The 134,673-nt window shown below is 56.9% G+C and overlaps 5 protein-coding genes across 15 annotated transcripts; 4 read left to right on the plus strand and 1 right to left on the minus strand.

Annotated features, from left to right (window-relative positions):
* Window positions 1–2,093: 2,093 nt before the first annotated feature.
* On the plus strand, window positions 2,094–12,735 carry RABEP2 (rabaptin, RAB GTPase binding effector protein 2). Of its 3 annotated transcripts, XM_039536835.1 has the most exons (14): window positions 2,094–2,204; window positions 2,835–3,095; window positions 5,172–5,320; window positions 7,037–7,156; window positions 7,313–7,657; window positions 7,832–7,948; window positions 8,292–8,390; window positions 8,566–8,697; window positions 9,905–10,094; window positions 10,265–10,276; window positions 10,371–10,426; window positions 10,664–10,762; window positions 11,832–11,948; window positions 12,083–12,735. In XM_039536835.1, exons 1-14 carry the CDS (start codon window positions 2,198–2,200, stop codon window positions 12,182–12,184), a joined length of 1,806 nt encoding a protein of 601 aa, XP_039392769.1. In that variant the 5' UTR covers window positions 2,094–2,197; the 3' UTR covers window positions 12,185–12,735. The 3 variants fall into 3 exon arrangements, with proteins under 3 accessions (XP_039392769.1, XP_039392770.1, XP_039392771.1); XM_039536836.1 differs by lacking the exon at window positions 11,832–11,948; XM_039536837.1 differs by lacking the exon at window positions 7,037–7,156.
* A 2,085-nt stretch (window positions 12,736–14,820) lies between these two features.
* TUFM (Tu translation elongation factor, mitochondrial) lies at window positions 14,821–36,078 on the plus strand. The gene is made up of 11 exons (XM_039536839.1): window positions 14,821–14,969; window positions 25,630–25,676; window positions 26,719–26,881; window positions 27,263–27,429; window positions 29,079–29,183; window positions 34,344–34,508; window positions 34,583–34,715; window positions 34,814–34,918; window positions 35,028–35,179; window positions 35,266–35,385; window positions 35,545–36,078. Exons 1-11 carry the CDS (start codon window positions 14,921–14,923, stop codon window positions 35,713–35,715), a joined length of 1,377 nt encoding a protein of 458 aa, XP_039392773.1. The 5' UTR covers window positions 14,821–14,920; the 3' UTR covers window positions 35,716–36,078.
* Window positions 36,079–36,251: 173 nt separating this feature from the next.
* ATXN2L (ataxin 2 like) lies at window positions 36,252–49,643 on the minus strand. 7 transcript variants are annotated; one of them, XM_039536822.1, is made up of 23 exons: window positions 49,486–49,643; window positions 48,242–48,278; window positions 46,634–46,690; window positions 45,549–45,620; window positions 44,493–44,643; window positions 44,273–44,397; window positions 44,023–44,114; window positions 42,446–42,646; window positions 42,192–42,367; window positions 41,910–42,014; window positions 41,494–41,691; window positions 41,258–41,347; window positions 40,912–40,979; window positions 40,544–40,824; window positions 40,107–40,176; window positions 39,848–39,994; window positions 39,397–39,469; window positions 38,899–39,086; window positions 38,523–38,652; window positions 38,320–38,441; window positions 38,011–38,220; window positions 37,738–37,927; window positions 36,252–37,198 (listed from the first exon to the last, which is right to left on the minus strand). In XM_039536822.1, the coding sequence occupies exons 1-23, from the start codon at window positions 49,623–49,625 to the stop codon at window positions 37,128–37,130; spliced, it is 2,994 nt and encodes a 997-aa protein (XP_039392756.1). In that variant the 5' UTR covers window positions 49,626–49,643; the 3' UTR covers window positions 36,252–37,127. The 7 variants fall into 7 exon arrangements, with proteins under 7 accessions (XP_039392756.1, XP_039392759.1, XP_039392758.1 ...); XM_039536825.1 differs by having other exon boundaries at window positions 36,252–37,203; XM_039536824.1 differs by lacking the exon at window positions 49,486–49,643 and adding an exon at window positions 49,135–49,187.
* On the plus strand, window positions 48,970–79,186 carry SH2B1 (SH2B adaptor protein 1). 2 transcript variants are annotated; one of them, XM_039536834.1, is made up of 10 exons: window positions 48,970–49,218; window positions 66,756–67,720; window positions 70,271–70,372; window positions 70,879–70,970; window positions 71,227–71,333; window positions 74,287–74,493; window positions 75,746–75,963; window positions 76,070–76,241; window positions 77,187–77,283; window positions 77,611–79,186. In XM_039536834.1, exons 2-10 carry the CDS (start codon window positions 66,854–66,856, stop codon window positions 77,627–77,629), a joined length of 1,881 nt encoding a protein of 626 aa, XP_039392768.1. In that variant the 5' UTR covers window positions 48,970–49,218; window positions 66,756–66,853; the 3' UTR covers window positions 77,630–79,186. The 2 variants fall into 2 exon arrangements, with proteins under 2 accessions (XP_039392768.1, XP_039392767.1); XM_039536833.1 differs by lacking the exon at window positions 48,970–49,218 and adding an exon at window positions 60,177–60,350.
* Window positions 79,187–90,351: 11,165 nt separating this feature from the next.
* On the plus strand, window positions 90,352–125,220 carry ATP2A1 (ATPase sarcoplasmic/endoplasmic reticulum Ca2+ transporting 1). Of its 2 annotated transcripts, XM_039538067.1 has the most exons (23): window positions 90,352–90,689; window positions 92,671–92,688; window positions 93,292–93,374; window positions 101,479–101,583; window positions 101,937–102,075; window positions 103,657–103,737; window positions 104,264–104,349; window positions 106,222–106,519; window positions 106,746–106,912; window positions 107,011–107,099; window positions 108,774–108,876; window positions 114,034–114,165; window positions 114,490–114,615; window positions 115,210–115,428; window positions 116,142–116,477; window positions 116,667–116,887; window positions 120,103–120,305; window positions 120,386–120,471; window positions 121,058–121,191; window positions 121,269–121,386; window positions 121,603–121,720; window positions 123,070–123,111; window positions 124,660–125,220. In XM_039538067.1, exons 1-22 carry the CDS (start codon window positions 90,572–90,574, stop codon window positions 123,072–123,074), a joined length of 2,985 nt encoding a protein of 994 aa, XP_039394001.1. In that variant the 5' UTR covers window positions 90,352–90,571; the 3' UTR covers window positions 123,075–123,111; window positions 124,660–125,220. The 2 variants fall into 2 exon arrangements, with proteins under 2 accessions (XP_039394001.1, XP_039394000.1); XM_039538066.1 differs by lacking the exon at window positions 123,070–123,111.
* The last annotated feature ends 9,453 nt before the right edge of the window (window positions 125,221–134,673 follow it).

Here is a 134,673-nt window from a genome sequence, read left to right on the forward strand (position 1 = left end):
TGTGACAAAGTGGCTTTTTCCTCCCTATGTTATACATGAGCCTATGTGAGTCTTACTATTTTGCATGAATGCTGTGTGTGCCTCAGTTTCCCTGTGTGCTGCACCAATACCTCGGTGGTGGGAATAGGGGTGTGTGACTTTTGCTGAGACCCTTGGGGGCAGGTGAGGTTGCTCCAGCTGCCTGTACATAAGTGATGGACAGTGCTCTTCATAACCTGAGACCCAGGAGGGGATGCCAGCAGGTGACACTTTGCCCGGGAAGCGAGACAAAGACCAGAGGAGGGGCAATGGGGGTGTCAGGGGCCAGGCAGCTGGAAGTCAGTCATTTTCTGCTGGCTTGGGGCTCAGGGGGAGGTCCAGGACCCTGGCTCTGGGCTCCCCTCCCTATATGATGGACTTTACTGAATGTTCCTGATGTTTGTGCTAACAAGCTCTGTCCTATGCTGTGTTCCTGTCAACTAATAACCCGTTCATGTCACACACTGTCTGAGAGTCCTGACTGGCTGCAGAGTTGGGGTGCAGGGCTCTCTGGCTTCCCCAGGAGCCCTGCCTGGGTGGACTCGCTGTGGGAAGCGCATAGTGTGGAAGGGGATGCTGAATGTGCCGAGGTCAGACCCAGGAAGCCAAAGCCATGTAGGCTTCTTACCCTGGTGACTCCTGACTGGCTTCATTCGAAGCAGTTCCAGAGCATTGGTCCTGTGACTCTGTACTCAGTTGCCAGGGGGATGCAGTTGCCAAGGGCAGATGCCAGAGGTGGTTACCAGGGAGATTTAGTTGTCCAAAGTGGTTGCTGGGGTTGGTAGCTAGGGAGAAGCAGTTGACTGGTGTGGTTGCAGAGAGGAATTGTGGTTATGAGGGAGAGGCAGTTGCCAGGGGGGTTGCCAGGGAGAGGCTGTTGCCAGGGCTGGTTGTTGGGGGGATGCATTTGCCACGGTGGTAGCTAGGGAGAGGCGGTTGCTGGGGTGGTTGCCAGGGAGAGGCTGTTGCCAGGGCTGGGCTGGTTGCGGGGGGGGTCGCCAGGGAGAGGTGGTTGCCAGGGGGTTGCCAGGGAGAGGCGGTTGCCAGGGTGGTAGCTAGGGAGAGGCGGTTGCTGGAGTGGTTGCCAGGGAGAGGCCATTGCCAGGACTGGTTGCCGGGGGGATGCAGTTGCTGGGGGGTTGCCAGGGAGGGGGCAAATTGCCCCATTTCCCCCCCCCCCCGCGCCCCAGGCAGCCCTGGTCAGGGCTCGTTGCCAGGGGGATGTGGTTCCCAGGGGGGTTGCCAGGGAGAGGTGGTTGCCGGGGGGTTGCCAGGGAGAGGCCGTTGCCAGGGGGGTTGCCAGGGGGGATGCAGTTGCTGGGGGTTTCCAGGGAGAGGCGGTTACCAGGGTGGTTGCTAGGGAGAGGCGGTTGCTGGAGTGGGTGCCAGGGAGAGGCCATTGCCAGGGCTGGTTGCGGGGGGGAGGCAGTGGCCAGGGGGAATGCGGTTGCCAGAGGGGTTACCAGGGAGAGGCCATTGGCAGGGCTGGTTGCCGGGGGGATGCAGTTGCTGGGGGGTTGCCAGGGAAAGGTGGTTGCCGGGGAGTTGCCAGGAGGGGTTGCCAGGAGAGGCCGTTGCCAAGGCTGGTTGCCAGGAGGGGGTTGCCAGGAGAGGCCGTTGTCAGGGGTTGCCAGGGGATGCAGTTGCTGGGGTTTCCAGGAGAGGCGGTTACCAGGGTGGTAGCTATTGCCAGGGCTGGTTGCTGGGGGGATGCAGTTGCCAGGGGGAATGCGGTTGCCAGAGGGGTTACCAGGGAGAGGCCATTGCCAGGGCTGGTTGCCGGGGGGATGCAGTTGCTGGGGGGGTTGCCAGGGAAAGGGGGTTGCCGGGGGGGTTGCCAGGGGAGGGGGGGTTGCCAGGGAGAGGCCGTTGCCAAGGCTGGTTGCCAGGGGAGGGGGGGTTGCCAGGGAGAGGCCGTTGCCAGGGCTGGTTGCCGGGGGGCGGGGGGGTTGCCCGGTCCTCCTACGCTTGGGCTGGCGGCCCCGCAGACAGACCCCGCCCCGCCCCGCCCCGCCCCTTCGGGTCTCTCCGCTGCCTCCCGAGACCCTTCGGCCTCGCTCGGGCTTTCGGCTCCCTCCGGATACGCTCGGCTCTTTCCGGGACCGCCGGGTGGCCCCGCCCCCAGCTGGCCCCGAACGCGGAAGTGCGGAGCCTGCAGCGGGGGAGCCGCGAGCGGAGCATGGAGGGTGCGGGGGGCAGTGACCCTGGGGGAGGGGCACAGGGTGCGGGGGGGGAGAGGTACAGGGGGGGTGACCCATAGGGGAGGGGCACAGGGTGCGGGGGGGGCAGTGACCCCCGGGGGAGGGGCCCCGGGTACGGGGGGGGGACCCCCGGGGGAGGGGCACAGGGTGCGGGGAGAGGTACAGGGGTGACCCATAGGGGAGGGGCACAGGGTGCGGGGGCAGTGACCCTGGGAGGGGCACAGGGTGCGGGGGCAGTGACCCCGGGGAGGGGCACAGGGTGCGGGGACCCCGGGGGAGGGGCACAGGGTGCGGGGGAGGACCCTGGGGGAGGGGCACAGGGTGCGGGGAGGACCCTGGGGGAGGGGCACAGGGTGCGGGGAGGGGAGAGGCACAGGGTACGGGGGTGACCCTGGGGAGGAGCACAGGGTGCGGGGGAAGAGGTACGGGGTGACCCATAGGGAGGGGCACAGGGTGCGGGGAAGACCTCGGGAGGGGCACAGGGTGCGGGGGAGGACCCTGGGGAGGAGCACAGGGTGCGGGGAGGGGAGACCCCTGGGGGAGGGGCTCTGGTGCCCCGGGGGAGGGGGTGACACCTGGCAGGTTGGGTCTGTGACCCCCCATCTCTGCCCCCAGAGCCGTGCAGGGCGGACGGGCTGGGTGGGGGGGCCGCAGCCCCCCAGGAGCCCGGCGTGTCGGTGGAGGCGATGGGCACGGAGCAGCCGGACCCCGGGGGGATGATCCAGGCGCTGCAGGAGGAGCTGGCGGCCGCGCTGGCCGAGGTGGAGACGCTGCGAGCTGTGGCCACCGTGAGCGAGGGCACCAAGCAGGAGGCTGTGGCCGCCGTGCGGCGTCAGTGCCAGGAGGAGGTGGCCTCGCTGCAGGCCATCCTCAAAGGTGAGACCCCGCAGCAGCCCCCCCATGCTACCCCGATGCCCCCTGTGCTTCCCCAGTGCCCCCAGACACCCCACGCAGCCCCCCCTGTGCATCCCCAGTGCCCCCAGACACCCCACGCAGCCCCCCTGTGCATCCCCAGTGCCCCAGACACCCCACGCAGCCCCCTGTGCTTCCCCAGTGCCCCCAGACACCCCACGCAGCCCCTGTGCATCCCCAGTGCCCCAGACACCCCACGCAGCCCCCTGTGCTTCCCCAGTGCCCCAGACACCCCACGCAGCCCCCTGTGCATCCCCAGTGCCCCCAGACACCCCACGCAGCCCCTGTGCTTCCCAGTGCCCCAGACACCCCACGCAGCCCCTGTGCTTCCCCAGTGCCCCAGACACCCCACGCAGCCCCCTGTGCATCCCCAGTGCCCCAGACACCCCACGCAGCCCCCCCTGTGCATCCCCAGTGCCCCCAGACACCCCACGCAGCCCCCTGTGCATCCCCAGTGCCCCCAGACACCCCACGCAGCCCCCTGTGCTTCCCCAGTGCCCCAGACACCCCACGCAGCCCCTGTGCATCCCCAGTGCCCCCAGACACCCCACACAGCCCCCGTGCTTCCCGCTGCCCCAGACACCCCACGCAGCCCCTGTGCATCCCCAGTGCCCCAGACACCCCACGCAACCCCCTGTGCTTCCCCAGTGCCCCAGACACCCCACGCAGCCCCTGTGCATCCCCAGTGCCCCAGACACCCCACGCAGCCCCCTGTGCATCCCCAGTGCCCCCAGACACCCCACACAGCCCCGTGCTTCCCGCTGCCCCAGACACCCCACACAGCCCCCCGTGCTTCCCCGCTGCCCCCAGACACCCCACGCAGCCCCCTGTGCATCCCCAGTGCCCCAGACACCCCACGCAGCCCCGTGCTTCCCGCTGCCCCAGACACCCCACGCAGCCCCCCCTGTGCATCCCCAGTGCCCCCAGACACCCCACGCAACCCCTGTGCTTCCCCAGTGCCCCCAGACACCCCACGCAGCCCCCTGTGCATCCGCAGTGCCCCAGACACCCCACGCAGCCCCTGTGCTTCCCGCTGCCCCAGACACCCCACGCAGCCCCCTGTGCATCCCCAGTGCCCCAGACACCCCACGCAACCCCCGTGCTTCCCGCTGCCCCAGACACCCCACGCAGCCCCGTGCATCCCCAGTGCCCCCAGACACCCCACGCAGCCCCTGTGCATCCCCAGTGCCCCAGACACCCCACGCAACCTCCCGTGCTTCCCCAGTGCCTCCAGACACCCCACGCAGCCCCGTGCTTCCCGCTGCCCCAGACACCCCACGCAGCCCCCGTGCTTCCCGCCGCCCCAGACACCCCACGCAGCCCCTGTGCTTCCCCAGTGCCCCAGACACCCCACGCAGCCCCTGTGCATCCCCAGTGCCCCCAGACACCCCACGCAGCCCCCGTGCTTCCCGCCGCCCCATACATACACCCGCCATGCCTACTGCCACTCCCCACACACCCCCGTACTCCTACTGTTGTCTTCCCAGGCCACCTGCTTCCGTTCCGGTACCACGGCCCCCAGCCACCTGGTACCGCCCCATACGCACCTCTGTACGCCTGCCACAGCCCCATACGCACCCTCGTATGTCTGCCACGGCTCTCAGCTGCCCGCCATGGCCCCATACGCACCCTCGTACACCTGCCACTGTCCCATCTGCACCCCTATATGCCTACCGCCATTCCACACGCCCGCCATACTCCTACTGCCATCCCCAGTCTGCCCACACGCCCATCCCACAACCTCCATCCCCCATCTGCTACCAGCCCGATACAGACCCCACGCACAGCCCCCTTACATCCTAGGACACCACCCTACACCCCCTGTGTGCCCCACTTCCCCGGTGCCCGTCACGGAGGATGTATGCCAGATGAGCTGGACGCGAGCTGCCAGTGTCCGGAGAAGCCAGACGCCCTCCTGTCTGCGAGTGTCTGTGCTGCCCCAGCCTGGGGATGGGTCTCTGCTCCCAGAGGTCCGGGGTGTTTGCTGGGTGGGACCCGATGCTCTCGTCCCCCTCACGGTGGCCTCTGCTGCTTCTCCAGAAACCATCAGCAGCTATGAGGCACGCCTGGAGGCCCTGCAGCAGGAGCAGCACGGTGGGGGCTCATGGGGGGGCCGGGAGCTGAGCCGCCTGCAGCAGCAGCAGACGCAGGGAAACCCCCTGGACTCGCTGGAGCGGCAGATGGAGAAGGTGAGACAGGGGGAGGATGGGCCCCTGGGGGTGGGAGGGGCCCTTGAGGGGTGTTGGGGACCCCAGGTTGGTCCTCGGGCCCAGGAGACCTCTGAGTGGGTGCTAAGGGTGAGGGGTGGGTGCGTCCTGGGTGGGGGACACTGGGCACGGGGGGGCTGGAGAAGATAGATATGGGGGGCTGTGGGGTCCCCAACTCTTGCCAGCCCTGCTCCCCAGACCAAGCAAGACTCTGAGTGGGTGCAGGGTGGGGGGCGGGGCATGCAGAGGGGGTAGGTGGAGGGCCCTGTGGGTGCAGAGTAGGGGCTGGAGGCTGAGGGGGTTGGGGCTGTGGGTGGAGGTCTGTGGGTCCCTGGCACATGTTGTCTCTGTCCAAGATCTTTTTGGTGAGTGGGAATTAGCTGTTATCACTCAGGAAAGGGATCTTGGCGTCACTGTGGATAGTTCTCTGAAAACATCCACTCAGTGTGCAGTGGCGTCAAAAAAGCGAACAGAACACTGGGCATCATTAGGAAATGTTAGATAATATCCCATCGCCCCTCTATAAATCCATGGTGCGCCCACATCTCGACTCCTGCGTGCAGATGTGGTCGCCCCGTCTCAGAACAGAGACGGGGACGGGACAGCTTCTGTCCGAGGCGAGATTCCAAAGATGGGGACTGTTCAGCTTGGAAGAGACAACTGAGGGGGCATGTGACACAAGGAGCAGGGGTCACCTAATGACATTAACCGGCAGCAGGTTCACATCAAACAATAGGAAATATTTCTTCATATAACGCAGTCAGCCTGTGGAACTCGTTGCCAGGGGATGTCATGAAGGTCAAAAATATTACTGGCTTCAGAAAAGGATTATAGCAGAACCTCCAAGTTATGGGAGTGGAGGTTGGTCGTCACTCTGAACCAAACGTTATGGTTCTTTCAGAATTTACAACTGAACCTTGACTTAACACAGCTTTGCAGCTTTACTGTGCAGAAGAAAAATGCTGCTTTAAGGAGCTTAATTTAAATGAAACAAACACAGAATTTTCCCTACCTGGTCAGACCTTGGTTTAAACTTTCCCTGTGTGTTTAGCGGTGTACGTTTAACACCGCACTGTGCGGGATTTGCTTGTGCCTGACTCTGTGTTTCCGGTTCCAAAGGAGGGGTGTGGTTAGTTTGTAACTCTGGGGTTTGTAACTCTGCCGTTCTGCTGTAACCGAGTTCCTGGAGGGTAGGTCCATCGATGGCAATTAGCCAGGATGGGCAGGGACGCAACCCCATGCTCCGGGTGTTCCTAAACCTCTGACTGCCAGGAGCTGGGACTGAACAACAGGGGATGGACCCTCCATAATTGCCCTCTTCTGTTCGCTCCCTCTGGGGCACCTGGCAGTGGCCACTGTCCGCAAACAGGACACTGGGCTAGATGGACCTTTGTCTCTGCCCAAGTGTGGCCGTTCCCATGTTCTCATGCCTCAGGACTCCGAGCGCCTGTGGGTGAAAGGTGGGGGGTGCTGGGCATTGGGGGATGCAGAGTGGGGTGATTGGGTGCTATGGGTCGGGGGCAGGGGTTGTGGTGGGGGAACTGGGGGTCCCTGGGTCAGCCTGTCCCCGCCCAGGCGCAGGAGGACTCCGAGCGGCTGTGGCTGAAGGGTGGGGGTTGCTGGGCATTGAGGGGTGCAGAGGAGGTGCTGGGGGGCAGGGGGTGCTGGGGGTCCCTGGCTCAGCCTGTCCCCGCCCAGGCGCAGGAGGACTCCGAGCGGCTGCGCAGCATCGTGCTGCCTATGGAGGAGGAGATCGCCCAGCTCAAGAGCAAACTCTCCCGGGCCGAGGGGCTGATCCAGGGGCTGCGGGGGCCTGAGGTGAGACCCGGAGGAGGGGAACCGTGTGGGGGGGAGCAGGGTGGCGGAGAGCCGGGCCATGCAGGAGGGAGGGAAGGGATGCCCGATGTGGATGGACTGGGGCGGTTCTGACTGCGTGGCGGGGCTCACTCTGCCCTGTGACTCCTTCCCCCCCAGGGCTCGCTCGTCGGCTCGTCGGAGTCTCTGCTGTCTGACGCGGAGGCTCCCAGCCGGATGCCCCCTGCCCACCCTGGGGGAGAGGGGGATGAAGGCTCCGGACTGGAGGGCGAGGAGGAGCCGGGAGGGGGCCTGGCCTTCGCCCGCGGCTGCGACAGCGTCTCCATCATCTCCATCGCCAGCTCCAGCGCTGGTTCCCCCCGGCCCCGGCGCCGCCCCAGCCTGGAGCACGAGGACACAGCCTCCCTGCTGTCCACCGGCACCCTTGTGCCCGAGAGCATCTACCTGCCGCCCCCCGGCTTCCAGCTGGTGCCTGATGGGGAGTGGGCGCAACTGCAGCAGGAGGTGAGATGGGAGTGGGGGAGCTGTGGGCAGGGTGGGGCCGGGAGGTGGGAGTGGGCTCGCGGGGGAGCAGGGAGGCTGGGGTTGTGGGAGATGGGAGGATGCTGTGCAGGGTTGCTGGAGCTGGGGTGGGGGATGTGGCCGGGACAGGGTGACCTGTGACCTTGGCCCCCCCAGGCCAGGCGGCACCAGGAGTCCCTGCAGCAGCTGAGCGAGCAGCTGGAGGCGGCGACGCAGGAGAAGCTGGGACTGCAGGAGGCGCTGAGACAGAGCAGTGAGGACTGTGCCAAGCAGGTACCATGGGCAGCTCCCCCTCCTCAAGTTCTGCCTGTGCCCCGCAGCTCCTGCTAGCCCCGCCCTGGCCCCCCCGCCACCCCCAGCTCCACTGGTGCCCCTCACTCCCAACCCGCAGCCCCCTGCCCCCCCACCAGCTCTGCCGGTGCCCCTCACTCCCGTCCCGCAGCCCCCTGCTAGCCCAGCCCTGCCCCCCACAATTCTGCCAGTGCCCCTCACTCCCGACCCGCAGCCCCCTGCCAGCCCAGCCCTGCCCCCAGCTCTGCCGGTGCCCCCAGTGCTGACGTGCAGCCCCTCTCCCTGTGGCCAGGCTGCTTCGTGCTGACGGCTGAGTCTCTCCCAGGTGCTGGTGTTGCTGGATCAGATCCAGAAGTCGGAGCAGCTGCTACAGAACCTGCAGGCGACCGTGTCCCAGACCCAGCACCGGACCCAGGAGCAGATAGTGAGCGGGGAGAGAGCAGGGGGGTGCCCGGCAGGGTGGAAGAAACACAGTGCTGAGGGTGGGTGTGGGGATGGAGGGTGGGCGGCTGGGAGGGGCTGGGATCCATGGTGGGGTGTCACTGGTGAGGGTCGTGGGGGGGAGTCCAATCCCTCTGCTCACCTCCCCCTTCCCCCAGGCCGACCTGGCGTCATCTCACAAGCGACTCAGCTACGAGGTGCAGCGGTTGAGCGAGGAAAATGAGGGGCTGCGGGGCTCGCGGCCCCCCCTGACCCCCACTGAGGAGCCGCCACTGCCGAGCTCTGTGCAGGTACCGCAGGGGCTGAGACCAGACAAGGCTTTGGGGGGGAGGGGGCTCTAGGTCATCTCCCTGACTCTCCTCGGAGAGGTGTGTGGGGTGGGGAAGGGGGTACGCTCCCATGCAAACCTCCAGTCCCTACCAGGACCTGTGGGCACTGGTGGGAATATTGAGGTGTGGGTCACATCCCCCCCCCCCAAGCTGGGGGTGGGATATCAAGGTGTGGGTCTCGCCCTCTCCCCAGGAGCTGTAGGACCTGGGGGTGGGGGGGATTTCAAGGTGTGGGATCCCCCCCCCAGCTGTAGTTGCAGGCGGGGGGAATAACGAGGTGTGGGTCTCCCCCCATCCCCCCCAGGAGCTGTAGTTGCAGGTGGGGGGGATAACGAGGTGTGGGTCTCTCACACACACACCCTGGAGCTGTGGGCATGGGGGCGGGGATATCGAGGTATGGGTCTCACCCCCTGTCACGGAGTCCCCAGGCGATGCTCTGGAGCTGCTCCCCACCAAGCCAGGCAGGACTCTGGGGAGCCTCCTCTCCCTCGGAGCAGCCTGTCTGCAGGGCAAGAAGCTCCCATGGCTTCACCTCCTGGGTCTCTCCTTGGAGCATCCAGCATCCTCTGCCCCTCCGTGTGCTTCCCACAGTGAGTCCGCCCCAGCGGGGTCCTGGGGGGCCACAGGGTCCTGCCCCCCCCCACTTTGCAGTCAGACGTGACTCTCAGCCAGCCGGGGACACAGAGGTTTATTCGGTGACAGGAACATGGTTTATTTAGACTACAGGAACACAGTCCAAACCAGGCAGGAGCAGCACCAGGGTTTCTGGTGCCCTAGGCAGAATTCGGGGGGCAGCATTTTGTGCGCTCCCCACGGGGCGCGCGGGAGCTTCCAGTTCCACTCCCATCGCGCCGCCGGAGAAGGACCCTCCGCCAAAATGCTGGAGGCGACAGCGGCAGTCATTGAGCTGCTCAATTGCCTGCCGCTGTTTTCCGCCGCACGTCGGCTGAGGGTCCTTCTCCGGCGGCGCGACGGGAGTGGAACTGGGAGCTCCCGTGCGCCCCGTGGGGAGCACACAAAATGCCGCCCCCCGAATCCTGGCGCCCTAGGCAACCGCCTAGGGTCGCCTAATGGAAGCGCCGGCCCTGGGTATGGGTCTCCCCCATCGCCCCCAGCAGCAGCAGGTCCTGGCTTTGGGGTACAGCTCTCTCCCACCATCGCCCCCCAGGAGCTGCAGGCCCTGGTGCGCCGGCTGCAGGAGGAGGCTGGGACCCTGCGCCGAGCCAGCGAGCACCATAGCGAGCGGCTGCGCATTGAGATCGTCACGCTGCGTGAGCGGCTGGATGAGGAGGAGGCCGCCCGGGCCCAGCTGCAGGGGGTTCTGGAGGCCCAGCTGGGGGCCCAGCGCGAGGAGAGCCGTAAGGCTGGGGGTGTGGGGACTGTGGGGGGAGGGGAAAGGGGCTGGTGGGGGGCTGGGGAAGTGGGTCGGGCTGGGGGTCTCATGGCAAGTAAAGCACCCCCCCTTGCTGTAACAGTTGTCTCTCTTCTCCCCGCCCCCCGGCTGCGGCTCCATCGCTCCTGCCCACAGAGCTCATGGAGGGTAAGTGGGGACTAGGGGAGGGGGGCGGGTGTGTCTGTCGCTCACCCCCGGCCCTCAAAGTGACTCACCCCCTGCCCCGTCTGTCTCTCCTCAGCCTCCCTGTGCAGCGTCCGGTCGGAGATGGAGCGGCTACAGCAGCAGCTGGGGCAGGTGAGGGGGCTGGTTTTATGGGGAAGTGGGGGGGGGACCTCAGGAATGGGGAGGGGCCTGTTCTGTGTCCCCCAGAAAGTGTGTCTGGTGGGGAGGTCTATGCTGAACTCTTCCCACAGGCAGGACATGCCTTGGGAGGGGTGGGACACTGATCCCCCTTCCCCCCCCCCCCACTGCCCAGGCAGAGCATTGGGGACGGTGGGGTCACACTGGTTTCCCCTTCCCGTCCCCCCAAAGGCAGAGCAGCGGGCGCAGGGGCTGGAGCAGGACGTGCAGCGGCTCCGGGGGGACCTGACCCAGCGCGAGCAGCAGGGCCAGGCCTGGGAACAGGAGAAGGTGAGTGAGCTGAGCCAGCCCCTCCCCTGCACAGCACCACCCCCCGCCCTGGGGTGGGCTCCCCGCTCAGACACCCTTGGTGCCCCTGCATGGCTCTCTGGGGTTCAGGGCACTGGCTATTAGGCCAGTCTGGGCATCTCGCCTGAGAGCCAGCTTAGCCTCTGGCTCTGCGCTGGCCCACTGAGAGCCCCAGTGGCTGGCTCCCGCCTTTCCCGCTCCCGCCAAGCCTGGGACCTTCCCGCTCAGTCCTCGATGGGCACGTGGCCCCTGCCCTGCCTTCCAGCACCCGCTCCGCAGCGCTTCCCCAGGCCAGGGGCTCGCTGGGCCAGCGCGGTCCAGGCACACGTTTCACAGCCAGCCGCCTGCGACTGCCCCAATGACCCACTTGCAGCTGGGTGTGAGATTGAAGGGGAGTCGAATTACACTTTAATCCCTCCACCAGTGCCCCTGGGGGGATGAACCCTTCTGCCCCCAGGACAAAGGGGGGGTGTAAACTGAGCCCCACCCCAGGATCAGAAAAGTCTTACAATATTTCCCACGTTCCTCCTTCTACCCTACACCTCCCCTGAGTGCTCTGCAACCACCCCACCCCCGTGGGGCATGTAAGCAGGGACCCCAACCATGGTTGCAGCTGGTGCTGGTCCCAGGGCTCTCATGGTCTCTCTTTGCCAGGCTGGGCTTGGGAGGGGGTGGTGGTGCAGAGGAGTCAGGGGCTGGTCTCAGGGCTGTGACAGTCTCTCCCCCAGGCCAGGATGGGGGGAAGGGAGTTGCAGAGGAGTGGGGGAGGGGTGGGCTGGTCCCAGGGCTGTGACACACTCCCCCAGGCTGGGCTGGAGGAGGGGTGCACAGAAGTGGGGAGAGGGGGTGCAGAGGAGGGGGCTGATCCCTGGGCTGTGACAGTCTCTCCCCCAGGCCGGGATGCAGGGAGGAGAGCTGCAGAGGAATGGGGAGATGTGGGGGGGCTGGTCCCAGGGCTGTGACACACTCCCCCAGGCTGGGCTGGAGGGGGGGGGTGCAGAGGAGTCTGGGGAGGGGGCTGGTCCCAGGGCTGTGACAGTCTCTCCCCCAGGCCAGGCTGGAGGCAGCGCTGTCTGAGCAGCGGGGGAAGCTGCAGCGGTTGCAGGCGGAGCTGGACACCAGTGAGCAGGTGCAGAGAGACTTTGTCCGCCTCTCACAGACACTGCAGGTACCGGCTGGGGGGTGTCTTTGAGCAGGTGCCGTCTGTCATGGGGGAGCTGCGCCCTATGGGGGGTGGAGGGGGGTGTCTCTGTGGCCCAGGATCTCGGGAGGTCTCTCTCTCACTCCTCTCTCGTCCCTCAGGTGCAGCTGGAGAGGATCCGCCAGGCCCCCTCTCTGGAGCAGGTGCGCAGCATTGTGGATGGGACGCGGCTGAAGGATGTAGCAGAGCTCAAGGAGCCCTGAGAGGCTGGGACAGCAAGGGACCCTCCCCCCCAGGGGGGCATGGATGCCGCCTGCCGTCCCCCTGTGCGGGCACAGACTCTAACCCCCTTCCCCTCCCCACCAGGGGGCCCTTGGACACTGGCCAGGCTCTGAGTGGCCATCCTCTACTAACCCGCCTCCCCAGGCACCTGTGGGGGATTGGGGTCAGCCTGGGGAGACAGGTCCCAGCCCCTCTCTGCGCCCCCCTGCCCGCCGCTCAGGGATGGTGCCCCCCACCTGCACACTAACCAAAGATGCAGCTGCTGTCCACCCCCCCCTCCACACACACACACAAGAGCGAGGCCTATGGGGGAGGGAGTCATGGCATGGCCCCAGCTCTGGCTCCCACAACAGGAAACAGTCTGTTACTGACAGTTACTAACACTGAGGAGGGATTTGGGCTCCCAGCTCCGGCTTGGTGTCCATCCTCCATTCCCCCTCCCCCAGGATCCTTCCCCCCACAATGGGTGGGAAGGGGCTGGGCCAAGCAGGGCCCGCCCCCTGACACTAACACTCCACCAGCCTGCCTTTGTGTGGAGGGTCCACAGGGGGCAGGGTTAATAAAGGTGACTTTGTGACCATACTCGTCTGCGTCTGTCTGCTTTAACGCTAAACTGCTGCTGCTTTCTCCATGTCAGCTGCCCTGGGCAACAGGGGGCTTAAGTGGGACAATGGTGTGAGACTGTCCCAGGCAGTACAGGCGAAGATGTAAGGCCTGGAACCCCCCGCACGTCTGCCAGCCTCACCTATTCTAAAATCAGGAGTCCCACCCTGTAAAATGACATTGGTTCTTTTTCTTTGCTGTAGCTTTTCTCCCCTGCTGCCTCAGCTGGAACCAGGTGCTGGGTTTTAAATGAGAGCTGAGATCCTCCTGCAGCCAGGGCTTCAAGATACGCACTAGTGCCCTGAGCAGGGGAAGCTTTGCACAGTGCTGCGCCGCTGCATGCGGTGTCTGGTTCCTGCGGCTGGGCAAGCCTGCCCCACGTCCAGCGAGCGTCCAGCTCCCGGCCTGGGGAGCTCAGCCGGGGACAGCCCCAGCCCCGCCCCAGCCTCGCTGGTTGTAGGGGCCCTGCCCCCGCCCGGGGCTGCCCCGGTGACACCAGCCCCCCAGTTCTGGGGCTCACAGCCCCAGCCTCGCTGGTGGTAGGGGCCCTGCCCCCGCCCGGGGCTGCCCTGGTGACACCAGCCCCCCAGTTCTGGGGCTCACAGCCCCAGCCTCGCTGGTGGTAGGGGCCCTGCCCCCGCCCGGGGCTGCCCCAGGTGACACCAGCCCCCCAGTTCTGGGGCTCACAGCCCCAGCCTCGCTGGTGGTAGGGGCCCTGCCCCCGCCCGGGGCTGCCCCAGGTGACACCAGCCCCCCAGTTCTGGGGCTCACAGCCCCAGCCTCGCTGGTTGTAGGGGCCCTGCCCCCGCCCGGGGCTGCCCCGGTGACACCAGCCCCCCAGTTCTGGGGCTCACAGCCCCAGCCTCGCTGGTTATAGGGGCCCTGCCCCCGCCCGGGGCTGCCCCCGGTGACACCAGCCCCCCAGTTCTGGGGCTCACAGCCAGGGGCGGCTCTACAAAGTAGGCTGTCCCAAGCAGCGCGGAGCGCTGCGCCGCCCTTCCCCAGTCCCGCGGCGGGTCCCCTATTCCCGCGGCTCTGGCATCCTGGGGAGGGCGGCATTTGGCTCCGGTTGAGCTCCCGCCGGCATGCCTGCGGGAGCTCAACCGGAGCCGCGGGAAGACGGGACCCGCCGCAGGCATGCCGGCGGGAGGTCCAGCGGAGCCAAATGACGCCCTCCCCAGGATGCCGCCCCAAGCGGGCGCTTGGCCCGCTGGTGCCTAGAGCCGCCCCTGCTCACAGCCCCAGCCTCGCTGGTGGTAGGGGCTCTGCCCCCGCCCCCGCCCGGGGCTGCCCTGGTGACACCAGCCCCCCAGTTCTGGGGCTCACAGCCCCAGCCTCGCTGGTGGTAGGGGCCCTGCCCCCGCCCGGGGCTGCCCCGGTGACACCAGCCCCCCAGTTCTGGGGCTCACAGGGACCCACACCAGGGTCCCTCTGGCTGTGCTGGCCCCGTGGGTCCCTGCTGGGCGCCGAGCGACGGGGCCACCTGGGGCCGAGGGGAGCGACCCCCCCCCCCCCCCCGGACGGAGGGAAACGCGGGTGGGTTCAGGCCCAGGGTCTCCCAGCACCTGGGACCGGCCCCGGCCCCGCCCCCAGCTGAGCGGCCCCTCAGTCCTCCAGGGCCATAGAGTCTAACCTGGGGTAGGGGTAGAGCTGCCGCCTTTCCATCGAGTCCGCAGGGGAAGCGTCTACCTTTGCCATAGAGTCCCCGCGGGGAGCTAGAGCGGCTCTGCCCGAGCCCTGACCCCGCAACCATAGAGTCTCCAACTGGCTAGCGAGGCTCGGCAGAGACCGTCAGCGGGCGGGGCGCCTCCCCGGGCGCCATAGAGCCCCTGCTCCCGTGCCGAGTGACGCTTGGCGGAGGATAGAGCGGCTCCAGTAGCGCCATAGAGTCTCCCTGAGCCGGGGGCTAGAGAGGCGCCTCCGGTACAATAGCATCTCCCCCTGGTCGTAGATAGAGCGGCTCCCGGTACACCATAGAGTTCTTACGAGGTGCTAGAGCGGCTGCGCCACATTTCCGGTGTGCTCGCGATTCGCTGGCGGAAGCGGCTAGTTCCCCCTTCATTCATTGGCTCTGGCGCCCGCCGCGTGTGCGTCACTTCCGGTCAGGTTGAAAGATGGCGGCGCACGCGATGCTGGTCCGCGGGGGACGGAGCGGGGCTGCCGGTCAGTGACCGGGGGGCAGGAAGGACCTGGGGGAAGTTACAGGAAGTCGGGGGGGGGTCGGAAGGAGGTTGGGGGTCTCGGGGTGGGGTAGGTTGGGGAGCAGGAAGGGGTTTGGGGGTCTCTGGGGTGGGGGCAGGAAGTTGGGGTGTCGGGGGTAGGCTGGGGGTCCTGGGGTGGGGGTAGGTTGGGCAGGAGCGGGAGGTTGGGGGTCTCTGGGAGGTGGGGGTAGGTTGGGGAGCAGGAAGGAGATGGGGTCTCTGGGAGGTGGGGTTTGGTGTTGGCAGGAAGGAGGTGGGGGTCTCTGGGAGGTGGGGGTAGGTTGGGGAGGTGGGGTGGGGGTAGGTGGGGCAGGAAGGAGATGGGGGTCTCTGGGAGGTGGGGGTAGGTTTGGCAGGAGCGGAGGTTGGGGGTCTCTGGGAGGTGGGGGTAGGTTGGGGAGCAGGAAGGAGGTGGGGTCTCTGGGAGGTGGGGGCAGGAAGGATGTGGGGTCTCTGGGAGGTGGGGGTAGGTGGGGTTGGAAGGATGTGGGGGTAGGTTGGGCAGGAGCGGGAGGTTGGGGGTCTCTGGGAGGTGGGGGTAGGTTGGGCAGGAGCGGGAGGTTGGGGTCTCTGGGAGGTGGGGGTAGGTTGGGCAGGAGCGGGAGGTTGGGGGTCTCTGGGAGGTGGGGGTAGGTTGAGCAGGAGCGGGAGGTGGGGGTCTCTGGGAGGTGGGGGTAGGTTGGGGAGCAGGAAGGAGGTGGGGGGGTCTCTGGGAGGTGGGGGCAGGACGGATGTGGGGGTCTCTGGGAGGTGGGGGGTAGGTAGGGGGGGCTGGACGGAGGTGGGGGGGTAGGTTGGGCAGGAGCGGGAGGTTGGGGGTCTCTGGGAGGTGGGGGTAGGTTGGGCTGGAGGGGGTGGTTGGGGGTCTCTGGGTGGTGGGGGGTAGGGTGGGCAGGAGCGGGAGGTTGGGTGTCTCAGGGAGGTGGGGGGAGGTCTGGCTTTTACAGTGTTTAGGGCTGGAAAGGGCGGCACAGGCCAGGGACCTGCCCCACAATAATCTTAGAGCTGATCTGTTTGAATCCACCAGAACCCTTGATAAATTGTCCCAGTCATTAATTACCATTGGGTAATTGGATGTTCTGAGAGGGGGGAGAAGGGATCCTGGGAGGGGAGGGAAGGCGGGGCGGGGGGGGGATATAGGGGCAGGTTATGTGGTGGATGGAGATTTTGGGGAGGAGCAGGGGTCGAGGGAGAGGTTGTCTGGGACAGGGAGGATCTGGAGGTAGGAGGTGAGTTGTGGAAAGCAGGTGGCTGTGAAGGGGGTTGTGGGGTGTTTGAGGGCTCAGTGACGGTGGAAGGGGGGCTAAGCAGGGAGCTGGGATCCTGAGAGAGAAGGGATGGCTCTGGATCAGGCTAGGAGGGATTGTGTGGCGAGCAGGGGGTGCAGCACACAGGTTATGTTGTAGAGAGGGGTTACACGGTTACGCAGAGGAGGAGGGATCTGGGTTTAGGGGGTTGGTGGTGGGAGGAGGGGGAAGGGATTTGGGGGGTGGCAAGAGTCAGATTGTGGGACAAAAGAGGGGGTTATGGGGTGATCTGGTAGATGGTGCAGGAGAAGGAAGAATTTTGGTGGGGGCAGGGTGGTGATGGCAGGGGGAGCACGGATTCTGAAAGGACAGGGACGGGGTCTGGTTTGTGGGAATGGGGAGCAGAGTAGTCTGGAGGGTGTTGCAGGAAGGGGGGAGAGGAGAACAGGGTGGTTGGGGTTAAGGGGTGATGACCCCTATTGAAGGAGATCCTGAGGAGCATGGCGTGGGGCCTGAAATAGAGGGGGCAAGGCTTTGCAGGATGGAGTGCAGTAGGGTGATGAGGGTTTTGGTGGGAGAATGACTGAGATTGTGGTAGAAACTACTGGGGGCTGCAGCTCTGGGGGGCGGGCTGCCCCAGCGCAGTCAGCAGGAGACACTGGGTGAGATTCTCCACCGGGACTGGGTGGGAGGTTGGATTGGTTGGTCACAGAGTGGGTGCTTCTGGCCTGAACAGCCGAGAGTCTGAATCCATCCGCTCTGTCTCTTGCCCCATTCACCAAGATCCCTCATAACCCTGGCCCTGCCTTCACCCCAGCACTATAAGCCCTGAGCATTTGGGCCAGCAGTGCCAGCACCCACTGATCCGGAAGGGTGCCCCCTGCTCCACCCCACGGAGGGGCGCAGTCCCTGCCCCAACTGGAGCTAGGGCCAGTGAGCCACAAGTATCCCAAGACAATAAATGTGAATCATAGAGATGTGAGGCTGGATGGGACTTCAAGAGGTCATCTAGTCCAGCGCTGGCACTGAGGCAGGGCCAAGTAACCCTAGCCCAACCCCAACTGGGGTTCATAGACTCTAGGACTGGAACGGACCTCAAGAGGTCATCAAGTCCAGTCCCCTTGCCCTCATGGCAGGACCAAATACTGTCTAGACCATCCCGGATAGACATTTATCTAACCTACTCTTAAATATCTCCAGAGATGGAGATTCCACAACCTCCCTAGGCCATTTATTCCAGTGTTTAACCACCCTGACAGTTAGGAACCTTTTCCTAATGTTGTGGTTTAAGCCCATTGCTTCTTGTTCTATCCTTAGCCTCTAAGGTGAACAAGTTTTCTCCCTCCTCCTGATGACACCCTTTGAGATACCTGAAAACTGCTATCATGTCCCCTCTCAGTCTTCTCTTTTCCAGACTAAACAAACCCAATTCTTTCAGCCTCCTTCGTAGGTCATGTTCTCAAGACCTTAATCATTCTTGTTGCTCTTCTCTGGACCCTCTCCAATTTCTCCACATCTTTCTTGAAATGCGGTGCCCAGAACTGGACACAATACTCCAGCTGAGGCCTAACCAGCGCAGAGTAGAGCGGGAGAATGACTTCTTGTGTCTTGCTCACAACACACCTGTTAATGCTTCCCAGAATCACGCTTGCTTTTTTTGCAACACGCTGTTGACTCACATTTAGCTTGTGGTCCACTATAACCCCTAGATCCCTTTCTGCCGTACTCCTTCCTAGACAGTCTCTTCCCATTCTGTATGTGTGAAACTGATTGTTCCTTCCTAAGTGGAGCACTTTGCATTTGTCTTTGTTCAACTTCATCCTGTTTACCTCAGACCATTTCTCCAATTTGTCCAGATCATTTTGAATTATGACCCTGTCCTCCAAAGCAGTTGCAATCCCCCCCAGTTTGGTATCATGTGCAAACTTAATAGGCGTACTTTTTATGCCAACATCTAAGTCGTTGATGAAGATATTGAACAGAGCCGGTCCTAAAACAGACCCCTGCGGAACCCCACTTGTTATACCTTTCCAGCAGGATTGGGAACCATTAATCACTACTCTCTGAGTACGGTTATCCAGCCAGTTATGCACCCACCTTATAGTAGCCCCATCTAAATTGTATTTGCCTAGTTTATTGATAAGAATATCATGCGAGACCGTATCAAATGCCTTACTAAAGCCTAGGTATACCACATCCTTCGCTTCTCCCTTATCCACAAGACTTGTTATCCTATCAAAGAAAGCTATCAGATTGGTTTGTCCAGCCTGTTCTCAAAACCCTTCAGAGATGGAGACCCTACAGCATTCCTAGATAACCTGTTCCAGAGCTGAACTAGCCTCCTAGTTAGAAAGTTTTTCCTACTATATCACGTAAAAATCTCCTTTGCCAAGATTGAGCCTTTTACTTCTTGTCCTACCTTCACTGAACACGGATCATTGATCCCCATGAAAGAAAATGTAGAATCAAATGAAGTAAAATCCTAAATGAACCAAACTATACCATAGAATCTCTATGGATAGTATTTCCATGCTCTAATAATAAAGATATAGCAGTAAGGATATATCACTGACCGCCTGACCAGGATGGTCATAGTGACTGTGAAATGCTCAGGGAGATCAGAGAGGCTATTAAAATAAAAATCCTCAATAATAACAGGGGATTTCAGCTATCGCCATATTGACTGGGTACATATCACCTCAAAAAGGGATGCAGAGATAAAGCTTCTTGACACCTTAAATGGCTGCTTCTTGGAGCAGTTAGTCCTGGAACCCACCAGAGGAGAGGCAGTTCTTCATTTAGTCCTAAGTGGAGCACGGGATAAGGTCCAAGAGGTGAATGTAGCTGGACCACCTGGTAATAGTGACTATAATATAATTAAATTTAATGTCCCTGTGGTGGGGAAAACACCACAGCAGCCCAACACTGTAGCATTTAATTTAAAAAAGGGGGGCTACTAAAAAATGAGGATTTAGTTAAACAAATTAAAAGGTACAGTGCCAAAAGTGAAATCCCTGCAAACTGCACGGAAACTTTTTAAAGACACCGTAATAGAGGCTCAACTTAAATGTATACTGTCATGGAGTTCCCGGGCGATGCTCTGGAACTGCTCCCCACCAAGCCAGTCAGGACTCTGGGGAGCCTCCTCTCCCTTGGAGCAGGCTGTCTTTAGGGCAAGAAGCTCACACGGCTTCACCTCCTGGGTCTGACCTTGGAGCATTCAGCATCCTCTGCCCCTCCGTGCGCTTCCCCCAGCGAGTCCCCCAGGCGGGGTCCTGGGGGGGCCACAGGGTCCTGCCCCCCTACTGCACAGTCAGACGTGACTCTCAGCCAGCCAGTGACACAGAGGTTTATTCGATGACAGGAACAGGGTCTAAAACAGAGCTTGTAGGTACCGCGAACCGGACCCCTTGGCCGGGTCCATCCTGGGGGGCAGCGAGGCAGAACCCCACGTCTGCCCTCACTCCCCATCCCCAGCCAGCTCCAGACTGAAACCCCCGCCTTCTCTGCTGAGTTCCTTTCCTGGGCCAGGAGGTCACCTGACCTCTTTGTTTTCCCACACCTTTAGCATCCCCTTGCAGGGGGAAGAGCTCGGGCCATTAGTTGCCAGGAGACAGAGGGTCGGCCAGGAACTGAGGCACCCACACAGCATTCAGAGAAACATAAGAACGGCCGTACCGGGTCAGACCAAAGGTCCATCTAGCCCAGTATCTGTCTACCGACAGTGGCCAATGCCAGGTGCCGCAGAGGGAGTGAACCTAACAGGCAATGATCAAGTGATCTCTCTCCTGCCATCCATCCCATCCTCTGACAAACAGAGGCTAGGGACACCATTCTTACCCATCCTGGCTAATAGCCATTTATGGACTTAGCCACCATGAATTTATCCAGTCCCCTTTTAAACATTGTTATAGTCCTAGCCTTCACAACCTCCTCAGGTAAGGAGTTCCACAAGTTGACTGTGCGCTGCGTGAAGAAGAACTTCCTTTGATTTGTTTTAAACCTGCTGCCTATTAATTTCATTTGGTGACCCCTAGTTCTTGTATTATGGGAATAAGTAAATAACTTTTCCTTATCCACTTTCTCAACATCACTCATGATTTTATATACCTCTATCATATCCCCCCCTTAGTCTTCTCTTTTCCAAGCTGAAGAGTCCTAGCCTCTTTAATCTTTCCTCGTATGGGACCCTCTCCAAACCCCTAATAATTTTAGTTGCCCTTTTCTGAACCTTTTCTAGTGTTAGAATATCTTTTTTTGAGGTGAGGAGACCACATCTGTACACAGTATTCGAGATGTGGGCGTACCATGGATTTATATAAGGGCAATAATATATTCTCAGTTTTATTCTCTATCCCCTTTTTAATGATTCCTAACATCCTGTTTGCTTTTTTGACCGCCTCTGCACACTGCATGGACATCTTCAGAGAACTATCCACGATGACTTCAAGATCTTTTTCCTGACTCGTTGTAGCTAAATTAGCCCCCATCGTGTTGTATGTATAGTTGGGGTTATTTTTTCCAATGTGCATTACTTTACATTTATCCACATTAAATTTCATTTGCCATTTTGTTGCCCAATCACTTAGTTTTGTGAGATCTTTTTGAAGTTCTTCACAATCTGCTTTGGTCTTAACTATCTTGAGTAGTTTAGTATCATCTGCAAACTTTGCCACCTCACTGTTTACCCCTTTCTCCAGATCATTTATGAATAAATTGAATAGGATTGGTCCTAGGACTGACCCTTGGGGAACACCACTAGTTACCCCTCTCCGTTCTGAGAATTTACCATTAATTCCTACCCTTTGTTCCCTGTCCTTTAACCGGTTCTCAATCCATGAAAGGACCTTCCCTTTTATCCCATGGCAGCTTAATTTACGCAAGAGTCTTTGGTGAGGAACCTTGTCAAAGGCTTTCTGGAAATCTAAGTACACTATGTCCACCGGATCCCCCTTGTCCACATGTTTGTTGACCCCTTCAAAGAACTCTAATAGATTAGTAAGACACGATTTCCCTTTACAGAAACCATGTTGACTATTGCTCAACAGTTTGTTTTTCTATGTCTGACAATTTTATTCTTAACTATTGTTTTGACTAATTTGCCCGGTACCAATGTTAGACTTACCGGTCTGTAATTGCCGGGATCACCCCTAGAGCCCTTTTTAAATATTGGCGTTACATTAGCTAACTTCCAGTCATTGGGTACCGAAGCCGATTTAAAGGACAGGTTACAAACCTTAGTTAATAGTTCCGCAACTTCACATTTGAGTTCTTTCAGAACTCTTGGGTGAATGCCATCTGGCCCCGGTGACTTGTTAATGTTGAGTTTATCAATTAATTCCAAAACCTCCTCTAGTGACACTTCAATCTATGACAGTTCCTCAGATTTGTCACCTACAAAAGCCATCTCAGGTTTGGGAATCTCCTTAACATCCTCAGCCGTGAAGACTGAAGCAAAGAATCCATTTATTTAGTTTCTCCGCAATGACTTTATCGTCTTTAAGCGCTCCTTTTGTATTTCGATCGTCAAGGGGCCTCACTGGTTGTTTAGCAGGCTTCCTGCTTCTGATGTACTTAAAAAAACATTTTGTTATTACCTTTGGAGTTTTTGGCTAGCCGTTCTTCAAACTCCTCTTTGGCTTTTCTTATTACACTCTTGCACTTAAGTTGGCAGTGTTTGTGCTCCTTTCTATTTGCCTCACTAGGATTTGACTTCCACTTTTTAAAGGAAGTCTTTTTATCTCTCACTGCTTCTTTTACATGGTTGTTAAGCCACAGTGGCTCTTTTTTAGTTCTTTTACTGTTTTTCTTAATTTGGGGTATACATTGAAGTTGAGCCTCTATTATGGTGTCTTTAAAAAGGGCCCATGCAACTTGCAGGGATTTCACTTTAGTCACTGTACCTTTTAACTTTTGTCTAACTAACCCCCTCATTTTAGTATAGTTCCCCCTTTTGAAATTAAATGCCACAGTGTTGGGCTGTTGGGGTGTTCTTCCCACCACAGGGATGTTGAGTGCTATTGTATTATGGTCACTATTTCCAAGCGGTCCTGCTATGGTTACCTCTTGGACCAGCTCCTGCACTACACTCAGGATTAAATCTAGAGTCGCCTCTCCCCTTGTGGGTTCCCGTACCAGCTGCTCCATGAAGCAGTCATTTAAAGTATCGAGAAATTTTATCTCTGCATTTCGTCCTGAAGTGAAATGTTCCCAGTCAATATGGGGATAATTGAAATCCCCCACTATTATTGGGTTCTTAATTTTGATAGCCTCTCTAATTTCCCTTAGCATTTCATCATCACTATTACTGTCCTAAACATTAAGAAAACATTAAGAACAGTCCCACTTCATCACATATACCCCAAATTGAAAAACATAGTAAGAGAACCAAAAAAGTGCCACCGTGTCTAATTAATAAAGTAAAAAGAAGCAGTGAGAGACAAAAAGGCATCCTTTAAAAAGTGGAAGTTAAATCCTAGTGAGGAAAATAGAAAGGAGCATGAATTCTGGCAAAGGAAGTGTAAAAATATAGTTAGGAAGGGCAAAAAACAATCTGAAGAACAGTTAGCCAAAGATTCAAAAAGTAATAGCAAAAAAAAATTATTTTTTTTTAATTACATCAGAAGCAGGAAGCCTGCTAAACAACCAGTGAGTGCGGCCACTAGACGATCAAGATGCTAAAGGAGCACTCAAGAATGATAAGGCCATTGCAGAGAAACTAAATGAATTCTTTGTATTGGTCTTCACAGTTGAGGATGTGAGGGAGATTCCCAAACCTGAGCCATTCTTTTTAGGTGACAAATCTGAGGAACTGTCACAGATTGAGGTGTCATTAGAGGAAGTTTTTGGAACAAATTGATAAACTAAACAGTAATAAGTCACCAGGACCAGATGGGATTCACCCAAGAGTTCTGAAGGAACTCAAATGTGAAATTGCAGAACTACTAACTGTAGTTTGTAACCTATCATTTAAATCAGCTTCTGTACCAAATGACTGGAGGATAGCTAATGTGATGCCAATTTTTAAAAAGGGTTCCAGAGATGATCCCAGCAATCACTGGCCAGTAAGCCGGACTTCAGTACTGGGCAAACTGGTTGAAACTATAGTAAAGAATAAAATTGTCAGAGACACAGATGAACGTAATTTGTTAGGGAAGAGTCAACGTGGTTTTTGTAAAGGGAAATCATGCCTCACCAATCTACTAGAATTCTTTGAGGGGGTCAACAAGCACGTGGACAAGGGGGATCCAGTGGATATAGTGTATTTAGATTTTCAGAAAGCCCCTCACCAAAGGCGCTTAAGCAAAGTAAGCTGTAATGGGGTAAGAGGGAAGGTCCTGTCATGGATCGGTAACTGGTTAAAAGATAGGAAACAAAGGGTAGGAATAAATGGTCAGTTCTCAGAACGGAGAGAGGTAAATAGTGGTGCCGCCAGGGGTCTGTACTGGGCCCAGTCCTATTTAACATATTCATAAATGATCTGGAAAAACGGGTAAACACCAAGGTGGCAACATTTGCAGGTGATACAAAACTACTCAAGATAGTTAAGTCCCATGTAGACTGCGAAGAGCTACAAAAGGATCCCTCAAAACTGGGTGACTGGGCAACAAAATGGCAGATGAAATTCCATGTTGATAAATGCAAAGTAATGCACATTGGAAAATGTAATCCCAATTATACATATAAAACGATGGGTTCTAAATTAGCTGTTATCACTCATGAGAGAGATCTTGGACTCATAGTGGATAGTTCTCTGAAAACATCCACTCAATGTGAAGCCGCACTCAAAAAAGCAAACAGAATGTTGGGAATCATTAAGAAAGGGATAGATAATAGAACAGAAAATATTATATTGCCTCTGATCCATGGTACGCTCATATCTTGAATACTGCGTGCAGATGTGGTCACCCCATCTCAAAAAAGATATATTAGAATTGGAAAAGGTACAGAAATGGTCAACAAAAATTATTAGGGCTATGGAACGGCTGCTGTATGAGGAGAGATTAATAAGACTGACTTTTTAGCTTGGAAAAGAGACGTCTAAGGGGGGATTAGGATAGAGGTCTATAAAATCATGACTGGTGTGGAGAAAGTAGACAAGGCAGTGTTATTTACCCCTTCTCATAACACAAGAACTAGGGGTCACCAAATGAAATTAATAGGCAGCAGGTTAAAAACGAACAAAAGGAAGTATTTTTTCATACAACACACAGTCAACCTGTGGAACTCTTTGCCAGAGAATGTTGTGAAGTCCAAGACTATAACATGATTCATAAAAAAACTAGATAAGTTCATGGAGGATAGGTCCATTAGTGGCATCCCTAGCCTCTCTTTGCCAGAAGCTGGGAATAGGTGACAAAGGATGGGTCACTTGATGATTACCTGTTCTGTTCATTCCCGCTGGGGCACCTGGCATTGGCCACTGTCGGAAGACAAGCTACTGGGGTAGATGGATCTCTGGTCTGACCCAGTATGTCCGCTCTTATGTTCTTATCCTCTATAACAGCCCATAATCAAGCGGAAGAGTCCCCCCTCCGTCTTCTCTTCTCTACACTAAACAGGCCCAGGTTTTTAACCTTTCTTCACAGGTCAGGTTTTCTAAACCTTTGATCAGTTTTGTTGCTCTTCTGTCGACTCTCCAGTTTGTCCCCATCTCTTCTAAACTCTGGCACCTTGCATTGCACCCAGCACTCCAGCTGAGGCTTCACCGGTGCTGAGGGCGACAACTACCTCCTGTATCTTACATGCAACACACCTATTAATATGCCCCAGACTGAGATCTGCCTTTTCACACCTGGGCACATCACTGACTCATTCAGTGTGTGACCTGCTCTAACCACAGATCCTGACCAGCAGTGCCACTGCCGGCCAGCAAGTCCCCGATTTGTAGCTGCGCCTTGGCTTGTCTTTACTGAATTTCATCTTGTTGATTTCAGTCCAACTCTCCTCTTTCTGGAGGTGGTTTTGTGCTGTGAGGATAATGACTAGCTGTCCATGCTGGTGGTGCTAGATCCCAGCGGAGAGCGGGCCCCTAGTGTGCTGAGGACTGCCTATCCCAAAGAATGTGTAGTCTAGGTAGAGGGAAAGTGAAGTATAGAAAGGAGATGGGGCTTGTTCAACACCAGAGCTGGGGCGTGAACCCAGGAGTCCAGCCCAGGGCCACTCTGCTTCGTGAGCAGGGTGCTGCGCAAAGACAATAGAGACAGTCCCTGCCCCAAAGAGCTTCCGATCCAGGCACAAGTCGAGAAGCACCAGGGACTCCTAATGATCAGACAGGTTGTGGGGGGAGCCTCCAAGCTGAAGGGAGATGGGCGCGGGGGATGGTGGCTGAACAGCGCGACGGGTGATCACAGCTTTTCCCTGTACCTCTTACAGGCCTCCGGGGCTGCCTCTCCAACTACCTGCTGGGCGTCTTGGGGACGGTAAGGAGCTACCTGGATGGGATGGGCTGTGGGGGTAATGGCAGTGACCACACACACGCACTCCCCCAGTGCACTGGGGTGTTTGGGGCCTTGGCCACAGAAGGGGGGAACTGGGGGTGAGGAGGGGTGTTAGGGGCAGTGGGGGAGCTATGTTGGGTGGGTTGGAGTTGTTAGGGAGGTGGGAGGGATGTGGGTAGCAGGGGCGGCTCTAGGCACCAGCGGGCCAAGCGCCCGCTTGGGGCGGCATCCTGGGGAGGGCGTCATTTGGCTCCGGTGGAGCTCCCGCCGGCATGCCTGCGGCAGGTCCACCGGAGCCCGGGACGAGCGGACCTGCCGCAGGCATGCCTGCGGCGGGTCCCGTCTTCCCGCGGCTCCGGTTGAGCTCCCGCAGGCATGACTGCGGCAGGGCCGCTCGTCCCGGGCTCCGGTGGACCTGCCGCAGGCATGCCGGCGGGAGCGCCACCGGAGCCAAATGCCGCCCTCCCCAGGATGCCGGAGCCGCGGGAATAGGGGACCCGCCGCGGGACTGGGGAAGGGCGGCGCAGCGCTCCGCGCTGCTTGGGGCAGCCTACTTTGTAGAGCCGCCCCTGGTGGGTAGGGGGCCATAGGATGGGGTGTGGAGGCTGTGATGGGGGGTCGTAAATGAGGTGGGGGTTGGGAAAGTGGATTGTGGGGAACCCAGCTCTGTGTGTTTTTTGGGGAGGGGTCTTGGAGAACCCTGGTGGGTTGGGTGGCTGGTGAGGTTGGGGGTGGCTATGGGAGCTGTGGTGCATGTCGTGGATGGACAGCGGGGATGGGGGTGGAGCCCTGTGGGGGTGGAGCCCTGTGGGGAGGGATGGGGATGGAGCTGGCAGGGGAATGGGGATGTGGGAGCTTTGGGGGTGGAATCTGGGTGGGGAGGATGAGGGGGTTGGGGGATGGAGCCCAGGTAGGGTCGGTGGAGGGATGGGGATGTGGGGAGTTGTGGTGGGTGAGGTTGATAGGGGAGCTGTGGGGGGAGGTCTTGGGGGATAGACTCATGCCAAGGCTCCCTGTGCCCTAGGTATCCCCGCCCAGCCCGGCCTCCCGCCTCTGCCCCCTCCTGCTGCGCAGCTTCGCTGTCGAGGCCAAGAAAACCTACGTGCGGGACAAGCCCCATGTCAACGTGGGCACCATCGGGCACGTGGACCACGGCAAGACCACGCTGACAGCTGCCATCACCAAAAGTGAGTGGGGGGCCTGGAGCAGAGGGTTGCGCGTCCTGGGGTTCCCTCAGCCCTTGGCCCCATTGATTGGGTCATGGTCGCTGCCAGAGACCCCTGCTGAGCCCAGGCGCTGCCCACAACCCCTGACCAGGAGTCCTGGTGCCGGGTGCTGCACAGCCCCCACGGGACCAACCCCTGCCCCCAAGCGCTGCCCCCAAGCGCTCCCCGGCTAAAGGGGTGAGAGTGGAAACAGGAGCCACGTGGAGGAAGGCCTGGCCCAGGGTCATAGAGAAGGTCACTGGCAGAGATGGGAATTGAACCCAGGAGTCCTGGCTCCCAGCCCACCTCTCCTCCCCAGCTGGTTACTCACCCCCTTTTTCTGCCCCTCCCTCCCCCCCCCAGTCCTAGCTGAGGCTGGAGGTGCCAAGTTCAAGAAGTACGAGGAGATCGACAATGCGCCGGAGGAGAAGGCTCGTGGCATCACCATCAACGCCTCCCATGTGGAGTATGCCACGGCCAACCGGCACTACGCCCACACTGACTGCCCCGGCCACGCCGACTATGTCAAGGTGAGGGAGGGCGGGCGGGGGGGTCCTGCCCCTTTCAGCCTGTGGGTGAGTTGTCGTGGTACCCACATTTCCCAGAATTCTGCTGTCTGAAAGGGCGAAGCCCCCCTTGCCTTCCAGTCCTCGAACGCGCCCCCTTGATCTCATCCTCCGTCCTCACACGCGCACCTCCAAGTGCCCCGCTGTCCTTGCCCACACCCTCCGGTTCCTGCCTCTATCCCTAACCCCACAGCCCTCTGCCTGTCTCTCTGCACCTCGAAACTCACCGCCTCTAACCTGCCCCTCTGTGTGTCCCCACACACACAGCCCTCTGCCTGCCTCTCTGCACCTCTGTACCCCGAAACTCACCCCCTCTAACTTGCCCCTCCGTGTGTCCCCCCAACCCTCTGCCTGTCTCTCTGCACCTCGAAACTCACCGCCTCTAACCTGCCCCTCTGTGTGTCCCACACACACAGCCCTCTGCCTGCCTCTCTGCACTTCCGTACCCCGAAACTCACCCCTCTAACCTGCCCCTCTGTGTGTCCCCCCCAGCCCTCTGCCTGCCTCTCTGCACCTCTGTACCCCGAAACTCACCACCTCTAACCTGCCCTCCGTGTGTCTCCACACACACAGCCCTCTGCCTGCCTCTCTGCACCTCGAAACTCACCGCCTCTAAAAGGTAATAATAAAAGGTAATAATTGGAGATATACCAGTCTCCTAGAACTGGAAGGGACCTTGAAAGGTCATCAAGTCCAGCCCCCTGCCTTCACTAGCAGGACCAATTTTTGCCCCAGATCCCTAAGTGGCCCCCCTCAAGGATTGAACTCACAACCCTGGGTTTAGCAGGCCAATGCTCAAACCACTGAGCTATTCTTCCCCCTCTAACCTGCCCCTCCGTGTGTCCCCACACACACAGCCCTCTGCCTGCCTCACTGCACCTCCGTACCCCCAAACCTGCTCCCTCTATCCCCAAACTCACCCCCTCTAGCCTGTCCCTAGCCTGTCTCTCCTTCTGTCCCCACACAGATTCTGCTTGCCTCTCTGCACCTCTGTACCCCGCAACTCGCCCCCGCTAGCCTGCCCCTCCTTCTGTTCCCAAATGTACTCACCTTTGTCCACCTCTGTGCCCCTCCCTTTGTCCATCCCTCTGTCCCCACACTCACCACCCTCCATCTTCTGTTCCCAAAGATAGACCCCTCCCATCCCTTCCTCTGTGCCCCACACACCCTCAGTTCCTCCACCCAGCCTCTGAGACACGCTCACTCTCACCCCTGCTTCCTCCACCCAGCCCGAGACACCACCACCCTCACCACCGTTCCTCCTTCCAGCCCCGAGACCCCTCCCCTCTACTCCTCCACTTCCTCCTCCCTGCCCCTGAGACCCCCTCCCCCCCATTTCCTCCTCCCGGCCCCGGAGGATCAGTGGGTGGGGAGCAGCGAAGGGCAGGGGAGGAGCAGGGTGTGGGCGGGGGAGCAGCAAAGGGCGTGGGCAGGGATCGGCTGTTCTGTGGGTGGTTTCACTCTTCCTCCTGGGGATTGGGTCTGTGTGTGTCACCCCAACAACTTCACCGCCAAACTCGGTGCAACAATAACACATTCCCGCCCCCCAGTTCTGTTCCCTCCCCAGGCTGTGCTGGCCCCGGCATCTAAGCGCCTCCATCTCTCTCTTCCAGAACATGATCACTGGCACCGCTCCCCTAGACGGCTGCATCCTCGTGGTGGCAGCAACAGACGGGCAGATGCCACAGACCCGAGAGCACTTGCTGCTGGCCAAACAGGTAAGGGGAGGTGATGGGTTCCCCAGGGTGCAACCTGGAACTGGGGTACCACTGAGCTTACCAGCCTGGGCTTCCTCCCTCACTGTGATGCTGGGACGAGCTGTAAACCCCTCCAGGTCCTGCACACACACAGCCAGGGACATACCCAGCTGCAGTTACATGAAGGCTTCTCCTAGCCACTCCTGAACCAACGTTAGAGAGGTTCCAGCCAATCCCCCCACAGCTCCGTAACCTAGGACCCCAGACCTGGACTGTCCTGCCCTGGTGAGAAGCCTGACTGGTGTAAGTTTATTACCCAGTCTTCCACTTCTACCAAGGAAAGCGGGCATGCACCAGGCCTTGCCCCCGAGCAGATTGCCCAAGCACTTCAGCCAAAAGGCGGCGGCGTAGGTAAAATACCAAACAGATGTAGTAGCAACAGACAGATGGATTGTAAGTGATTATCAGTAATAGGTGTTCAGCTCAAAGTTGGTTACCTAAGAAATAAAACACATTTGCAGTCTGAGTTCTGTTAGGGATAGTTCAGTGGTTTGAGCATTGGCCTGCTAAACCCAGGGTTGGAGCTCAGTCCTTGAGGAGGCCGCTTAGGGATCTGGGGCAAAAATCAGTACTTGGTCCTGCTGGTGAAGGCAGGGGGCTGGACTCAATGACCTTCCAAGGTCCCTTCCAGTTCTGTGAGATGGGTATATCTCCATGTATTTATTTAACTAGACAGGATTTGAATCAGGCCGTCTCTCACCCTGGGAGATGGTAGAGTTTCTTAATTCACAGGCTGGGATTCTCCTTTCCAGCCTGAGACCCCCTTCCCAGTTCAGTGTCCCCCAGCCGGGTTTCCAGGTGTTGAGTTGTGGGGGGTGAGGACCAGTGATGATGTCACTTCCCCCTTTTATAGCTTCTTCCAATTGGCTGGAAAGAGCCTTTGCTCTGATTGAGTCAAGCAGCCTCCATTGTGTACCTGCTCTCTCTGAGAGGTCTCCATTGTACACAGTCCCTGGGAGCATGGATTCCCCTTAATGGGCCATCAGCGCTGTCTGGCCCTTCCATTGTTGTATCTGAAAGGCTGGTTGTGGGTGTCTCCCAACCTCACAATATATTTCACTAACACACACACCGCAAAACTTCATAACTTCCCATCCAATGACGGCACCTACAATCCAACAGGATATTAATGTTCAACAGCTCGACTTTTAACGTGATACCTCCCGGTTCCGCGCGCAGGGCCAGGTAGGCAGGCAGAACTGCAGAGTTTCAATGCATGGATGAGACGATGGTGTAAGGAGGAGCGGTTTAGATTTATTAGGAACTGGGGAAACTTTTGGGATGGGGGGAGCCTATACAGGAAGGATGGGCTCCATCTAAAGTTTAAACCAAAATGGAACCAGATTGCTGGCACTTAATGCTCTACAACCTTTTTAATGTTTTTAAACTAAGGGCTGAGGGAAAGCCAACAGGTGCGGAGGAGCACATGGTTCGGACATCCCTTAGGGGAGGATCTATTAATAGAGAATCTCTGTCCTAGTGAGGACAAGAGGATGGAAAATGATAAAATACAGGCAGGGTCTGATCAGAAACAGTCAAATAAAAAAAGAGTCCATTCAGTTACATAGTGTAATGGCAGACAGCTAAAAGGAGACAAGTTTTTAAAGTGATTATATAGCAATGCTAGGAGTCTAAATAATAAGCTGGGTGAACTAGAGTGCCTCGTATTAAATGAGGATATTGATATAACAGGCATCACAGAAACTTGGTGGAATGAGGATAATCAATGGGACACAGTAATACCAGGGTACAAAATATATCGGAAGGACAGAACAGGTCGTGCTGGTGGGGGCGTGGCATTCTATGTGAAAGAAAGCGTAGAATCAAATGAAGTAAAAATCTAAATTAATCAAACTGTATCATAGAATCTCTATGGATAGAAATTCCATGCTCTAATAATAAGAATATAGCGGTGGGGATATATTACCGACCACCTGACCAGGATGGTGATCGTGACTGTGAAATGCTCAGGGAGATTAGAGGGGCTATTAAAATAAAAAACATCAATAAAAATAATAATGGGGGATTTCAGTTATCCCCATATTGACTGGGTACATATCACCTCAGAAAGAGATGCAGAGATAAAGTTTCTTGGCACCTTAAATGACTGCTTCTTGGAGCAGCTGGTCCTGGAATCCACCGGAGGAGGGGCAATTCTTGATTTAGTCCTAAGTGAAGCACAGGATCAGGTCCAAGAGGTGAATGTAGCTGGACCGCTCGGTAATAGTCACCATAATATAATTAAATTTAACATCCCTGTAGCAGAGAAAACACTACAACAGCCCAACACTAGCATTAATTTCAGAAAGGGGAACTACACAAAAATGAGGATTTAGTTAAACAGAAATAAAAAGGTACAGCACCAAAAGTAAAATCTCTGCAAGCTGCATGGAAACTTTTTAAAGACACCGTAATAGAGGCTCAACTTAAATGTATAACCCAAATTAAAAAACATAGTAAGAGAACCTAAAAAGTGCCACTGTGAAAAAGTGGAAGCTACATCCTAGTGAGGAAAATAGAAAGGAGCACTGGCAAAGGAAGTGTAAAAATACAGTTGGGAAGGCCAAAAAAGAATATGAGGAATAGTTAGCCAAAGATGTGAAAAGTAATAGCTTTTTTTTTTAATGTACATCAGAAGCAGGAACCCTGCCAAACAATCAGTGGGGCCACTGGATGATCGAGGTGCTAATGGAGCACTCAAGGACGATAAGGCCATTGTGGAAAAACTAAATGAATTCTTTGCATCGGTCTTCACGGCTGAGGATGTGAGGGAGATTCCCAAACCTGAGCCATTCTTTTTAGGTGACCAATCTGAGGAACTGTCTATAATTGAGGTGTCATTAGAGGAGCTTTTGGAACAAATTGATAAATTAAACAGCAATAAGTCACCAAGACCAGATGGGATTCACCCAGGAGTTCTGAAGGAACTCAAATGTGAAATTGCAGAACTACTCACTGTAGTCTTTAACCTATCATTTAAATCAGCGTTTGTACCAGATAGGGTGACCAGACAGCACGTGTGAAAAATCGGGACAGGGTGGGGGGTAATAGGAGCCCATATAAAAAAAAGCTCCGAATATCGGGACTGTCCTTATAAAATTGGGACATCTGGTCACCCTAGTACCAGATGACTGGAGGAGAGCTAATGTGACGCCAATTTTTAAAAAGGGCTCCAGGGGTGATCCTGGCAATTACAGGCCGATAAGCCTGACTTCAGTACCGGGCAAACTGGTTGAATTGTCAGACATATAAATGAACATAATTTGTTGAGGAAGAGTCAACGTGATTTTAGTAAAGGGAAGTCACGCCTCACCAATCTACTAGAATTCTTTGAGGGGGTCAACAAGCATGTGGACTAAGGGGATCCAGTGGATACAGCAGGGGTAGGCTACCTATGGCACACATGCCGAAGGCGGCACGCAAACTGATTTTAAGTGGCACTCACACTGCCCGGGTGCTGGCCACCGGTCCGGGGGGCTCTGCATTTTAATTTAATTTTAAATGAAGCTTCTTAAACATTTTAAAACCCTTATTTACTTTACATACAACAATAGTTTAGTTATTTATTATAGACTTATAGAAACAGACCTTCTAAAAACGTTAAAATGTATTACTGGGATGCAAAACCTTAAATCAGAGTGAATAAATGAAGATTCAGCACAGCACTTCTGAAAGGTTGCCAATCCCTGGGATATAATGTACTTAAATTTTCAGAAAGCCTTTGACAAGGTCCCTCACCAAAGGCTGTTACGCAGAGTAAGCTGCCACAGGATAAGAGGGAAGGTTCTCTCATGGGTCGGTAACTGGTTAAAAGACAAGAAACAAAGGGTAGGAATAAAGGGTCAGTTTTCAGACAGGAGCAAGGTAAATAGTGGTGTCCCCCAAGGGTCTGTACTGGGCCCAGCCCTATTCAACATACTCATAAATGATCTGGAAAAAGGGGTAAACACCGAGGTGGCAAAATTTGCAGACGATACAAATTACTAAAGATAGATCAGGCCCAGGCAGACTGCGAAGAGCTACAAAAGGATCCCTCAAAACTGGGCAACAAAATGGCAGATGAAATTCCATGTTGATAAATGCAAAGTAATGCACATTGGAAAATGTAATCCCAATTATACATATAAAATGGTGGGGTCTAAATTAGCTGTTATCACGCAAGAAAGAGATCTTGGAATCATAGTGGATAGTTCTCTGAAAACATCCACTCTGTGCAGCGGCAGTCAAAAAAGCGAACAGAATGCTGGTAATAATTAAGAAAGGGATAGATAATAGGACAGAAAATATCATGTTGCCTCTATATAAATCCCTGGTACGCCCACATCTTGAGTACTGTGTGCAGATGTGGTCGCCCCATCTCAAAAAAGATGTATTGGAATTGGAAAAGGTTAGAAAAGGGCAACAAAAATGGTTAGGGGTATGGAACAGCTTCTGTATGAGGAGAGATTAATAAGACTGGGACTTTTCATCTTGGAAAAGAGATGGCTAAGGGGAGACATGATTGAGGTCTATAAAATCATAACTGGTGTTGAGAAAGTAGGTAAGGAAGTGTTGTTTACTGCTTCTCATAACACAAGAACTAGGGGTCACCCAATGAAATTAATGGGCAGCAGGCTTAAAACAAATAAAAGGAAGTATTTCTTCACACACACACGCAGCCATCCTGTGGAACTCCTTGCCAGAGGATGTTATGAAGGCCAAGTCCATAACAGAGTTCAAAAAACAACTAGATACATTCATGGAGGATAGGTCCATCAATGGCTATTAGCCAGGATGGGCAGGGATGGTGGCCGTAGCCTGTTTGCTAGAAGCTGGGAATGGGCGACGGGGTAGATCACTCGGTGATTCCCTGTTCTGTTCATTCCCTCTGGGGCACCTGGCACTGGCCACTGTCAGTAGACAGGATACTGGGCTAAATGGACCTTTGGTCTGACCCAGTAGGGCCGTTCTTATGTACCTCACAAGGCAGACTTTGTACTGAACAAGCCATAATCCTATTCCAGTGGTGAATATGGGGGTGTCAGGGTGCTATTGTGGGGGTACAGTGTGTCACAGGGCATCTTTGCCAGAAGCCCTGGGCATGGGCTGGTTGGGCTGCCCCTCACCCTGTGGCCCCCTCAGATCGGGGTGCGGCACATCGTGGTGTACATCAACAAGGCGGATGCGGTGGAGGACCAGGAGATGCTGGAGCTGGTGGAGCTGGAGATCCGGGAGCTGCTCTCTGAGTTTGGCTACGATGGGGAGAAGACGCCTGTGGTTGTGGGTTCTGCCCTCTGCGCCCTGGAGGTGAGTGCCCCCTTCTCCTCCCCGGCAGCGCCTCACCCGCCCACTGCCCATGCTAATGCCCTCCCTTCCCCCAGCACCGCAGCCCTGAGCTGGGACTGAACTCCATCCTGAAGCTGCTGGACGCGGTCGACACGCACATCCCGCTGCCCGCGCGGGAGCTGGACAAGCCATTCCTACTGCCCATCGAGTCGATCTACTCCATCCCAGGTAACGCCTGCTGCCCCCCTGCCCAGTCCCCATGCTGAGCCCTGTGCCTTTCCAGGCACCCTCCAGGCCCCATGGCACTGACCCCTCTGCCCTTGCAGGGCGTGGGACGGTGGTGACAGGGACGCTGGAGCGTGGCATCGTCAGGAAGGGGGAGGAGTGCGAGTTCGTGGGGCACAACCGGAACCTGCGCTCCGTGGTGACAGGTAGGGGGCACAGCTAACAGAACCCCTCACCTGCTGTCCCCTCCCAGAGGTGGGGGAACCCCCCTGCCCAGGCTGGGGAACCCAGGCTTACCCCATCCCTCCCCTGCAGGCATCGAGATGTTCCATCAGAACCTGGAGCGGGCCGAGGCCGGAGACAACCTTGGGGCGCTGGTGCGGGGCCTGAAGCGGGAGGACGTGCGGCGTGGCATGGTGATGTGCAAGCCGGGCTCCATCAAGCCCCATCAGAAGATTGAGGCCCAGGTGGGGCCTGTGCTGGGGCAGTGGGCTGGGGCGGGGGGGAGAAGGTGGGCTGCTGGGCTGTAATAGTCTTTTCCTCTGCCCCCCAGGTGTACATCCTCAGCAAGGAGGAGGGCGGGCGGCACAAGCCTTTCGTCACTAACTACATGCCTGTCATGTTCTCCCTTACCTGGGACATGGCCTGTCGGACCATCCTGCCCCCTGGAAAGGTACAGAACCCCCCTGCCCCGCCCCGCCCCCAGCACTAGCTGTGGGCTCACCATGGGGACAGGAACCAGCTTACCCAAACTTCCCCAGCCCAGTCAGTGGTGGCTGGCGGCCAGCCTGTACCACCTGCTCTGACCTACTCCCACTCTTCCCCCCTGCAGGAGATGGTGATGCCCGGCGAGGACACAGCCCTGACCCTCACCCTGCGGCAGCCCATGGTGCTGGAGGAAGGTCAGCGCTTCACCCTGCGCGATGGCAACCGCACCATTGGCACCGGTGTGGTCACCAAGACGCTGGAGATGGGGCCAGATGATGATAAGTGGGGGGCTTAAAGACTGGGTGGGCTCTGCCTCCAGGCCTGTCTCTGCAAATAGTGGGGGAGGGGCTAGTTCTGTCTGGTGTCCCCCTCTGTGATGGGGGGGTGCCCTAAGAACTTGTTTATCGCTGCTGCCCCTGGCAGCATCATGGTCACCCAGAGTGGGGTGCAAGCTGCCTGTTGTATGAACTGCTCAGCTGTGGGGCATCAGAAATTGAACTGCCCTTCTGTGGTGGTTCTCCTGCCCAGAGCCCCTCCAGTAGGGGGCTAGAAGGGGCTTATACAGCTTCCTGCTGTTTGGTTTCTTTTGTTAATAAAGGTGCGAATCATGGCTGGGTCCTTCCTGCTTCTTGGGGGGTGCTGGAGGTGACTGTTGGATGAAGGGGGTTCCTGGTATGGGAGCAGCTGGTGCCAGGGGCTCATGTCCCCCCAATGGGTTGGGCTGTGACAGTGATACTAGCCCTGTAGGGAGCAGGCAGCTCCAATTCCTTGCAGGGGGCTGCTCTCAGCTCTTGTCCAGGGCATGGGGGCAGCACCCTGCTTTGGGGGAGAAGGGGGTGGGATTAGCTCCCAGGGAGCACAGCTGGGGGCTAATAAAGCTGACGGAGAATGTTGGCAGAAGGGCAAATAGAGACAAACTACTCTGCCTGAAGTCAGGGTAGCAATGGGAGGGGGTGGAACAGCCTCCCCCCAGAGTAAAGAGCAGGACCCTAGTTGGTGCAGAGCAGCAGGCTCCTTCACCCCTTCCAGTAGCAGCTGGGGCCTAGCCCCCAAGCAGGGGGAGCAGGCTGCTGAGGGGTAGGAATAGAGGGCAGCAGCTGCAGCGCTTACTCCCCCTACACTAGTTTTAGTCACGCCATTACAGGGATCTTTAGCAGCAAGTGCCAGGCTCTGCCTAGTGTACAGCCCCTGCTGGGGAAGCCCCTTCCCCTCACCAGGGCCCCCCACCCACACAGAACAGAAAAGAAGCCAGGACTCCAACCCCGCCATTGCTATTCTCCTTCCTCACAAGCCCCCAGAAACTCACCCCAACACCCACCATGGAGTTAGTTTAAAATTTTATTTTATTTTTTTTCCACTTTTTAAATATTTTTATGTAATAAAAAGTCGGTGTTCATCAGTCTGGTCTGCTCCTGTGTTCGCGTTACTAGGGGAGGGGAGCCCAACACTCTGTTTAACAGCCCGATTGGAGTTATAAATAATAGAAAATAAAACCTTGGTGGCTCCAGGAGCCAGGGGCAGGTGGCTCTTGCCGCTGCGTGCTCCGCAAGCCAACAAAAAAGGTGCTTGGTAAAGCCCTGCCCCCTGCTGTGGCACTGTAAGGGGCAGGCTGGGGGTTCCACCTCAGGGCCCAGCTGCCAGGCCAGGGCACACGCAAGGGGGCAGAAGGAGCAAACCGGATCCCGGGCAGGGGCCGGCGCTGGGAGTTCAGTTCACAGTCAGGAATCGAGGCTTCAATTTCCAGGGGGGTGGAATGGGAGCTGCTGGGATGGGTGAGACTGAACTAGAAAGAGAGCAGAGATTGTTAGTGAGCAAGGCAGGACAGGACACCGAGCACTGGACCCCCACAGCAGGGAGACAGGGCTGCAGCCTGTCCACCCACCCCGGGCCTGGAGCCAGGTGGCCTATCCACCCCACTGCACAGAGGCCTCCCACTCCTCCCTGAGCCCCCCTCCAGGACTAGGGAGATGGGGAAAAACAAGTCCTCAGCACCTGCTGCAGGAGGGGAGGAGAGAACACACCCTGCCCTCTCCCCTCACACTGCTACATCTGTGCCCCTCACCATGCCCATCTCCTGGGGCAATGAGCACCACAGGCTGTCACACTGACTGAAGCCTAGACATTGCCTTCACATTAGGGGCCAGACCCTCCATCTCTCAGAGTTGCCACAGGCCCCCCCCCAGCTCAGGAAGGAAGGGCAGCCCCTCAACAGCTTGCCAGCATGGGGGGTGGGGGGTTACTCTGGTACCAGCCTGGCCCATCACACCCACCCACCAGTCCTGAGCCTCTGAGACATCCCCCCACCCCCAGCACTGACCTTGATGGTGTCCTATATAGGTGTATGGAGATGGTGTGGAGGCTGAGAGGGTGGGCACCCCACTCTGTGGCACACCGCCTTGGGGGGGCCCCCCATGGGTCTGCGAGGGGTGGAGCAGCATGACCTGAGGGGGATGAGGCGCCCCGGGGTGGGGGGGCGGTGCTGCTGTTATTCCAGTCTGGACATGGGCCTGTGGGAGGCGAGAGCAGGGGGATGAGCGTTGGTGGGTGGGGCCCGCGCAGTGCCCGCAGCCCTGCTGTCCCTACCACCTACCTGGGTGACATGGGCCATGTTGGTGTAGCTGTGCTGCAGCTGCTGGTGGGCGTGGATGGCGTAGACAGCCTGCTGTGGGAAGCTGCTCTGGGGGGACTGGGCGCTGGGCCCTGGCGTGATGGAGGGCGGCGTGGCCGTCAGCGTGGCTGTGTGGTACAGGTTCTGCTGCTGCTGGGCACTGGCCAGGTGGGGCGGCTGCCCACCCTGGTGCTGCGCCAGGACACAGGAATATAGTGAGCAGGGTCAGGGAGTCAAGCACCTCCTCACCCACTACCCTCCCCCTCAGCCTTGGGGGAGGCCCCCCCTCACCTGTACAGGGCTGGGGGCAGCGTGCTGGGCCTGCTGTTGGTTCCCTGTCGGGGTGGTGGCTGGCTGAGGCTGGTGGGGGTGCAGCTGTGTTGCATGGTGGGGATAGGACTGATGAACTGTAGCTGGAGAGAGACACCCAGTCAGAGCCAAAGCAGAACTGGCCCCAGGCCCTGGGACTCCCCAGCCCCAGCCTGGAGACTCACCATAGAGCGTCTGGGGCGTGGGCTGCTCCGAGGGGGGGTACTGGGGCGTGGAAGACGACACAATGGCCTGGGGGTGGCTGCCAGATGTCATCATGCGGGGATTGCTCTGGAGCATCGGGGCGAATACAGGCTGCAAGGGAAGAACCAGGCCTCACGGCTGTTAGAGAGACCATCCCTGCGTGCTCAACCCTCACCGCCCCCAGCACACCCCTCTGCCCCCAAAGGCTGCAGGGGCCAAGCCCCATGGCTGTTAGACAGACCAGCCCCACACACTCACCCCTCTGCCCCCAGATGGCCCCACCGAGGCTGCAAGGGGACAGAAGGGCCCTTCGCGCCTCATCCCCATGCTCCTCCCTCCCCTGCCCGTGGCCTTTACCTGAGAAGGGTAGTGCGCCATAGGCTGCATCATGGTGGGCTGCCCCGTGAACTGCTGGGGGTTATAGGAAATGTAGGAGGAGTAGGGTGTAGCTGCTACCAGGGGGGGCCCTGCCGCCGCTGCCGCCTGCATAATGGGGGGTGCGGATGTTGGCTGATGTTGGTCCGAGCGCTGGGGCGGGAGGGTACCTGTGGGAAAAGGAGCCAGCTGCTCAAAACGGACCCCAGAAGCCCCTAGGCCGTATGGTTGCCTCAATCCCATGGTGAGGGACCCTCCGTTCCAGCCCCACACAATGGTCCCTGCTGCCACCTCTCCCCAGACATCCCATCACTCCAGCAGATCAGCTTCTGCTGCCCTGGGAGGGGCTCCAGGTTAGCCCCACCCATTCCAATCTTGCCCCTTTGGCCCAGCCACCAGGGAGGGGAGCTCTGCCCATGCTTTAGCCAGCCCCACTCCCATCAGTGCAGCTGGTGTCACACTGGGAAACGACAGGCTCACCTTTGGCCCCTCGGTACTTGCCCTGCTGGCCAGGCACAGAGCTGGAGACAGGGTAGGGGTACATCTGGGGCGCCTGCAACGAGAGAGCGGCAGCAGGGTAGTTACCTGAGAACAAGGAGAGCTCCCCTGCCCCCTCAGACCCCAGCTCCCCTCAAAGGACAGGGACCCCCAGCCCCAAACACATTTACCCAACCCCTGCAGCTTCCCCATTCCCCCTCCACTCTTCCCAATGTGCCCCAACCCCTCTGGACAGGCCCTGCTCCCCATCCCCCACATCCTTCCCCCGACAGGCCCTGCTCCCCCAATCCCTGCAGCTCCTCTCCCCACACTTTCCCAGTGTGCCCCCACCACTGTGGACAGGCCCTGCTTCCCCAACCCCCCAGCAGCTTCCTCATCTCCTGCTGCCAGTGCGGCCCGTCCTCCCCCCAGTAGAGCGATGGGGTGGGCTCACCTGGACGGCAGGGCTCATGTGGATCTGAGGTATGTAGGAAATGTACTGGGGGCTGTACATGCCTGTCTGGCCGGCCGTGATCACTGGGATGGAGGGAGTGGAATGGGTGCGAGGGCCCGGTGACGTGGGGGTGCTCGTCGACTTGTTCTGGAAGCAGAGACAGAGCAGGTGAGCATGGGGCCCAGCCAGATCCTCACCAGTGATGGGGAGGACCAGCAGCCGCTGGAGCCAATGGGGCTCCCACAGCCAGATGACTCACCACGGAAAGCAGCGTTTTTGAGGGGTTGAACTCCTTGGCGTTGGGATTCAGAGTTGATTTCTTCACTTGCCTGAAACCAACGCAGGACGAATCAGGGTTAAAAACCCTGGAGAGCCCAGCGTCCCCCTCCAACCCGCTCCCCCTCACCCTGTGCAGCCTGCCATGCCCTGCCCCACCCGCTCCCCCCCATGCAGCCTGCCATGCCCTGCCCCACGCAGTTCACCCTGCCCCACCCGCTCCCCACCCAGTGCACCCTGCCCCACCCGCTCCCGCCCCCTGTGCAATGCCCTGCCCCACGCAGTGCACCCTGCCGTGCCCTGCCCGACCCACTCCCCACCACTCGCCCCTGCCATGCCCTCCCCCACCCAGTGCAACCTGCCACGCCCTCCCCCACCTGCTCCCCTGTAAGAACCCCAGGCCCTCTGCTGCAGACTCACTCAGACACAGGCCCCTCCTCTTTGTCCTCGGGCTCGCCCTTGCATGGGGGGCTGGCCGCCTGCTGCTCGGCCACCTCACACAGCCCCTTCTCCTCTTTGCCACTCTCCGGCAGCAGCTCCAGGCTGGTCCCATTGGGCTTTGGCACCATGCTCACAGGGGGGGCCTCCTCGGGCCCCTCGCAGATGCCTGGCTCAAGGGACTTCTCCTTGCCCTCCAGAGGCTCTTTGGGCCTGGCACTGAAGGACTCCAGGCTGGTCTCTGGGGAACTGCTTGGCTGGAGCTGTGGGGGAGCCAGATACTCATGGTGAGCCCAGCCCAGACACGCCTACTCCCCCCCCCCCCCCTCCTTGCGGTCACCAGGCCTTACCTTGAACTGGGCCCCAAACTTGCGCAGCTCCTCCAGCTGGGTCCGCTTCTGCTCATTCTGCAGCCCTGCTGTGGAGAACAGCACAGAGTGAGCTGAGGGGCTGCTGCAGCCTCAGAGTGCCCCCCCGCCATAGGGAACCCCTACTCCCAACCCCCCAGCTCCGCCAACGGGTTATGCTTCCATGGGTGGGACAGGTCACAAAAGACCCCCGACAGGAGGATACGATCCCCTTCGCTTGGGAAGCGACGCTTGGAGCAGTCTCCCTTGGGGGCACACACCAGGTTCTGAGGCTTCACAGGGTGGCTGGGGGCCCGGCCTGTCAGTGCTGACTCCTAGACACACACACCTTTGTTAGCTGCCTTGTTGAGCTCACATGACCCTGTCGCTTCCAAGGTTCTGCCAGGATCTTTAGCCACAGATGTGGGAGCCTCTTTCCCTGGGAGGGGAAAATGGAAATCCCGTAACACATTACACTGCCCTGCCCTGCCCCGACCCCTGCTCCAAGGCACAGCTCCCCAGGCCCATCTCCTCACAGCTGCCACAAGAGTCCCCAGAAGCCCCACCTTGCTCCCTGGGCCTTACCCTCAATAGCAGTGGCCAGCACGGGAGCGGCTACTTTGGGAGAAGAGGGGGTTGGGGAAACACTTGACTCCAGGCCAGTTCTGGCCTCCGACGGGGATGCGGGTGCTGCTGACACGGCAGAGCCCGCCGGAGAATCCTGGGAAGAGGCTGGAGTGGCTGAAGCAGACTTGGGAGAGCGAGGAGGGTACATGCGGCCCACTGCAGGGAGAAACGTTAGAGACAGGGTGAGAACATAGGTCCTGATCCCTCCCATACACAGCAAGAGACACAGAGAAAACCACACAGACTAGGTCTCTCAGAATCTATAAACCACCACCCTTGTCTCCAGCAGGGCCCTGCGGGTTAACCTTCAGCCGCTCCTCCTGGGGCAGACCCCTCTCTAGCCATCAGAGCAGAAAGATCCCCACCCTGCCTACCTGCAGGGGGAGCTGCCGAGACCTCCACAGGGCGGCTTGACGGGGAAGACATGGTCTTGGCACCCCGGATGGGACGCTGGGACTTCGGAGACATTCGGGAGGGTCCTGGAAAGCAAGCGAGCATAGGAGGGGGTTACAGGGTTGGTGCAGCAGCTTGGACACAGTTCCTGGCCTTCCCAGAGAGCAGTGTGCGAACTCTGGGCTGGAGGGCACTGGAGAGCAGCCTCAGGCATTGCTAGTGCCCACACCAGGAAGCCTCTCATGTAGATCCCTGGAGCTCACCTCCATTGATCCCTCGCTGCTCCGGGGCGGGACTAGAGTTGCTGTCTGGATGGTGCGCACTGCCCCGGGGAGGCATGGACCCCACCCCTGGCCTCCCACCCCGGGAGCTGCTGCACCGGATGCCTCCTCGCGAGCCCTCTCTGACGCGCTGTGGTAGCGGGACATACTTGCCCTCCCTGCAGACACAGACGGGAGAGGAGTTACACCAGCTCCCATGCCCCCCCACCTCACATGTGTGCATGCACCTCTCTCACCTGGAGGCCAAGCTGGGGCTATCCCTGCCAGACACCTGTCTCTGCACAGAGCTGTGCTTCTCCTCCTCCGTCCGGCCATCATCATTCTCCATGGCAATGCGCAGGCGGTACTGGGGGCTCGACTCAATCTCCCGGGCCAACTGGGCCGCCCGGGCTTCCCGCTGCCGGAACTCCTCCGAGTTATCTTTCTCTAGAGGAACGCTAGGACAGGGACAGACAGAGACAGGCCTCAGTGCCAGCTGACCCTGCCAAGACCAGTGCAGGATGACACTGGCTCAGAGCGGTCTGAAGCCCCCCATTTTGGGTGGCAATTGCTGCTCTGGTCTCCACTGGAGGGAGGCTGTTTCTGGATTCGTTTGCTCTTCTGAGCACAAGGAGGATGGAAAATCACCCTGCACGCTGCCAAAGTGGAAAAAGCAACTTCCTGGCTTGGCACGAGTAGCAGTGGTGCAGCCGGTCAGGGGAGCAAGCCGATACTTGGGAGCAGACGCCAGCCCCAGGGGAAATTTGGATCTGAAGATTGACAGGTTTTAAACAATGAAAAGCAAGGATGAGCAAGGAGCTGCTTTCACCCAGAACCACACTGAGCAATTCCAGAACCAAGAGCTACACAGCACTTGTCTGTGTGGGATGCTGGAGAGCCGCACTCCCACCACACGCAGGTGCACAGGGAGCAAGGCTGGACTCTGCAGGGACATGCACACAAACTCTGGGTCACTTTTGTGGTTCAGATGCATCCAGATACATTTTCTTACCAAACAGTTTTTAATGATGTTTTCTTAGGAAATTCTATACCAAAAAAATCTACATGAAAAGGACATCAACTCCAGATGAAGGCAGTTAAAGAAAAGGAGTTAGAGAAGTTGGAACTACCTCTATTTGCACCCAGCCTGCCCTACGCACCTATTCAAGGTCCTCCGACCTGAGCCACCCCCTCCCACCACACACATGCACCTGCCCCTGAAGCTCCTATCCATTTTTGTGGGTTTAGAACCACCTGTTCATTTTCTAATCTCTCTCTCCCCTCCTTCCGCTATGTGAAAGGCCCACAAGGACAAAGGAAACAGTATCTGACTCCCCAAGGCAGTGGTTCTCAACCCCTGGCTTGCAAGCCACATGCAGCCCAATCGGTATACAGCCCATCTCACATCCTCAGGGCCATATAGGCAGTGTGGATGCTGCCCACAACACACATACAGCTGCATATACAGCCCACAATGGTAAATAAGTTGAGAACCATTGGCTCAGGAAAACAGAAAGATAAACTAGACAAATCCCCAAAGGAAACGAGCTGGAAAAGGATCATTTTTTGCATGGAACAAGAGTGAACAAAATCCTGCTGATGGAGGTGTGACTTTAAATGAAAGCCAGCCTGGGCAGCTTGAGCTTGGCTATTCCCTCACTGCTGAGAGCGACACCCTTGTCCTTTCAATGGAGCCATGCGTGGTACTGAAGTCCTTCTCGAAAGGGGCAGCCCTTTCGCCTCTGTAGCCTGATATGAAGGCACTGACCAAAGAATCACACTCTTCTCCAAGAGTGACAGCTCCCTCCCACGCAGAGTCCAGGCCCACACTCACGTGTAGGAGGACAAACTGCTGTCGTACGTTGTCTTCACGCCATAGTTCTCTTCATTAAACTTGAACATCTCATTGGGATCCCAGCCGTTTGACTGCAACAAGGACAAGTGTTAGATACAGGACAGTTAGAGACCCCAGCGCTGAGCACCAAGCAGCAGAAGGGATCTGGGTACCCAAGAGCCCTCTCCCCGAGCTAACCCCTGCCCACCTCACCCCAGGCCCTGAATGCAAGGACGAGCGAGGTTCTTACCATGTCAGATTCCAGGTCATAGTCATCACTGTTACTGTCCCCTCCTTCCCAGCGCTGCAGCACCTTCTCTTTGTGCTCCCCGTTAACCTTGGAGTTCATGGCAATGGCAGAGTCCGTGAACTTGTCTAGGAGCAGACAATGGGCCATAAGGTCTGCCACCCTCTCTGGACGACCCCCCATCCCAAGCGGGGACAGACCCCATCCAGAGGGCCAGCATTACCTTTGGTGGCGTAATTGAAATCGACATTACGGAAATGCACCAGCATGACATCAGTGGGCTTGAAGACCATGGTGTCCACAATGTCCTCCCGCTTAGGTCCCACCAGCTGATCTGGGGTCTTCCTGTGCACCGCATCCACAGCAAGCTCGAACTGCAAACAGCCACCGTTACTGCATGCTGCACCCTGCCCCAAGAACCAGCCTCCCGCTGCCATGGGGGACCCCACATGTTCACCACAGAGCTCAGACGCTCTGCGCCCTGTCCCAGAAGCCAGCCTCCCGCTGCCATGGAAAACCTCATGGTTACTCCTGGGGGAATTCTGGTCGAATGCAGAATTTCCTGTATTCCCCGCAGAATTTCAGGCCACTGGACTCTGCAGAGCCCAGATTGCAGTGAGCGGAGCGCCCAGCTTGGCTGGGTTGGAGGCTGCACACTTTTTGATCCTCATTCTTGCAGGGACTGGAGAGTGCCTGGGACAACCCAGCCAGTTCTGGCAAAGGGTGAGGAAGGACACAGCTGCACCACACCATGTGCCCTGGTGGGACAGTAAAGAAGTTGGGGGGAGTAAAGGCTCTAGAGGGACTGCTGTCTGGGCTGGGGGTTGCCCCGTGGCTCAGCTCTGAGGGGAAGGAGGTGTGGGTGTCTGGGCTCTGGGGGCCCGACAGCTCCCTCCAGCCCCCCAATCTGGAACTGAGTTGTTGTAGGGATTTATTTAACTCTTTACTCCTGGGGAGAATTTTTTTTGCTGTTGTCTGTATTGCTGACAGGCAAGGTATTTTGATTATATTGTGTTATTTTGACAAATAAAATATTGTGCGCAGAATTTTTTATTTTTTTTGGCGCAGAATTCCCCCATGAGTAACATATTAACCACTGAGCTTAGATTCTCTGTGCCATGTCCCAAGAGCCAGGCCTGCCACTGCCCAGGGGGGACCCCAGATGTTCACCACGGAACTCAGACACTGTGTGCCCTGTCCCAAGAGCTAGCCTCCTGCTTCCCAGAGGACTGGCCAGCCATGGGGATCCCAGCATTTCACTATCCCCCCAGACACTTACCTTAGAGCTGAGGGTTTTAAAAATCCCCTCAAAGGTGCTGCCATTTTTCACCTTCACATCACACGTGGAGCCCTAGGGACAGAGCCAGAGATTAGTGCTGGCTGGGGAAGCACATACCACAGGGTCCAAGGTCCCCTCCAGTAGAGCAAAATCTGTCTCTCCTTCACACCATCCCCACCCCCACTGCAGCTCCCAGGGTCTCCCGACCCACCCCCCAGAACTGGGAGAAGAGAGGGAATCACTCTGGGAAGCAGAACAGTCTCATTGGCACCTGTTACACAGGGTCCTACTAGACTCACGGCTGCTCCCGAATGCCCAGCACTCAGGAGGCTCGTACTATCCTAGCCCAGGCAGCACCACTCAGCTGGGAGCCCACCACTGTGACCCACTGTGAGGGCAAGAGCTGCCAGAGCCCAGGGGCAGCTTGCAGACTGGGATGGGGTGAGACCTTTGGCTGTGAAACTCCCAGACCACCCCCAAGAACGTCTCTTTCTACAGCAAGACACACACAGCAGTCGGTGACCTCTCCCCAGTCTCGCTGAGGACAGTGGCACATAGGTGGAGGGAATTCAGGCCTCCTGCACAGGCACCCATTTTTGGATACTGTATGCTGCGCTTCGATGCTCTGGTGATGAGCGCAGGCACAGGGGGGAACAGCATTACCTCCCAATCTGCAGTGCCAGCCTGGCCTTCAGCTCCTTATCCCTCCGGCCCCTGCCACCAACACAGCTACTGCTCCTTTCCTCTCTTCCCACAGGCCCAGGTCCACTCCCCAGCAGAAAATACCCCAGATCGCCCCTCTCTCTCCAGATTCCCCCCCACCCACCTATTCCCCCCTGCCCAGACTCCCATGGCTATGTCCTGCGGGGTGACACACACACCCCTCCACCTCCCTTCCTGGTTTCCAACTCAAAGTCCAATGCTGGGAACAAAGAGTTTCTGAGAGAGGGGATAGTATGACTGTCCCGTCCCCCCCAAAAGCCAGAAACTCCTCCCTGCCCCCGAGACCCTTGCAACAGCCTGCTCCTGAATGGACCATGCTAGGCAACCCTCTCAGCATTGCAGCAGGAACTGACAGCACTTACCACAACAGCCGTCAGGAAATGCAGCATTCGAGAATTGTTATAGACACCTTCGAACACCTGTCATAAACATAGTGAGATGAACCCATCAACAAGGAGCAGCGAACATACCACCTTCATCCCCCAGGCTTCCCCTGTATGCACCGCCCTCAGCACCCGGGTTCAGAGCCAGGGCAGTTACCAGAATGAGTGGTGTGCTAACAGCAATCACCTCTGTGATGCTACACTTACAGGGCATGCTTGGGGTACGACTCCAGGGCCAGCCACGTGCTGCTGTGTGAAGACGCAGGCTTGGGTCCTGAACAACCCGCAAACTTTGGAGCCCTGAGCTCATGCCAACCCCATCGGCACCAGCAGGCCCAGAGTGAGCCTACCCCCTCTTTTCCAGGAGGAGCCAAGCCAAGGATTCACAGATCTTAAGGCCAGAATGATCAAGTCTGGCCTCCTGGGTAACCCAAGCCAGAGAATCTCACCCAGCAACCCCAGCACATGGCCCAGTGAGAGGGAAGAGACAGCACTGCAGGGAAACCTCCTCCAAGGTGGATCTGAGAGAGAGACAGCTGGATGTCAGAGTCCCACTGGTGACTCTGTACTCCCACTAGCACTGCAACTCCCGTGCAGCTGTGCCTCATGCGCCACCCCTCCGCCCACCATCCTGCTACAGGGACTGAGTGAACAGCTCTGCTGAGGGTCAATTCTGGCTGCATTTGTTACTGCTGATACACAAGGCAGAGGATCCAACTTCAGGGAACCAGAGAACACATCTTTGGGCTTGGGACAAGAGCATGAACATGAAGCAGAACATCCCTTCTAAAGCAGCTTTTCAGAGCAGAACATGCACCCCCTCCCCCAGTGATGGGAAGCCAGTGGGAAGGTGTTCAGCTGCATACTTGGAGGGAAGGGGAGGGACCAACTTAAAAGCACAGATACCCTGAGGATTGAGAAAGCAATTATGGGACCGTTCATCTCTAGAGTTCCAATCTGGCCCTAGGTTGGAGGAATAAATTGGCTCAGGAGATATGAGACTTTCCCCTCCAAAGGGCACTAGCTCCAATCTGGACTGACTGGCTCAGGGGGTGAGGAATGGCACCCGTTTGGCTCTGTCTTGCTCCAGGCCCCAAGGGAACTGTCTGGCTCACTGGGGACTCCTATCACACTGGTGTCCCTTGAGATCAAAGGGAAGCTAGTGCTACCAAAACACTATGAGATACACTCATTAAGATCTGGGCCACAGGGATGCACTTAAAGGTCAGAGTGCTGGGTGGCAGGTCGGGTCCCTCTCTTCTCTAGAACGTTTTTGGGAAACATTTAAACCTGCGCTGGCACTACAATGCAGAAAGTAGGAAATGCCAGGCAAGTCCAGCAGACGCCTGTGGGAAGAGCAGTTTGGAGGCGCTATTGTCTGTGGAGTTAAGGGAGGCCAAGGCAAGCCATCCCCACCCATGCCATGTTCTCAAGAAAGAGGAAGGGCCTGCCCAGCCACCCGCGGCGGCTGCTGCGGAGGAAAAGAGGCTCTCGATCAGGAAGTCAGTACAACAGGCAGCCTGGCTCTCCTGGGAGACCAGCATCCGTTCCCCTCTCTCCCCTTTAGACAGAGCCGCAGGTACTTACTGGAGACTGGGGAGGCCCCTTGCCTGTGCTCTGCCCCCTGAAAACAAATCACAGGTAGAGCCAGTTACAGGGGCCCTGACACCCCCCCCACACACACCCACCCCGCCCCCGGGAGGGTCCTCGCCAGGCCCCCACGGGCTGCGCCCCTCGCGGCGGGGCTCCCCGGGCCCCCTGCCTGGCGGGGAGCGTGTTCTAGTGGGGGGAAGGGGGGGGCGCTGCGAGCCCGCACTCCCAGAACTCGACGGGGGGGGGTCTCCCTCTCCCTCGCGCCGGGCGGGGATTGGCTACAGAACCGGCCAATCAGCACCAAGCTCGCGCTGCTCCCCCCACCCCACGGCGCGCGCGCAGTCACGGGACCCTCCCGGCGCCCCCCGGGCCGGGACCCCCCCCCTCCCGACCCGGCTGTTACCTGGTGCCGCCGCCGCTTCCTCCGGGGCCGCCACCGCCTCCCCCGCCCGGGGCCGCCGTCGCGGCCCGCCCCGCGCCGCCGCTGGGGCTGAGGCTGCCGTTGGGGCTGGGGGCAGTCCCCGGCGGGGGGGCCTTGCGGGCGGGCGGGGGCCCGGCCTGGGGCACGGGGCCGCCCGGGGGGGGCTGCGGGGGCAGCGGTTGCGGCTGCTTCAACATGGCGGCGCCGGCGCGGCCCCAGTCAACCCCGGCGGGGCGGGCGCGAGCGAATCAGCCACCCGGCGCGCGCGCGCGAGAGAGAGAGAGAGAGAGGCGGGGCGGCGCGAGGCGGTCGGGCGGCCGTTGGCGGGCGGCGCGCGCGGGCCGCGGGGGAGGGGCGTTCGGCTCGGTCTCCTCGAGGGCTCCCTCCGCACAATGAGCCCGTGTGGACGGAGCGGAGAAGGGGCAGCGCGGCGGAGAAACCAACTCACTGCGCCTGCGCGGCCTGCCCCGCCAGCCGGGCACATCCGCACCGCGGTGATGAGTCGCACCACGTGATCCAAAAGGGGGAACTTTTTGATCCTTCCGCCGGGGTAAGAAGCCCATTCGCGGCCGTTGCGCACGCGCCGCACCACAGGACGGAAGGGCGCTGCCTCGGTACGCATGCGCGAGGTGTGAAAGGGTCTCCGGGCACGCTAGGCGTTTGAGGGAACCTGCCGGCGGCCCTCGGCTTCTGCGCATGCGTGCACAGTCACGTAGCCGAGGTAGGGAGCAAGCACCACTCCCTCTGCGCGTGCGCGTCCCTCCCATCGATCTTTCCGCCCCACGCTGCGCATGTGCCTCCTTGGGAGGGAACTTGCCGGAGGTGGGGGCAGGTGAAGCTGAGAGCGCAGGCGCAGAGGGATCCCTCCGCCAGGACCGCCTCACAGCGGGGACGGGAGAATGAGTCCCGGCTTCTGTCCGCGCAACCTGGACACCCCCTGTCCTGTGACTTGTACATGTAACCCTGGTTACAGACACACCCAGTACTCTCGGAGGGGCCCGGGGGGGGGCAGGAAGGGGTGGAGCAGCAGAGGGGCACGTGTGTGGGATGGAGCTGGGCTATGGGACAAGTGGGAGAGAGGGGCACGTGTGGGGGTGGGGCTGGGCCAGGTGGGAGAGGGGAGCTGAGGGGCACGGGTGGGGGTGGTGCTGGGCCAGGGGGGCGAGGGGAGCAGAGGGGCACGTGTGGGGGTGGGGCTGGGCCAGGTGGGAGAGGGGAGCAGAGGGGCACGTGTGGGGGTGGTGCTGGGCCAGGTGGGAGAGGGGAGCAGAGGGCCAAATGTGGGGGGTGGAGCTGGGTGCGGGGGCAGGTGGGGGCAGAGGGGCAGGAAGGGGTGGAGCTGGGCCGGGGGCAGCAGAGGGGCACGTGTGTGGGATGGAGCTGGGCTATGGGACAAGTGGGAGAGAGGGGCACGTGTGGGGGTGGTGCTGGGCCAGGTGGGAGAGGGGAGCAGAGGGGCACGTGTGTGGGTGGGGCTGGGCCAGGGGGCAGGTGGTAGAGAGAGGGGCAGGTGTGGGGTGGTGCTGGGCCAGGTGGGAGAGGGAGCAGAGGGGCACGTGTGGGGGTGGGGCTGGGCCAGGTGGGAGAGGAGCAGAGGGGCACGTGTGGGGTGGGGCTGGGCCAGGTGGGAGAGGGGAGCAGAGGGGCATATGTGGGGTGGAGCTGGGTGCGGGGGCAGGTGGGGGCAGAGGGGCAGGAAGGGGTGGAGCTGGGCCGGGGGCAGCAGAGGGGCACGTGTGTGGGATGGAGCTGGGCTATGGGACAAGTGGGAGAGAGGGGCACGTGTGGGGGTGGTGCTGGGCCAGGTGGGAGAGGGGAGCAGAGGGGCACGTGTGGGGGTGGGGCTGGGCCACGTGGGAGAGGGGAGCCGAGGGGAAGGTGTGGGGTGGGGCTGGGCCAGGTGGGAGAGGGGAGCAGAGGGGCATATGTGGGGTGGAGCTGGGTGCGGGGGCAGGTGGGGGCAGAGGGGCAGGAAGGGGTGGAGCTGGGCCGGGGGCAGCAGAGGGGCACGTGTGTGGGATGGAGCTGGGCTATGGGACAAGTGGGAGAGAGGGGCACGTGGGGGTGGTGCTGGGCCAGGTGGGAGAGGGAGCAGAGGGGCACGTGTGGGTGGGGCTGGGCCAGGGGCAGGTGGTAGAGAGGGGCAGGTGTGGGGTGGTGCTGGGCCAGGTGGGAGGGGAGCAGAGGGGCACGTGTGGGGGTGGGGCTGGGCCAGGTGGGAGAGAGGGAGCAGAGGGGCAGGTGTGGGGGTGGTGCTGGGCCAGGTGGGAGGGGAGCAGAGGGGCATATGTGGGGTGGAGCTGGAGTGCGGGGGCAGGTGGGGGCAGAGGGGCAGGAAGGGGTGGAGCTGGGCCGGGGGCAGCAGAGGGGCACGTGTGGGGGAGGGAGGTGGGCTATGGGACAAGTGGGAGAGAGGGGCACGTGTGGGGGTGGTGCTGGGCCAGGTGGGAGAGGGAGCAGAGGGGCACGTGTGGGTGTGGGGTGGGGCTGGGCCAGGGGCAGGTGGTAGAGGGGCAGGTGTGGGGTGGTGCTGGGCCAGGTGGGAGAGGGAGCAGAGGGGCACGTGTGGGGGTGGGGCTGGGCCAGGTGGGAGAGGGGAGCAGAGGGGCACGTGTGGGGTGGGGCTGGGCCAGGTGGGAGAGGAGCAGAGGGGCATATGTGGGGGTGGAGCTGGAGTGCGGGGGCAGGTGGGGGCAGAGGGGCAGGAAGGGGTGGAGCTGGGCCGGGGGGGGGCAGGAGAGGGGCAGGTGTGGGGGATGGAGCTGGGCTATGGGACACGTGGGAGAGAGGGCACGTGTGGGGTGGTGCTGGGCCAGGTGGGAGAGGAGCAGAGGGGCACGTGTGGGGGTGGGGCTGGGCCAGGGGGCAGGTGGTAGAGAGGGGCAGGTGTGGGGGTGGTGCTGGGCCAGGTGGGAGAGGGGAGCAGAGGGGCACGTGTGGGGGTGGGGCTGGGCCAGGTGGGAGAGGGGAGCAGAGGGGCACGTGTGGGGTGGGGCTGGGCCAGGTGGGAGAGGGAGCAGAGGGGCATATGTGGGGTGGAGCTGGGTGCGGGGGCAGGTGGGGGCAGAGGGGCAGGAAGGGGTGGAGCTGGGCCGGGGCAGCAGAGGGGCACGTGTGTGGGATGGAGCTGGGCTATGGGACAAGTGGGAGAGAGGGGCACGTGTGGGGTGGTGCTGGGCCAGGTGGGAGAGGGAGCAGAGGGGCACGTGTGGGGTGGGGCTGGGCCAGGGGCAGGTGGTAGAGGGGCAGGTGTGGGGTGGTGCTGGGCCAGGTGGGAGAGGGAGCAGAGGGGCACGTGTGGGGTGGGGCTGGGCCAGGTGGGAGAGGGGAGCAGAGGGGCACGTGTGGGGGTGGGGCTGGGCCAGGTGGGAGAGGGGAGCAGAGGGGCATATGTGGGGGGTGGAGCTGGGTGCGGGGGCAGGTGGGGGGGCAGAGGGGCAGGAAGGGGTGGAGCTGGGCCGGGGGGGGGGCAGCAGAGGGGCACGTGTGTGGGATGGAGCTAGGCTATGGGACAAGTGGGAGAGAGGGGCACGTGTGGGGGTGGTGCTGGGCCAGGTGGGAGAGGGGAGCAGAGGGGCACGTGTGGGGGTGGGCCTGGGCCCGGGGGCAGGTGGTAGAGACGGGCAGGTGTGGGGGTGGTGCTGGGCCAGGTGGGAGAGGAGCAGAGGGGCACGTGTGGGGGTGGGGCTGGGCCAGGTGGGAGAGGGGAGCAGAGGGGCACGTGTGGGGTGGGGCTGGGCCAGGTGGGAGAGGGGAGCAGAGGGGCATATGTGGGGGGTGGAGCTGGGTGCGGGGCAGGTGGGGGCAGAGGGGCAGGAAGGGGTGGAGCTGGGCCGGGGGCAGCAGAGGGGCACGTGTGTGGGATGGAGCTGGGCTATGGGACAAGTGGGAGAGAGGGGCACGTGTGGGGTGGTGCTGGGCCAGGTGGGAGAGGGGAGCAGAGGGGCACGTGGGGGTGGGGCTGGGCCAGGGGGCAGGTGGTAGAGAGGGGCAGGTGTGGGGGTGGGGCTGGGCAAGGTGGGAGAGGGGAGCAGAGGGGCACGTGTGGGGGTGGGGCTGGGCCAGGTGGGAGAGGGGAGCAGAGGGGCACGTGTGGGGGTGGGGCTGGGCCAGGTGGGAGAGGGAGCAGAGGGGCATATGTGGGGTGGAGCTGGGTGCGGGGGCAGGTGGGGGCAGAGGGGCAGGAAGGGGTGGAGCTGGGCCGGGGGCAGCAGAGGGGCACGTGTGTGGGATGGAGCTAGGCTATGGGACAAGTGGGAGAGAGGGGCACGTGTGGGGGTGGTGCTGGGCCAGGTGGGAGAGGGGAGCAGAGGGGCACGTGTGGGGGTGGGGCTGGGCCAGGGGGCAGGTGGTAGAGAGGGGCAGGTGGGGGGGTGGTGCTGGGCCAGGTGGGAGAGGGGAGCAGAGGGGCATATGTGGGGGATGGAGCTGGGTGCGGGGGCAGGTGGGGGGGCAGGAAGGGGTGGAGCTGGGCCGGGGGGGGGACAGCAGAGGGGCACATGTGGGGGGGTGGAGCTGGGTGTGGGGGGGCAGAGGGGCAGGAAGAGGTGGAGCTGGGCCAGGGGGCACATGGGAGAGGGGGGCAGAGGTGCACGTGTGGGGGCCAGGAGACATTTGAGATGTTTACAGATTGCAGGGTCTGTTCTGGCATGGCAATTATCTTGTCTGATCTCCTGTATCACAGGCCATGGGACTGCCTTGAATTAATCCCTGTTTGAACTAAATCAGTTCTTTAAGAAAATATCCAGTCTTGATTTAAAAGCTGCCAGTGGAGTAGAATCCGTCAGGATCCTTGGGAAATTGTCCCAGTTGATAATTACCCTCACCTTTAAAAGTTCCCACCTTATTTCTAGTCAATCTAAGGCCATGGCTACACTGGCAGAGTTTTTTCAACTAAAGTTTTGTCAATGATCAAAAAGCGCTAAAAGAAAATTGTTCTTTCATGTTCATGTTGTCATCCTCTGTCAGCGGAGCACATCCACACTGGTGGCAGTAGCAGCAACAAAGCAGTGCACTGTGGGGAGCTACCCCTCAGTTCAGCTCCCCACCTTCGAGTTTTGCAAGGAAGTACTTGTGATTTTCGTGGGCTAGGACTCAATGTAAGCAGATGATTAAACTGCTTGTTTACTTGTTGCTGCCAGCTTATCATTAAAAAATCTGCTTTTATTGCACAAAAAACCACCAGCACACACACGCGCTTGGGGGAAGAAGAGGTACTGGGGAGGGCTGACTTTCAGAGCTGTGTGCAAGTCCAGCTATCATTTGAAAAGGTGCCCGTGGGGATGGCGTGAACAGGAAAGCGAGAAGTCCCAGACAGTGGAAAGGAATTTGCAAGTGGAGTTTGGGGAGGGCATGGGAAAGAGTTCTGAATGTGCTAAAGGGAAGTGCAGGCACGCATCTACTCAGTCTGGACTATTATGAGGGACCGTAGCATCTCAGTTTGCTTCTCCATAACTTTAATCATCCTCTCCATTGCATCCCTAACAACAGCCTCATTTTCTTTTCTGTCCAGCCTTTCCATTTTCCTTCACTGCCTGCGTTCCCTCTTTTCTGCATCTGATTATTGCAGCACCTCCCGGAACATAGAATTATAGAATATCAGGGTTGGAAGGGACCTCAGGAGGTCATATAGTCCAAAAAGTTTTTCCAAATATCCAACCTAAACCTCCCCCACTGCAACTTGAGACAATTACGCCTTGTTCTGTCATCTGCTACCACTGAAAACAGTCTAGATCCATCCTCTTTGGAACCCCCTTCAGTTGGTTGAAAGCAGCTATCAAATCCCCCCTCATTCTTCTGCAGACTAAACAATCCCAGTTCCCTCAGTCTCTCCTCATAAGTCATGTGCATGTCTTCCTTGCTCCATCTTGGATGCTTTCTTAACTGGCGGAGGTGCTCTGCCGGTGTGTAGGGGATGCCTCTGAAGGCCACATCTGCAGAAGCACAAGGAACAATACACAGAAGTATGATTAAATATGCACACAGCATTGAAACAGTACACTAAAATACACCTCTAGTAACATACCAATCACTTTCTCACTAACCAAATGCCAGCCAACACCCCGAGCATGGTGAGTGTACCCCGGGGTGGGGGGCATTGTACATGGGGAGAAAATCAATATGAAAGGGTCGTGGTACAGTTGACTAGGGACAATATTCTAAATGTTCCCAACCTTTTTCAGTGGTGTGTGTGTGTGTGTGTGTGTCATACCAGATATCTCACTCCTGAGGGTAAGCAGGGAAGCAAGGGAGTATCTACTACATGCTTGTGGCTTCCGCCCTGATCCCTATGCTGCTTACCTCGGTGCCCCTTTGTCCCTGCACAAGTGATTGCAGAACGGCGGGAAAGTTTCCTTCAATGGGGGAAGGAACAAAGCAGCTCTGCCAAGAAACCTTCAGCAGAGGATTGCCAAGTATCTCCAGGAAAGTTTCCTAGAGATCTCTCTGGAGGATTCCTGTGAAATCATGATGTGCATCAACACCCTGCTCCACTGTACTGCTTAGCTGCACAGGGAAATGTCCAGCACACAGAAACATAGCCATTTCTATGCCCTCAACCCACCTCAGCACTTCACAAAGCAAAACCAGTTATCAGGGGTCTCTGCTCCTGCTTCTGAACAGCTCCTGACTGGACACACCACCAGGTGACACTACCGTGGGCTCCACATCATCATTTACCTCAACCTTTTCGTCAATGACTTCATCTGCTGGGTTAGGTCCACTTTCTGCCAGCTCCAGCCACGTCAAAGTATCCATGGGGCTCTTGGTGGTGGAAGTGGGGTCGTTGCCGAGGATAGCATCCAACTCCTTATCAAAACGGCAGCACTGGAGTGACAGTTTGCCTCGCGTGCCTCAGCTCCTTGACCTTTGCCATGCACTGCAGCATGTCCCCATCATAACCCTTTTCGCACAAGCTTTGAGAAATCTGCCTGTAGGTATCAAAATTCCTATGGCTGGAGTGCAGCTGTGACTGCACAGCCTCCTCTCCCCAGACACTCGGCATATCCCGCAGATCCACATTGGTCCAAACGGGAGAGCGTTTGCCACATGGAACCGCCATGGTCAGCTGGGAAGAGGTGATGTGAGCGCTCCACACCAAGCAAACAGGAAGTGAAATTTCAAAATTTCCCAGGTCTTTAAAGGAGGAGGGGCGGTCGGCGGACAGTTGCTTACCTGGCTGCAAGGTAGTGGAACTGGAATTGCTGACCAGAGCGGTCAGGATGGGCATTGTGGGACACCTTCTGGAGGCCAGGTGATAAAAATCAAGCATGGTGTCTATACTGGCACTTTGTTGACAATAGTTTCGCATAAAAGGCCCAAGATCGTTTAGGTGGTTTTATTTTATCACCAAAACTGAAGCGTTTTGTCACCAAAACTGGCCTTGCAGTATTGTGTCATCACCAAAGCTGCCTTTTGGCAAAAAACAAAAAAACTCTGCAGTATAGACAAGGCCTAACTGCAGTTTCATGTTAATGCCTCTTCTCTGCTAAACTGAAGAGTTCTCTGTTATTAAATGTCTATTCCCCACATAGGTATTTATAGACTGTGTTCAAGTCACCCTCTTTGTTAAGCTCACAAGATTTAGTTCCTGGAGTCTGTTACTATAAGGCATGTTTTCTAATCCTTTTATCATTCTTGTGGCTCTTCTCTGAACCTTTGCTAATTTATCAACATCCTTTCTCAATTGTTGGCACCAGAACTGGACACAAGATTCCAGAAGCAGTTGCATCAGTGCCAAATACAAAGGTAATATAACCAGTCTACTCTGATTCAATATGCCCATTTATACATTTCAGGGATCACATTAACCCTTTTAGTCACAGCATTGCGCTGGGAGTTCATGTCTGAATGATGACACCCAAATCTTTTTGGGGTCACTGCTTCTCGAGATAGAGTCCCCCATCCTCTAAGCACAGCCTATGTTATTTGTTCCCAGATGTCTGAGTTTATATTTGGCCATATTAAAATGCATATTGTTTGCTTGTGCTCAGCTGACCAAGCAATCCAGATAGCTCTGTATCAGGTGACCTGTCCTCATCAGCTGCAGACTTTATAAGTCATGCTTTTATGTTCTCTTTGAGGTCATTGATAAAAATGTTACAGTGCAGGGCCAGGAACCGATCCCTGCAGGGGCCACTAGAAACACACCTTCACCCTATACAATTATATTTTGAAGCCTATCAGTAAGCAAACTTTTAATCCATTTAATGTGTGCCATGTTGATTTTGTATTGTTCTAGTTTCTTAATCAAAATGTCCTGCAATACCTAGTCAAATACCTTACAGAGGTTTAAGTATATTAAATCAACAGTGACTTATATCAAACTTGTAATCTCATGAAAGAAAGCAATTCATTAGTTTGACAGGATTGGTTTTCCATAAACCCATGGTGATTGCCATTAATTATGTTACCTCCTTTAATTCTTTATTAATAGAGTCCTATGTCAGCTGCTCCATTATTTGCCTTGCATCAATTGTCAGGCTGACAGGCCTGTAACTACACTGGTCATGGCATTTACCCTTTGTAAATATTGGCACATCATTAGTTGAAAAATCAGTATTAATGGCCCAACTAGCTCCTTGGATAGCTCTTTTAAAACTCTTGGTTGCAAGTTCTCTAGACCTGCTAATTTTAAAATGTCTAACAGTTTAACATCTGGAATTCTGAAACCCTTCCCTCACTCCAACTGCCTGCCGCACCCCAACCCCCTGCCACACCCCTCCTGCACCGCAACCCCCTTCCTGCACTCCAACTCCCTGCCCTGAGCGCCCTGCTGCACCTCGCACCCCTCCTGCACTCCAACTCCTGCCCTGAGCTCCCTTCTGCACCCCAACTCCCTGACCTGAGCCCCCTTCTGCACCCCAACCCCCTGCCCTGAGCTCCTTCCTGCACACCACACTGCCTCCCGCACTCCCTCCTGCATTCCAACCCCTTACCCCAGCCTTGCATGCAATTTCCCACCCAGATGTGTCCCTCTGGCCAAAAAGTTTGCCCACCTCTGATCTATAAGTACCTACATAGGGAACAGAGACTTAATAGTAGAGGGCTCTTCAATCTAGCAGACAGAGATGTAACATGATGCAGTGTCTGGAAACTGAAATTAGACAAATTCAGATTGGAAATAAGATGCAAGTTTTTACCAAGGAACAATTTACCAGGGCTGTGACAGCGATTTCTAAATCAAGATTGGATGTTTTGCTAAAAGGTCTATTCCAGTTCAAACAGGAATTAACTCAAGAGAAATCCTATGACCTGTGTTATACAGGAGGTCAGACTAGATCATCACAGTGAGGTTTTCTGGGTTTATCCAGCCCACCCTACTGTACACTGAACCAAAGAGGATCTTCAAGTTGATGTGGTGGCCAACAGGGCAAACACGATCATCGATATATAAACAGGGAAGTATCAAGTAGGAGCAGGGAAGGGGAGTTACAGCATCAGTTAGATCATTACTGAATATTGTGTCTAGTTCGGGTGTCCAGTCTTCAAAAAGGATGTTGATAAATTGGAAAGGGTTCAGAAAAAGTCACAAGATCAACTCATGGTCTGGAAAACCTGCCTCACAGAGAGACACTGAAAAAGCACAGATTATTTAGCTTGTAGAAGAGAAGGTTGAGAGGTGACATAGACTCAGCCTTTAAGGTCAGAAGGGGCTACTGTGATCATCTAGTCTGATCTCCTGCACTCTGCTGTTACTGACATGTTGGGCCTACATCGGGAGGCAGTTTCTCGTAGCAGAGGGCTCTTTAATCCAGCACCTAGACGTTGGAGCGAGACACATTCATACTGGAAGGCACAAGTTTTTAATGGTGATTATAATTAATCATTGGAACAACTCACTTAAGGATGGGCTGGATTCTCCATCCCTTGAAGTATTTAAATCAAGTCTGGATGGCTTCTGCTACAATTAAGGCATAAATCAGGGACACTCCATTTCCGGCACCACCTAAATCAAGACAGCCACCCTAACACCAACTCAATCCAAAGCTTTAGAAACATGGACCTGCAAGCCAACTGAGCTCACCTCCCCAGCTGAAAATGACAACAGGTGTGACAAACATGCAGGCCCCAGGAGGCATTTGGGTGGGGCCCACAGGTGTATTCAGATTCTCCTGACCCTCAGCTTACATTTAAAGAGTAAGTGGCTAAGCCTCACGGCTGTAGCCATAACCTTCCAAAAATGACTTCAAAACGTTTTTTTTCCTCCTGCTAACGATAGCTCATCTCAATTGATTAGACTCTGCCTGTTGGTATGCATACTTCCACCTTTTCATGTTCTCTGTATGTATAAATATCTCCTGTCTGTGTGTTCCATTCTATGCATCCGAAGAAGTGAGCTTTAGCTCACGAAAGCTCATGCTAAAATAAATTTGTTAGTCTTTAAGGTGCCACAAGTACTCCTGTTTTTTTTGCGGATACAGACTAACACGGCTGCTACTCTGAAAAATGACCTGAGGGTAACCAGTGCTGCCTGAGTCCATCCCTCGGAGAGGGAGGAGCTGCCACAAGTGTGACTAACAGCACCCTTGCCCTGAGTCTGCAGAGAGCCTGAGCCCATCGCTCTGCGCCGCAAACTCCCCTGGCCCGTATTAATCTGATTGGAGCCTCAGCTCTCCTGCCCCAGGCCGGTGCATCAGCTGTAATGGGGCAGGGCGGCCTTTGGGGTTTGAAGTGTCAGGGGGGAGCCGTGTTAGTCTGTATCCACAAAACAATGAGGGGGCCGGTGGCACCTTAAAGCCGAACAGATTTACTGGGGCATCGGCTTTTGTGGGTAAAACCCAGATCGTCAGGTACCCACGGAAGCTGATGCCCAAATCAATCTGTTTGGCTTTAAGGTGCCACCGGCCCCTGGCTGGTTTGGGGAGTGGGGGCTGCGGGGGTCTGGGGCAGTCGCGAGGAGGGGGCAGAGGCGGGAAGGGGCGGGGCTGGGACAAGGCCCATTCCCTTTCCCCCCCCCATGGCCCGGCGGGCTGTCGCTCCTGCAGGGGGCGCGCAAGCAGCGCGCGGCGCTCTGTCCCCGCATGGGCCGGACTCTATGGCAGGTGCCGTTCCATTCCCTCTATCCGCCAGCACTTGAGGTTTATGGGGAGCGGTCGCTCTAGCCCGTTCGCTCTATGGTGTTTGCTGTTCCTTCTAGCCCGACTTCCCCGAGTCTATGGTACAAGTGTGGCGTTGTAGGCAGTTCTCGTCCCTCCAGCCACTCATTCTATGGTATGGATCGCCCGTGGGAGGCGCTCTGGCGTAGCCCCCACCACTCTATGATATTTGCCACCCGCAGTTGTCGCTCTAGCGAACGAGTCGCCTCTCTATGGTAACTCTGCCCCGCAGGAGTCGTTCTAGGCAGGCGGACTCGGCCCCGCTGTGGCATCGCCACTAGCGGGCGCCGCTCTACCCTCAGCCTAACTATCGTCTATGGTTTTACGCCTGAAGCTGAGTCGCTCTAGCCCGTAACCGCCTCCTCTCTATGGTGCTGTTGCGCAGCCGCTCTGGTCCCGCTCCCCGTGGGACGGGGTTTCCGGTTACTTCCCGGAAGCGGAAGCCTATGCGTGCGACGTAGGGACGGAGCACCCGGAAGCGGAAGTGACGAGACCAGGGCCTTGTCCCTTCTTCGCTGTAACGGAGACAGACTCGGACGCTGCCGCTGCCGAGACCCGGGAGGAGCCAGAGCCGCCGGGCGGGATGGTGAGACTCGGTCCGGCTCCCGTTGGGCCCCGCCCCCGGCCTCCGCCCGGCCTGGTGCGGCTGGAGCTGGGCAGGGGTCCCCCCCCCCCCCCGTACTCAGCTCCTTCCCCGCCGCGCGGCCAGTTCCGTCACTGGCTGGAGCTTTGGGTTGTAATGGGAACAGCCGCTTGCAGGGTGACAGCCTGACACCAGCTACAGCCTGACAACCATGCGCAGGGTGACAGCCTGACACCAGCTACAGCCTGACAACCATGCGCAGGGTGACAGCCTGACACCAGCTACAGGCTGACAGCCACACGCAAGGTGACAGCCCGACACCTCTGCATAGGGTGACAGCAGTGACAGCCTGACACCACCTACAGCCTGACAACCACGCGCAGGGTGACAGCCCGACACCTCTGCATAGGGTGACAGCAGTGACAGCCTGACACCAGCTACAGGCTGACAACCATGCGCAGGGTGACAGCCTGACACCAGCTACAGGCTGACACGTGCAGGGTGACAGCCTGATACTCATGTGCAGGGTGACAGCAGTGATAGCCTGACACCAGCTACAGCCTGACACTCACGCGCAGGGTGACAGTCTGACACCAGCTACAGGCTGACAGCCACACGCAAGGTGACAGCCCGACACCTCTGCATAGGGTGACAGCAGTGACAGCCTGACACCAGCTACAGGCTGACACGCGCAGGGTGACAGCCTGATACTCATGTGCAGGGTGACAGCAGTGATAGCCTGACACCAGCTACAGGCTGACACTCACGCGCAGGGTGACAGCCCGACACCTCTGCATAGGGTGACAGCAGTGACAGCCTGACACCAGCTACAGGCTGACACGTGCAGGGTGACAGCCTGATACTCATGTGCAGGGTGACAGCAGTGATAGCCTGACACCAGCTACAGCCTGACACTCACGCGCAGGGTGACAGTCTGACACCAGCTACAGGCTGACAGCCACACGCAAGGTGACAGCCTGACACCTCTGCATAGGGTGACAGCAGTGACAGCCTGACACCAGCTACAGGCTGACACGCGCAGGGTGACAGCCTGATACTCATGTGCAGGGTGACAGCAGTGATAGCCTGACACCAGCTACAGGCTGACACTCACGCGCAGGGTGACAGCCCGACACCTCTGCATAGGGTGACAGCAGTGACAGCCTGACACCAGCTACAGGCTGACACACGCAGGGTGACAGCCTGATACTCATGTGCAGGGTGACAGCAGTGATAGCCTGACACCAGCTACAGCCTGATGCTTGCGCGCAGGGGTGACAGCTTGACACCTGTTACAGCCAACACCAGTAACAGCCGTGACAGCCACATGCCAGGTGACAGCTGTGCACAGGGTGACAGCCTGTGACCTGAGCCAGACTGACAGGTGGGGAATGCGGGGACAAAGAGCAGTTCCCTCACCTGACTGCAGTTTGTTACCACAGCGTCGGCGCATCCGTTTCTGCGATGTTGGCCAACCTAATAATTTCCAATTGTGACTTGTAGACAAGGTGTTAGCGAGCTCCCCTCTGACAGCTGGTGATGAGCTAGGAAGAGGAAAAGGCTTCAGGCCCAGATTGTATTTACATGAACACATCCACCCTGCCTAGGTATCCAGCAGACAGAGCTGTGCTGCCCACGTGATCAAGCTTGTCTGGTGTTGGGTTACAAATCACTTTACTATTGAATGCAGGAGGCATTAAATGTTGTTATTGTAGGAGTAAAGGGCAGCAGAACTGTGCTTAGCCTGTCCTGATTGCGGAGGTTACCCTCAGTGCTTTATTTTGTGCCCTGGCACCTCTAGACTTGGCAGTTCATAGCCCCAGGACCTCTGGGCTTGCCACATCAATGATTAATGTAAAAAAACTTGCTGGAGCTCTGGCACTTAATTGTTGAACCCCAGCACCTCTTTCATTACAAATTAAGCATTGCTCACCGTCAGCTGAACTGCACTCGGTAAGCAGGGGGTTTGGATGCCAGATCGCGGTGTAGAGAGAGGGTGGGGGACAGGTGTTTTGCTTGGTGGTATCAACTCTGCCTAAGAGTCACAGGCGCCATTTGATCTGCCCCCTCCCTGATTTAAGGATAGAGCTGATTAGGCTCCATAGAGTCGTTTTTTTTTTTTTTGTTTTAAGTGATCACTGATAATCTAAGGGCGTAGACTTGCTGCAGGACAGCATTTCTGGGGAGGACCCTGCCCAGGCTGCACTAGCAGTGAGGTTCCCCACTGAGAGCTGGTGGAACCTCAAGAGACCAACTTGCAGAGGTCACGGTGGCAGCAGAAGGTGATGGCGCTGGGCCATTGGCAATGGAGTGAATGGTGGCATGACAAAGAACAGTGTCCAGAGCGAGCAGCCGGAGCAAGTGGTGAGCGGCTGGAGGAAAGAGCAAGGTGCCTTCTCCCCCCCAACCTTCCCCCCGCAGGGAGGGAGGTGAACTCACACAAAAGCTCCTCTGAACTCTGTCTCTCCACTGACCAACGACTACTAATATGAGTGGGGTGCGGTGGAGGGAGAAGGGAGGGGCACATTAAAGGAACATTTGTTTGTTGGGCTACATTTTAGTGACTTTGCTCCCAAATGCTAGATTTGTGACTGGGAAACAAATATAAATATACATTTCCTAGTAGGCCAAGATTTTTAAAATGCATTATTTGCCAAGGTAATTATCTCACATTGTTGCTATCTCGAGAGATCACTATATTGGGGAATTTTAGTACTAAACATTTGTATTGTTATATTATAATTCATTTTTACATAAGAACGGTCAGACCGATTGTCCATCTAGCCCAGTATCCTGTCATCTGACAGTGACCGATGCCCGGTGCCCCAGACGGAATGAACTGAACAAGTAATCATCCAGTGATCCATCCCGTCATCCACTCCCAGCTTCTGGCGCGCATAGATTAGGGACGCTCAGAGAATGGTGTTGCATTCCCGCCCATCCTGGCTAATAGCCATTAATGGACTTAAGTATCAGAGGGGTAGCCATGTTAGTCTGGATCTGGAAAAGCAGCAAAGAGTCCTGTGGCACCTTATAGACTAACAGACGTATTGGAGCATGAGCTTTCGTGGGTGAATACCCACTTCGCTGGATGCATGTATCCGACGAAGTGGGGATTCACCCACGAAAGCTCATGCTCCAGAACTTCTGTTAGTCTATAAGGTGCCACAGGACTCTTTGCTGCTTTTATTGATGGACTTGTCCTCCAGGAACTTATCTAGTTCTTTTTTGAACATCCTTATAGTTTTGGCCTTCACAGCATCCTCTGGCAAAGAGTTTGAAAGGTTAACTGTGCATTGTGTGAGGAAATACTTTCTTGTGTGTGTTTGTTTTAAACCTGCTGCCTATTAATGTAATTGGGTGACCCCTAGGTCTTGTGTTATTTGAAGGGGTAAATAACACTTTCTTGTTCACTTTCTCCTCACCAGTCAAGATTTTATAGACCTCTATCATAGCCACACTTAGTCATCTCTTTTCCAAGCTGAAAAGTCCCAGTTTTATTAATCTCTCCTCATATGGAATCTATTCCATACCCCTAATCATTTCAGTTCTTCTCTGTACCTTCTCCAGTTCCAATATATCTTTTCTGACATGGGGCGACCAGAACTGCATGCAGTATTCAAGATGTGGGCATACCGTGGATTGATATATTAAAAGTGGAGGATCTTGGTTTGCCAAACTGATCAGCAAAGCGAATGCTGACAACCTACATGAAAAGGCTGCAAAACACCAGGCCTCTGGACTGCATCGACATGCAGAAAGCCTTGTAAGCCAGTCACTGTCACAGCCAATTGTTGAAGACCTTAATGAGGCTGTTAAGAATTCTGGAGACAAAGCACAGTTTTGAGAACAAATGTGACCGTCGCAACAATCATACCACACCCTGCAAGCAGGAGTCCAATGTTAAGTTCATTTTCCGTTGTTAATCCTGAAGTTGGACTCTGGTTCCAAACAAGACCAGCAGATGTTCGCTGTCTTTCTGCAAGAATCTCAGCTGGCTGATTAGAAGCATGTGGTGCAGCAGTGAAAGGTTCAGCAGTTGAAAAAGTAAAGAACTCTCACTGCATTCAGAAAATGTGCATACATGGCCGATGAATGAATCGATGTATATGGGCATCAAGTATTAAGTCATTGTGATTATTTTCATGTCAGTAGCAGGCCAACAGCTGCATTTCTAGATGTTCAGGTTATAGAAGACATCAGCTGCATCTCTGACAACCCATGTCTTAGAAGAGTTAATTGCTTGTAAATTGAACCCCAAAGAGATGGCTGCTTGTGCATTCGATGGAGCTGCAAACTTCTCTGGAAGACATAGTGGAGTATAAGCTTTGCTCAGAGAAAAGTGTAACCCTAATCTCTCCTATACACACTGCAGAGACCATCTTCTCCAACTAGCACTAGTATGAGCTGCAGAATCTTCAAAAGATATTTAAAAAGCCATCAATTTAATGTCTTCATTATACCTTTTTTTTTTTCCAGCAAGGGTCCAGAAGGACTGAATGTCTTGGAAAAAATATAAGATACAATGTGACTGAAGTTCAAATTAATCCAACCTGGGAAAACCTGCTGGCTTTCTCATGCGCGATCTTTGGCCGTTGTCTTAAAATTACTGCAACCATTATTACTGGCTTTGGAAAGTATCTACCGAGATAGGACAGATCTAAATAGTGAGGCTACTAAGTTTACAGAAGACTATCACCATTCTCTCTCTTTTAAGTCTACTGTTGAAACCACTTGGGTCATTAAACAATGCCATCCAGGCATCTGCTACAACAGTAGTAGATCTCTGTCCAGCAATAGATGCTATACTTGGATCAATCAAAGAGAGAGCCATTGAAAATGTACTGGAAGAAGCGAAGACTTCAGTCCAGAAGTTGACTAATGAAGGCACTTGTATTGAATCCTTAAGTGAAGAAGACAAGAAGTGTTTGTTAAGACAGCTGAAAAAGTACACAGACTTGATTCTTATAAATCTACAACAGCGACTTCTGGATTGTACTCAACCTCCATGTAGCTTTTACAGATGCCTGTTTTATAAAACACCGATCATTGAGTGAAGTGAGACACTACCAAAAATGGGGCTGTCAAGTGATCAGGACAGAGCAGAGAATTTGAACATAGAGTGGAATATCATACGATGAACGAACAAAGATTTGACTTCAACTTTTTCTTTTTCATCACTAGTGGTTCGACCCAATCTTTGTGCTATGTTTCCTGGGATGAAAGAAGTAAGAATTCATCTCTTGCTACTCCCAGTCTCAACAGCTACAGTTGAGTGTTCTTTTTCCTCACTGAATAGAATTTTGTGTTCTGAAAGAAGTTGCGTTCTGCATGATCATGAGCATACCTGAAGGACTGGAAGTACCGGACACATGAGAAGCCACCAAAAAATGAACACAGTGCATTTGAGAAGTTCATTAACAGAGATGTGCAAAATTACAAGAAGAAACCAAGAAGAATGTAGTTGTTCTTCATAGTAGGCTTGAATAGCCAATTTTAATTTGTATGATGATTTTAAAACACAAGTTAAATCTAATCAAATGGTTGTGAAACATTTTTCAGTTTTTACTATGGTGCCATACAGCCACCTTCACCCACACGGTCTAACCTGTTGTCAGCCCTCACTCCGCTATAAATTCGAACACCCCCACTTAATTTCAATTCCCAGGGAAAACACTGGAGCTGGGGGCCTGGCTGGGGCAGGAGCCCAGAGGAAGGAGGTTTTGGGGGGGCTGGGGGTGGGGGCCTGGCTGGGGCAGGAGCTTGAAGGAAGGAAGAAGGTTTGGGGCAACTGAGGGGCGCTGAAAGGGAGGCTAAGCCTGGGTGTAAAGGGAAACGGGCTGACAGGGTGGCCCCCCCCTTTTCCTTCCCATGGTGCTGTGCCTCCCAGTGTTACACCCTGGAGCCACCTTCTCCCTCCTGCCACCTGGGCACCTCCCCAGCAACTCCCCATGGCACCTCCTTGCCCATGGCTTCTCCTTCTTCCCAGGGGAATCCCCCGGCCCATCTTCCCCTCCTGGGGTTCGTGCCCGCTTGGGTCAGTGCCCTGGGTGCAGTGCCCTCCCACGTACTCCCACAGCCCAGCACCGTGCTCCCCAGGGTATCTCTAGGGGCTCTCCGCAGCCCCTTCCCATCCCCCACCCTGAGGTCTCTGCGCTGTGCCTCTTCCCACCCTAGAGTTCCACCCCCAACAGGATCTTCTGTCACCTTTGCTCAGCTTCCCAGCCATGTGGGGTGTCCTGGGGCTATTTCTTTTCTCTCTCTGGAGCTGTGCCCCCTTTACCCATCGCTTCCTGGCATACCCCCAAAGTCCCCCTCTGGAGCTGTGCTCCCCTGGCCTCTGGGCTTACCCCACAGTGCTGCATTCCCTGCGTGTCTTCTCACTCTCTGTTTCCCCCACTCTCCCAGGTGAGCACGACAGTAGCAGCAGCAGCAGCCTCCTGGTGGTCAGGATCCTGGCGCCCAGCCCCTCCCGGGGCCCCTGTCTTCTGGACAGCGGCAGCAGCATGAACGGCAGCGTGGCGCCACCAGGGGTGGTGGAGGCAGTGGCACCGCTGCCCTCACCCGGTTGGCGGGATTTCTGCGAGGCCCATGCCCGGGCAGCCGCCCTGGACTTCGCACGGCGTTTCCGCGCCTTCCTGAGCGAGAACCCCCAGTTTGCAGCACCGGGGGCCGAGGCTGCCTTCTCCCGCCGCTTCGCGGAGCACTTCGTGGAGCACTTCGAGGCCGAGGTGAGCCGGGCCTGTGCCGGCGACTCACCCCCCCGCTGCGACATCGCTCCCTTCACTGGCGCCCATCATTGCCCCGGGGGCGCCTCCTCCTCCTCCACCCGCGACCTCTCCGAGACCTGCAGTGACTCCTCGGTGGCCTCTCCAGTGGAGCCGCAGCCCGGCCTGGCCTCAGGGTTGTCCAGCAGCCAGTCTCGTAGCTCTGAGGATGTCTCAGCCTCTGCCGCGACTGCCAGCACGAAGCCTAAGCTCAAGAAGCGCTTCTCCCTGCGCAACGTCAGTCGCAGCGTGCGGGGCAGCATGCGAGGCATCCTGCAGTGGAAGAGCTCAGCCGAGTCCCCCACCGAGGAGGAGGCTGGCGGGGCCAACACCAATTCCAACTCCTCGGGGGGCGGGGCCGCAGACTCCCTGCCCACCGAGCGCTGGACACACAAGTTCGAGCGGCTGCGGCTCAGCAAGGCACCTGCCCCCAAAGTGGAACTGTCCAGTGTGCGCCGGGAGGGGCTGCTCAATTATATCGTGGCTGATGACAGCGGAGGGGGGGGTGGCAGCCGGGCCCGATGGCAGAAATGCCGGCTGCTGCTGCGGAAGGCAGGCAAGGGAGAGGGCGAGGGCTACCTGCTGGAGTTCTACATCCCCCCCAAGGTGAGGGGCAGTGGGAGTCGTGCCCCATCCTGGGGGGCAGCCACCCACCTGATGGGATTCCTCGTGGGGGGCTGCTATAGGGATTGGCCGGGGGGAGCCTCAAGTCTGGAGTGGCAGAGAGCTGAGGTTCATGGTTGAGGAGCATCGCTAGAGCTGCGCAGGTTGTGACAGGCGAGGTGGGACGAAAGGTGTTCTGGAGACAGGGCTTCTGGGCACCTTGCCTAGCTTTGGGAGGAGAGTGGGGGTTTATCAGGGTACAGAGGTGGATCTTAACCTTTCCAGACTACTGTACCCCTTTCAGGAGTCTGATTTGTCTTGTGTACCCCAAGTTCTATCTGTCTTAAAAACTACTAGGCTCTAAAATCAGACCTAAGAATACAAGTGTCTCCCAGCACATCAGTTATGAACAATGGCTGATTTTCTCATTTTTACCATGTAATTATAAAATAAATCAGTTGGAATATAAAAATTGTACTTATATTTCAATGTATAGTCATAGAGCAGTATAAACACATCATTGGCTGTATGAAATTTTAGTTTGTACTAGGGCTGTCAAATGATTTTAAAAATTGCAATTAATCATGAGATTAAAAATTCATCGTGGTTAATTGCCATTTTAATCGCACTGATAAACAATCATAGAATACCATTTAAATATTTTTGGATGTTTTCTACATTTTCAAATATATTGATTTCAATTACAACAGAGAATACAAAGTGTACAGTGCTCACTTTATTATTATTTTTTATTACAAATATTTGCACTGTAAAAAAGATAAGAGAATATTTTTCAATTCAGCTCATACAAGTCCTGTAGTGCAATCTCTTTATCGTGAAAGGGCAACTTATGAATGTAGAATAGTTTTTTTTTTTTTTTTTTTTTACAGAACTGCACTCAAAAATAAAGCAATGTAAAACTTTAGAGCCTACAAGTTCACTACTTCTTGTTCAGCCAATTGCTAAGAGAAACAAGTTTGTTTACATTTACAGAAGATACTGCTGCCCACTTCTTATTTACAATGTCACGTGAAAGTGAAAACAGGCGTTCTCATGGCACTGTTGTTGCTGGCGTTGCAAGGTATTTATGTGTTAAGTATGCTAAACATTCATATGCCCCTTCATGCTTCGGCCACCATTCCAGAGAACGGTTCCATGCTGATGGTGGGTTTTGTGGTATAACAATCCAAAGCAATGCAGACCAACACGCGTTCATTTTCATCATCTGAGTCAAATGCCACCAACAGAAGGATGATTTTTTTGGGCGGGTGGTTCAGGTTCTGTAGTTTCCAAATCGGAGTTTTGCTCTTTTAAGACGTCTGAAAGCATGTTCCACACCTCGTCCCTCTCAGATTTTGGAAGGCACTTCAGGCTCTTAAACCTGGTGTCAAGTGCTGCAGCTGTCTTTAGAAATCTCACATTGGTACCTTCTTTGCATTTTGTCAAATCTTCAGTGAAAGTGTTCTTAAAACAAACAACGTGCTGGGTCATCATCCAAGACTGCGATAACATTAAATATATGGCAGAACACAGGTAAAACCACAGAGCAAGAGACATACAATTCTCCCCCAAGGAGTTCAGTCACAAATTTAATTAATGTGTTATTTTTTGAATGAGCATCGTCAGTATGGAAGCACGTATTCTGGAATGGTGGCCAAAACATGAAGGGGCATATGAACGTTTAGCATATGTGGTACGTAAATACTTTGCAATGCCAGCTACAAAAGTACCATCTGAACGCCTGTTCTCACTGTCTGGCGACGTAACTAAGCGGGCAGCATCTCCTGTAAATGTAAACAAACTTGTTTGTCTTAGCGATTGGCTGAACAAGAAGTAGTGAACTTGTAGGCTCTAAAGTTTTACATTGTTTTGTTTTTGAATGAAGTTATGTAACAATCTACATTTATCAGTTGCACTTTGAGATGAATTAAAAATACTATTTTGTTTTTTTACAGTGCAAATATTTGTAATTAAATATATAAAGTGAGCAGTGTATGCTTTGTGTTCTGTGTTGTAACTGAAATCAATTTATTTGAAAAGATAGAAAAACATCCAAAAAATATTTATAATAAATGTAAATTGGTATTCTCTTATTCTTTAACAGTGCAATTAAAACTGTGATTAATCACAATTGATTTTTTTAATGAATTTGTTTTGAGTTAATCGCTTGAATTAACTGCAATTCATTGACAGCCCTAGTTTGTACTGACTTTGCTAGTGCTTTTTATGTAGCCTGTTGTAAAACTAGGCAGGTGCCTAGATGAGTTGATGTACCCCCTGGAAGACTTCTGCCTATCCCCAGAGGTACACATACCCCTGTTTGAAAACCGCAGGGGTAGGAGAGTCAGGTTGGACTCCTGAATTCCTGAATTGGCTGTGCACTCTTGACAAAGTCCCTTCCCTGGGCTGCACCCTCAGTGTAATAGGTCAGTAATGACCCCTGTCCCATCTTGGCCTGACGCAGTCCTGTGTGGGGAGGGGGATGAATGGCCCAGCCCAGGGCTGGGTTGATTGTGGGTCCCGTCTCACCTTGCTGTCTTCACCTGCCCTCAGTCCACCAAGGCCCGGGTCAGCATCCTCTGCTCGGCGGTGACAGATGTGCGCACTACCACGCCGCTGGAGATGCCTGACAAGGAAAACACCTTTGTCTTAAAGGTGGGTGTGGGGGACTGGGAGGGGCTGTGGGGGGAATTGCTCATGGGGGGGGGGGGGAGAGAATCGGCGCACACCCCTTCCTTGCACCGCTGCTGCTCTCGTGGGTTAGGCACAGGGCTGGGACCAAGCGGGTGGAGCCATCTGAGGGCTGTGACACCCCCCGCTCCGTGGGGGAGCAGGGAGGAGGGGACCATCCCCCAGTGCTGAGGGTCTGAGCAGGAAGCCCCAGCTGTGGGGCCAGGCTGTGGAGATGTTCTGTGGGGGAGGGGTGTAAGAGGGTTCTGGGAGGTTGGGGGTGGCCCCACAGGCGTGTGCAGAAGGAGTTCTGGAAGATGTCCTGCCGTACCGGTCGGGGAGGGGAGGAGCGGGGTGGGAGCACCTGAGGCTGGAGTGGCAGAAAAGGGGTGCCGAAGGGCTGGGGGATTGGGATGCTAGAGGGCTGAGCACCATGAGGGGTTGGGAAGGGTGTGCCCGGGGCACTGGTGCTGACCCGGTGTACCTGGCAGATGGAGAACTCTCTCGAGTACATCCTGGAGACGGTCGATTCGCTGCAGATGAGGTCGTGGCTGGCCGACATCCAGGACTGCATGAGCCCGGGGTGAGTGAGCCAGCGTCTGGCCCCGACCGCAGCTCTGACATCTCCCCATCACGGCAACAGGGCTCCAGGTCCCCTTCGCCTTGCTCTGGGACGCCCTGCGCCACCAGCTCCTCCACCCCCTGCGTTGCCCTGGCGTCCTGCCCTGGGCCTGTGCTCAGTGCAGGGTCCAGATCCCCGTTCCTAGGCGGGGGAGCCAGGCAGCATCCCCGGGGGTGGGGGTGTCCTTTACCTGTGAATCATGCCAGTGTCCCTGCAGGGAGAACGTGGGCAGCACGGACCTGCCCTGCCTCAACCACTCGGAGAGCATGCCAAGCCGTGAGCTGCCCCTGGTGCCCAGCGAGAGCAACGAGCAACTCTCCCAGGGTGAGTGTCAGCAGAGACCACCGGTCCTGCCAGCCCCCCCCATAAGCCATCTTCCCCCATAACCAAATCCTCAACCTCTCTGTCCCATACCCTCCCCAGCCCTGCCTCTTCTCCCCCTGAACCAGCACCCCATAGCTGGCCCTCCTGCCCTGCATCCCCCTTTACCAGGGGCCTGTAGCCAGCCCCCCAACACGTGTCTCCTCCATGCCCTCCCAAGCCCTGCCTCCTCCCATACCATAGGTGGATGGCATGCTCCCAGCCCTCTCTGGCTCTGTCACAGGTCCACAGGATCGGTGCTATGGCCCCAGCTTTGGAACAGTCTCTCGGAGGACCTCTTCAGTGAGCCAGACCCCCTGGGGTCTCTCTTCTTCCTGGACAAGCCATGTGGCTTCACTGCCTGCTTAGATGGACCTCTGGGCTGCAGCCTCCAGCTTCCCCTGTGAGCTCTGCCCAGCGAGTCCCGCTGAGCCAGTCTCTGGCAGAGACATGCCCATGCTGCCGGGATGGTGCCCCTCGCCCAGCGTGGCAGGGACAGTCCCACAGCGCTGGCGTGCAGTGGAGTGTGTTAGTCAGCTGGCCACAGCACAGGGAGCCCTTAGGGTAGCGCAGAGGGGTTCAGGTTCCAGCCCAGTCCATTCTGCTCAGCCCAGAGCCCCGCCAGGCTGTGGGGAGCCCCTTGGGGCAGGCTCTCTCCTCATCTGTCTGATCTTCTTTGTCAGGCTCCCAGGGTGTGGTCTGCTGGAGGCAGTCAGGGTACTTACCCTCCCTTCCCCCTCCCCCCAGTCCTTTGTTCCCAAGCTGGGGAGATGCAGCTCAGCCTCCTGCTAAGCGGTGGGTGTGGCATTCTCTGGACCGGACTGCCATGTCCCCTTAGCTCTCCAGCCTGGGGTGCCTTGGACACTGCTGTACTGTCGCACCAGGCTGCTCACGTGCAGCCACTAGCATGGAAGGCCACTCCCAGATGTTTACATGAATGCTTTCCTAGCCAGCCATGAGTCGATACAGGGTGGCACCCGCATATCCCCTGTCCCAGCTCTGCCCCCCCCCCCCCAATGTGCGTCTTACACTGCTCAGTAGCCCGCTGGACAATACAAGCTCATAGATGGTTGAACATCGCAACAAAGGGTAACGTTTATGCACCAGCCTTTGTTGTCTCAAGTAGAGGTTTCTTAAACACTTCAATTGAACCAGCTGGTTTAGAGAAAACAATAAACCAAGTTTATTAACTGGAGAAAGACCCAGTTAAGTGACGATAAGGGAAAAGGTATAAAAGTCAGAATTGGTTACAAAAGAAAAAAAGATAAAACCACTAGCTAATTCCTACACTTTACCAAGCTCAATAAGATTTGAAGCAAACATCATTCTCTCCACACCAGACGCTGCAGGCAATTCTCAGTTCATAGGCTGTCTCTCCTTTCAGCCTGGGACCTCTCCCCTTAGTTCAGTACCCCGCAGCTCTTCACTGATGTTATGAGGAGAGAGCTGTAAGTAGGAGAGGAGAGGTGGCTAGAGGCGTTTCCCCCTCTTTGATACCCCAACCCTTCTGTGCTGGACAAACCTTGCAGGGTCATAGGGGCCGACGGTTCCATGGCGTACGTCAGCTCAGATGAATTGTAAATTTCCTGTTTACAAGTACCCTGCTGGTGGATCTCTGATTAAGCAGGCAGTGATCTTTTAATCCCTAGCTGACATGCCTTTGTCTCTGAGAAATTGGCTTATGGTGTTATGCAGAATCACACCCTATTTCACTAACAATCATACAGTAAAACCTCATCATTTGATATGAAGTGGTGTTACACACATTTCAAGGGGGCAGTGATGTTCAGCAGAGTATGAGTTTTCAAATGATACCTTACAAGGCACATTTGTACCAAATATATCGTAGCCATATAAAAGTGGTGACCATGGGGTGCAGGGTGTCACAGCAGGGAAGTTGGTATGTCTCTGGGTCATTGGTCACTAGGTATTGGATTTGTCATTATCTTCTGAAGAGCTCCACTGATATGGGACCTAAGGGTCCAGACAACTAGGCGACACCCACACCTGTGTCCTAGCCTAGCAAGAGCACACACACCTGTTCTCCCCTCTGAGCAACAGTGCAGCACAGGAGGGAAACTCTGGTGCACACACACACCAGCCTGTATAAAAATGTTACAAAACATTGTCACTTTGTGACAACCAGCCATACCAGCACCCTAACTACAGAGCTGGTCCCCAAACCCCGCTTCCCCTCCCCCAGGTACCAGCACCCCATTGCTGGCCCCCCAACCCTGCTTCCCGTCCAGGTACCAGCACGCCATAGCTGGTCCCCCCCACTCCTTCCTCTAGACCAGCTCCTTCAGCTGTCTTCTCCCCTACACCTGCCACACTAGATACCTAGCCTGTCTCTCCATACCCAGCTCCCTTCTCCCCGAGCCTGGTTCCTCCTTTTCACACTTGGCTCCTGACTCTTCTTCCATCCACTGCTTCTCTTGTTTACAGATGTTTTGCTGGGTGCAGTGATCCCAGCACAGCCAAAGCTGGCATGGGCTTCCCTGTAGCTGAGGGGCAGTGCAGGAGGAGTTACCCCCCTGGGCCCAGGGGATCTCGAAGCAGCCATGGGCTGATGGTGTCTTATTCAGGGGCAGGGTCTGCAGGGGTGGCAGTGACTATAGAGAGGAGACACGTTAGACAATAACAGTTGGAGAGAAGAGGAAGCTGAGATGGGTATATGGGGAGTGGTGGATCCAGAGAATGTGCTGCCCTGGGCCAGTGGAACTGCCTGCCACTGGATCACACTGTGTTCAGGAATTGGGTGCTTTCAGAGAAAACTAGACCAGCTGGACCTGTTGAGGAGGGAGCATGAGCCACACCACATGGGATGGCCTCAGCATGAGCCAACCCTGAACTGGGTCTGTCCCAATGCCCTCAGCTCGGTGGGGATTGGTAACTTCATCTGCATCTGTCCCCCCAGGTGCATATGGGGGTCTGTCTGAGCGCCCCTCAGCTTCCATCTCCCCCAGCTCCATCTCCATTGCTGCTTCCCACTTCAACTCCATGGAGCTGCTGCCTCCGGAGCTGCCCCCCCGCATCCCCATCGATGAGGCAGCTGAGCGGCTGCAGGGTCCCTACCCGCCTGGCCTACTGCACACGCCCTTCCCCGACACTCCTGACGCCACAGGTATGGAGCAGAGGAGTCCATGCGGGGGTTGGGGGAGGAGTAATGAGTAATGGGGAGTTCGGGGGGGGACCATGTAGCCAGAGATGGGGGTGTTTCCAGGAGGTGTGTGTCGGGAGCAGGACCCAAAGTGGAAAAGAGATTTTGTGGGAAGCAAAGGTGTAATTGGGAAGGGGATGAGGGGGAGGTCTCTGGTGAGGGGGTGCTTGGGGGACTGGGGATACCAGGTCTGCAGGAGGGACATGCTAGTGGGGGTGTACTGGGTCTGGCGGGGGTGTGTTCAGGGAGGTGGAAACGGGACGGGGGCTGAGTGGAGAGCAGGTTGGGGGGATGTGACAGGTATGGGGCTGAGAGGAGGAGGTTAGAGAGAAGGGACAAGTGCCGAGTGGGGAGCAGGTCACGGGGACGTGCCGGGGACACGGGCTGAGGGGGGAGCAGGTCGGGGAGAAGGGACGGGGGCCGAGTGGGGAGCAGGTCAAGGGGACGTGCCGGGGACAAGGGCTGAGGGGGGAGCAGGTCAGGGAGAAGGGACGGGGGCCGAGTGGGGTGACGGTCATGGGGACGTGCCGGGGACAAGGGCTGAGGGGGAGCAGGTCAGGGAGAAGGGACGGGGGCTGAGTGGGGAGCACGTCGCGGGGACGTGCCGGGGACAAGGGCTGAGGGGGGAGCAGGTCAAGGGGATGTGCTGGGGTGTGGGGCTGAATGGGGAGCAGGTCAAGGGGATGTGCCGGGGACAAGAGCTGAGGGGGGAGCAGGTTGGGGGGAAGGGACGGGGCCGAGTGGGGAGCAGGTCGCGGGGCGTGCCGGGGCGGGGGCCGAGGGGGAGCCGGTCGCGGGAGCGTGCCGGGCGGGGCCGAGGGGGAGCGGGTCGCGGGACGTGCCGGGGCGGGGCCGAGGGGGAGCGGGTCGCGGGACGTGCCGGGGCGGGGCCGAGGGGGAGCGGGTCGCGGACGTGCCGGGGCGGGGGCCGAGGGGGAGCGGGTCGCGGGGCGTGCCGGGGCGGGGGCCGCGGGGGGCGCAGGGCGGGGGGACGTGCCGGGGGTGGGGGCTGAGCGGGGAGTTGGTCGAGGGGACGTGCCGGGGACAAGGGCCAAGGGGGGAGCGGGTTGCGGGGACGTGCCGGGGACAAGGGCCGAGGGGGGAGCGGGTCGCGGGGATATGCCAGGGGCAGGGGCTGAGCGGGAAGCAGGTTGGTGGGGGGGTGTGCTAGAGGCATGCCCCCTGTGTGCTGTTTCACTCCCCTTTCCCGTGTCAGGCTCGTTCCTGTTCCAGGGAGAGCCGGACCCCGGCGGGGGCGACCCAGAGCATCCTCTCTCCGAGTACCCCTGGTTCCACGGCACCTTGTCCCGGCTGAAGGCTGCCCAGCTGGTCCTGGCTGGCGGCCCCAGCAGCCATGGTGTCTTCCTGGTGCGACAGAGCGAGACCCGGCGTGGGGAGTACGTGCTGACCTTCAATTTCCAGGGCAAGGCCAAGGTGAGTGCCCGAGCCCGTGGCCCCATCCCCAGAGAAGGGCCAGGAGTCCTGGGGCCGCAGAGCCTGTGGCCATGGTCTGACCCGCTTCTCCCCTTCCCCCCACCAGCACCTGCGCCTGTCGCTGAATGAGGACGGGCAGTGCCGCGTGCAGCACCTCTGGTTCCAGACCATCTTCGACATGCTGGAGCACTTCCGAGTGCACCCCATCCCGCTGGAGTCGGGCGGCTCCAGCGACGTCACCCTGGTTAGCTATGTGGTGGCCTCGCAGCGGCTGCATGGTGAGAGTGGGGGGGGGCCCTTGCTGCACTGGGGGTGCGGGGCGGCAGCCCCAGGGCACAGTGGGGTGGGTGTGCCGGGCGCCCGGGAGGGCACATCAGCTGCAGTTCCATCGGCGGCTCACAGTTCATTCATAACTGGCTGGAGGAGGCGTGGCTGGAGGCTCCCTGTCTGCCTGCTCCCCTGTGGGATCTGCGGGGAGGGGAGCCATGGGGCTGGCTGTTCCCTCTCTGTCCGTCTGTCTGTCTGCGTGGCTGGGTCTCCATGCCATGGGGGTTCCCATCCGGCTGTCTGGAGAGTGTCTGTCAGGGGAGGGGCATTTCCAAGCCCCAGGCTGGTGGTTCCCCATCTGGCTGGGGGGAAAGGTGTTTGTGTCTTGCTGCCTGGGAGAGGAAGCATGCGTGTGGTTGGGGGGAGGGCTTGTGTCTATCTGGGGCTGGGGGAATGTGTGGAGGGAGGTACTCAGCGGGGAGGGGGCGTGTGGCATGCCTCTGGCTCAGCTGGAGGAGATGGGCACCACCTGTGTCAGGCTCTGGGAGGCGTGTGCACGTGTCTGGGGGGGGGCAGAGGGAGGTGGGCTCACGCGTCTGGCTTGGGAGTGAGGTGGGAGTGCATGGGTCCAGCTGGGGGTGGCGTGCATACGGCTCGAGGGGGAAGGAGGTGGGCGCAGTGCGTGTATGGTCCGGGAGGGAGGTGCAAGGAGAAGGTGGGCATGGGTCCGTCGGGGGCGCGGGGGAGGGAGGGGGCAGATGTGTTAGGAGAGGGGGTCGTCCAGGCCCTATCTGGCATTGTCCTGTCCTGTGTCTGTCCATCCGTCCGTGCTTTGACTGTCTCCCCAGGCCAGGCGGCTGTCCCCGTCTGTCGTCCCCCCCCCCACGTCCATCTGTCTGTCCCCGTACCTGACGGGCGTCTCTGTCTCCCCCCCCTCATGCCCCCCACCCCTGCAGGCAGGGACAGGGCGGGCAGCCGAGCCGCCGCCTGTCAGCCGACCCAGCGCAGCCCTGACTCGCCCGGCCTGGTCTCCATCGGCGCGAATGACTGTTTGTAAGTGTGAGCCGCGCCGGGGGGCGTGAGTGTCTGTTGTGTGCGCCATGGCCCATCATGCCATCCATCGGGGGAGGGCGTGTCTGTGAGCTCTTGCTGCTCCCGCGGGCAGGGGGCCGTTAGACGTGGGGGGCAGCAGCTGCGGGGGGAGAGGGGTCTCAGGTCTGCCAGGCTGGCCCTCACGGCCTCCTGTGTGACCCTGCCCCGATGTCGGGGGGGTGGGGAGCTGTCACCTGTTATTGATCAGGGGGTGGGGGCTGGGGTTTCAGTGTCAAGTGCATCAGTTAACACCTGACCCCGTCTCTGTCTGTCTGTCTGTCTCCACAGAGCCGAGCACCTCCCATAGCCTGCCCCCCCCGCCCCCATCCTGGCACGCAGCTCCGGAGGGGGGGCCCCTGCAGCCCCCTTGGCTCAACCCCGAAGCCCCAGCCCCCAGCAACCCCTCCCTGCTGGAGGAGGAGGAGGAAGGGGGCACCACAGGGGACCCGGAGGACGGGGCCACGGGGAGGCTCCTGCAGCTCCAGGTTGAGGAGCCAGAGGGAGACACGGGGCATGCCCGGGCCATCAACAACCAGTACTCCTTCGTCTGAGCCACGTTGGGGGTGGGGCAGCCCCACTGAGCACCCCGGGGCCCTGCGACAAGGGAGCCCCAGCCCCACTGGACGCCCCCGGGCCCCGTGAGAGAGGGGGCAGCCCCCTTGAATGCAGCTTCCCAACCTCCCACCTTACATGTGATCATTGAGCCTCTCCCCTCAGCGGGGGCAGGAAGGTACGTCGCCCCCCCATTGGCAGAGGGGCTGGGCACCGAAACACTACAGGGCAGGGCCTCTAGAGCGCTACGAGGAGTAAGGGGCTGGTCTTCCCCCGGCCAGGGGGGCCTGTCCCTCCCCCCATGGCTCCGCACGCTGTCACTGAATGTATCGAGTCTCCGAATGTATCCTCATGCATCCCCCAGTGTGACCTCTGACCCCAGGGCGTTCAGCCCCCTTCTGGCCCTGTTCTTCTCCCACCCCAAAGCAACATATTTATACACCTCCCGGAGCCAGCCTAGGGCTACGGGCCAGACCCCGACACCCCACGTTCGACTGGCCGCACCTTACGGACCCCCCAGTAAATTAAAGAGAAGATACTATATATGTCTGTCCCCTCGTATGTCCCCCAACCTGTGCGCTGCCCCCATCTGTTCTCTCCTCCCCGCCCCATCTCACCCTGCACAGCAGTGCCACCGCCCCCCACGGCGCACCCTCCTCACCCCCTTTCAAAATTATTTTTCTACTGTGGCGTAGTTAGACTTTCTCCCCCCTGACCCACCCCAGCCCCCTGACTCCGCCCTGTCTGCTGTTTAGTTGGCCGGGGTCCGTTAGTTGGTTTTTGTTAATTTTTTTGGCGTTTGTACGAACCTCGTTCACCTTTTAAAGAAAAAGAGGGAAAGAAAAGCTCGACTGCAGCAGCAGTGGCTCTGTCTCTTCTGTGCCCTGGGGGCTGGAAAGTCACACACCCTGCACTGGCCTCACCCCCACGCATGGCTGCCCCAGCGCCAAGGGAGTGTGAGACGCCTCCCCCCCCTCCCCCAAGGGCCTGGGGACGGTGCTCACAAAGGAGTGGGGTGACTATGGAGGAGTAAATGTCCCCCTCTGCTGGGGGAGTCGTGGGCATGGGGGGGCTAAAGGGACACCCCTGCAGCCAGTGTGGGAGCAGGCCCCTGGGGGATAAATACTCCCCTGTGCCTCCCAGGGCAGAGGCCGCAGGGAGCTGGGCCAGTGCTGGGAAGGGAGGGAGCTAAGACCTCTCCCCCAGGCTGGAGTCCCCGGCACGCTGACCGTGAGGGTACAGGACAGACACTGGCCAAGCCCCAGCCGCTAGGGTGCAGGGGCCACGCTGGGGATGGTGGCAGCACAGGCAAGTGGGGAGGGTAAGCCCCTCAGCTGCCCCCCATGGCCTCCAGAGCCCGTGGTGCTGCTGAGGGCGTGCAGTCCCCTCAGCCCAGGCCCAGGTCCTGGCCTCATCCCTCCCGCTCAGCCCCGCAGCCTGGCTGTGGAGGTGCCTGCAGTGGGTGCTGCACGCTCAGTGCAAACGTGTGGCACTGACCCCTGGCCACAGCTGGGACCCCTGGGGGCACAGCATGGGATACCGCCTGCCCCAGACTGGAGCAGTGGGGCCTGCCCCCTGGCGCTGCTGGGGGTGAGTAATGGCATGGTGGGGTGAAGGATACCCCCTTCCCCCCGCACCCCTGGGCTGCGCAGCTCACACGGGGGCAGGCCCCTGCTGGCTCCCAGCTGCAGCCCCTCTGTGCCCTGCCCTGGCTCCAGGGACAAGACCTGGGTCCCCCCAGCCGGGACCAGGGAGGACCAGGCCGGCCTGGGAGGTGGGTGCTGGGAGCGGATCGAGACACCAGGGGGAGCTGCTGGTCCCTGTGGTTTCCTGCGGAGCCCCTGGGAGCTGCTCCCCCAACCCACCCTTCCTGGGGACACGGAGCTGAGAGTGAATAAACCAGAATCGCTGCAGATGGGAGATCAGGAGGGGCATGGGGTGGGGGAACCCAGGGCTGGGCTAGCAGGGGCTGTGGGTTGGGAGTGAGGGGCACCAGCTTATCAGGGGAGGGGGCAAGAGTCCAGGACTGGGCTAGTAGGGGAGTTGAGGGGCATCAGTAGAGTGTGTGGCAGCCTCCTTGGGCTTCTGTGCCCGGGTGAGACAGCAGCTGCCCTTCTCTGGGTGCAGGGGGCTGTGGAGGGGAGGGATTTGTGGGATCTGAGGGGAGAGCAGTGATGCAGGGAGGGGATGGCGGCTGGAATTGGGCAGGAGCTGGTGTGTGTCCCATAGCCCCCCCCCTTCCGCTCCTCAGCTCCAGGTTGGAGCAGTGGCCTGGCACAGGGGCCGATGGGTCCTGATCCCTCCTGGGTCTGGTACGGAATTGCTGGGGCTCCCCTGGGGGACTTACTGCCTGGGGAGACTGAGTCAAAGCCCTTGGTCCCCAGCTGGATCCACCGGGGGAGGGTCAGTCTGGTTCTGTGGGGCAGCCAGCTCCTGCCCCTCCCCCACATGCGTGGGGGGCTGTGGAAGCCCCAGCCCAGCTGCCCTCCCCAGAGCGCCCCTTGGGCCGAGCACTCTTGCCCCAAGAGCTCCAGAACCCCCCGGGGCTCTGTGTGACCTTCTTCCCAGCAGCCACCTGGCCCTGTGCAGACAGACAGGGCCAGCTGTGGGTGGAGGGTGGGGGGGAGCAGGAACCAACCAGCCTCATCAGGGATCCCTTGGAAAACTGGTCACCTTGTTAATGGGGTGGGTGAAGGAGGAGGAGGGGCCCCTGGGCTGGACCCCCAAATAAGACCAGTCTGGCGGCCCCTGCAGCAGCCCAGCTAGGGCGGGAAGGGCCCAGCCCAGAGGGACTCCTGCAGGGAGCCCTGTGATCGGTGCTGAGCATTTAGAGTGAGCAGTGCCTTGAACGGTGAAGAGTCCACTCCCCAAAGCCACAGTGGCCCAAAGGTCAGTTCCTAGAGGAGTTGGGAAAATGGGACTTTTGCCTCATGGATTTTTTTCACAGGAAAAAGTAACCCAATTAAAACAGCCTGTCCCACAGGAAACGCTGATAGGAAGCCAGAGCGCTTTTTCATTTGGGCTTCAAATTAGTGGTATGTGTTTGTGTGTCTTACGGGAGCACCCTGGAGCTGCAGTCCTGGGGCAGAAGCCTGGCGTGCCAGGTGCTGTACAAATACAGCAGCACGTTGGGTTGGTTTTGGAACCAAATAAACAGTTTGAGCAACTGGGGAAGCTCCTGCTCACTCGCTCACCCTCTGCCCCATAGCCATGTGCATGAGTGCCTGCTGCCAGGTGTGCAGACTGCCTCAGAGTCCCCTTCTTAGTGGGTGTGACATCAGCACAGCCACCCCATCTCAAGTGTTCATCAGTTGAGAGATCAGCTTCAAAACCAGGTTTCCCACCATGCAAAATGCCAGAGGCTATGTATTTGCCTGCTGTCTGTGCAGCTTTTGGGGGGTTGCGTCCTCCCAACTTGTCTCGCTGACTACAAAGGGCAAGGATCTGACTTAGGGATGCCAAGATCCTGCTGCAATCACAAGACTCCAGGAGCTGGGGCTCAGTGGAAACCCTCAAACAGGATGAGAGCTGGCAGCACTGCAGGGATGGGGCATGGAGCCAGCATGCTTGGGTGGGGGCATGGCCAATGGCTGCACCCAGGTTCCTGGGACCTCTTCACCCCATGCAGGCATCAGGGCGATTGGGGATGAGCTTGCATCCTTGGCAGCTGGGTGGATGTCAATGGGGAAGCAGCTTCCCAGGGCCCCGTCAGCCAGGTTGAGGCTAGAAGGCTCCTGGGGTTTTCTTCTGGCCATGGGAGAAGGCTGGGCGGGGACTGGGGGCTGAATTGCAGCCCAGGACTTTGGCGTCTCATAACCCCTCTGCCTGGGAGGGAGGGGGAGCTCTGTGTCAGGGCTGGGGAGAGAGTCAGACATAGCCACCCTCCACCACAGAGGGGACTTCGTCTCCTCCAGCTGGAACACAAAGGGGCTCCGCTCACAGGGCCCTGGGCCCCTCACTGGGTCTGGAACACAGCACCCCTGGCCCACGGATGGGCTGTGGGGTTGTGGCTGGCGCCTCACATGTGGGAGATGGGGCGGGGTTAGCGTGCCCAGAGGCTCCTTGCCAAAGGGCCCACTGGTCTTTGCAAACAGCTGTCACTGCAGACCTGACAAACTCACTGCTCCAAACAGGCCATACAGGCTGATTTTCCAGAAGGAAGAACATGAGAGGCATCTGCAGGAGGCGCCTGACTTGTCAAGATTCACAGTCCTTGTGCACCGTGTCCCCCAAAGAGCTAACAAAGACTGTTGCTACTGCCAGGGTGCGTGGGGGGCTCGGGGTGTGACTCAGCCACTGGGAGGGGTGTGTCCCAGTCATCGACCCCCCTCCCTCATTAGCCTGGTAATGCCGGTTCTAGTCTGCCCTGGCCGCAGCCCAGCCAGTCGCTGGACAACCAGCAAAGACAACTGCCGATGAGCACAGCCAGTGGGAGGTGACCCAGCCCGTCGGAGAGCGCCCTGGTGGGAAGTAAAGACAGTCGCGTCTCAGGATAGCAGAGGCTTTTGGTGCACAGTCATTGAGGGAACCCCTGGAGGGGGGGGCTTCCTTGAACATCTGGCTCCTGGGCCTTGGGCGTGGCAGGGAACCCGGCTCTGTTAGCTAGACCAGGGTACTGCAGAGACGGGCGGAGCCCGGGCTGTGGCTCATGCTTTGCTCTGGGTTGTAACCAGGTCTTCCCATCACTTCTCATCATTCCCATAAACCTGCATATGGTTTGTTACAAGAGCGCCCAGGTGCTGCCTGGTTCCTGGGGTGCGGTTTGAGGGAACACGAGGGCCCATGGCTCCTGTGGGGCAGAGGCTCTGGGATGGCTGCGAGCAGCCAGTGTTGGGCTGCATGGCACAGGGGAGCGATGCAGAGCAATGTGGGAACTGGGGGAGCACCTACCGTTACCCTGCGAGGCGAGCTCAGGGCTGATGGAGCCCAGATAGAGCACGTGAGCAGCTGGCAGGCTGGTGGGGCCAAGGAGCCGCCCAGCAGCCACCAGGCTCTGTCCTGCTGGGCAGGGTTACCGAGGGGTCTCAGAGTCCTGATACCCCAGAACCATCACAGTTAGTGCCCCATGGCTGTACCCCATATACAGGCCATGGGGACCACAGGAGGGTCAGTGCCCCATATACAGGCCATGGGGACCACAAGGGGTCAGTGCCCTATGTGCAGGACACAGGGGCTGTAACTGGCTCCTTAGCGGATGCAGGCCCACATGGGGCAGTGTCCCAGCAGGCAGACAGGGCTGCATGGGATGGGGGCATGGGTGGTGCCCTGGGGCCAGTCCCCAGGAGCATGGGGGGGATGGAGCCATGGAGCAGTAGTACCATGGGGGGCAGTGCCATGGTGTGAGGTGGGGGTTGGTGCTGGGGGGTTCAGTGCCTGAGGACTGCTCCCCGGGGCAGCGCTGGCAGCTGTGGCCAGGGCTGGGGTGGTGGAAATCTCTGCACTAGGATCCCTAATCCGGGGGCAGCAGCTGCTCCCCCTCCCACGGCTGGGCTGTTTATTTTCAGCACATGCAGCCCAGCAGGTCCCTTATAGGGTAACGGAGCATGGCCCAGCCCCACAGCTCCTTCAATATGGATTGGGGGGGCAAGGTCCCTGAGCAGCCCCTGTGCACACCCATGTGTCAGGGGTCAGTGCTTGCACTAGTGACACTGACATGTTGCCCCCCGGCACTACCAGCCCCTTCCATGGGTGTGAACTCACCACCGACATTGACATGGGATGGGGCACACAATGCAGCCTCCTCTGCACCATACACAACCTCTCCTCAGACACAGCGATGATGGGGGATTAGAGTTCCCAGCTCCCCCCCCCACCTCAATAAACCCCCAATGCACTCAGCTCCCCCCACTCATCCAGTTCCCCCATCGCACCCAGCTTCCCCCACCTCAATACACCCCCAATGCACCCAGCTCCCTCCAACCCACCCAGCCCCCAAAGCACCCAGCTCCCCACACTCACCCAGTTCCCTGCACGCACCCAGCCCCCAATGCACCCAGCTCCCTCCGATGCACCAGCCCCACCACGCACCAAGCACCACCATGCACCCAAACACACCCAGCTCCCTCCAATCCACCCAGCCCCCAATACACCCAGCTCCCTTCACCTCAATACACCTCCCCAGCACCCCCAGGATGCCCCAATACACCAATCACCCAACGTACCCCACTCCCCGCATGCACCCAGCTCCCCCCACCTCAATACACCCCAAACACACCCAGCTCCCTCCATTCCACCTAGCCCCCATGCACCCAGCTCCCTGCACTCATCCATTCCCCAATGCACCCAACTCCCTTCACCGCAATACACCTCTCCAACGCCCCCAGACCCTCCATACACCAAGCTCCCAACATACCCCACATCCACCCAGGCCCCAAGGCACACAACTCCCCCCATGTACACAGCTTCCAACACACCCAGCTCCCCCATACACCCAACCCCCAATGCACCCAGCTCCCTCACCTCAATACACCGCCCCAATGCACCCAACTCCTTCCAATCCACCCAACCCCCAATGCACCCAGCCCCCCACCAAAATACTCCATCCAATGCACCCGGATCCTCCATGCACTCAACCCCAATGCACCCTGCTCCCCTGTGCACCCGTCCCCACCTCAATACACAGCCCCAATGCACCCAGCTCCTTCCAATCCATCCAACCCCCAATTCACCCAGCTCCCTCTGTGCACCCAGTCCCCCACCTCAATACACTGCACCAATGCACCCAGCTCCTTCCAATCCTCCCAACCCCCAATGCACCCAGCTCCCCCTGTGCACCCATCCCCCCACCTCAAATACACCGCCCCAATGCACCCAGCTCCTTACAATCCACCCAACCCCCAATGCACCCAGCCCCCACCAAAATACTCCATCCAATGCACCCGGATCCTCCATGCACTCAACCCCCACTGCACCCAGCTCCCCCTGTGCACCCATCCCCCCACCTCAATACACAGCCCCAATGCACCCAGCTCCTTCCAATCCACCCAATCCCCAATGCACCCAGCTCCCCCTGTGCACCCAGCCCCCCACCTCAATACACCGTCCCAGTGCACCCAGATTCCACCATACACCCAGCCCCCAATGCACCCAGCTCCCTCTGTGCACCCAGCTCCCCCTGTACACCCAGCACCCAACACACACAGCTCCCTGTGACACGCTGGCACCCCCATATTCACCACTGTCATATAATAACAATTAGGATATGTTTTGTAGAAAGTCTGCCTTGTGAGGCATCATTCTCAAAGTCTTGATCTGCTAGGCATTAAATATTTCATTGGATTGGATTTGCTATTGTTGTATGTGAAGTTATGAAGTTTGGCTGTGTATTTGTTACTGAAACATGTTGTGAGGTTGAAAACACCCACAAGCAGCCTTTCCGGTGCGACAGTAAACAGGCCAAACAATGTTAATGGCTTATTGAGGAAATGCACACAAGCACCAGGATCACCCCAGGGACTGTGTGCAATAGAAACTTCTCAGAGATCGCACTGCACAGTGGGAACTGTCTGACCCAGATCATAGCAAAAGAGCTTTCCAGCGAGTGGGGAGAAGATATAAAAGGGAGAAATAACGTCGTGACTACACCTCACTCTCCATACAACCACACACCTGAAAGTACCAGAGGAAAAAGACTGAACTGGGGGAAGTGCTGATCCCAGGTTAAGAGGATTTCTAGCCTGTGTATGGAAACCTGCTGGACTGTTTGTATCGTCAGCCAGGGTGAGAAATTACTAATTCAAACCCAATCTTTCTCATATTTTAGGCTTAGTTGGCAGTTTTGTTTATTTGCTAGATAATCTCCTTTGATCCGCTTGCTAGCACTTACAATCACTTAAAATCTATTTTCTGTAGTTAATAAATCTATTTTGGATTTTACCTAAGACACTGTGTGTTGTTTGAAGTGCAAAGGGGCTAAATCTCAGCTCATGAACAAGAGTTGGTGCACGTCCACTTTCCTTTGTAGAAGTGTTGAACCGGGTGATACATTCATACTGGTGGGGTTTTGACCAGGGCAGGATGGTTCAGCTCTGGGGTCCTAGTCTGGGAAGCTGAGGGTTATCTTGGCTGTAGCCTCTCGATTGTTGGCTCATGCAGTGGCTGTCCAAAGTGGCACCTGCAGTTGGGTGTGTCCCTGCCTGTACAAATGCTGGTTGGAATGTAGGATTGGGAGCAGTGAAAAGCTTGTCACACCAGCACAGTGCTGATAGGGAGCCCAGCCTGGCATGGGGGAGCCTCGTGAGTCAGAGGGCTCAGTGGTACCCCAGTTCCAGGTTGCACCCAAGGGGGGATCCATCACACTGCCCCAATGCACCCAGCCCCTCACTCATCCAGCTCCCCCCATACACCCAGCCCCCAACACACCTAGCTCCCCTATGCACCCAGCTCCCAACAAACTCAGCTGTCCCATACACCCGGCACCCAATGAGATTCTATGATTCACCCAGCTCCTCGATTCACCCAACCCCCCTATTCACCCAGTTCCCACTATGCACCCACCCCAGCACACCCAGCTCCTCCATCCCCCGCCTCAAAGTGCTCTGGCCCCAGTCCCCTCACCTCACCTCAGCCCCAGCTCTCCCTCCAGCACAATCACATGCAGGACCCGGATGCCCTCATGTGTTGGAACCTCGTGCTCCATAGACTGCTCCTCCAAGTGCCATTCCCTCTCCCGCGTCAGGGAATCCCCTCTTGTCCTTCCCCCTCTCCCCTCCCTCCTTGCTGGGATTCCCTGTCCCTGAGGCCTGGAGCAGCCTCATATCACACACCCCTGGGGGCGGGGCAGGGAGCAGACCAGGTCAGCTGCAGCCCCCAGCGTAAGGGGTGAGAGTACAATCTGAGAACTGTCCGTTCCCCCCCCCCCGACCTCATTTTGGGGAGGGGGAGAGACTGGCTCCTTTAAACCAGACACCCTGGTTCAAAGTCAGCCAGAGGTGCACCTCAGCAGCCAGGACGCCTGGGTTCTCCCACCAGCTCTGGGAGGGGAGTGGGGGACTGGGAGAAAGGATCCTGGGTTCTATTCCCTGCTGTGCCCCAGGTCTTTGTGTGATCAGCCCCGTCACAGCTCTGTGCCTCAGTTTCCTTTTACTCAGGGCTTCCCCCTGCCCCACCCAGCTGTCTGTCATTCTCTCCAGCACCTGGCCCATGGGGCTGTGGTCCCAGCTGCAGCAGCCGGGGTGGGGGCAACCCGTCCACTTCAGAGACCCCCAGCACCAAGAGAGCCTGGAGTTTGATGGTATGCATGTGCGCGCATGAGCGAGAAAGAGAAACAGCTGTGGGGAGCCACCCCACCCCCCAACCCTGCAGAGCTGGGGGTCACCGGCCCCACTGTGACCACCCCCCAGCACAATTCCCCCCATCCCTCCTTACCCTTTCTGCCCCCTGCCCCCAGCCTGTTCCCCTGTGGGTGCTGACGTGGCCAAACAGCAAAGGTTGTGTGGGTAACTGGAGCCAGGACAGGCAGCAGCTGCTGCTCGAGTTACACTTCTCTGCCTGGCCTCGGGGGTGGGGTGGGGGAGTATGGGGGCTCAGGCTCTCTGCAGACTCTGGCAGCGTCGCTGCATTGGTCACTCAGAGCAGCTCCCCAGTTTCAGTGAGATCAGCAGACTCAGGCTTGACTCTGGATTCAACTGGTGTGATTGAGACCAGAATCTGCCCTTCCATTCACAGCAAGGTGCACTGCCAGAGCCAGACAGGGCTGCATGGGGGGCAGGGGATTGTGGGGGGCAGACACACAATCTGTGCTTCTGCACGGTCTCTGGGAAGGCTCAGAGGCTTTGAAAATGGAGTCAGAGATGGAAATGTCTCACTAGGCTGGAAGATTAATGTTCCCCTTCAACTCCTCTGGGAGTCAGGACGCCTGGGTTCTATCCCCAGCGCTGAGATGGGAGTGGGGTCTAGTCGGGAGGGGCTGGGAGGCAGGACGCCTGGGTTCTATCCCTTGCTCTGGAGGGGCAGGTGCTGAGATGAGACCCTCAGCAACTGTGCCACCCTAGTCACTGAGGACGTGGATCTGTGGTGGGGCCAAGCCACCCCAATCCCCTTGGAGCAGAAGCCATAAATTAACTTTCCTGCCAGCACCCAATAAATCAGCTTCCATCGCCACCCTCCCCCCGAATATCCCAGCTGGGGCCAGTCACCTCAGGACAGGATAGGGAGCAGCCAGTCAGGGTGCCATGGGGGCGGGGCAGGCTGGGATTGCAGTTCTCTTGGGGTCAGGGACGTGGGGGGCTGGGGGCAATGAGACTGGCTCAGCAGGGATCCATGGGGGTGGGGAGCAGGGCCCTATGACTCACTGGCTGCCCAGCCTCCAGGCTGCTGCTGGAGAGGAGTCTGGGTGCAATGGGGCACCATGGAATATGCTGCATCCCCCTACCCCTCCCAGGGGCAGATAAATGTCCCATTAACAACCTGGGCCCAGACACAGGGATCCCACCGGGCCGGCCCAAGACCACAGGCCAGGACTCCTCCATCCCATGGATCCCCGCCAGCCCGTGTCCTCATTCCCTGCTGCCGGGTCCCCCTGCCCCACACACGATTCCCGGAGCCTCCCGGGCCGAGCCCTGTCTATGCACCAAGGGGCTGAGCTGGCTACGGACTGATCGCGTTACTGCTGCTGGCTGGGCCGCCTTCTCCAGCCAGAGGCAGGTTTCACCCTTCAGTGGGGCCCCCATTCGCCCGCCCTCCGGCCCGGCGCTCCAAGCGGGGAAATGGGGTCGGGGTGCGGGGGGCACCCATTTTCCCAGGGCCCCCCAATTGGCCCATTTCCCCATTGGCCCAGTGGCTAATCCACCACTGCCTCCAGCCCTCAGCCCCACTGCCCTGCTCCTATCCCAGCCTCCAGCCCCACTGAGCCTCCATCCCTCAGCCCCATTACCCTGCTGCCATCCCACCCCCAGCCCCACTGATCCTCCAGCCCCCAGGTCCATTGCCCTAACCCCATCCCACCCCCAGCCCCACTGATCCTCCAGCCCCCAGGTCCATTGCCCTAACCCCATCCCACCCCCAAGCCCCACTGATCCTCCAGCCCCAGGTCCATTGCCCTAACCCCATCCCACCCTCTGCCCCCCTGATCCTCCAGCCCCCAGGTCCATTGCCCAAAACCCATCCCACCCCAGCCCCACTGATCCTCCAGCCCCAGGTCCATTGCCCTAACCCCATCCCACCCCAGCCCCACTGATCCTCCAGCCCCAGGTCCATTGCCCTAACCCCATCCCACCCCAAGCCCCACTGAGCCTCCAGCCCCCAGGTCCATTGCCCTAACCCCCTCCCACCCCCAGCCGCACCGATCCTCCAGCCCCCAGGTCCATTGCCCTAACCCCATCCCACCCCCTGCCCCACTGATCCTCCAGCCCCAGGTCCATTGCCCTAATCCCATCCCACCCCTGCCCCACTGTTCCTCCAGCCCCAGGTCCATTGCCCTAACCCCATCCCACCCCTGCCCCACTGAGCCTCCAGCCCCCAGGTCCATTGCCCTAACCCCATCCCACCCCAAGCCCCACTGTTCCTCCAGCCCCCAGGTCCATTGCCCTAACCCCATCCCACCCCAAGCCCCACTGATCCTCCAGCCCCAGGTCCATTGCCCTAACCCCATCCCACCCCAGCCCCACTGATCCCTAGGGCTGCTGGCCCTTCCCCACAGAGGATCCCCTGGCTCACAGCCCCCCCGACACAGCCCTGGAGCTGCTGGCCCTTCCCCATAGAGGACCCCGGATCACTCCCCAGCCCTGGGGCTGCTGGCCCTTCCCACAGAGGATCCCCTGGCTCACAGCCCCCTGCCAGCCCTGGGGCTGCTGGCCCTTCCCCCACAGAGGGGATCCCCCTGGCTCACAGCCCCCTGCCAGCCCTGGGGCTGCTGGCCCTTCCCCCATGGAGGGGATCCCCCTGGCTCACAGCCCCCTGCCAGCCCTGGGGCTGCTGGCCCTTCCCCCACAGAGGGGATCCCCCTGGCTCATAGCCCCCCCCCAAGCCCATGGGCTACCTGACGTCCCTCAGGTGGGTCGATCTAGGTGGGTTGCTGGTTAGTGATTGTGGGCACAGCTGGCTGGTAGCTGGTGGGGGGCACATGGGATCTGACCAGTGGGTGCAGCTCAGCTGGCTAGGGGGTAGGCAGAGGAGCGGCGGACTGGACGAGGGAAGGGGGTGAGGACAAGGAAATGTGAGTGAGACAAGCCCTGAGCCGCATGTCCATTATGGCCAAGGGACAGAAATAACCCGCAAGGAGCCAAGGAGCAGGATGGGGGGTGGGGGAGGTTTCTTGCAAGGAGCTGGCGGATGTTGATTGACATCTCGGTGTGCGGCTGCCTCAGCCTCTCTCCTAAGTCACCTCTCGGCCTCCCTCCTGCTGCCTCAAGTCAGCAAAAATACTTCCCTGCGCAGAATGCCATATGTGTGCCGGTGCCTGCGTGATGTCAGGGGAGCTGCCCAATGGGAGGGCAGGGACAGGACCCAGGAGTCTGCCCCGTGGGCTCCCTCATAAGGACCAGGGACAGCCCCAGTCCCCACTGAGGGTGTCTACACCGGGACGGGTTGCGTGGGCTCCCCTGTCGGATACTGGGCGCCGAGGAGGGCCATGGTCTGCTGAGTGGCAGGGGACAAGAGGTGGGAGACGCTCTGAGACCAGCTGACCAGCCAGGGCTTGTGAGGGGCAGAGACAGGCTGAGCCCAGGGGGAACGGGGCTTACAGCTCTGTGGGGCAGCCATGGAGAACTCCCACGCAAAGACCGTGGAGGAGTGTCTGGCCTACTTTGGGGTGAGCGAGAACTCTGGCCTGACACCTGAACAGGTGAAGAAGAACCTGGACAAATATGGCCCCAATGGTAAGTGCTGGCAACGCCCTCATCGTCACACACCTGGCTGGACCGGCCACCGGGGCGGGGAGAGCCGCAGTGGCGAGAGGTGGAGGGAGAAAGAGACCGAGCAAGGAAGAAGGATGGAGAATGAGGAACAGAGAGTTTGCTTACGTCGGGGAAAGGGGAATGTCTGGGGCTGGGGGGCGAGAAAGGAGACAAACAGGCAGACAGAGAAGGAGAGAATGGAACAGGTGGCTAAGGGTGCATGGGGTTGGCTGGACACAGAGAGGTACGGATGGAGCGAGAGACACTGAGCGAGGCTGGCAACAGCCACTGGGCCCTGGGAGGGGTGTAGCAGCATGAAAGGAGCCGGGTGTCAGCGCAAGAATCAGCAGGGCTCCCAGAGCCACATATTGGAGCCTGGAGATCCATGTATTGCATCTCGGGGAGCTGCGTATCAGAGCCCGGGGGACCGCGTATCGGACCCCGGGAGCCACATATCACAGCCCGGGGACCCGCATATGAGAGCCCAGGGAGCTGCGTATGAGCGCCTGGGGAGCCACATATCAGAACCCCGGGCAGCTGCGTATCAGAGCCCAGGGGACCGTGTATCGGACCCCGGGAGCCACATATCACAGCCCGGGGACCCGCATATGAGAGCCCGGGGAGCCACGTATGAGAGCCCAGGAAGCTGCGTATGAGCGCCTGGGGAGCCACATATCAGAACCCCGGGCAGCTGCGTATCAGAGCCCGGGTGGGCTACGTATCAGAACCCTGGGACCTGCCTATTGGAGCCCATGAAGCCACGTATCGCAGCCCGGGGAGCAGAGTATCGCAGCCAGGGTAGCCGTGTATCAGAGCCAGGGAGCTGCATATCAGAGCCTTGGGGACCATGTATCGCAGACTGGGGAGCCGCGTATCAGAAACAGGGTCAGAGCCTATCACAGAGAAGCCAAAGATGCACACACAGGCAAGGCCCGGCTGTCCTGGGGACAAGGCAGCTGCTCCTTGGCTAAGAATAACCTGCCTGTAATTCCCTCTGGAATGGATCGGACACCAGAGATGCTGCATGGGGAGGAGGGCATCCTTCACTCTGTGCCTCCTGTCCTGGCACAGGGTTAAGGGGAGCTCCTAATGCCGGTGGGGCAGGAAAGGCCTGTGCTGGGCCAGCATGTGTGGAAGTGATGGGTGGCTCAGACTGCAACTGAGGATGGGCATGATCACAAGCGCACCGTGGTGCCTCTCCTAACCCCATATCCTCCGGCTTCCTGCCACCCCCAGCCCCTCTGGGCTTGGTGCAGGTCCCAGAGCAGCAGGCCAAGGAGCTCAGGAATACTCAGCCCAGCTCAGGTCACTGCAGGAGAGTTTGTGCGTGAGAACTTGTGTGTGAATGACTATGTTTGTCTGCATCTATGTGTGTGAGGGCTTGGTCACGTGTGTGTGTGAGGGTGTGTAGGTGTGTATGGGCGTTGCTGTATGTATGAAGGTGCGTTCACATGGGTGTGGGTGTGTTTACATGTGTGTGTGTGCAGGTGTGTTCATGTATGTGAGGGCATGTTTACAGGGCGTTTACACCAGTGGGCATGTGCGCACCCCATTCTCTGCATGTCTGTGCAGCCCCAGCTAGGGAAATATAGGGCCCTGGTACCTCATTTCAGCTGGGCCTATCCTGCTCCCATTTCACCCCATTAATTTTTGGGGGCCCTGCCCCCTCTTTTCCTCCTCCTGTCAGCCCAGCATGTGTTTCAGTGTGTCGTGCGCACACACTCTCCCCTTAGCCTGCCAAAGGCGCCAGGGCTCAAGGCTCCATGCCCTGTGCGACCCTGGGCTGGGATATTGTGCCCCAGGCCAATGCATCCATCTGCCCTGTTTGTGTGCCATGTCCCCTCATTCCTGTCTTCCCCGTGTGCAGCCTGCGCCCTGCCCTGGGGGTTCCCTGCTCACGGTGCTAACCAGCCTCTTCTCCTCTCTTCCTTTACTTCTGCGGCGGTGGCGGCTCCATGGGCAGAGCTCCCAGCAGAGGAAGGTGAGTTCCAGCCACTGGTGGCCCCAAAACCGCAAAGTGCCAGAGCCCACAGCAGCCACCGCCGGCCACATCCTCAGGCCAGCCCCAACCTCTCTCTAACCCAAACCCTGGGGCCAACCCCCACCCCATAACTCCCCACGGCCCCTCCTATAGCCCAGTGCCCTCTATCACCCCATAACCCAACCCCTGTGGCCAGCCCCCTGTCCATAACCCACTGCTCCCAGGGCCCACGGCCCCTCTGATAGCCCAGTGCCTCCATTGCCCTATAGCTTTACCCCTGTGGCCAGCGCCCTCAACCCACTGCCCCCAAGGCCCTCCCTTGGCCCACAACCCACTCCCCAGCTCTGAGCCCCATTCTCCATTCTGGCTTCAGCCCCTGGGACTTGCAGGGCTGCCCGTTTTGGTTGCACGGATTCCTGGAGCTTTCATCACCTGACAGAATCTTTAATTCCTGGTGACTCCAGCACAGTCCTGGAGGGCTGGCACCCTAGTGACTTGGTGTTCCTCCCTCTGACCCCCTGTGCCCCCACACCCAAGGAAAATAGGGATGGGATCCCTGGGGGGGGTATCCCTGCTGCTCCTTGACCCTGCCCCACTCCCCAGGCAAGTCCATCTGGGAGCTGGTGGTGGAGCAATTTGAGGACCTGCTGGTGCGAATCCTGCTGCTGGCAGCCTGCATCTCCTTCGTGAGTGACCGGGGGCTGGGGTCCCAGGGTGTGGGAGGGGCTGCATCTCCTTCGTGAGTGACGGGGGGCTGGGGTCCTAGGGTGTGGGAGGGGCTGCATCTCCTTCGTGAGTGACGGGGGGCTGGGGTCCCAGGGCATGGGAGGGGCTGCATCTCCTTCGTGAGTGACGGGGGGCTGAGGTCCCAGGGCATGGGAGGGGCTGCATCTCCTTCGTGAGTGACGGGGGGCTGGGGTCCTAGGGTGTGGGAGGGGCTGCATCTCCTTCGTGAGTGACGGGGGGCTGGGGTCCAAGGGAGTGGGAGGGGCTGCATCTCCTTAGTGAGTGATGGGGGGCTGGGGTCCTAGGGTGTGGGAGGGGCTGCATCTCCTTCGTGAGTGACCGGGGGCTGGGGCCCCTGGGCCGGGGAGGGGCTGCATCTCCTTCGTGAGTGACGGGGGGCTGGGGTCCCAGGGCGTGGGAGGGGCTGCATCTCCTTCGTGAGTGACGGGGGGCTGGGGTCCCAGGGTGTGGGAGGGGCTGCATCTCCTTCGTGAGTGACGGGGGGCTGGGGTCGTCGGGTGGGGGAGGGGCTGCATCTCCTTCGTGAGTGACGGGGGGCTGGGGTCCCAGGGCGTGGGAGGGGCTGCATCTCCTTCGTGAGTGACGGGGGGCTGGGGTCCTAGGGTGTGGGAGGGGGCTGCATCTCCTTCGTGAGTGACGGGGGGCTGGGGTCCCAGGGTGTGGGAGGGGCTGCATCTCCTTCGTGAGTGACGGGGAGGGTGGGGGTCCCAGGGTGTGTGAGGGGCTGCATCTCCTTCGTGAGTGACGGGGGGCTGGGGTCCCAGGGTGTGGGAGGGGCTGCATCTCCTTCGTGAGTGACGGGGGGCTGGGGTCCTAGGGTGTGGGAGGGGCTGCAGCTCCTTCGTGAGTGAGGGGGGGCTGGGGTCCCAGGGTGTGGGAGGGGCTGCATCTCCTTCGTGAGTGACGGGGGCTGGGGTCCCAGGGTGTGGAGGGGCTGCATCTCCTTCGTGAGTGATGGGGTGGGGTCCTAGGGTGTGGGAGGGGCTGCAACTCCTCCGTGAGTGACGGGGGGCTGGGGTCCCAGGGTGTGGGAGGGGCTGCATCTCCTTCGTGAGTGACGGGGGGCTGGGGTCCTAGGGTGTGGGAGGGGCTGCATCTCCTTCGTGAGTGATGGGGGGCTGGGGTCCTAGGGTGTGGGAGGGGCTGCATCTCCTTCATGGGGTGGGGCTGGGGGTCCCAGAGAGCTGGGGAGTCCCAGGCGGCTAGGCAGAGGCTGCATCTTTGTCAAGAGTAATGGGGGGCGCTGGGGGGGGTCCCAGAGGCTAGGGGTGGGGCAGTGCTGGGAGGGGAGCTCTCTGTGGATAACATGGGAACTGAGGAGTAGATTTTAGTGTTAGAGGCTGGTATGGCCTGGGAAACCCATGCGGGTAGAGCTTGGGAGCCAGGACTCCTGGGTTCTATCCCTGGCTCTGGGATGGGAGTGGGGTCTAGTGGTTAGAGCAGGGGGGGGGGCTGGGAGTCAGGATTCCTGGATTCTATTCCTGACCCTGCCACAGGCTCTGTGCCTCGGTTTCCCCCTTTTGAGTGGGGCGGGGTGAAGTCTGGATCATTCCTATGTGCAAAGTACTGGGAGGTGCCGGGGGACAGGTGTCCCTGGGCAAGGGCCAGGGGTACAGTCCCCACGCTGTGTCTCTGGCAGGGGTGCGGGGGCCTGGGGCTCCTCAGGCCAGGAGGGGAGCAGGCACTGCGCGGCATCTTGCATCGTCCTTCACCATGACCTTGCTGTGCGGAGGCCTGGCCCAGACCCGCCTGGAATTCAGTCTTGAAGGATTCAGTGTCGGCTCCCGAAGAGGCAGCATCTCAAGTGTCGGCAGCTGGGCCAGGGCTGTGGGTGGAAGGAGGGAGCCAGGGCTAGGGGGTGGAAAGAGGGAGGCCCAGGGCTGCGTCTGGCAGGTGTTAAAGGATGGGAGACCCTGCCTGGGTAGGCAGTGGAGGGAGGAGGAACTCCCTCCCCCCCAGTGATTCTCCCCTCATGTGTCTCCATCAGCCTTCCTCCCATGTCCCCTTGGTCTTGATATGTACTGGGGGGCGGGGTGGCGACAGCTGGGCCCCCCTCTCCCCTTGCGTGAGTGCAAGAGGCCTGTAAACTGATCTCAATCTCACTGGGCCTTGGATGAAACCTGAGTGGGCACAGTTGGGCCCAGCCTGGGCAAGGCTGCAGCATCCCTGTTGTATAACTAGGGGCGGGGGAGAGCTGGTGTCTGTGCAAAAGTGGGAAACACTGGGGGGGGGGGGGCGGGTTTCTGTGTAAGTGTGTGCACACACCTGTGGCTGCATTGCTGCAGGGGTGAGTCAGAGGGCTGGCCCCTGTGTCTGGGGAGGTGTGCATTGTGCTGTACATGTGTGCATGCCTGAGGGTGTGTCTGTGCGGAGTGCTTCGCTCAGTAGGGGTGGAGTGCATTGCTGTAGGTGCGGGATGTGTCTCTGCACCTAGCTGTGCAGGATGTGTGGGTGAAATCCAGCCATCCCCAGAGTCAGAGCAGCAGGAGGTGACACTCCAGCACCTCAGGAGCCCTGGGACAGTAAACCTGCAGCTTACCAAGCTGACTGTGACCAGGTAGAGGGGATGAGCCAGAAATGGAAGCTATTTTGGGATAAGATAGATTGATGAGTGTGTATGGAGATAGATAGATAGATGGAAGGAGAGGTAACCACTCTGACTTTTTGCCTATCACTTATAATCACTTAAAATCCAACTTTTGTAATCAATACACTTTCTCTAATGTTTTTCCTTACCAGTGAGTTTGACTGAAGTGCTCGGTAAACCTGCCCAGGTCACAAAGGCTGGTGTATGCCCACTTTCCATTGAGGAAGTGGTGAAACAATAAATAAACTTGCATTGCTCAAGAAAAGGTCTTGAGCGGTGCAAGATGGTATATTCCAGTGGTACAAGGCTGGGAGCTGGGGGGATTTGGTGGGTGCCTTGGTCTGTGTGATTCGTGAATGACTCTGGGAGCATTCATGCAATCTAGCTGGGTGTGGGCTCCACATGTGGCTGTACTGAGTGGAAACAGCACTAGGAGGGGTTTGCTGCTTGTCACCAGTGAGGCATTGTGAGAGACAACCCAGCTTAGTGAGTTAAGGGGACACAGCAGTCCCACAGTGCCATGTTGCACCCCAGGGATCTCGTCATATACTCTATCTATCTATCTATCTATCTATCTATCTATCTATCTATCTATCTATCTATCTATCTATCTATCTATCTATCTTATAAGAATGGCCAGACTGGGTCAGAACAAAGGTTCATTTAGCCCAATATCCTGTCTTCCAACAGTGACCACTGCCAGGTGCCCAAGAAGGATGAACAGAATGGGGAATCATCAAATGATCCATTCCCTGTCGCCTATTCCCAGCTTCTGGCAAAGAGAGGCTAGGGACACCATCACTGCCCATCCTGGCTAATAGCCATTGATGGACCTATCCTCCATGAACGTATCTAGTTCTTTTTTGAACACTGTTATGGTCTTGGCCTTCACAGCATCCTCTGGCAAAGAGTCCCACAGACTGACTGTGTGTTGCATGAAGAAATATTTTCTTTTGTTTGTTTTAAACCTGCTGCCTATTAATTCCATTGGGTGACCCCTAGTTCTTGTGTTATGAGAAGGAGTAAATAACACTTCCTTATCTACTTTATCTACAACAGTCATGAATTTATAGACCTCTATCCTATCCCCCCTTAGTCATCTCTTTTCCAAGCTGAAAAGTCCCAATACTATTAATCTCTCCTTACCCGGAAGCTGTTCCATACCCCTAACCATTTTTGTTGCCCTTTTCTGAACCTTTTCCAATTCCAATATATCTTTTTTGAGATGGGGCGACCACATCTGCACGCAGTATTCAAGTTGCGGGCATACAATGGATTTATATAGAGGCAATATAATATTTTCTGTCCTATTATCTATCGCTTTCTTAATTATTCCCAACATTCTGTTCACTTTTTTTGACTGCTGCTGTACATTGAGTGGATGTTTTCAGAGAACCATCCAGGATGACTCCAAGATCTCCTTCTTGAGTGGTAACAGTTAATTTAGACCCCATCATTTTATATGTATAGTTGGGATTATGTTTTCCAATGTGCATTACTTTGCATTTATCAACACTGAATTTCATATGCCATTTTGTTGCCCAGTCACCCAGTTTTGTGAGATCCTTTTGTAGCTCTTCGCAGTCTGCCTGGGACTTAACTATCTTGAGTAGTTTTGTATCATCTTCCAATTTTGCCACCACATTATTTACCCCTTTTTCCAGATCGTTTATGAATATGTTAAATAGGACTGGGCCCAGTACAGACCCGCAGGGGACACCACTATTTACCTCTCTCCATTCTGAGAACTGACCATTTATTCCTACCCTTTGTTTCCTATCTTTTAACCAGTTACCGATCCATGAGAGGACCTTCTCTCTTATCCCATGACAGCTTACGTAAGAGCCTTTGGTGAGGGACCTTGTCAAAGGCTTTCTGAAAATCTAAGTACAGTATATCCACTGGATCCCCCTTATCCGCATGCTTGTTGACCCCCTCAAAGAATTCTAGTAGATTGGTGAGGCATAATTTCCCCTTACAAAAACCATGTTGACTCTTCCACAACAAATTATGTTCATATATGTGTCTGACAATTTTGTTCTTTACTACAGTTTCAATCAGTTTGTCCAGTACTGAAGACAGACTTACCAGCCTGTGAGTGCCAGGGTCTCCTCTGGAGCCCTTTTTAAAAATTGGTGTCACATTAGCTGTCCTCCAGTCATTTGGTACAGAAGCTGATTTAAATCAGAGGTTACAAACCACAGTTAGTAGTTCTGCAATTTCTCATTTGAGTTCCTTCAGACCTCTTGGGTGAATACCATCTGGTCCTGGTGACTTATTACTGTTTAGTTTATCCATTTGTTCCAAAAACCTCCTCTAATGACACCTCAATCTGGGACAGTTCCTCAGATTTGTCACCTAAAAAGAATGGCTCAGGTTTAGGAATCTCCTTCAGATCCTCAATCGTGAAGACCGATGCAAAGAATTCATTTAGTTTCTCCGCAATGTCCTTATCATCCTTGAGTGCTCCTTTAGCATCTTGATCATCCAGTGGACCCACTGGTTGTTTAGCAGGCTTCCTGCTCCTGTTGTACTTAAAAATGTTTTTGCTATTACTTTTTTAATCTTTGGCTAGCTGTTCTTCAAATTCTTTTTTGGCCTTCCTAACTATATTTTTACAATTCACTTGCCAGAGTTCATGCTCTTTTCTATTTTCCTCACTAGGATTTAACTTCCACTTTTTAAAGGATGCCTTTTTGTCTCTCACTGCTTCTTTTACTTTGTTGTTTAGGCACGGTGGCTCTTTTGGGGGTTCTTTTACTATGTTTTTTTAATATGGGATATACATTTAAGTTGAGCCTCTATTATGGTGTCTTTAAAAAGTTTCCATGCCGCTTGCAGGGATTTCGCTTTTGGCACCAAACCTTTTAATTTCTGTTTAACTAACATCCTCATTTTTGTGTAGCTGCCCTTTCTGAAATTAAATGCTACCGTGTTGGGTTGTTGTGGTGTTTTCGCTGCCACAGGGATGTTAAATTTCATTATATTATGGTCACTATTACCAAACGGTCCAGCTACATTCACCTCTTGGACCTGATCCTGTGCTCCACTTAGGACTAAATCAAGCATTGCCCCTCCCCTTGTGGGTTCCAGGACCAGCTGCTGTAAGAATCAGTCATTTAAGGTGTCAAGAAGCTTTATCTCTGCATCCTGTCCTGAGGTGACACGTACCCCGTATGGGGGTAGTTGAATTCCCCCATTGTTATTGAGTTTTTTATTTTTATAGCCTCTCTAATTTCCCTGAGCATTTCAAAGTCACCATCTGGGTCAGGTGGTTGGTAGTATCCCTACTGCTATCTAGCTATATATCTAGCTATCCATCCATCCATCCATCCACCCCCATACACTCCTGGATCTTAAGCAGGGTCTGTGTAGCACTTGGCTTAAGGAAGTGGTTCTCAAACTTTTGTACTGGTGACCCCTTTCACATCACAATCCTCTGAGTGTGACCCCCCCAATAAATTAAAAACATTTTAAATATATTTAACACCATTATAAATGCTGGAGGCAAAGTGGGGTTTGGGGTGGAAGCTGACAGCTCACAACCCCCCCATGTAATAACCTCATGACCCCCCAAGGGGTCCCAACCCCCAGTTTGAAAACTCCTGGCTTAAGGGGACTCCTGATCTCAGTTGAGGTCTGTGTAGCACCTGGGACAAGACTCCATTATAATCGAAATACCCAAGAGAGTAATGAGTGTTGGGAGCTAGGTACTACCTGAGGGAGTATGAGGCAGGGTGTTGTGCAGTGTGTGTGCAAATGGGAAGGACTATAATGCTCTGAGTGCATGGGCTGGGGTGTAGTGGAGTTCTGTGTGGGATGTATGTGAGAGCGAGGCATGCAGTTCTTGAGGAGTAGAGCAGGGTGTAGTGCTCTGGCTGTGTGTCTAAGAAGCTGTAGCGCTCTGAGCATCTGTGGGAGGTGTGTGAGTGTGTAGCTAGGTGGGGGAAGGAGAGGGGCATGGGCGGCAGGTTATATATGTGTGTGGGGCCCGGGCCCCAGCAATATTCAGGGCTGGGCGCCCTGCTCCAGCATTAGTTGGAGCTGGGTCTCTTCCCGCCCCCCTGTCCTGCCTGGATCGGCCCCGGTCACCGCAGGTCTCCCCCTGCCGCCGCGACCCGGCCTGGGGCAGGTCCCCGCCCCGCCTGCCACCCCCTCCGCGTGTTCCCCCGCCGTGTTGTGTTGCGTCCCTGCCTGACAGAACACAGCGCCCCTCTCCCCTGCCTGCTGCCCGGAGGGCTCCCAGCAGATTTGCTGTCTGCTGCCGCAGGGTCCTAGTGCCTGCCCTTCACCACTACTGGCAAGGCAGGCTGCCCTTACCCTGAGCCTCTCCAACCCCAAACCCTCAGCCCCAGCCAGAGCCCTCATTCCCCACACCCTAATCCTCAGCCCCAGCCCTGAGCACTAATCCTCAGCCCCAGCCCTGAGCACCTCCACAGCATGAACCCCTCATCCCTGCACCCTAATCTTCAGCCCCAGCCCTGAGCGCCCCACATCATGAACCCTCATCCCCAGCCCCACAGCCCTCACCCCACACTCCAAACCTCTGCCCTAGCCCTGAGCCTCCTCCTGCATCATGAACCCCTCATCCTCAGCCCCACAGTCCTCACCCTGCACTCCCTCCTATCCCCAAACTCCCTCCCACTTCCCACACACCCCTTCCCAACCCCAAACTCCATCCCAAAGCCTGCACCCTTCACCTCCTCCTGCACACCCACCCCCTGCCCCAGCCCAGAGCCTGCACCCAGCACCCTTCCTGCACCCTAATCCCCAGCCCAGGATCTGCACCCCAGACCTCCCCCGCCGAGCCCCCTCCCAGAGCCTTAGGCAGGTGGGGGGCGGAGTTGGGGGGGCGGGTTCTGGGCCCCACCAAAATTTTTACAAACTTGCCACCCATGGAGAGGGGTGTAGCACTATGTATGTGTGGTGTGAGAGACAGAGAAGGTGTAGAACTGTCTGTGTGCCTGGGGGAGGGTGTAGAGTTGTGGAGGGGTGTAGCACTTTTGCTATGTGGTGTGAAGGGTGTAGCGCTCTGGCTGTGTGTCTAAGTGGGCATAGCTCTGTGGAGGACAGGGGAGGGGTGCAGCACTGTGTGAGTGTAATTCTGTGTGTGCATGTGGAAGCGTATAATGCAGGGGGGTGATGTATCTCTCTGGCCATGTGGGTGAGAAGGGTGTGGCTCTGTGGAGGGGGAGAGGAAGTAAGAACTGTAGCTCCCTGGCCATGTGTATGGGAGGGGTGTAGAACTCTGCGGGAGGGAGGGTGATGGTGAAGCTTTGGGGCTATGGCTGTGGGTGGAAGGGGAGTAGCATTCAAGGGTGTGTGTGGGAGGGTGTAGCTCTGTGGAGGAGGGGAACGGAGAGCTGTAACTCCCTGGCCATGGGGTGGGAAGGGTGACTTGTGCTGTGCTGTAGCTCACACAGGTGTGACCCTGGCTGTGGCTCTGCCCCTCACAGGTGCTGGCCTGGTTTGAGGAAGGCGAGGAGACAGTCACTGCATTTGTGGAGCCATTTGTCATTCTGCTGATCCTCATCGCCAATGCCATTGTAGGAGTCTGGCAGGTAACCAGGGGTCAGCGACCACCCCTCTATGTGCTAAGCAGGGTCAGGCCAGATCAGTACCTGGATGGGAGAGTGCTGAAGTGGCCCAGGAGATAGGGCAGGCGACTTAGAAGGGGTCACTGATGTCAATGTCTCATCCCAGAAGGGGGCTGCGTCTTGGCACCGGCCATGGGCCCCTGTGTAAACAGCCCCAGGGCCCCACCCCAGAGGTGGCTGCACCTCAACACCAAGCGACGGATTGCTGTATAAACAGCCCCCTGCATCCCAATCCATATCTCAGTGCTGGTCTCTGTGCACCCAGCCCCTGGGGGGCTGTGGGCAGGTGGGCGTGACTGTTTGTGCTGCCCTGGCAGGAGAGGAACGCTGAAAACGCCATCGAGGCCCTGAAGGAGTATGAACCCGAGATGGGCAAGGTGTACCGTGCAGACAGGAAATCTGTGCAGAGAATCAAGGCCCGGGACATGGTCCCCGGCGACATTGCCGAGGTGGCTGGTGAGTGTGCGGCCATGAGCACATGGGGTTCACATGGGGTTCAAGGTGCTGAAGGCACCATGGGGCAAAGGGCAGGGGGCATTCTCAGGGCAACGGTTAAACACACCCTGTGTGCTGAGAGTTGAAGGGTCAGGGGTGACGTCCCAATCATGCTGGTGCCATGACTACCCACAATGCCCTTGGAGGATCGCCAACGCTCCTCACCCTTCCCCTCTGCGAGGGTGTCAGGGGCTGTGGGGGCTGGCTAAGCAGGGCCTCCTAGCAGCTCTCAGCCTTGTTTACTGCCTGGCCCCGGCCTGCCCTGACCCCAGCTCATGGGGCAGACGCAGCCTCATTCTCCCTGTGCTGGGAGGCGGGTGTTTGGGAACAGACAGTCCCTGGCCTCAGCTGAAAGCGGAGCCCCGTGGAATCCCCTTCGCACTGCACTTGTTCAGTGACAGGTGTTCCTGGGCCTGGGCTGCAGCCAACGCTTCTATCATGCCACTGCCCCCCCAGCCTGGGGGAGAGACCCTGTATCCCCCGCACCAACCCCGTCTCCGCCCCTCCCTGCAGGCTGTGGAGATGACCTTATATCCCCCTTCCCAGTGCCCCCCAGCCATGCCAGCCAGCCAGCCGGGAGCCCTGACCTCGCCATCTCCTTGAGAGCCCCCTGGGCAAAGGGGGGGGGGGACTGAGGCGCCGGGCGCTCCTTCTATGGCAGTGCCAAGCGGCCAGGGCGGCAGGAATGTGATGAGCCAGGTTTACGAGGACAGGGCCGGCAGGACATAGAGGGCACCGCCGGGGAGGGGGAGGAGGGAGACACTTACTGAGCTGACAGGAAGGGTCCCAGCACAGGGGGGTGGCTAGTGTTACACTGCGGGGGGGGGGGGGGAGCTGATCCCCAGCTGGAATAGAGGGACTTGTGCCCCGGCTAGGGGTGGACAGGGAGAGAAGATCCAGCATTTTCTCTCCCTGTATAACCTCCTCCACACCCCTGGCTGTCTGGCTCCCTCCCGCCATGCATTCTCCCAGTGTTGTGTGTTGCTGACACCCAGGGGCCATGTCCCCAGAGCTGCTGCTCCAACACTCTCAACCCAAAGTCACACAGCCCCCTCACCCTTTTGCCCTGAGCAGGGGCGGCTCTAGACCCCAGCGCGCCAAGCAGGCGCGTGGGGCGGCCCTTTCCCGGGGGGGAGGCATTTGGCTCCGGTGGACCTGCGGCAGGTCCACCGGAGCCCGGGAGGAGCGGACCTGCCGCAGGCATGACAGCGGCGGGTCCCCTCTTCCCGCGGCTCCGCTTGAGCTCCCGCAGGCATGACTGCGGCAGGTCAACCGGGGCCGCGGGACCACGGCACCCGCCGCAGTCATGCCTGAACCGGAGCCGCGGGAAGTGGGGACCCGCCGCGGGACCGGGGAAGGGAGGTGCAGCGCACCGCGCTGCTTGGGGCAGCCTGATTTCTAGAGCCGCCCCTGGCCCTGAGCATCCCCTGCAGCCCTGCTGAGAGGGAGTGGGGTGCAGGGTCTGCCCTCCAGACTCTGGTAGTGGGGACACCCCTTCCCCCCATCCATCCATCACAGCATGTCCTGTGCCTCTTCCTGCAGTGGGTGACAAGGTGCCAGCTGACATCCGGATCATCTCCATCAAATCCACCACCCTGCGTGTGGACCAGTCCATCCTGACAGGTACAGGGCCTGGCCGGGGGGGGGGGGGCAGAACCAGCCTGGGGAGCTGGGCTGAGGGGAAAAGAACTGGGGTGGGGGCTGGTCTGGGGTGGGAAAGAACTGGGCTGAGGGCCTAAGAGCAGCAAAACTGGGCTGGAAGGGACAGAACTGCGGGGCAGCCATGAGAAATACAAGCTTGTGATTGTGAGTCTGTAGCCACTGCAGCTGGTGTGTGTGTGTCTAGGGGGGTGTACATTGGGGGGTGTCTGGGAGGTGTTTGTGTGTGTGGGTAGGGGTGTTTCTCTGGGTGACTTTGCCTCTCTGACTGTGTCTGTGTGTCGGTTGGTGGGTGAGTGGGTCTCGCTGGGGTGGAGGGAGGAGGCCATCTCTAAGTTCCTGTTCTGCTCCCTGTGTGTCCATGAGTCTGGGCCTGTTTGCGTCTGTGGGTGCCCATCTGTCCATGTGGTGGGGATGTCTGGGTGTCTGTCTGGCAGGACTCCTGGTGCCCTCGTACCATGTGCTCAGCCCTCTCTGCTCCTCCTGCCAGGTGAGTCTGTCTCTGTTATCAAGCACACGGACCCTGTCCCGGACCCTCGCGCTGTCAACCAGGACAAGAAGAACATGCTCTTCTCGGTGAATGTTGCACAAGGGCTTGAATATCACTCCCCCCATGCTGAGGGCTGCCCCTCTGCCCTCCCAGCCAGAGAGTTGCCCCCCAGATCACCCTCTGACATGGACTCCCAGGCCCTGTGCTCTCTTGGCTCCATACGGCTCCTGGGAGGACACCCCTTCAGTGTGACAGCCCTTCTCGGGGGTCCACTCTATCTCAGGTGTTAAGCCCTGGGCTCCAGCACCTCCTGGAGCCATACCTTTCTGAGCCTTCAGCACCACTGTGTCTGCCGCTGGGCCCCCTCAGGGAGTCCCCTCTCTCTGGACCCCCGGGGCCTCCATTCCCAGAGGGAGCAATGCCCCCCAATCTGTAGCCTGCAGCGACTCTCAGCCAGCGTCACACAGGAGATTTATTGAGCGTCTGAACCTAGCCCAGGCAGTTCTCAGGGCCCAGCTGGGTCTGTCCCCATCCAGGTGGACTCTGGCTGTTCTCTCTCTCCCAAGTCCAGCAGCCCCCTCCTTCCAGCCGAGCCTCCTATATCACCGCCCTGCTCGGCCCCTCCTTGTCCTTTGTGTTCGGTCCTGGGCAAACAGGTCACGTGGGACCTACTCTCTTCCATCCTTTGTTCCCCTCTGGCTGGAACCAGCTGGTCAGGTCACCGGGGTCCTCTCTCCGCAGCCCATTGTCCTCCCAGTGGCCTGAACTGCCTGACTTCCAAGCTTGGGGGCCACTTCACAGTCACCAGTTGCTAGGGTACCCAAGCTCCAGGCCATTGTCTGGGGTCCAGGCTGCTAGGCAAGGTCACACCTGGTCTTCTGCAACAACAACCCCCCTCACCCACTCCCCTGTTACACATGCAGCATGCAGGGAAACTGAGGCACTCACAGTGTTCATGAAAACCATTAAGAAAATCCCCTGCTTCATGTTATCCCCACCCTGCACCTCAACTGGAGTCACCCCCACCTTGCACCCAGCCAGAGAGCTACCCCCAGGTCACCTCCCACCCTGCACCCAGCCAGAGAGCTACCCCCAGGTCACCCCCCACCCTGCACCCAGCCAGAGAGCTACCCCCACGGTCACCCCCACCCTGCACCCACCCAGAGAGCTACCCCCAGGTCACCCCCACCCTGCACCCAGCCAGAGAGCTACCCCCACGGTCACCCCACCCTGCACCCAGCCAGAGAACTACCCCCACGGTCACCCCCACCCTGCACCCAGCCAGAGAGCTACCCCCACGGTCACCCCAACCCTGCACCCAGCCAGAGAGCTACCCCAGGTCACCCCACCCTGCACCCAGCCAGAGAGCTACCCCACGGTCACCCCAACCCTGCACCCAGCCAGAGAGCTACCCCACGGTCACCCCACCCTGCACCCAGCCAGAGAGCTACCCCACAGTCACCCCCACCCTGCACCCAGCCAGAGAGCTACCCCCACGGTCACCCCAACCCTGCACCCAGCCAGAGAGCTACCCCCACGGTCACCCCCACCCTGCACCCAGCCAGAGAGCTACCCCACGGTCACCCCACCCTGCACCCAGCCAGAGAGCTACCCCAGGTCACCCCACCCTGCACCCAGCCAGAGAGCTACCCCAGGTCACCCCCACCCTGCACCCAGCCAGAGAGCTACCCCCACGGTCACCCCCACCCTGCACCCAGCCAGAGAGCTACCCCCACGGTCACCCCACCCTGCACCCCCACAACCAAAAGCTACAGCCCAGGGTCACCCCCAGACTAGAGATCTGCCCCTGGGGGACACCAGTGCCTCCAGCCCTGCAGGCCAGACAGAGCTTTGCCCCGGTCCCCTGTCCTGGGCTCCACGGGGTCTCCATGCACACCCCCTGTTGGTGCCGCTGCTTCTCCTCCCCTGCCAACACCCTTTGCTGCCTCCCCCTGCAGGGCACCAACGTGGCAGCTGGCAAGGCTGTGGGCATCGTCATTGCCACAGGGGTGGGCACTGAGATCGGGAAGATCCGGGATGAAATGGCAGCCACAGAGCAGGAGAAGACGCCGCTGCAGCAGAAACTGGATGAGTTCGGGGAGCAGCTCTCCAAGGTCATCTCGCTCATCTGCGTGGCCGTCTGGCTCATCAATATTGGCCACTTCAACGACCCTGTCCACGGTGGCTCCTGGATCCGCGGTGCCATCTACTACTTCAAGATTGCCGTGGCCCTGGCCGTGGCCGCCATTCCTGAAGGTCAGTCTGTGCGGCTGCGGGGCCTGGTGTCTGCCCGCCCTTCGGAGCCATTCCAGGGGCTGTGTGTCTGGGCTCCTTCTGAGTCCCAGCAGCCCTTGCTGCAGCCCTCTGGAGGTGAACAGATTCCAGCCGTTCCCGGCCCTGCTCCTTCCCGGTCCAGAGCAGGGGCTGGCAGTGACTCCATGGTAACACGCTGGGTGTTAACCTCTGCTCCCCTCCCCTGCAGGTCTCCCCGCTGTCATCACCACCTGCCTGGCCCTGGGCACCCGCCGCATGGCCAAGAAGAACGCCATTGTCCGGAGCCTGCCATCTGTGGAGACGCTGGGCTGCACCTCAGTCATCTGCTCTGACAAGACCGGCACCCTCACCACCAACCAGATGTCCGTGTGCAAGGTAAGGGGCGCCCCCCCTCCCTGGGCAGCCCCCTGTGTCCCCGCCCCACAGGCCCTTGGGCCACCCACCCTGACCTGTCTCTCTCTGTCTCTTGGCAGATGTTTGTCGTTGAGAAGGTGGAGGGAGATGTCTGTTCCCTGAATGAATTCAGCATCACTGGCTCCACCTATGCCCCTGAGGGAGAAGTGTGAGTGATCCCCAATATCCCCCTGACATCCCACGTTCCCTGACACTCCCAACCTCAGCATCCCCCATGATCCCTGCCATCCCCAATATCTCCGGACCCCCAGCATTCTTCTGACCCCAACATCCACCATGGCCCTTGACATCCCCAACCCCAGCACCCCCTGATCCCTGACATACTCCAACCCCAGCATGCCCCATAACTCCTGACATTCCCTTGACCCCTATGTGACACACCCCAGGGTACAACCTGAACCACTAAACTGTTGTGCCCCCTTAACTCTCCAGCCCACGGTGCCTCTTACACAGCCTTGCTAGTGACAAGCAGCCTCTCTAGGCTCTGCACACACGCAGCCATGAGCATGTACAGTCACTCCCAGCAAAGTTACATGAATGTGCTCCCAATCACTCCTGAACTACGACCTGCAAATCCTTAGCCCCAGCCTTGCACCCCAGAAATGTGCATGTTACACTGCTCCGGACCCCCACCCTGAACAGTGTACACTCATGAACAGTCCATCGTTCCATCAAAAGGAAAGATCGTGCATCAGCTTTTGTTAACCTGACTAGAGATTCCCCAAACACGTCCACTGGTTTAGACAGAACAATAAAACCAGTTTATTAACCAGAGAACGGGAGAGTTTAAGTGATTATAAGTGTTAAGGCACAAAGGTCAGAATAGGTTACAGAAGAAATACAAGATAAACACACAACTATTTCCTAAATTTTACCCAGGCTAATAGTTTAAACCAAAAAGGTTTCTCTCACCCAAAAACTTCCAGCAGACTGTGCTAACTGGAAAGCCTCCCAATCAGGACCCCCCCTGCCCCAGCCAGTTCTCCTATTGTCTTTCAAGCAATCTTATGGCCATGAGTGGAGGTGGGGGAGGAGTGGTAATTTGTGTGTTCTCTATTCTTATACCCCAACCCCTTGTGCTGGAAAAATCCTTGCTAGGTCATGGGGTTAGGCAGTTCCACTGCATATTTAGTCTGCAAACTGTCCTTCATATGAATTGTAAATTCTTTTGCCTATACCTTCCCCCCTCCCCCCATCTTTTGAATGCCCAATTAAACAGGTAATGGCTCTCTAGCACTTGTGTTCATTCTTTTTTGTTATTTTTTTCTGGGGAGCTAGTCTGTGGGTGTTCTCCAGAATTACAGCATATTTTAGCAACACACATATAGTAAAATCGATCATTTTACATGGAGTGCTTTTACATACATTTTAACAGGACAACGGTGTTCAGTAGATTATGAGTTTTCAAATGATACCTCACAAGGTATACTTTGTACTAAATATATCATAACCATATAAAAGTGTTGAACATGGGGGTACAGGATGTCCAACCCTGACACTCCCAGCCCCAGCTTCGCTCATGACCCCGACATCCCTAACTCCAGCATCTCTCATGACCCTGACCCCCAGTATCCTCAGCCAATGTGCAACCCCCACACTCCCAGCATCCCCATGACTCCACTCTGCCTTTGACCATCCCGCTGTGAAAACTTGTCATCATCCTTCTGTTGCTGCCAGCTGGTGTCCCCTCTCTCCCTCATCTCTATGCACCCCTCTCTCCCCATCTCTGTGTGTCCCTGCCTCCCCCTCCCCATCTCTGTGCACCCCCCTTTCTTCCCCACATCTCATCTCCCCCTCACTCCCCTTCCCTGTGTCTCTGCAGGCTGAAGAATGACAAGCATGTGAAGGCTGGGCAGTACGATGGGCTGGTTGAACTGGCCACTATCTGTGCCCTCTGCAATGACTCCTCCCTGGATTACAATGAGGTGAATGCCCCGCATCCTGCCTGGACCACGCTGCACCCCCCATTCCCCAACCTGCCTGGGTCACCCTCAAGCCCCCATTCCCCACCCTGCCTCGGTCACCGTGCACCCCCCCCCAGATCACCTTGCATCCTTCCATTCCCTGCCCTGCCTGAGTCACCCTGCACCCACCAGGTCACCCTGCAACCCCCATTCTCCACCCTGGCTGGGTCACCCTGCACCCTCCATTCCTGACCTGCCTTGGTCACCCTGCACCCCCCAGGTCACCTTGCACCCTGCATTCCCTATCCCACCTGGATCACCTTGGCTTTCCTCCTCTTGGGTCAACCTCACCCCCCATCCTTCTCACTCCTACCTGGACCCAGGGCCAGATTTAGAGGTAGGCAGCCCAGGCGACCCCCTGGGGTTTCGGGCTTGTGGGGCACTGGGCTCAGGGTACTGTTTTTGTTGTTAGTAACAAGAAATGATGGAGGGTCTATTGCTAAGGAATTAGTGGATTTACCGGAAGATAAGCAATGGAAATGTGAGGAAAGTGGTGGACAGTCATCCAGTTTTCCTGTCGGCATAAAGGCGAGTGAAGATAAAGAAGAATGTGGCTCACATGAAAAGGAAGGAAAGTAATGACAAAGAAAAATCTGGTTTATATTAAAAGGAGCGAAACGATAAAGAAGAATCAGCCTCCCATGATGAAGCAGCAGTGAGAAAAATTGCACACCACAACTCGATACATCAGATCTTGCTTTATGGCTGGCAATCCTAAACTTTGCCAATATGGATCGTACAATTTTCAACGGGGCAGGGAAAATCGAGGATATGATATTTCCAGTAAATGAGCAGAAGCAACACTTTTCAAAGTCATGCTGCGATAGAGTGCTTGAGAATGGTGAGAAACTGAATCGGCATTGGCTAGTTTACTTGAAAGCAACTGACAAAGTGTTCTGGTTTTGTTGCAAAACATTTGACAAGAATGCCAAATCATTGCTTGCATTTTCTGGGTACAGTTACTGGCATAACTTAGCTGATGTTCTGAAGCAACATGAAAAATCACTCAGCCATTTTACAGCCTACTCCAAATGGATGGAGGTCGAGGCCAGGCTCAAGCTAAATAAATGCACAGGTGCAGAAAACCAGCGCATTAGTAGTGTAGCAACACAGCATTGGAGGAACATGCTCGAGCATCTGATCTCAATTACCCTCTTCCTCATAGGTGTAGATTGACTGTTATATTGGGGGGGGGGAACCACATACACACACACTGAAGCCAGTTCCCTTGGCTCATTGGCTTGGGGGACGGGACAGCTTAAAAGGGGAGCTCCAGCTGCTGCTGGGAGCCACTCCGGCACTCCATGTCGCTGCTCCCTGCTGGGGCTGCTGCTGCTTTCCTGGGGACGCTACATGCCAGGCTCCTGCTCCCCCCACCCCGCCCATTCCCGTATCCCCTTCTCTTCCCCATCCCCTCCCACTTCCACTCCCCACTGTCCCATGTCCCATATTCCTCCCCTTCTCTTCCCCTGCCCGATCTCACCCCCTTCCCCACTGTCTCTTTCCTCCCACCCCACCTCTTGCCCTGCCCCTGTCCCTGCAGGCACTTACGCTTGTACAGGAAACAGGCAGGCACTAGGACCCAGGAGGCAGCATGCAGCTGCCAAGGCAGAGACCTGGAGAGCAGCTGCTCCATGTGCAGCGGGTGGGAGAGGGAGGCACAGTGTGGGAAGGACAGAGCCCCCTTTTCCCTGCCCTCCTAGGGCAGCGCCGTGCTTGCAGAAATGGGGGCATGAAATGACACATGACCCCATGTAACTCTCCCCACCTCGCCTCTTTTGGGGGGGCAATGCCCTCCCTACCACCACCCCCCCCACCGATGCTCTTCCTTGCAAAGAATAATTTGTCTTTCCGGGGCTCCTCGGATAAGTTGTTCACTGAACATAACGGTAATCTCCTTGGTTTGGTAGGGCTCCTTGGGTAATACGACGATGTCATGCATGAGCACCTACGAGGAGTAGTTTGTAAAGAAGCAATGGACCATTACTGTAGCAAAACAATTCAAAGTGACTTGATTAACTTTATGGCAAGGAAGCTGCTTCATACCATATTGATGCAGCTCAGCAAAGCAAAGTTCTATGCTGTAGTAATGGACTGCACTCCCAGCGGTCACAGTGAAAGATGCCATTTACAGTAAGATTTGTTGACGACGATGGTGGCTGTATCCAAGTAAAGGAACACCGCATCTATTTCCGGTCTGTGGCTGACTCTACTGGAAAAAGCCTAAGAGAACTATTTATGAATGTTTTGAATGAGAATAAAATAAGATGAGATTGCACCCTCAGCAAGTTTGTGGATGACACTAAGCTGGGGGGAGAGGTAGATATGCTGGAGGGTAGGGATAGGGTCCAGAGTGACCTAGACAAATTGGAGGATTGGGCCAAAAGAAACCTGATGACAAAGACAAGTGCAGAGTCTTGCACTTAGGATGGAAGAATCCCATGCACTGCTACAGTCCGTGGACCGACTGGCTAAGTGGCAGTTCTGCAGAAAAGGACCTAGGGGTTACAGTGGACGAGAAGCTGGATATGAGTCAACAGTGAGCCTTTGTTGCCAAGAAGGCTAACGACATTTTGGGCTGTATAAGTAGGGGCATTGCCAGCAGATCAAGGGACGTGATCATTCCCCTCTATTCGACGTTGGTGAGGCCTCATCTGGAGTACTGTGTCCAGTTTTGGGCCCCACACTACAAGAAGGATGTGGAAAAATTGGAAAGAGTCCAGCGGAGGGCAACAAAAATGATTAGGGGGCTGGAGCACATGACTTATGAGAAGAGGCTGAGGGAACTGAGATTGTTTAGTCTGCAGAAGAGAAGAATGAGGGGGGATTTGATAGCTGCTTTCAACTACCTGAAAGGGGGTTCCAAAGAGGATGGATCTAGACTGTTCTCAGTGGTAGAAGATGACAGAAAAAGGAGCAATGGTCTCAAGTTGCAGTGGGGGAAGTATACGTTGAATATTAGGAAACACTATTTCACTAGAAGGGTGGTGAAGCACTGGAATGGGTTACCTAGGGAAGTGGTGGAATCTCCATCCTTAAAGGTTTTTAAGGCCCGGCTTGACAAAGCCCTGGCTGGGATGATTTAGTTGGTGTTGGTCCTGCTTTGAGCAGGGGATTGGACTAGATGACCTCCTGAGGTCTCTTCCAACCCTAATCTTCTATGATTCTATGAAAGCTTCAGGACTGCTGTGGCCACAGCTATGACAATGGCATGAACATGAAGGGAAGAAAAAAAATGGTGTCCACGAAAGGATCCTTGCACTGAATCCAAGGGCTTTCTTCATGCTTTGTGGCTGCCATTCCCTCAGCCTGGTTATGTCAGACGCAGCGTTGTCATCTTTACATTTAGTATCTCTCTTTGGAGTACTGCAAAGGATATACATCTGGTTTTCAGCATCAACTATCAGGTGGAAGATCCTCAAGGACAATGTTATGAATCTGATGGTGAAGCCGCTAAGTGACACTCGCTGGGAGAGTCGCATTGACAGCGTGAGGCCAGTGAGGTACCAAGTGACTAAGGTTTACAATGCCTCATGGAACTGGCACAGTCGAGTAAAGCCAAGACCAGAATGCAGCATGAGGTACAAAGCCTGGCAAACCAGATCACTGACTTCAATGGTCTGGTCTCAGTTGTGGTTTGGCACGATATCCTGTTCCAAGCAAACATTGCACAGCATTAGAAACTCAATCAATGGACATTGCAATCGCTACTACTTTGATAAGAAGCTGCCTTGATTTCGCTGTGGCCTAAAGAGACCAAGGATTTGAAGATGCCATCACTGCTGCCTAAGAAATGGCAGAAAACTTAGGAGTTGAGCTTGTCTTAAAGGAAACTCGGATTCACTGGAAGAAGAGACAGTTTGGTTACGAGGGAAGAGCTGAAGTGATGGGATGCTCAGAAGAAAAATTCAAGAGGGAGTTTTTTACTCACTCATTGACACTGCTCGAGTGTCCAACGAAGAAAGGTTTGGACAAATGAAGAACCACAAAAAGATCTGGGGGTAGGGGGGTTGTATGACCTTAATAACCTGCTGGCGGACAGGAAAATACTCTTGAACAATCGTACGGACCTTCACCATTCACTGACACATGGGGAATACTCGGACATCAATGACAAAGACCTCTATGTCAAATTGGACAACATCCATAATATTTTACCACTTGGGAAGTGCTCTCCACTCCAACTTCTCCAATTCATTCATGATGTAGAGCTAAAAGACTCTTTTCCTAACGTGTGGATAGCTTTGAGGAGTCTGCTCATGCTGCCGGTCACAGTCGTGAGTGGTGAGTGCAGCTTTTCAAAGCTCAGGCTCATTAAAACATATCTTCGATTGATGATGGCCAATGAGAGATTGACATCGCTTGCTGTTTTACCCCTTGAAAATAGCATTGGCCAGTCTTTGGATCTCTCTGACGCTGTGCTTCAGTTTGCAAGGGCAAAAGCGAGAAAAGCAACTGTTTGAACCAAAGAACTAGGGTTAACATTGACAAAGAGTCCTGTGGCACCTTATAGACTAACAGACGTATTGGACCATAAGCTTTCGTGGGTGAATACCCACTTCGTCAGACGCATGCCATAAGACTCTTCATCACTTTTTACAGATCCAGACTAACACGGCTACCCCTCTGATACGAGGGTTAACATTCTAACCCTGTCAACTACTGTAACACTATTTAATACAGGTCCACCCAATATCAGTGCACAGTTCAATTTCTTGATGTTAGTACATTTCAGTTATTCTTAAAATTAAAAAGTTTCTGTAAGTTTAGAGGAAACAATTTTGTTTATTTGCCTATATATCACATGAATATGTACAGATTTTACAGGTCCTAGTGTGCAAATTTATTGTCTTATATGACGGGGATAAGTCCTGCATCCCCATTGTGCCTCAAAGTTGTGAAATGGTCTACAAATGCAATAAAATATAAGGTATTCAGAAGTTTAACAAATGTGGGGGGGCGGGGGGGGCGGGGGGCTGAAGATGCTCCTCTCCTGTGGTAACATTTGGTCTAGTGCCATCCCTTCCAGGGCCACCTGCATCCCCCATATCGCTGCCCACCTGCCAGTATTACCCAGATCCCGCATGCCCGTCCCTGACCTGCTGCATGTACTTCCAGGCCAAGGGTGCCTATGAGAAGGTGGGGGAAGCCACCGAGACGGCGTTGACCTGCCTGGTGGAGAAGATGAATGTTTTCAACACAGATGTGCGGAGCGTGTCCAAGGTGGAGCGCGCCAATGCCTGCAACTCTGTAAGTGCTCATCCACTAGGACCTTTGCCCCAGATACCACCCCACTGCCCCCTCCAAGACCCCCCAATGCCCCCTCCCCACCATGCCAATGCCTGCAACTCTGAGCATTTGCCCCCCTACTACCCATGCCCACCCACTCTGCCCCCCTGCCTGGCCCAGCAGGAGACGTGTTGTGCTGGGCTCCCCAGGGGGACACACTCTCCTGGTCTGGTCTCATTTTCCCTGTGGTCCCTGAGTCAGGGAGGAGGAGCTGCCCTGAGCTCCATGTCCAGTGCTTTTTGGGAGGTCACTGCTCCCCCATTAGCCCCTGTTCTGCTCCTCCAGGTGATTAAGCAGCTGATGAAGAAGGAGTTCACCCTGGAGTTCTCCCGTGACAGGAAGTCCATGTCCGTATACTGCTCCCCCGCCAAGGCCTCCCGCGCAGCTGTCAGCAACAAGATGTTCATCAAGGTCAGTGCCAGGCGCTCTTATACCCTGGGTATCCCCCAGCTGCCTCTTCTCGTTACCATGGTAACCTGGGTGCCTGGGTAACCCCAGCCGCCTCCTTTCATCCCCGGCTATCTCCCCAGACACCTCCTCTCATTCCCATGTTAACCAGGATGCCCAGTGTCACAGAGCTATGGTGGGTTGGATGCTCTGTCTTTTATCCAAACCCGTTTGGAATGCCCCTGTTATTTACTAGGCTAGGCCTAGCTTGTCAGCAGGGGGAGCCACGTGGCCCCACAATTCTGAGAAGGGGCCTCTGAGCACCAGCTTCCCTGTGTCTCCCGGTGAGCTCCTGCCAGTGGAGAACTGAGTTGTCCAGTGCAGCCCGTTCCCAAAACTCCATCTGTCAGGGCCTGTCCTGTTCTTGCTCTGTCCGGCCATCTCTTGCTCTGTCCAGCCGTCTCTTGCTCTGTCCCCACTGCGCTCTGTCCATCCACCTCTCTCTATGTCCGTTCGTCTCTCGCTCTGTCCCCATCTCACTCTGTCCATCCATCCTTCCGTCTGTCCGTCCATCTGTCCATCTCTCTCTCTCTCTCGCTCTTGTTCTTGCTCCCAAAGGGTGCCCCTGAGGGGGTTATCGACCGTTGTAACTATGTCCGAGTGGGCACCACCCGTGTCCCCCTCACACCCCTGGTGAAAGACAAGCTCTTGACCGTCATCAAGGAGTGGGGGACGGGGCGGGACACACTGCGCTGCCTGGCCCTGGCCACGCGTGACACCCCCCCCAGGAGAGAGGACATGGTGCTGGAGGACGCCACCAAGTTTGTTGAGTATGAGGTCAGGTTCAGGCCTCCCCCACAGGGTCTGGTGGGGCAGTGGTGGGGGGGGTCAGGTGGGGTTTGGTTGGGGGAGGGTTTGGGGAGATGGAAGCAGGGGTTGGTTGGGGACTGGAAGTGGGGTGACTGGGGGTTGTTTGGAGAGTAGTTTGGGAAATGGGGGAGGGGTGGTTGGGGCATGGTTTGGGGGTGAGTGTGGGGGTGTGGTTGGGGAATAGGGCAGGGGTGGTGGGGGTGTGGTTAGGGGATGGGGCAGGGGTTGGTTGGAGGGATTAGACTGGGGATAATTGGGGATGAGGATGGGGGGCATGGTTGCGGGAATGGGTTGGAGTGTGTTTGGGAGATGGGGGGTGAGGGTTGGTTGGGAGAGTAGGGGTGTGGCTGAGGGGATGGGAGTATGGTTAAGGGCATGGATGGGGAGAGGGTGGAGGTTGGTTAGAGCATGGTTGAGGGCTGGAGGACTGGTTGGGGCATGGTTGGGGGATGGGGGTTGGTTGGGAATGGATTGGGGGATGGGGCAGTGGTTGGTGGGGGCATTGGGGCACGGTTGGGGGATGGGGTGGGGGGTGGGGTTGGTTGGGGTGGTTTGGGGGATGGGAACGTGGTTGGTTGGGGTGTGGGGGGGGGATTGGGGCTGGTTGGGGGGTGGGGGTTGGCTGGGGCCTGGTTGGAGGTTGCTATGGGTCCACCATGTGCTAATGCCCCCCCCCAAAGATGGACCTGACCTTTGTGGGCTGCGTGGGGATGCTGGACCCACCCCGGAAGGAGGTGATGGGCTCCATCCAGCTGTGCCGTGATGCCGGCATCCGTGTCATCATGATCACTGGAGACAACAAGGGCACAGCCATTGCCATCTGCCGCCGCATCGGGATCTTCACCGAGGACGAGGAGGTGACGGGCAGGGCCTACACAGGCCGTGAGTTTGATGACCTGCCCCCCGCCGAGCAGCGTGAGGCCTGTAAGCGGGCCTGCTGCTTCGCCCGTGTCGAGCCCGCCCACAAGTCCAAGATCGTGGAGTTCCTGCAGTCCTTTGATGAGATCACAGCCATGGTGAGGGGGGACTCCAGGGGGGTGAGGAGAGGATCACTAGGGTGGGGGCAGAGAGCAGGGGAAGGTAAGAGGGTCCCTGCCATGGCGGGGGGAGAGAGGCTGTGCTAAGGGTCTGTGTGCTTGGGGATGCGGGGGTCAGCGGGGTTTGGGGATCCCACACTCAGTGGCTTACCATACACTCACACACAGACAGGCGATGGGGTGAATGACGCCCCTGCACTGAAGAAGGCCGAGATTGGCATCGCCATGGGCTCTGGCACGGCCGTGGCCAAGACGGCCTCCGAGATGGTCTTGGCTGATGACAACTTCTCCACCATTGTGTCCGCCGTGGAGGAGGGCAGGGCCATCTACAACAACATGAAGCAGTTCATCCGCTACCTCATTTCCTCCAATGTGGGCGAGGTTGTCTGGTGAGTGCCCCGCCCCCAACTGCGACCATCCTCTCCCATCAACCCACCCCCAGCCACGCCAGCCTTTCCCTCCCCTCCCCCAGCCATGCCATCCTTCCCCTTTCCTCCTCAAGCCATGCCACCCTTCCCCTCCCTTCCCCCAGCCATGCCAGCCTGGGACTTCCCCTCTTCCCAGCCACACCAGCCTTCCCTTGCCCTCCCCTCCCCCAGCCACACCAGTCTCCCCTCCCCCAGCCACGCCAGCCTCCCCTCCCCCAGCCATGCCACCCTTCCCCTCCCCCAGCCATGCCACCCTTCCTCTCCCCCAGCCACACTAGCCTGGGACCTCCCCTCTCCCCAGCCACACCAGTCTCCCCGCCCCCAGCCATGCCAGCCTTCCCTTCCCCTCCCGCCCTCCCCAGTCACGCCAGCCTTTCCTCCCCTCCCCCAGCCACACCACCCTTCCCCTCCCCTCTCTCAGCCATGCCAGCCCTTCCCCTCCCTTCTCTCAGCCATGCCAGCCTTCCCTTTCCCTCCTCAAGCCATGCCAGCCTTCCCCTCCCCCAGCCATGCCAGCCTTCCCAGACAGAGCCTGCCCCAAGGGGCTCCCCACAGCCTGGCGGGGCTCTGGGCTGAGCAGAATGGACTGGGCTGGAACCTGAACCCCTCTGCGCTACCCTAAGGGCTCCCTGTGCTGTGGCCAGCTGACTAACACGCCCCGCTGCATGCCAGCGCTGTGGGACTGTCCCTGCCACGCTGGGCGAGGGGCACTGTCCTGGCAGTGTGGGCATGTCTCTGCCAGGCTCTGGCTCAATGGGACTCGCTGGGCAGAGCTCATGGGGAAAGCAAGAGGCTGCAGCCCGGAGGTTCAGGCCAAGGAGGTGGTGAGGCCGCGTGGCCGACCCTGGAGGGACAGGGAGACCCCAGGGGGTTGTCACACTGAAGGGGGCCCCCTAGAGACTGCTGCAAAGCTGGGGGCGTCACACTGATCCTGGGGATCTGGGACACCTTGCCCCCTCCCCCACCGAACACACCAGCTCTGCCTACTGGAATAGTGACAGAGTGACTGATGGGAATAAAGGTACGGGGTTGGAAATTATAGTATCCGAGGTAGAAGCCAAACTTGAACAGCTTAACGGTAGTAAATCAGGTGGCCCGGATAATCTTCATCCTAGAATATTAAAGGAATTGGCGAATGAAATTGCAAGCCCGTTAGCGATAATTTTTAATGAATCTCTGAACTCGGGGGTTGTACCGTTTGACTGGAGATTAGCTAATATAGTTCCTATTTTCAAGAAGGGGAAAAAAAGTGACCCGGGTAACTACAGGCCTGTTAGTTTAACATCTGTAGTATGCAAAGTCATGGAAAAAATATTAAAGGAGAGAGTAGTTACGGACCTTGAGGTCAATGGCAATTGGGACAAATTACAACATGGTTTTACGAAAGGTAGATCGTGCCAAACCAACCTGATCTCCTTCTTTGAGAAAGTAACAGATTTTTTAGACAAGGGAAATGCGGTGGATCTAATATATCTTGATTTCAGTAAGGCGTTTGATACGGTACCGCATGAAGAATTACTGGTTAAATTGGAAAAGATGGGGATAGAAATGAAAATCCAGAGGTGGATAAGGAACTGGTTAAAGGAGACTGCAGCGGTGTATTGAAAGGTGATCTGTCGGGTTGGAGCGAGGTTACCAGTGGAGTTCCTCAAGGTTCGGTTTTGGGTCCGATCTTATTCAATCTATTTATCACTGACCTCGGAACCAAAAGTAGGAGTGGGCTGATAAAGTTTGCGGATGACACGAAGTTGGGAGGTATTGCCAATTCGGAGAAGGATCGGGATATCCTCCAGGGAGATTTGGATGACCTTGTAAACTGGAGTATTAGTAATAGGATGAAATTCAATAGTGAGAAGTGTAAGGTTATGCATTTAGGGATGACTAACAGGAATTTTAGTTATAAGCTGGGGACGCACCAGTTGGAAGTAACGGAAGAGGAGAAGGATCTCGGAGTCCTGGTTGATCGCAGGATGACTATGAGTCGGCAATGTGATGTGGCCGTTAAAAAAGCTAATGTGGTCTTGCGATGCATTAGGCGAGGTATTTCTAGTAGAGATAAGGAGGTGCTAGTCCCGTTATACAAGGCGTTGGTGAGACCTCATTTGGAGTACTGTGTGCAGTTTTGGTCTCCCATGTTTAAGAAGGATGAATTCAAACTGGAACGGGTACAAAGAAGAGCCACTAGAATGATCCGAGGAATGGAAAGCCTGTCGTATGAAAAGAGACTTGAGGAGCTCGGTTTGTTTTCCTTAACCAAAAGAAGGTTGAGAGGAGATATGATTGCTCTCTTTAAATATATCAGAGGGATAAATACCAGGGAGGGAGAGGAATTATTTCAGCTCAGTACTAATGTGGACACGAGAACAAATGGATATAAATTGGCAGTCAGGAAGTTTAGGCTTGAAATTAGACTAAGGTTTCTAACCATCAGGGGAGTGAAATTCTGGAACAGCCTACCGAGGGAAACAGTGGGGGCGAAGGACCTCTCTGGCTTTAAGATTAAGCTTGATAAGTTTATGGAGGGAATGGTTTGATAGGATAACACTGTTTAGTCAAAAAAAAAACAGGAGTACTTGTGGCACCTTAAAGACTAACAAATTTATTTAAGCATGAGCTTTCGTGAGCTACAGCTCACTTCTTCGGATGCATAGAATGGAACACACAGACAGGGGATATTTATACATACAGAGAACATGAAAAGGTGGAAGTATGCATACCAACAGGCAGTCAATAGGTCAATAACGTGCTGCCACTGGTAATTAGTACCGAGAGTCAATGTTGGGATATTGAAAGTCTTTTTCCTGAGTGTCTGGCTGGAGAGTCTTGCCCGCATGCTCGGGGTTCAGCTGATCGCCATATTTGGGGTCGGGAAGGAATTTTCCTCCAGGGTAGATTGGCAGTGGCCCTGGAGGTTTTTCGCCTTCCTCCGCAGCATGGGGCAGGGGTCGCTTGCTGGAGGATTACCTGCTACTTGAAGTCTTTAAACCAGGATTTGGGGACTTCAACAGCTGAGTCAAGGGAGAGAATTATTTCAAGAGTGGGTGGGTCAGCTTTTGTGGCCTGCATTTTGCGGGAGGTCAGACTAGATGATCATAATGGTCCCTTCTGATCTTAAGTTCTATGATTCTATGATTCTATGATACTCTTCTGTCTATCACCCCCCTCTCTCCCCACAGTATCTTTCTCACAGCCGCCCTGGGCCTTCCAGAAGCCTTGATCCCCGTGCAGCTGCTGTGGGTGAACCTGGTGACTGATGGGCTCCCGGCCACTGCCCTGGGCTTCAACCCCCCAGACCTGGACATCATGGACAAGCCGCCCCGCAGCCCCAAGGAGCCCCTAATCAGTGGCTGGCTCTTCTTCCGCTACATGGCCATTGGCGGTAAAGTCCTCCCACCCTCTCCCACAAAACCCCATCCCATTCTGCCTGCACTCACACTTCCCCCTCTGCTCTGCTCACAGGCTACGTTGGAGCTGCTACAGTGGGTGCCGCTGCCTGGTGGTTCCTCTATGCAGAGGATGGTCCTGGCGTCTCCTATCACCAGCTGGTGAGAGCTGGCCCCAGCGCAGAGCTGGGGGGCCCTGTGCTGTGTGTGTGTGTGTGGAGTGGGCTCAGCTGCACGCTCTCCCCAGCCGTCAGTGCTGGCCCCAATGCCCCAGCACAGAGCTGGGGGGCCTGTGCTGAGTGTGTGGGGCGGGCTCAGCTGGACGCTCTCCCCAACCGTCAGAGCTGGCCCCAGTGCCCCAGCACAGAGCTGGGGGGCCTGTGCTGGGGAGGGGGAGCTCAGCTGAACGCTCTCCCCAGCTGTCAGTGCTGGCCCCAATGCCCCAGCACAGAGCTGGGGGGCCTTTTCTGTGTGTAGGGGGGGGAGGGCTCAGCTGGACGCTCTCCCCAGCCGTCAGTGCTGGCCCCAATGCCCCAGCACAGAGCTGGGGGGCCTTTTCTCTGTGTGTGGTGGGAGGGCTCAGCTGGATGCTCTCCCCAGCCGTCGGTGCTGGCCCCAGCGCAGAGCTGGGGGGGGGCATGTGCTTGGGGGGAAGGGGATTCTGCGTCCCTTGCGAGGGGCTGTGCGGGGAAGGAGTTTGGCTGGCAGCACTGTGCTGGCTGCATTTTGACACCCACCTTCCCCCCAGTCCCATTTCATGCAGTGCACAGAGGAAAACGTGGACTTCGAGGGGCTGGATTGTGAAGTGTTTGAGTCGCCTGTGCCCATGACCATGGCCCTGTCTGTGCTGGTCACCATAGAGATGTGCAACGCCCTCAACAGGCAAGGACCCCTCCCCGCGCCCCCTTCCCCCGGCCCAGCCCGCCACCCGCTCACTCTCTGCCGCTCTCTCTGCACAGCCTGTCTGAGAACCAGTCCCTGGTGCGCATGCCGCCCTGGGTGAACATCTGGCTGCTGAGCTCCATCTGCCTGTCCATGTCCCTGCACTTCGTCATCCTCTACGTCGATCCCCTGCCCGTAAGTGTGGCCCTGCCGAGGTGGCTGTGCAGTGCCATGCGCAGGTGGGGGGGGGGCAGGGTTACTCTCACCCACTAGTGGTAGAAGGTCCCATCTGCTCCTTCCCCACCCTGAGCCCTGCTCCCCAGGGCTGTGTCATTCCCCTTGCCCAGGCTCGTGTGCCCCTGCCTTGTTCTCCCCATGACCTCCCCTAACCCTTTGCTTCCCTGCCCCTAGATGATCTTCAAACTGACACCGCTGGACCTGAGCCACTGGCTCGTGGTGCTGAAGATCTCGTTCCCCGTCATCCTCCTGGATGAAGTGCTGAAATTTATCGCCCGGGACTACCTGGAAGGTAAGGATGCATCCCTGCCATGGAGCAGGCCTGGGTATCCTGGAGCCTCCCAGCAGGAGCCGGGACATGAATTTGTGCAGATGCCAGTCCCGCCCAATGGGGCACCGAGCTCCAGCTGGCACCAGGGTGCCACCCCCTTCTCTGTCCTCCATCCCTTCCATACTGCTAACCATGAACCATCAGCATCACCTGCCATGTAACAGACCCATGAGGGCAGCTCAGACGGGCCCAGAACAGCCCCAGCACCACAGAGAGCAAGCTGCACAGAGCCAGCTGCTTACTGCCCTGGGGGCTACAGCAGGGGGGCTGGGAACTAGGATGCCTGGGGTCTATCCCAGCTTTGGGAGTGGAGTGGGGTGCAGTGGTTAGAGCAGGAGGTGGTGCTGGGAGCCAGGACACCTGGGTTCTCTCCCAGCTCTGGGAGAGGAGTGGGTTCCAGTGGTTAGAGCAGGGGGTCTGGGAGCCAGGACTCCTGGGTTCCATCCAAGATCTGGGAGGGGAGTGGGTCTAGTGGTTAGGATGGCAGGATAGGAGTGAGGACTTCTGGGTTCTAACCTGGCTTTGGGAGGGGAGTGGGGCCTGGTGGGTTAGAGCAGGAGGGGCTGGGAGCCAGGACTCCTGGGTTCTCTCCCCGGCTCTGGGAGAGGAGTGGGGGCTGGTGGGTTAGAGCAGGGGGGTGCTGGGAGCCAGGGCTCCTGGGTTCTCTCCCCGGCTCTGGGAGGGAAGTGGGGCCTGGTGGGTTAGAGCAGGGGGGGCTGGGAGCCAGGACTCCTGGGTTCTCTCCCCGGCTCTGGGAGGGAAGCGGGGGCTGGTGGGTCAGAGCAGGGGGTGCTGGGAGCCAGGACTCCTGGGTTCTCTCCCCGGCTCTGGGAGGGGAGTGGGGGCTGGTGGGTTAGAGCTGGGGGGTGCTGGGAGCCAGGACTCCTGGGTTCTCTCCCCGGCTCTGGGAGGGAAGTGGGGCCTGGTGGGTTAGAGCAGGAGGGGCTGGGAGACAGGACTCCTGGGTTCTAGCCTGGCTTTGGGAGGGGAATGGAGTACAGTGGTTAGAGCAATAGGACCAGAGTCAGGACTGTTGTTTTTTACCCCATCTGTCCCTGCCACCTGTTATAATCTGTGCCCTTTACCTTCTGGGAGTATCTGTTTCCAGTCTCCCCAAGGGGCTGGGCCAGACTGCTGCTGAGCCCCACCCCCTGCTCTGTGCTGCTCTGGTGTGGGTTTGAGCCCCATGCCCTCGATGGGTTTCACCTTCCATCCATCCCATGTGCAGATCTGGACTAACCCTCTCTCCCGCACAACCTCCTTCCCCGCGTTCTGTTAACGCTGGTTTCTTTTATCCTTTCCCCTTGTAGCGTAATCTCCTTTCCCTCCATCTCCTTGATCCTGTGTCTCAGGTATCCCACGATCCTTTGCTGCATGCCTTGCCTGCCCCATGTCTATCTGTCCCCAGCGGCGCTGCAGTGTGTGTGTGGGGAGGTGCATGTGAAATCTCATTGCTTTACCAGCTACTCCTGGCTGGGTCCCAATGCAGTTTGGCAGTTGGGGTCTGGGGCCGGATGGTGTTGGCCATTTGAGCCTTAGCACCGCTCTCTGGTTGGGCCGGGTTCCCCCGTTGCCTCCCCTGCCCCCGGCTGTGCCTCTTCATTCCCTTCCACTCGCTCCCTGGCTGTGGGGACCCAACGGGGTGTCACACATGCTGCTGCTGCGCTAGGGGGCTCTTCCCCCACGGTCCATCATTCTCCAGCTGCCACCAAAGGAGCCAGTTGCTGTTGCACTGGCTTCTGCTCTTAGGGTGACCAGATCTCAAGAGTAAATTATTGAGACACATGGAGGGGGGCAGCCACAGGCTCACAGCCCCCACCGGAGCCATGGGGGAGGGGGGCACACAGCCCTAGGAAGCTGCGAAGGGGGCATACGTCCCCTGCTGCAGCCCCCGCCACAAGCTGTGGTTCAGGAGCGCATGGTTCTGGCTCCAGCCCCTGCTGCAAGGGCGGGGCTCAGGGCTGGGGCAGGGGGTTGGGGTGCGGGAGGGAGGTTGGGGTGCTGACTCCAGGAGGGAGTTTGGGTGCAGGAGGGAGCTCAGGGCAGGGGGTTGGGGTGAGGGAAGGGGTTCAGGGTGCTGACTCCAGGAGGGAGTTTGGGTGCAGGAGGGAGCTCAGAGCTGGGGCAGGGGGTTGGGGTTCAGGAGTGGGTACAGGTACGGGCACGCAGCAGCACGGACCTCAGGCGGCTCTGGGGAAGTGGTGATATCTCCCTTAGGGTCCCAGGCAGAGGCGCGACCAGGCGGCTCTGCGCACTGCTTCCGCCTGCAGGCGCCGCTCCGCAGCTCCCATTGCTCATGGTTCCTGGCCAGTGGGAACTGAGGATCCAGTGCTTATGGTGGGGGCAGGACACAGAGCCCCTCTGGCTGTCCCTGTGCCTAGGAGCCAGAGGGAGATTCCGCCGCTTCTGGGGAGCTGCGTGGAGACAGAAAGGGAGCCTGCCAGCTCCACACCAACCGGAGGCCTGGCAACCCTACAGTATAGGGACATCGGTCAGGACATGGGACAAAGAGTTAAATATTGGGACGTCTGGTCACCCTAGCTGCTCTGCGGGGGCGAGGGTAGGGCCTGGAGACAGCATCTTCTGGCACTGCTTAGATCTCTGCCGAGCAGCTGCTGGTTAGTGGATGTGTTTTCCCCCACTTAGTGCCTCCCTGGGTGTTAGCACCAGTCAGTCCCTGTCCTGTCCCAGAGAGAGACTGCTCTGCTCGAGTGCTGCCTGGGAGTGTGGGCAGCGAGCCACGAGAGGGCGGTGCTGAGAGCCAGACTGCAGGTCATGCTGGGCCTTTTCGACTGGTGGGACAAGGGCTGGAGACCAGACCTTGGTGCCATCCTGCCATTGGGGCACAAACCCGGGGCTGGGTACTGGCCTTGTCTCATGTGTACCATCTCTCCCCACAGTGGGTTTAGAAGACCCGAAGAGGAGGAAGAAGTGACACCTCTGGCCACTAGAAAAACTGCATCTTCACCCCAACAGTGAAGAACCCCTCGGTGCCCCTTCGCGTCCCCATGAACCTCAGCCACCCCCTCTTATTTAACAGCTGCTCCCCTCCACCAAAGGCTGCAAGCAGCCCTCTCTCACCTCCCCCAGCCGGGTGGGGTGGACATCATGGGGGTTTGCATGCTGCGTTTGGAGAATGGGGGAAAGCTCCCCCTTGCAAAAGCCCTGCCCTCCTCCCAGCCTTCTAGCTACTTTGCTTCTGTACATTTTGAGCTGCTAGTCTGTCCTAGCGGCCCCTGCCCATCCCACCTTCCCCCCATTTCCTTGCTGGGCACCCAGCCCGTTCACTGTGTTACCAGCTCACACCCAGTGACCTCCTCACTCATCGGGTGGGTTTTTTTTAATGCAAAAAATAACTGAACAGACGGAAACATTTTGTCAGGCCAAAGTGCAGCTCCCAGAGGAGGAAATGAAGAGACTGTTCTAGCTGCTTATTTATTGACATTAAAAGATAAACTCCTAACGCTGCCTGCGCTCCAGCCTCTTCCTTCGCCTCCTGGGAGGGGGGAACGGCGCAGGAGCCACAATAGCTGCTCTTTTGAAAAGTACCACAATTGGAGGAGAGGTCGGGAAAAGGCCGAGATATGTCCCCTGAAGAGTGCCCCCTGCTGGCCCTGGGTGGTATTACAGACACTCCCAGCCCCACCTGGAAAAGGTCAATGGCTGCAGTGGGGTGTGGCTTCTGCCAGAGGGCTCCAAAGCCCAGCATCTGTTGGAATATGGTCTGGAATTTTCTTTTGATGCTCATTCTGTAACCCCACTGACTGCACCTGAGGTTGGTATGTGAGGCCCCCCCACCCCCCATTGCTCCATTGGAGTCACAAGGCACTAACTGGAGTGATCAGCATGGTGCAGCCTGCGATCTTGATGAATACTGGGGTGCTTTGCTGAATTGTCATGACTGCCTTTTAAATCCTGGTTATGTTTCCATAGAAAAGCAAGCGAGAACTTTTAATGGAACTAATGCTGGAAAAGGGAGAGCTGGTGAAACCAAAACAGCACTGTGCTTGTGTGTATGTGTGTGGGGGGTGAGGGGGTGTAGGTGTGTGTGGTGTATATGTGTGTTTGGGGGGGTGTATGTGTGGGTGTGCATGTGCAGCTGGGTGCAGGTATGCATGGGAGGTATGTGTGTGAGGGTGGGGGGTGTAGGTGTATGAGAGGGTGTAGGTGTGTGTGGGTGTATATGTGTGTGTGTTGGGGGGTATATGTGTAGGGGTATGTGTGTGGGGTGTGTGTGCATGTGCAGGTCTGTGGGGGTATGTGTGTGAGGTGTAGGTGTGGGGTGTATATGTGTGTGGGGTATGTGTGTGTGGGGGTGGAGGTGTGTGTGTGGGTGTATGTGTGTGAGGGTGGAGGGTTGTATGTCTGCATGTGCGGTGTGAGGGGGGTGTAGGTGTGTGTGGGGTGTATATGTATGTGGGGGGTATGTGTGTGAGGGTGGGGGGTGTAGGTGTGTGGGGAGTGTGTGTGTGTGTGGGAGGGTGGGGGTGCATGTGCAGGTAGGGGTGTGTGGGGGTGCAGGTGGGTGCAGGTGTGTGTGTGGGGGTATGTGTGTGAGGTGGATGGGTGTATGTGTGCATGTTGGGTGTGCGGGGGTAGAGGTGTGTGAGAGGGTGTAGGTGTGTGTGGGGTATGTGTGGGTGTGGGTGTGTGCATGTGCAGGTCTCTGTGTGTGGTGTATATGTGTGTTGGGGTGCAGGTGTACGTGGGGGTATGTGTGTGAGGTGGAAGGGTGTATGTGTGCATGTGGGGTGTGAGGGGTGTAGGTGTGTGTGGGGTGTATATGTGTGTGGGGTATGTGTGTGAGGTGGGGGTGTAGATGGGTGTGGGGTGTATGTGTGTGGGAGGTGCATGTGCAGGTAGGGGTGTATGTGCAGGTGAGTGCAGGTGTGTGTGGGAGCGTATGTGTGTGAGGGTGGGGGGGTGTAGGTGTGTGGGGTGTGAGGTGGTGTAGGGGTGTGGGGGTGTATATGTATGTGTGGGGTGTATGTGTGTGGGCAGTGTGTGTGCATGTGCAGGTGTGTTTGGGGAGTATGTGTGTGAGGGGGCTGTAGGTGTGTGTGGGGTGTGTGGGGTGTGTGCATATACAGGGTGTGGGGGAGTGCAGGTCTGTGTGGAGGGTGTGTGTGTGAGGGTGGGGGGGTGTAGGTGTGTGGGGTGTGAAAGGCAGGGGCAGGGTGAGCCCCCAACCAGAGCAGATGCAGCTGAGCAGCTGCTGGTGCAGAAGGTGATAAGAAGGGGAGGGTTGGGGTTACTGCTTGAGACCCTATTACAGCATATACTCGGGCAAATGATTGCTAGGTCCTGGGCTGCATCCTGTAAGGCAGCAGGCTGGCAGCAGAGAACACCATGACAGGCTGCACCCTGAACGGGCAGTGCCACCCTTAGGCAAAGGTTGGAGGAGCAGGAGACACTCGTGCTTCCAATAGGAGGTGCTGACCACACAGTGAGAGAGAGACGTGAGGACACTAGAATAACCTCTTCTCCATTGGGGGCAGTGACCCCTGGTGGCCTGGGTAGAGTGGCACTTGCAGAGCTGGAAGAGATCAGGGGTGGGGGGGCAAATGCGGGGCTAGCAGAGGGCTGCTGGTGGGGTTTGCCAGGCACTGGAAGAGGTCAGCAGGGGCAAGGGCTGGGCTAGCAGGGGTCTGTGGGTAAGGTTTGCTGGGCACTGGATGAGGTCAGTGGGGGCACAGGCAGGGCTAGCAGGGGGCTGGGTTTGCCGGGCACTGGAAGAGGTCAGTGGGGCAGTTGGAAGTAACAGAGGAGGAGAAGGACCTCGGAATATTGGTTGATCACAGGATGACTATGAGCCGCCAATGTGATATGGCCATTAAAAAAGCTAATGCGGTCTTGGGATGCATCAGGTGAGGTATTTCCAGTAAAGATAAGGAGGTGTTAATACCGTTATACAAGGCACTGGTGAGACCTCATCTGGAATACTGTGTGCAGTTCTGATCTCCCATGTTTAAGAAGGATGAATACAAACGGACAAGTACAGAGAAGGGCTACTAGGATGATCCGAGGAATGGAAAACCTGTCTTATGAAAGGAGACTCGAAGAGCTTGACTTGTTTAGCCTCACCAAAAGAAGGCTGAGGGGAGATATGGTTGTTCTTTATATCAGAGGGATAAATATCAGGGAGGGAGAGGAATTAATTAAGGTTAGTACCAATGTGGACACAAGAGCAAATGGGTATAAACTGGTCACTAGGAAGTTTAGACTTGAAATTAGACAAAGATTTCTAACCATGTGAAGTTCTGGAACAGCCTTCCAAAGGGAGTAGTGGGGGAAAAAGTCATATCTGGCTTCAAGACTAAGCTTGATAAGTTTATGGAGGGGATGGTATGATGGGATAGCCTAATTCTGGCAATTAATTGATCTTTGATTATTAGCAGGTAAATATGCCCAGTGGTCTGTGATGGGATGTTAGATGGGTTGGGATCTGAGTTACTACAGAGAATTCTTTCCTGGGTGCTGGCTGGTGAGTCTTGCCCACATGCTCAGGGTTTAACTGATCGTCATATTTGGGGTCGGGAAGGAATTTTCCTCCAGGGCAGATTAGCAGAGTCCCTGGAGGTTTTTTGCCTTCCTCTGCAGTGTGGGGCACGGGATTCTCTGCACCTTGAGGTCTTTAAACCACGATTTGAGGACTTCAATAACTCAGACATAGGTTATGGGTTTGTTACAGGAGTGGGTGGGTGAGATTCTGTGGCCTGTGTTGTGCAGGGGGTCAGACCAGATGATCATAATTGTCCCTTCTGACCTTAAAGTTTATGGCTATTCATTTAAGCAAAGACAACGAATGTGGCTGTGGGTCAGGTTTGCTGGGAACTGGAAGAGGTCGGGGAGGATAAGGGCCGGGCCAGCAGGGGGCTGCGGGTCGGGTTTGCTGGGCACTGGAAGAGGTCAGCGGGGGCAAGGGCTGGACTAGTAGGGGGCTGCGGGTGGGGTTTGCCAGGCACTGGAAGAGGTCGGGGAGGATAAGGGCCGGGCCAGCAGGGGGCTGTGGGTCAGGTTTGCCAGGCACTGGAAGAGGTCGGTGAGGATAAGGGCCGGGCTAGCAGGGGGCTGCGGGTCGGGTTTGCTGGGCACTGGAAGAGGTCGGGGGGGATAAGGGCCGGGCCAGCAGGGGGCTGCGGGTTGGGTTTGCTGGGCACTGGAAGAGGTCGGGGGGGATAAGGGCCGGGCCAGCAGGGGGCTGCGGGTCGGGTTTGCTGGGCACTGGAAGAGGTCGGGGGGGATAAGGGCTGGGCTAGCAGGGGGCTGCGGGTTGGGTTTGCCAGGCACCGGAAGAGGTTGAGGGGGCAAATGCCGGGCTAGCAGGGGGCTGCGGGTTGGGTTTGCCAGGCACTGGAAGAGGTTGAGGGGGCAAGGGCCGGGCCAGCAGGGGGCTGCGGGTCGGGTTTGCTGGGCACCGGAAGAGGTCGGGGGGGATAAGGGCCGGGCCAGCAGGGGGCTGCGGGTCGGGTTTGCCGGGCACCGGAAGAGGTTGAGGGGGCAAATGCCGGGCCAGCAGGGGGCTGCGGGTTGGGTTTGCCGGGCACTGGAAGAGGTTGAGGGGGCAAATGCCGGGCCAGCAGGGGGCTGCGGGTGGGGTTTGCCAGGCACCGGAAGAGGTTGAGGGGGCAAATGCCGGGCCAGCAGGGGGCTGCGGGTGGGGTTTGCCAGGCACCGGAAGAGGTCAGCGGGGGCAAGGGCTGGGCTAGCAGGGGTCTGTGGTGAAGAGAACAGAGCAATGAGGCAGGAGCAACCCAACATTCTCAGAGGTCAAATGGGGGGGGGGGTCGGCACCCCCTACTTGAACGAAACAGGTGTGCTGAGTGTGGCCTAGCCATGCCCCTTTCCTCATTAGTATAGTGGAGAGGATCCCCATGTGTCATGAGGGAGACTGGGGTTCGATTCCACAACAGGGAGAGCGAGACCTTTGGTGGGGAGGGATAGCTCAGTGGTTTGAGCTTTGGCCTGCTAAACCCAGGGTTGTGAGTTCAGTCCTTGAGGGGGGCCATTTAGGGATCTGGGGCAAAAATCTGTCTGGGGACTGGTCCTGCTTTGAGCAGGGGGTTGGACTAGATACCTCCTGAGGCCCCTTCCAACCCTGAGATTCTATGATTCATGAGGCATGCCTGCTACCTCGGGACAGGTGTGTTTCCCCAGCCTTGCTTCTTTCCCCATACCTGATTGGCTGGAGGCAGGGGGAGGATGCCACTCCAAGCAAGGACACACGCTTAACTATGGCCCACCAGGGAGGGCTTGAGCAGAGTGGGGTGGTGGGAGGAGAATGGGGGACAAGCCCAGGGGAAGATTTGGTAAAGGGAGGGGAATAAAGGCAGACCAGGAGAAGAAGAAGCAGCTCAGATCTCTGAGCTCACAGCTTGCAAGAACATGGGGCTGCTACAGGGGTTTGCACCTGTGGGAGGTAGGGTGTCTGTATCTAGGCAGGTGCTGTATCAGGGGAAGGGAGTCGGGAACGCCTGCCAGACCCTGACCTGGGGCTGTTCCTGGCCAGGGTTAACTCTGACCCCACTTAGGAGGGAGGGCTGGTGTTTGTGCAGATACGGGGCTGGGAACTGGGACCCCTTCCCCAACCCTAGGATTCCCCCACCCAGAGCAGGGTGTGGGGGTTTCTACAGCACCTGCTTTCACTAGGATTCGGACTGAGTTCTAATTGTGCCCCATGGACAGTGGTGCAAGTAGGGGGGCGTCTGGTTCATGGTACCATTATGGTATTTATTGCCGGTAGGCTGTACTGGATAGACACAGGAGCACAGCGTGAACGGCCCCCATGCCGGCTGCTCCTCCGGTACAGCTGTACCATCCCCAGTCCTGCCCCCAGCCCTTCCATGCAGCTGCATCTCCTATCTGGGGTCTGTACAGCCCTGCCAGAGGACAGGGCTGGGAGCGGGCTGGGCACAATACAGCCACACACCAGAGCAGCCACACATTCTGCTCCTTTCGCTGCTGCAGTTCCTGGGAGAGCCCTGAACCATGGGGCTCTCCTGGGAACCACAGCGGTGAAAGGAGCAGAACGTGGGGCATGCCAGCAGCTCCTCTGGCGATGCTAGACCACCACCCCCCAGCCCCGCCCCCAGGCCAGGACCCACGTTCTGCTCCTTTCTCTGCTGCGGCTCCAGAGAGTCCTGTAGCTCAGAAGTCTGTATCTGGCATAGCAGCAGGACAGAGCCCTCCCTTCCCCCCAGGTAATGTGGGATGGGGAGGGGACAGGGGGAGTTCAGGGGCCCCAAACTGGGGGCAAGGAGGAGTCAAGTGGGGGGGTCATGTGGGGAGGTCACGTGCCCCCCCTTTAGCTGGTGCCCCGTGTCCCTCCCATGAGTCACATATGCTCAGCAGACTGGTAAGAAATAAATGCTACTTGCACCACAGACGTTTTGATAAAAAAATTGCTCTTTTTGGCCTACAAATTTTATTTGATTTTTTCGACAGAAAAATCTGTTTCTTTAGAAGTAAGTTGTAATCAGTTTTTCCATAAAAATGTGATTTTTTTCCAAAATATTTGTTTGACCTTTTCGATCAAAAAATAGATTTTTTGGCTAAAATCTTTATTTAATTTTTGTTTTCCAAAGAAAAATCAGTTATTTTTAGGAATAAATTGTAATCAATATCTCGATTCAAAGTTAATGTTTGCTTGCGAAAATATTTGCTTTACATTTTCGATCAAAAATAGATTTTTTTTGGTAATTTTTTTTTATTTTTTCCACATAAAAATATTTTTTTCAGAATAAAATTTTAGGATTTTTTAATTAAAAATTATTTTGTCAAATTTGTTTTGATCAATCAAAAATGCATATTTTCACCTACAAATTTTATTTGATTTTTTCCCAAATAAAAATCCATTTTCCAGAAATAAGTTGTAATTGATTTTTCAAAGATAAATTTATTTTTTGCCAATATATTTATGTGAAATTTTCAATCAAAAATGGATTTTTTGGCAAATATTTATTTTTTTATTTTTTCCAAAATTTCCCCCAAATTTCCCCAAAATATATGCTTGACATTTTCAATGAAAAAAATAGATGTTTTTGGCTAAATATTTTATCTATTTTTAATTTTTTCCATTGAAAAAATCACTTTTTTCAAGAATAAATTGTAGTCCACATTTCAATGAAAAAAATGTTTTCTTGCCAAAATATATTTTGACACTTTTGAACAAAAAGATTATTTTTTACTAAAAGCTTTCCAAATGAAAAAAAATGTTTTGGCAGAAAATACGTTGTAATGAATTTCTTGATGGAAAAAGGACTTGGGTGGTTCTTTTTGGCCAAAATATTGTTTGTCTTTTTTATTAAAAAATAGATTTATTGGGCTAAACATTTTATTAAGTTTTGTTTGATTTTTCCCGCAACAATTTTTTTTCAGAAATAAATAGTTGAATTTGCCCAAATAATTGTAGTAATAAGGCAGTTGTCGTGGTAGTAGTAGTGGTGGGGTGTTGTAGTGGTAGTAGTAGTAGTAATAGTAGTGAGGAGTTGTACTACTACTAGTAGTTGTTGTAGTGGGGGTGTAGTAATAGTAATAGGAGTAGTAGTGGGGGTGTAGTAGTAGTAATTGGGGGTATCTAGTAGTAGTAGTGGGGGGTTATAGTAGTAGGTGGGGGTCCTGGTAGTAGTAGTAGGGGTAGTAGAACCGGGGGGGGCTCCCAGAACCAGCTACACCCCAATCGCTACTACAACTTCCCCAAATACTACTACAATCCCCTGACTATTCATACTACCCCCCAACAGCTACTACAACCCTCCAACTACTACTATGACCCCCCAAATATAATAAAAAAACAAACTACTTCTACAACACCCCAAGTACTACTACATCCCCCCAACTGCTAGTACAACCATTCCACTTCTATTACAACCCCCCCAACTACTACTACACCCCTCAAACTACTACTATGAGCGTAAAACTACTACTAACCCCAACTTATAGTGCAACCCCCCACTACTACAACCCCTCAACTCCTACCAACTACTACCCCAACTGATACTACAGCCCCCCAACTACTACTACAACCCTCTAAGTACTATTACAAACTGCTAACTATTACTGCAACCATTCAACTACTACTAACCCCCAACTTATAGTGCAACCCCCCACTACTACAACCCCTCAACTCCTACCAACTACTACTACTACGCCAAATGATACTACAGCCCCCAACTACTACTACAACCCTCTAAGTACTATTACGAACTGCCAACTATTACTGCAACCATTCAGTTACTACTACTACCCCCAACTGCTACTACAACCCTCCCACTACTACTAACCGTCTGTTACTACTACAACCCCCCAACAACTACTATGACCCCCGCAACTACAGTTACAACCACCAACTCATATTACAATATCCCAGCTCCTAACGCAACCCCCAACTTCTACTATATCCCTACTACTAGAATGCCCACTACTAAGAGAATCCCCCCTCTACAATGCCAACCCTCCCAACTACTACTATAACCCCACCCCCACTACTACTATAACCTCACCCCCACTACTACTACAACCTCCCCAATGCTACTACAAGCCCCCAACTACTACTTCAACCACCCACTACTACAAACCCACAATACTTCTCCAACCTCCACAGCTACAACTACACCCCCCAATTACTACTAAAACACCCAACTTCTACTACAGCCCCACTACTCCTACAACCACTCCAATACTACTACAGCCCCCAATACTAGTACAACCACACACACACACACACACACCAAGACACAAACAACCCCCAACACACACACATATCCCAACATCCACCCACTCCCAATACACACACACACACACACATTCCCAGCACACATACACACCCCAAAACACATACCCCAACACACACAAACACAACCAAGACACACACACACAAACACACCCCAATTCTCTCTCACACACACCCTCACACTCCAACACAAATGCACACATCTACACAAACACACAACCAACAAACATACACAAACACACCCCATCACACACAGAGAACAACACACACACTCACCACAACACACACATACACATCCATGCCCCAACACACACACACAGCCAAACATAACCAACACCCCCGAAAACACACACATACCCCAATAGACACAACATACTCACCCCTCAACACACACCCCACACCATATACACACACACAAAACCCCAAATCCCAACACTTGCACACCTAACACCTTGAACACCCCCCCACAACACTCAAGCAACACTCACATCCCAAACACTCTCAACACCCCCCCAACACACAACCCCCCATACAAGCATCCAAAGCACACACCCCCAACGCACACAAACCTCCCATCTCACACACAACCAACACAGAGAACCCGCCCCCAACACCGAATACACACAGACCCCCAACACCCCCCAAAGCGCATGTGCACACCCACACCGGTGGCCAGTCAGAGTAATGCACAGAGTATGTTCCCCTTGGAGCAGCAGTGACACCTGGTGGCCAGTCAGGGTCATACAGCGAGGATATTTCCCTTCGAGCAGCAGTGACACCTGGTGGCCAGATTAGGTAATACAAAGATTGTGGTTCAGTTGGACAGCAGTGACACCTGGTGGCCAGTTGGTGGTAATGTAAAGCCAGTGTTTCACTTGAAGCAGCACTGACACCCAGTGGCCAGATTAGGACTGCGCGAGACAGGCATCATGCCGAGACTGGGGGAACAGTGGGGATCAGCCAGCTGATCCTCTTGTCCCCTAAAAGCGCTATTGGATGGTTACTGCTGTCGCCCTGCGTGTGCTCTCACGTTGGTGGTCCTCGTTAACTGACAGGAGGGGAATTGAGGCACGTGGCAGGGGCGTCGGGCCGCTGCCCAGAGCGCTGTGCAGGGAGCGTCCCACGCACGCCGGGGTGAGGCGGAGCGAGGCCGAGAGGCGTTGGCTGCTGGCGCCGGGGTGGA

Source organism: Mauremys reevesii, linkage group 4 (genome assembly GCF_016161935.1).
Source record: "Mauremys reevesii isolate NIE-2019 linkage group 4, ASM1616193v1, whole genome shotgun sequence".
Taxonomy (NCBI): Eukaryota; Metazoa; Chordata; order Testudines; family Geoemydidae; genus Mauremys; species Mauremys reevesii.

Coding starts and splice junctions, on each gene's coding strand:
- RABEP2 (XM_039536835.1), top strand. Junction 8,391..8,565: donor ACCGGACCCAGGAGCAGATA/GTGAGCGGGGAG, acceptor CCCTTCCCCCAG/GCCGACCTGGCGTCATCTCA. Junction 10,427..10,663: donor TACAGCAGCAGCTGGGGCAG/GTGAGGGGGCTG, acceptor GTCCCCCCAAAG/GCAGAGCAGCGGGCGCAGGG.
- TUFM (XM_039536839.1), top strand. CDS start 14,921: ATGGCGGCGCACGCGATGCTGGTCCGCGGGGGACGGAGCGGGGCTGCC. Junction 26,882..27,262: donor GACAGCTGCCATCACCAAAA/GTGAGTGGGGGG, acceptor TCCCCCCCCCAG/TCCTAGCTGAGGCTGGAGGT. Junction 27,430..29,078: donor GCCACGCCGACTATGTCAAG/GTGAGGGAGGGC, acceptor TCTCTCTTCCAG/AACATGATCACTGGCACCGC.
- ATXN2L (XM_039536822.1), bottom strand. CDS start 49,625: ATGTACAAGTCACAGGACAGGGGGTGTCCAGGTTGCGCGGACAGAAGC. Junction 41,692..41,909: donor CTCGGCAGCTCCCCCTGCAG/GTAGGCAGGGTG, acceptor TTCTCCCTGCAG/TGGGCCGCATGTACCCTCCT. Junction 39,995..40,106: donor CAAAAACGCTGCTTTCCGTG/GTGAGTCATCTG, acceptor CTCTGCTTCCAG/AACAAGTCGACGAGCACCCC.
- SH2B1 (XM_039536834.1), top strand. CDS start 66,854: ATGAACGGCAGCGTGGCGCCACCAGGGGTGGTGGAGGCAGTGGCACCG. Junction 70,971..71,226: donor CAGGACTGCATGAGCCCGGG/GTGAGTGAGCCA, acceptor GTGTCCCTGCAG/GGAGAACGTGGGCAGCACGG. Junction 74,494..75,745: donor CGACACTCCTGACGCCACAG/GTATGGAGCAGA, acceptor TTCCCGTGTCAG/GCTCGTTCCTGTTCCAGGGA.
- ATP2A1 (XM_039538066.1), top strand. CDS start 90,572: ATGGAGAACTCCCACGCAAAGACCGTGGAGGAGTGTCTGGCCTACTTT. Junction 107,100..108,773: donor TATGCCCCTGAGGGAGAAGT/GTGAGTGATCCC, acceptor GTGTCTCTGCAG/GCTGAAGAATGACAAGCATG. Junction 116,888..120,102: donor AATGTGGGCGAGGTTGTCTG/GTGAGTGCCCCG, acceptor CTCTCCCCACAG/TATCTTTCTCACAGCCGCCC.